The 126,487-nt window shown below is 34.2% G+C and overlaps 9 protein-coding genes, 2 long non-coding RNA genes and 1 pseudogene across 14 annotated transcripts; 7 read left to right on the top strand and 5 right to left on the bottom strand.

The window, feature by feature from the left end:
* The first annotated feature begins 11,775 nt into the window (after window positions 1-11,775).
* LOC129884063 (uncharacterized) lies at window positions 11,776-13,680 on the top strand. Its single transcript, XM_055958438.1, has one exon. The coding sequence runs from the start codon at window positions 11,776-11,778 to the stop codon at window positions 13,678-13,680; it is 1,905 nt and encodes a 634-aa protein (XP_055814413.1).
* A 372-nt stretch (window positions 13,681-14,052) lies between these two features.
* Window positions 14,053-16,512, top strand: LOC129884801 (uncharacterized). Its single transcript, XR_008765983.1, has 3 exons — window positions 14,053-14,215; window positions 15,128-15,178; window positions 16,269-16,512. It is a non-coding gene; the product is annotated as an uncharacterized LOC129884801 (long non-coding RNA).
* A 6,440-nt stretch (window positions 16,513-22,952) lies between these two features.
* LOC129884062 (feruloyl CoA ortho-hydroxylase 1-like) lies at window positions 22,953-23,694 on the top strand. The gene is made up of 2 exons (XM_055958437.1): window positions 22,953-23,201; window positions 23,560-23,694. Exons 1-2 carry the CDS (start codon window positions 22,953-22,955, stop codon window positions 23,692-23,694), a joined length of 384 nt encoding a protein of 127 aa, XP_055814412.1.
* Window positions 23,695-40,270: 16,576 nt separating this feature from the next.
* Window positions 40,271-43,762, bottom strand: LOC129886763 (uncharacterized). The gene is made up of 2 exons (XR_008766250.1): window positions 43,533-43,762; window positions 40,271-40,631 (listed from the first exon to the last, which is right to left on the bottom strand). It is a non-coding gene; the product is annotated as an uncharacterized LOC129886763 (long non-coding RNA).
* Window positions 40,352-41,918, top strand: LOC129886762 (flavanone 3-dioxygenase 3-like). Its single transcript, XM_055961600.1, has 3 exons — window positions 40,352-40,600; window positions 40,964-41,211; window positions 41,338-41,918. Exons 1-3 carry the CDS (start codon window positions 40,352-40,354, stop codon window positions 41,906-41,908), a joined length of 1,068 nt encoding a protein of 355 aa, XP_055817575.1. The 3' UTR covers window positions 41,909-41,918.
* A 6,816-nt stretch (window positions 43,763-50,578) lies between the features above and the next one.
* LOC129886761 (ras-related protein RABD2a-like) lies at window positions 50,579-57,876 on the top strand. Of its 2 annotated transcripts, none has more exons than XM_055961598.1 (8): window positions 50,579-50,778; window positions 52,997-53,069; window positions 56,145-56,192; window positions 56,325-56,372; window positions 56,484-56,555; window positions 56,672-56,827; window positions 56,905-57,008; window positions 57,498-57,876. In XM_055961598.1, the coding sequence occupies exons 1-8, from the start codon at window positions 50,594-50,596 to the stop codon at window positions 57,592-57,594; spliced, it is 783 nt and encodes a 260-aa protein (XP_055817573.1). In that variant the 5' UTR covers window positions 50,579-50,593; the 3' UTR covers window positions 57,595-57,876. The 2 variants fall into 2 exon arrangements, with proteins under 2 accessions (XP_055817573.1, XP_055817574.1); XM_055961599.1 differs by lacking the exon at window positions 50,579-50,778 and adding an exon at window positions 50,806-50,851.
* Window positions 57,877-57,971: 95 nt separating this feature from the next.
* On the bottom strand, window positions 57,972-59,186 carry LOC129886760 (4,5-DOPA dioxygenase extradiol-like). The gene has a single exon (XM_055961597.1). It carries the CDS (start codon window positions 59,080-59,082, stop codon window positions 58,258-58,260), a length of 825 nt encoding a protein of 274 aa, XP_055817572.1. The 5' UTR covers window positions 59,083-59,186; the 3' UTR covers window positions 57,972-58,257.
* Window positions 59,187-60,658: 1,472 nt separating this feature from the next.
* On the bottom strand, window positions 60,659-67,656 carry LOC129886759 (RGG repeats nuclear RNA binding protein A-like). The gene is made up of 7 exons (XM_055961596.1): window positions 67,290-67,656; window positions 63,892-64,204; window positions 63,738-63,803; window positions 63,499-63,631; window positions 61,707-61,859; window positions 61,561-61,614; window positions 60,659-61,025 (listed from the first exon to the last, which is right to left on the bottom strand). The coding sequence occupies exons 1-7, from the start codon at window positions 67,468-67,470 to the stop codon at window positions 60,843-60,845; spliced, it is 1,083 nt and encodes a 360-aa protein (XP_055817571.1). The 5' UTR covers window positions 67,471-67,656; the 3' UTR covers window positions 60,659-60,842.
* A 3,794-nt stretch (window positions 67,657-71,450) lies between these two features.
* On the top strand, window positions 71,451-108,838 carry LOC129886758 (glycine--tRNA ligase, chloroplastic/mitochondrial 2). Of its 3 annotated transcripts, XM_055961592.1 has the most exons (37): window positions 71,451-71,769; window positions 72,386-72,436; window positions 72,889-72,956; window positions 74,651-74,732; window positions 74,869-74,932; window positions 76,059-76,114; window positions 76,355-76,432; window positions 76,624-76,698; window positions 77,067-77,137; window positions 77,667-77,783; window positions 77,889-77,990; window positions 78,512-78,638; window positions 81,315-81,398; window positions 81,620-81,706; window positions 82,642-82,743; window positions 85,253-85,316; window positions 86,651-86,706; window positions 90,642-90,713; window positions 91,202-91,284; window positions 93,357-93,405; window positions 98,070-98,132; window positions 98,225-98,314; window positions 98,392-98,478; window positions 99,134-99,205; window positions 99,307-99,365; window positions 99,516-99,609; window positions 100,365-100,583; window positions 100,741-100,812; window positions 102,528-102,622; window positions 103,164-103,254; window positions 103,328-103,432; window positions 104,516-104,554; window positions 104,965-105,054; window positions 106,385-106,486; window positions 107,012-107,093; window positions 107,267-107,352; window positions 108,421-108,838. In XM_055961592.1, exons 1-37 carry the CDS (start codon window positions 71,545-71,547, stop codon window positions 108,517-108,519), a joined length of 3,258 nt encoding a protein of 1,085 aa, XP_055817567.1. In that variant the 5' UTR covers window positions 71,451-71,544; the 3' UTR covers window positions 108,520-108,838. The 3 variants fall into 3 exon arrangements, with proteins under 3 accessions (XP_055817567.1, XP_055817568.1, XP_055817569.1); XM_055961593.1 differs by lacking the exon at window positions 100,741-100,812; XM_055961594.1 differs by lacking the exons at window positions 71,451-71,769; window positions 72,386-72,436; window positions 72,889-72,956; window positions 74,651-74,732; window positions 74,869-74,932 and having other exon boundaries at window positions 76,060-76,114; window positions 76,352-76,432.
* Window positions 108,839-110,651: 1,813 nt separating this feature from the next.
* Window positions 110,652-112,753, top strand: LOC129884800 (uncharacterized). Its single transcript, XM_055959081.1, has 4 exons — window positions 110,652-111,226; window positions 111,867-111,985; window positions 112,094-112,209; window positions 112,314-112,753. The coding sequence occupies exons 1-4, from the start codon at window positions 110,815-110,817 to the stop codon at window positions 112,579-112,581; spliced, it is 915 nt and encodes a 304-aa protein (XP_055815056.1). The 5' UTR covers window positions 110,652-110,814; the 3' UTR covers window positions 112,582-112,753.
* Window positions 112,754-112,755: 2 nt separating this feature from the next.
* Window positions 112,756-114,486, bottom strand: LOC129884061 (phospholipase A(1) DAD1, chloroplastic-like; annotated as a pseudogene).
* Window positions 114,487-115,782: 1,296 nt separating this feature from the next.
* On the bottom strand, window positions 115,783-125,272 carry LOC129886757 (uncharacterized). The gene is made up of 7 exons (XM_055961591.1): window positions 125,092-125,272; window positions 122,140-122,178; window positions 121,446-121,583; window positions 120,119-120,255; window positions 119,910-120,016; window positions 118,884-118,978; window positions 115,783-116,473 (listed from the first exon to the last, which is right to left on the bottom strand). Exons 1-7 carry the CDS (start codon window positions 125,218-125,220, stop codon window positions 116,069-116,071), a joined length of 1,050 nt encoding a protein of 349 aa, XP_055817566.1. The 5' UTR covers window positions 125,221-125,272; the 3' UTR covers window positions 115,783-116,068.
* Window positions 125,273-126,487: the final 1,215 nt, after the last annotated feature.

Below are 126,487 nucleotides of genomic sequence, written 5' to 3'. Positions count from 1 at the left end.
TTGGTCTTCCTCTCACCATCATCAAAGCTTCAGCTTGTTGCGAACTTGCTTGTCTGTCTTCCTTATTTTTGCGCCGATTTTCTTCTTCCAAGACAGCAGCTGCAATTTCATCAAAAACTAGACTATCTGTATTGTTCGTCAGGTTGATGATGAGTTGATCATACGAGTCAGGCAGACTTTGAAGTAGAAGCTCCGCACGTTCAGTCCACTCTATTTTGCAACCCATTGTTGTAAGTTGCAAAAACAGAGTATTCAAAGTATTGATATGTTCAGTAACTGACATGGACTCTGCCATTCGAAGAGTATACAATCTTCTTTTTAAGAAGATTTTATTATGCAAAGACTTGGCCTCATACAACCCCGTAAGAGTATCTCATATTTCCTTCGCCGTCCGCTTTTCCGCTACACTAGACAACACTTGATCAGCCAGTGCCAAGTGTAGATCAGCAACTGCGTTGCTGTCTATGTCGTTCCACTTGCTGTCATCAACAAAGTCTGTGGGTCTGCCTTCAATTGCAGCTAAGCAATTGTCTTTTCTCAATATCGCTTTTATTTTCATTTTCCACAATGAGAAATTAGTCCCATTGAACTTTTCAACGTCAAACTTTGTTGTACTCGACATTGTTATTTGCTTCACACCCTTCTAGATCGTTTCTGAATATTTTTGCGAACAATCGTGACAAATTGTACCGTCACCGAATTTACTATTCACGTGAATAGTACTATTCACCGAATTTTACTATTCACGAAAAGTTACTATTCACAGATAGTACCTTCGCATAAAATAGACAAAATAACCGAGGGCTCTGATACCACTGTTAGGGGGAGGAAGCACCACAACTAAAGTTTGATATGATGAAAATAATGAAAATAAATTGGACACGAGAATTTTACGTGGAAACCCCTCTAAATGATAGAAGGAAAAAACCACGGGGTAGAAGGATCTCACTATAAAATATGGAGTACACAGCTCTTAAATACAAGGAGAAAACAACAATTAACACTTCTCTCTTGTAAAAGGAACAACTACTAAAGAGGACACTCAAGACTACAATATTTATCTTGATGTAAAACTCTCTTTGTATTCTTACTCTCTCTTTCTGTGATGATTTAAATGAGGGCAGGAAGCCCTCTATTTATAGGAGGATGAAAACGCGTATACATTTTTCATTGCAGATTGGCAGCCATTCTTGACTCCCTTTTGCAGCAGATTGGCAGCCATTCTTGACTCCCTTTTGCAGCAACTTTTATTGACTTTCATTTCCCTCTTTTTCCTTTAGAGAATTTTGACCTGAACAATCAATTTAGAAGAGGGCAAGATTACTGTTTTTCCTCCCTTTTTTTTGGCGCAATTAGACGACTCTCCAATTATTTGAACAACATCAAATACCCTTTTCGGTCCCGTGTAGGCGAATTTCCAAAGAGAATGATGGACAACAGTTAAAAGCCAAAAACATCTGATACTTCGTCGAACAAAAACGCACATTAATCGTATTTCAACTTTGAGGTGAGTTAAGTACTCATTTTTCTCCTTGATCTAACTAAGAATTTTAAGCAAAATTATCCCATCTTAAATTCAGTACTTTTGTCCCAGGCCTCACTTGTGCGATTTCACCAATATTTACTACTATAACAAAAATCAGTTACTTGAAGTCACTAAAATGATTGCTCAAATCTTCTCAAACAATATGAATAGCATAAATCAAAATTGCAGATATGCATGAATCTCACTATAACTAGTCCCAAAATAAATCATCAAAAGTACAGAAATTCTCTACTGGTTCGAGCAAAAAAAAAAAAAAGCGCGGGAAAAGCACTTACGAAGGGAAGTGAAAAATCGTTTCAAAAATTAGCCCGATCTTTCTCTGTCCCCACCGGTAAGCCTCTTCTCCATCGAAATTCCTAACTTTTTCTGATTATTTTTCAACTGAAGGGGGCTTTCAGGGAGGAGCGGGATTAATTTCTTGCGCCGCTGGTCTACCGTATGCCTTTTTCGTTTTGGTCCTTTAGTTAGCCACGTGTCTGTATCGAACGGCTCACTGCTTTATTGGCTTCTTTAGTAGCTTTTTGATTGTATTGAATGTAATTGATAAGGAGAAAGCTATTTGGATGGTAAATATTGCTAGCTTTCAAATCATAAGGTCGTGTGTTCGAATCATCGCCAAAAAAGTGGGAAGGTCTTAATTTTATTTTTTTTTCCCAAGTGAAAAAATTTAAAGCGCCACCTTATAAACACTTTTAGAAACATTATTTCATCAAAAAATAAATTCACAGCATTGCATTGTCTTCCGATCAACGTCATTCGATTAAATTTGATTATTCATTAGAGAAAAACATATTAATGAATATTCTGCTTTTTCACAATAAATCAACTTCTTGTGAGGAAAAAAAAAGATATAGACATGATTATATGTCATACTTGAATTCACCCATTTCGTCAAAAATTGTATACATTTTCTCAAATAAATGCTTTCAACTCATTTTAATCACACTTAATACATCAAATTTTATTGAAAATTATATATTTGATGGCGTATCTCATTAATTATATGGAATTAAAAGAGGGAAAAGTCTAGGAATGATTTTTTTTTTTTAAAACAACGTATTAGAGAGGGAAGAGAAGAAACGTGTAATAAAATATAAAAGTGGTTAATTATTAAAAACGGTTGTATGTTATTTTATAACTTAAGACCGTTTAAATTTAATTATAAAAATATATTTAACAAAACCATTATAAGTATTTATTTATTTTTTAAAAAAAGTGGATATGTTGTAGAGAAGCTTTTTCGTGGAGACGGTAGGATTGGTACTTACATCCAAAATAGATGCTTCTTATGCTTACCCTGAAAACTGCAAAATTCTACACACACAAGAATATTCACATATATACAATGTGAATATTCACATGTATCCTATAAAATAATAAAATAAAATACCACTAACTTCCAAATACACAAGAATATTCACAAATATCTTATACTATATTTTATACAATGCATGTGAATCATTAGTTAAAGCATATATCATATGATTAACATATAAGATATACTTAGAACATAACAAAAAGATCTCTTATCAATTAAGGGTTGTTTGGTTACTGATTAGAAACGGAGTTATTAATATATTAGAACCAACACAACTTATCATATTTAATAGTAATTTTTTAGTTGTTTGTACAAAATTTATCACACTAAATATGGTATATGGTTACAAAAATTTTTAGTTGTTTTAAAAAATTTGATCAAATACTAATTGTTATTCAAGTATATTTAGAATTTATTAATCAAACATGCTTCTCACCAAAAGTATTTTTTTGAAAAAAAAAAGAAGATATTTTCAAAATAAGCAGATTTTAGAAGTTTGACCAAACAGTTATGATTTATTAGAAGAAAAAAAATCAGCGATTTGAAATATATTTCTCTCAAAATTTCAAGAGTATAATTATAAGCAAATATTTTATTTTAAAAATTATAAGTGATTTATACGTTACTCTAATCTTTTCATAAGTAATACATGTATAACTTTAACTATCAACCAAAAAATATGTAAGCTCTTCATAATTAATCATTGCACAATTCTTATCAACAATCACAGTAAAATAACACAATTTTCAATTTATTTATATTAACAATTGTTTAAGGAAACGAACACATGTAATTTAATATGAAAGAAATGCTTCATAGAATTGTTTACCATTTAGGTAGAAATTAATATTCTATATTATTAATAAATATATATCAAGAGATATGGTGACATAAATAGAATTCTCCATTCTAAATCAGAGGTTGGAACCTACGAGTGGAAAAGATTCTTGTGAAGAAGCCTTATGCAATACAAATTTAGATTAATTCGCAATTATCGAAAATCAGATGGTGAACAAAGAAAAATCTTGAATATATTACTTATTCCATATCTTTATTCATATTGAGAGAGAAGAAAAAAAAGTGTAGATTCTTTGGCTAATGAAAATTATAGCCATGAAGAAGATTTGGAAGTATGAGAAGATGCAATTAATGAAATGAAGTTTTGGCTTATAAAAAAGCCATGATTAAATTACACATGTGGAATGTACATGCAAATGGAAAAGAATAAACATATGTAATTAGCTGCCTTTATTATTGATAAAGATAATCAAATAAATCAAAATTCAGAAAGAATTAGTTAAGAAAATATGACAATAGTTAAAGTACGCTCAACCAAACAATTAAAGATTAAAATGATAAAAACTAAAAGAAATTTTATTCTAGAGAATATATATAGCTCAAGTGGCCGGAGTGTGCAATCTATAAATACACCTCAATTAAAAGGAGTTTCAAGATTAGACTTTTTAGAAAAATGGATATTCAATATTAATTAGTAATAAGTTTTACCAATTCTCTACTTAAGGTAATTTATTGGCAGCAAATTAAGCTTCAAGTTCGATTGGTAAATCGTGTATAAATTGTGTATACAAACACATCAAGTCATCAACATCAAGTTATTAACATGAAACTAAAGAAAAATGTGGATGCCTAGACGGGGTTGAGGGCTATCTCACTTGATGAGCTTCTCGATCTGTCTTCCACGGTTAAAATGGATCCCCGCCTCCCCTTCCTCTCATTATTATTTTGAATGGAAAAGGGAAAGATAAAAATATGTTTTGTTAGAGTAAAATGTTAGAAGTGGAAAAAACTATATAAGTTACGTTGTAAATGCATGTAATTTGTTATTCTGCATGCAAACGTACCATGCATATTCTCCAAGAATCATTCATCTTATGCAGAATTTATCAACTTTGATGCTGCTAAATATTGCCTAGAATATACTTTATTTCCTTTTCTTCCTTTTTCTCCTATATAGAGTCCTACAAAAGAATTTATATAGGCTGACCTCACCAAAAGTACAACCGCTAACCCACCAAAAGAAAACACACACACAAGCAAGAAAAATAAAGGGGGTGGGGTGGGGTACCCATTTAATTCTCTCACATTTACGTATCAAGATAGTTAAATATAAAAATATTATTTTTGAGACAAAGTAAAAAGGAAAACAGAAGAGAAAAGGAATTCAGTATCACGTGTGCTTACGAAAGAAAGAGTTTGAAATTCTTGGGTACAACTTGTAGCTAGATTCATGCGTGACTTTGGAAGATATTTCAATATAATGTCCTTTAGTGCGTCAATTATTCCTTGAATAATACTTGCTTTTTAACAATTAAAAAATCAGCAGATTTTACAAAATAACTGCACCTGCATATTGTGGTTCATGGATTTCAGGTTGCAATTTGGTCATATATGAACAAGAAGATAACTTTATAGGATTACCATGCATATAAATTAATAATAATTAGGTGATATAAAGGTTTTGTCATATATATGTGTGTCATGTTCTTTTGCTATTAATAACGATTTTGTTATGCCTAGCTAGCTCATATGCAACTTGGTCACGTGGGAGACAACAAGATAATACTTTTCTTTCGTTTTCATTTGGTGTTCAATATCCGATTTGTGCTGGATAAAAATTCATACAAATAGTGACGGAGCTAAAAATTTTATTAAGTGGTATCAAAATATAGAGTTAAAAAACATATGTTGTTATTAGAGATAGAACACACAACCTCAACTAATTTTTGCAATCCCATAATCACTATACTAAAGCTTCAACTTTTGTCAAAAGGTATCAACAATTCTATGTATATTTATTAAACTAAATTTTGATCTATATATACAATGTAATTTTTCGATGAAAGAGTGTCACTCGCACCCCTTGCCTGAAGATGGCTCCGCCCCTGCATACAGAGGATAGCACTTTCTATCAAGAATTTTTACATATTCAGAACTCGAATATAAAACCTCTAATTAAAAAAAATAGCAATATTATCGACTGCACCACATCTTTAGTGGTCACCACAAGATAATATACCTATTGATGAGTGTATATATTCTTCTTTTTGCCCCTTTTTCGGATGGAGAAAGGGCGAGTAACTTCTATTGCCATAGTGCATAACTTTTAGCTGTAATTTGGAGTGGGGTCGAATCAAGATGTTGAATCTTCTATAGTTATCCAATTTTCTTCACTTTTTCATGTATTTAATTTTTTGTATTTTAAACTTTTCAAATAAAATTTTGAATTCATCACTAATTTAAAGTGTACAATAGTCGATTTTCATTTATCAAATTAAATAACTATATCGATTTTTTAAATCTATAAATCAAACAAAAACAAGAGTCAATTTCTTCAATCTCAATTTTTTTGAATTTTTTCCCCATAAATTCCTGCAACACAATATGTAATTACTGCTTTCAAATATTTCATTTGTAAGATACAATAATTATATGGAGTTTATAAAGAAAATTTAAAATATGAAATAAGTCCTAAAATATTTTCACCAATATTAAAGATAATGAAAACTCATAAAATAAGTACTCTTAATATAAGAGATAATGAAAATAAATATGATTTAGTTTGAGCTTTATTTGAGTTACTAGGTGTTTATAAGCTATAATTCTAAAAAGACTTATTGTACCATCAAAAATTGTAAGTTCAAACTTGAAATAATATTTTAATAAATACAAATTATGATTTTTTTAATAAATATTGACAAATTACATTATAATAAATATTTTAAAGTATAAAGCCATGTTTATAAAATTTGCATAATTAGATATATTATCGATTTGGGTTGGTTTCGACTTGATTTGAGTTTTTTTTTTAACACCAAGTCAAATAAAATTAAATCACTAGTCAATTTTTTTGATTAATTTTTTTTCAAATTTATCGATTTAGTGTAGTTTGTCAATTTTCTTTTGAATACCCCTATATGTAATATATAAATGAGCATAGATTACAATGTTTCAACAATAATTCAGTAACATATATTTTCAGTTAAAAATATGTAGAATATTTTTTGTGGGTTATAAAATAATTTATAAAGTGGAGAAAATATTGTGAACAATTGTTCAATAGAAATAACCTTCTTTTTTTTTTTGATCAATCAGTAACATTTTTCATTCAACCAAAAATATCCATACAAACCAACTAGCTCTTTTGGATTTAGAGCTAGCTCTCAGATTCAACTGTTATACAATTTGCTAATTCAAAGTAATGAACTATCAACTAAATAAAAAATATTACATTCAACTAGGAAAGCCTATGAGCTGCTCCAGATGAGGCCACCAATTGTGATGTCTTTATCCCTCGATGTGCATCTGTATGACAATCTCCTTCAACCTCTGTGCAGTATTGATTTTAGTGGCGTTGAATCTTTTATTGTTTCTTTCAATTCAGATGTTATAGATGGTAGCTGCAAAGTAGAACCCTATTATTCCTGTTCTTGGTCTACTACTTTTGACCCTGCTTATCATCCATTTGACTTCAAAGTCCCAGCTGCCTAGTTGTTTGTCAATGTCCAACCAGCTCAGTATTAATGTCCATATATATGAAAAATAAGAACATGTATAAAATAGGTGATCAAATGTCTCCACATGATTAGCATTGCATAGGACACATTTTGTATCCACAGCTACACCCTATTTCAGAACTTTGTCCACCTAGAGAGTTTCTTGTGTAATGCCATCCACAGTATAAATTGGTGTCTTGGTAACATACCCTTGACCTGAACCAGGTGTTTCCATTAAACCTGAGGGTATTCAGACTTGAGCATCACATAGTTGTTCCTGATGCTAGAGTCGGGACTTTTTCTTCCACCAATTAACCCAGGAATATTGTTATACCAGTTTCTTGCATCAAATAACTTCCTTATGTTCCAGCAAGCCTGCTTTGGTGTGGTGATAGTAGATAATTTTTTGTCCTTGATATAGAATGTGTGCACCCATACTATCCAAAGCTTGTCCTTTTTTTGTTTTAGAGCCCATAGCAGTTGGATAGTGCTGCCTTGTTCCATACATGTCCATCAATTACACTTAGTCCACTTGCTGCCTTGGACATGCAAAAATTTTCTCATGCTATCAGTGCTTTTCTTGAGCAATCGTTACTACTGGTCCAGAGGAAGGTTCAGCAAATTATTGTTACCATTGTGACAATCTTCCTTAGTAGTAGAAAGATTTATGCCTAATAAGTTTTCATCTCAAAGAGGACACTTTTAATGAGTTGAAATCTGCCACTAACTGAGAGCAATTTTGATGTCCAGTATTTAACCCTAGCTATCATTCATTCAACTAAGGGTAGGCATTGGTGTACTGACAATTTTCTTGTGGATAGAGGGAACCTCAGATATTTAAAAGGTAGCTCACCCTGTTGTATTTGTAATTCACCTAAGATTTGGCTTCTTGTCTGATCAGTCACCCCTACTATATATATAGAGCTCTTATCTAAGTTGGCATTCAATCCTGATACTGCAGAAAAGTGCTGAAATTTCTGAAGCAGCAAATGTATAGACTCCATATATGCTCCACGACACAGATGTGGATCATACCAAGCTTCTCACACCTAGGGTGATAGTTAAACTGTGGATCATGTCTAAGTTGTTGTAGTGTTCTATGCAGGTATTCCATGACTGGTACAAAAAGATAAGGTGACATGGGACCACCTTGCCTCAATCCTTTCTTAGCCTGAAATACTAGTGTTAAACCTCCATTAATCATTATGTATATTGTATAGTAGTCACACACTCCATGATAAGATTTACTAGTTGAGTAGGTAAGCCATATTCCAGTAATACCATTTTTAGGAAGGGTTATTCCACATAATCATATGCCTTCCTAATATCAACTTTGATAGTGCACCTTGGAGAAATACCCTTCTTTGAGTATCCTTTCACTAGATCATGAGCAATGATGACATTATCTAATATGTTCCTACCCTCGATAAATGCAGATTGGGATGAACTTACAATGAATTCTACCACAGTTTTCAAATTTTGAGACAAAATTTTGGAGATCAACTTATAGATTGTTGTACAACAGGCTATTGGTCTATACTCCTTGACTGAGGTGGGGGTAGAGACTTTGGGCACTAGTGTAACTGTTGTGACATTTGTACACTTCAACAACTTTCTAGAGGTGAAGTACAGTAGAATCCTTGAATGACCTCCTCTTCAATGATTTTCTAGTGAGTCTTGAAGAATTCAGCATTGAACCCATCAATTTATGGTGCTTCATCTACTGGTAGCTCTTTCAGGGCAGTGACAACATCCTTAGCTTTGACAGGTTGCAACAGTTGTTGTTGTTTTAGCAGTGACAAACAAGGTCCATCTCTAACAATATTGATATCTATACTTGAAAGTGTATCAGCAGCTTGTCCCAGTAATGCCTTAAAGAAAATCAAAAACTTCCCTTGAATCAAGGGTGGTTCAGTGATCTTCCTACCTTGTTCGTTATAGATAGAATTTATTTTGTTACTGGCTTATCTAGTTTTCAAGAATGCAAAAAAGGTATTTTGAGTTCCAATCTCCTTGTTATATACACGCAGCTCTTGATTGTTGCCTCAGTATTTTCTCATGCACCCCTCCCACCGTTCAATCATAATCAGTATCTCCTTTTCTTCCTCAATCAGTTGTTTATTGAATAAATCTGTCGATAATTTTTCTTGAACTTCTTGTAATCTCTCTCTGAAGTGTATCAACTTTTTATCAATTAAAGAGTACTCTTTTTGGATGTGTTTAGCCCGGTGTGCTAGTTTTGGCAGCTTGGTCGATATTTTAAACATAACATTCCCATTCACTTGTTGACTCCAAGCAGATATCACAAATGCCTTAAAGGTATGGGTGTTTCATCACCACATTTAAAAATCTAAATGGCTTTTAGTCTGTATTTGAGTTGTGCATATATTCACTACAATTGGTGTATGATCAGAGCAACCTAGTTCAACAAAATCAGCCTCAATATTCCCAAATTTAAGCATCCATTCAGCATTACCAAATGCCTAGTCAATGTGGGTATATATTTTAGTAGCATCATCTCTCTTATTACACCAAGTGAAGTGCTTTCCTCTTCTTAGTAGTTGCCCTACCCTTAAATCATCAACACAGCCTGGTAGTCCTCTGTTTCTTGGGGTGTCACGGGCTCACCATTGAGTCTATCTTCATGAGACAATATGGCATTGAAATCCCCAATATCAATCAGGGTTCACTACTTTTTAGATTAAGCCCCATAAGAGAGTCTCAAAACCCCTTTTTAACATTAGGAGTATTAAAGCCATACATTATAGTAAGCAAACAAGAGAAATCAGAGTCTTTGTCTTGTACCTTACAGTGCACTAGTTGAGCAGTACTAGTCTGAATAGTTACCTCCACCTTGTTGTGTTGCCAAATAATCCATATTCTCCCATTCACAATAGTAGGGTAATTAGCATAGACCTTACAATCTTGTCTCAGTTTATTTTTAACTTTCTCAGCTTATTGAGCCTGAATCTTTATTTCTATACACCCCATAAAGTCAATTCTATACTTCTGAGGAAAAGCTTTCAGGTCCTTCTGCTTATAGGGCTGGTTCAACCCTCTAATGTTCAAGGAGTTGATAATCATGTTATATTAGGAGGTGTAGGTTAATTAGCCCTGTGTGTTCCTGCAACAGAGTAATTCTGATGATCTGCTAAGGGAGTAAACTTATTAGATGTTTGAGGATTGTCCTCCTTAGTTGTAGTGTGATTACCCCTATCTTTGGATTGAACTATTTGGAATGGAGTGGATTTCTCTTCATTGACATCTTCCTTATTGTTTTCCTCCCTTTCCTTCCCCTTTGCAGGCTGTTCTTTGTGCTTAGCAGGTCTTACTGTCCATACAGGTGGAGTGGGGGGAGGGGGCTCCTTCTCCTTGGTATATGTTTTACTGGTGGATCTGGCTTATGCTGCATACAATCACCTTTCTTATGTCTCATTTCATACAAGCGTGACAAAAATGTGGTGTCCACACATACTTAATGGCCTGAGTGATCACAGTTCCATTCGATTTTTCAATATATATAATTTCTATGGTAGTTGCTGAGTTCTATCAGTCTCTAACTCTCTATTAAGACTCGAGCAAACGAAAACCTCTCAATTTCTGCAGTTATTCTATCAGCACATACATGCCTGTCAATATAGCTAGCAATACGTCTCAAACTTTCTTCAGCCCAATAGTATAGAGAGAGGCCAGGGAACATCACCCATAGTGGAATAATCCTAAGCATCTCAGGCTGGAATTGAAAATCCTTCTGTTGGCATACAACCATCTCTGAAGCAAGATGAAGATGAAGAAGATGAAGAGAAAAATGAAAGAAGAAGAAGGAAATGAGTACACAACTCTTCAGCTTCAAACTTCATCTTCAGAAATGAACCGACAATTCAGAAGACTTCCAGAGTCTTCTTTTATGTGTCCAAGGTAGTGGACACACTTCATCAGGACCATTGATTTCACTTCATCAGGACCATTGATTTCCAAGGCTGCATCAAAGCCATTGAATATATGAGATTGCATCACAGCCATTCAATGTTCAAGATCATATCACAGCCATTGAAAATAGTTTGATCAATTAAATCTTAGCCATACACCTCAGTCTAGTGAAACCTGTACATAGAAACAAAATTAGTTAGTTTGTTATCCATTTGACCAATAAGAGGTACACAAATATGTATAGTTTTTTTATTATTTTATTTAACAGTTTATTAGGTATTTGTATAAATAGAAACAGATACAATATGCAATGATATACAGAAAATTCCCAAAATCTCGTAGCTCTTCATTTTGATTTCCAACATGGTATCAGAGCAATGATCTCGATCCATCTCTAAGTTTCTGTGTCATCATTTTCATTACTATTGTCACAGATTCATTTTTTGCCCACAGAAGACTGAGCAGAAATGGGTGACAATGCTCCATCAGTAGGTGATACAACCAATAACACCATGGTGACTTATGATGTAAGCCACCCATATCATCTCAATCCTTCAGATTCTCCTGGAATGAATCTCATTCACTCTATATTTGATGGAAGAGGCTTTCCAGGATGGAGAAGATCAATCTTCATCGCTTTGTCTGCAAAGAAGAAATTAGGATTCATCAATGGTTGCATTAAAGCACCAGAACCAACATCTAGAGATTATGAACAATGGAGCTGTGTAAATGATATGATAATAGCATGGCTTTTGAATGCACTATCTCTAGATATTAGAGATAGTGTTATTTACTCGAAAATAGCTAAAGAGCTATGGGATAGTTTGGAACAAAGATTTGGAAAGCTGGATGGAGCTAAACTGTATCAACTTCAGAAGGAATTATCAACTGTGGTGCAAGGCAACAACAACATAGCTGGGTATTTTACCAAGCTTAAAAGGATATGGGATGAGCTAGACTCTCTTAACCCTGTTTCACATTGCACCTGTGTCTGTGTATGTGATGGTAAGGCTAAGCTAATAAAGTCACTAGAAGATCAAAAGTTAATTCATTTTCTTATGGGCCTCAATGATGCTTATACTCAAGCTAGGAGTACTATTATCATGATGAATCCATTACCATCAATGGATGTTGCTTATTCTTTGCTACTTCAAGATGAAAATCAAAGAGAGGCTAGTGTTACTACTTTCAGCAACCCAGCTGATTCTGGTTCCTTTATGGTTTCTGGGAAAATGAGGGGAAACTACAAACCTGGTAATCAGCTTAACAAGGGAGGAAACAGTTTTCATTTCAATGGACATAGTGCTGCAAATCCTACAAGAGGAGGAGTTAGCCAGAGGTTCAAACAGAGAAGAGCAAAATACAATTCTAATGTTTCTTGTACTTACTGTAAGAAGACAGGACATGTGCATGATGACTGCTTCAGACTTCATGGTTTCCTTGAAGATTTTGAATTCACCAAGTCCAAAGAGTATGGACACAATATCAGAGGAAATGCTGTTATAGGAAATGAAGAAGCTGAGGACATGAGCCCCACACCTACTGCTCAATCAAGTCAATTCACCACTAACCAAGGAAACCAATTTAGCAAAGAACAATATAATGAAATAGTACAGCAGGTACTAAAGGAAATGAAACTCTGTCAATCAAGTACATCAGGTTCAGCTCTCAATGCCAATGCCATGGCTGGTACTATTCTAAAATATTCAGGTTCATGTTTTGCAGTATATAACACTAGCACCTGGATCATTGATTCAGGGGCCTCAGAACATATGTGTTTTAATCCTAATTCCTTTCTAACTCTTAAGCCCTTGTCTACACCATTGAATATAAGTTTGCCAAATTCTTTTAGAATTTATGTCACACATATAGGAAGTGTTTCTGTTCATCCTAATCTGACTCTGAACAATGTTTTGCTTGTCCCAGAATTTAAATACAACTTACTGTCAGTTCATAGATTGTGTGTGCAACTTCAATGTGATCTTTTATTCACTCTTACTGGATGTGTGTTACAGGACCCTTCCCTGAGGAAGGAACAAGTTTTTGGTGAAGTAGGGGATGGACTCTATCTACTCAAGCCTACTAAATTAGAGTCAAGCCAAGTCAAGGAAGCTTTTTCTATTCAAAAAGGAGGAAACTCCATAGTTCCTAGGGAAGTAGTTTCAGTTTCAAAGGCAGTGGCTACCAATATTGTTCCTAGTCCTATTTTAGTGTCCAATACAGAATGTAAAAATTCTTCTGTTGGTGTGCATGCAAACACTATTTCTAATGTAAGATTGTGGCACATCAGACTAGGGCACCTGCCTTTTCCAGCAATGAAGAGTTTAAGTGTTATGACCCGTATTTTTCACATTAGGACAATTTGGGGATAATGGTAATAAGTCAAGGGCAAGGCTATGTTTGACCTTGTTGGATACAAAATTCTTATGACTAAATTGAGATGTGGAAATATTGGAAATTTATTAAGGGTAAAAATTGAAATTTCTCATGTGGAAATACCATAAAAGATTAAGGACAAAATTGGAATTACTCATGTGGAAATACCATAAAAGGTTAGGGGTATACTTGGAATTTTACATATGGAAATACTATAAAAGGTTAAGGGCAAAGGTGGAATTTCAACTTGGAAATATTAGGAAAGGTGAGGGGCAAAATGGAAATTTCACATGGAAGCCTTAGTCATAAAATCCTAGAATTCTCTACACAATTTGAGAAAGAAGAAGAGCAAAGGAAAGAAGAGAAAATCGGACAAGAAGACCAAAAAATTACCCCTTCAAATTTCATCCCAAAAATTATAAATTTCTAGTATTCTTACTAAGTCAAGGGTGCTCTACAACATGGTGTAGTTTTTTGGGAAGTTTGGAGGTTTGTTTCATTGATTTGGAAGTGAAGAAGTAGAAGGAAAAGGTAAGAATTAATTCAATTTCATTATGTTATGAAATTTGTTTATGTTGTAGTAAGTAGAGATGTGTAGAATTCATGGAAATATGGAAGTTATATGGTTGGATTTTGACATATGAATAAGTTATGTGTATGTAAGATTGTTGGCAAGAAGACTTGAATTTTTGTGTAGTATTTTTATGTAGTATTTTTGGGTAGTAGTTGAGTAGTAGTTATGATAGTTAATTGATGTTGAAAATGGAAGTTGGATGAAATTTATTGAAGTTGGAAAAATGGGTTAGGTGATGTAATGGGAAAAAAATTATGTTTGTATAATTTGTTAGTTGTGGTTATGGTTTTTGGGATATAAATGAAGTTTAAATGGTGTAAGTTGGTATTAAAATGGATTATAGGAATTATGTAATTTTAGTATAATATTATAAGAATATGGAGGTAAGTTATTAAAAATATGGATTGTTGTTGTTGATTATGAAGTTGAAAGAAGGAAATGAATTTGATGATGAAGTTGAAAGAAGAAAATGAATTGTAATATTTTTGTTGTATTTATGAAATTTTGAGTGAAATATGGAATTGATGAAAATTGGATAACTTACTTGGAATATTTTTCACTTATGTTGGAATGAGTTGAAATTAATTATGGATATGAGATATTCATATTTATTTGGAAATGCAAAGTTTGGTTGAAAGTTGTTGCACTAATTGGAAAATTACACCAATTTATGTTATGGTGTGTTTAAATTGATTATTGATGGAATTGATGTTGTTGTTGGCTTGGTTGTTGATATTGTGGCCGAGTTGTAATCTCGGGGTTGTCATATATATAGGGGAGATGCTGCCAAAATTTTTGTAGACAAATATTGGAAAAAATGAATTCTTAAAGTCTTATGAATAGTAATTGGTAAATGTGACCAATTGTAGATTTTGGAGAAAACGGAAATTGAACTTGGACAACCGTAAAAGGCCAAAAAGGTATGTAAAGCTTTACATTTTCTTCTCTTGGCATGTCCTAGATGTAATAGGAGTGAATACGAACCTCGGGGATCACTCTACTCGTCGGAATCGACGCTCGAAAATTTCCCTTTTCTATTCAATAGAATTGAATTAGGTAATTATGAATAGTTTTGGAAAAAATTGTCTAAACTTCTAGATTTTGCACAAATGAATTCCGAATACCTTGAAACTCTTCTAAATAATGTTATGAAGTCTAACGCACGTGATTTGTATACGCCACCTCATTTGACCGAGGTGGGCCCCACTATTCTGAATTTTTCTTCGTTATTCCGTTTGAATTACGGTAGGTAGAATTTGAAAGAAACTCTTTGCTATGCTTCCTAATATTATATGAATAATTATTCTGATAATTCCCATAATATATTTGGAAGTACGGAGATAATTCGGAAAATACTATTTTTACGTAGACTATTGTGATATTGGAAGTACTTGTACTATTATTATTATTCAAGTTTCCTTTTATGATTTGTTATCGAAATTATGCCATCGAGTCTGTATAAATGTTTTGTAATTTAAATTGCATTTAGTTTCTCACTACTCCACTCGTGGATGCCTCAATGCTTCTTTCACTGAGCCTGGGCCAGGATATGTTTTCGTGCGTATTTCTCTGCATTGTTCGTCGTGTCCCGACGTGAGGGGGCAGGTATGACATGTACATGGGGTGGTAAATGTTATGCCACGGAGTTATGCTGTGCCATGTACATATATGTTTGTGATATGATATGATTTGATATGACCATCTGATATGATATGATTTGTTACGGAGATATTCCCTACTCTGGTGTTATGATGTGCTGTGGCGCCAATGACAGGAGGGCGACCACGTTTTGTTCACCGAGTCCCATAAAATGGGGCCGGATACGGCATATGTATTTGCATATATGATTTGGGATTATGAAAAGTATTTTGAAATTCTGAACATTTATTTTATTTTCTGCACATACTATTCAGATTATGATTTTATTTATTACAATTCATGCTTTACATATTCGGTACATTTTTCGTACTGACCCCCTTTCTTTGGGGGGGATGCGTTACATGCCCGCAGGTACCGAAGTTCGATTTGCTGATCCACCTGTTTAGGATATTTGCTGCGTCGTTGACAGTGCTCCCTTATTCGGAGCTTGTATTTTGCTACTGACTTTATCTCTATATATTTGGATATGTTGGTCAGGGGTACGACGGGGCCTTGTCCCGTCATATGACTATGCTATCATCTGTAGAGGTCTGTAGACAGAGTTATGTTGTGGGTTTTGTATATATGGTTTGGATTTTTGTGTGTTTTGTGATAACCTTTCAACTCTCGTGCGTATATCTACTTTTATGATATATTTAGCAATTTCTACTAATCACTACATTTGTTTATTCGGAAAAAAAAGAAGACTAAATTGGGATAAGGGTACGTTTGGGTGCTCAAAATTGGGCACTAGTCACGGCCCACGGGGTTGGGTCGTGACATTAAGTTTCATTCAATTTCCTTCTTGCTCAAATTATGTGTGTCCTATATGTCCTCAAGCTAGACAAAGTAGATTCCCTTTCCCATTGAGTTTCATCAAAACACAGAGAATGTTTGAATTAATTCACATTGACACGTGGGGTCCTTTTAAGGAAGCTACTTACAATGATTATTCCTATTTTTTAACCATAGTGGATGACTATAGCAGGGGGGCATGGACTTTTCTCTTGAAAACTAAATCTAATGCATTTCTAGTTCTCAAGGATTTCTTGTCAATGGTGGAAAGACAATTTGAAGTCAAAGTTAAAAGGATAAGATCAGATAATGCCTTAGAGCTTGGAAAAGGATCACTAGAGGCTGCTTATCTCAAATCAACAGGGATCATTCATGAGACATCTTGTGTAGCAACACCTCAACAAAATGGAATTGTTGAGAGGAAGCATAGACATCTTTTGGAAATGGCAAGGGGGTTATATTTCCAGTCCAGAGTTCCTATTCAATACTGGGGTGAGTGTATACTCACTGCCACTCATATCATTAACAGATTGCCTACTAAGGTCTTGATGAACAAATCCCCATATCAAGTTCTTTTCAGAAAAGCACCATCCTACAACAATTTTAAGTGTTTTGGATGTTTATGTTTTGTTTCCAGTCTAGCACAAAACAGAGACAAATTTCAACCTAGAGCTAAAACATGTGTTTTTTTGGGATATCCTCAAACTCAAAGGGGGTATAAAGTTCTGGATATGGAAATCAGGAAGGTGTTTGTTTCTAGGAATGTAAAGTTTCATGAAGAGTACTACCCTTTTGCCAAAGTCTCTAATTCAGGTGGGACTCTTTTTCCACTTTTTGACCTTGCTACTGAGTCCCCACAACCTATCTCTACTTCATCACCTGTTACATCACCACCCTCATTCACACCCTCACCCAACACTCCTAGTTTTTCTTCAGATTCCCCATCTACTTCTCAACTTTCTCCTCATACTGCATCTTCTGGCCCATCTTCTGATTCTCATGACCTTCAACCATCCAATCCTACAATTCATCCTATATCCACTAGACAATCAACCAGAATTAAACAAGCACCTGCTTACCTTCAAGATTTCATCTGCAACAGCATCTAGTTGACTGATGTTACAAGTTCTTGCTTCATTCATCCCACAACACCAACCTCTTTCTCCTTTGCCTCTCTATCTCTTTCCAACCAGACTCTTCTTCAATCTTTTTCACAAATTTCAGAGCCTACAAGTTATGTTGAGGCAAGCCAACACCCTGGTTGGATCAAAGTAATGGAAGCTGAAATTCAAGACCTACAAGACAATAAGACATGGTCAGTAATGGAATTGCCTGCAGGGAAGAAATCTTTGCCCTGTAAATGGGTATTTAAAGTGAAACATAAATCAGATGGCTCCATAGAAAGACTGAAAGCCAGGTTGGTTGTAAGGGGGGATGTTCAACAAGAAGGAATAGATTTTACTGAAACTTTTTCCCCAGTGGTCAAAATGACCACTATTAGATGTCTCCTCACAGTTGCTATAAAGAAGGGTTGGAGAGTGTCTCAACTTGATGTCAATAATGCCTTTTTACATGGAGAATTACAAGAGGGGGTATATATGAGATTTCCAGCAGGTTTGAAACCTCCTTCACCTAGGCATGTTTGCCTTCTCAAGAAGTCTTTGTATGGTCTTAATCAAGCATCTCGACAGTGGTATGCTAGGCTTGCTGGAGCTTTGAGTTTCAAAGGATATACTAGTTCTTTAAATGACTATTCTTTGTTTTTCAAGACTACTGGTGGTCTTATCTCTATTATCGCAGTCTATGTGGATGACATTTTACTCACAGGGGATGCTATTTCCAAAATCATTGATGTTACTCATTTTCTTAATGCTGAATTTAAAGTCAAAATGTTGGGTGATATCAACTATTTTCTGGGTATGGAAATCATCAGGGATGCCTCGGGTTTCATCATCAGTCAACGACAATTTACTATGAATCTTCTTAAGGATTTTGACTGTACTGGTTCAAGTGTAACCTCACCTCTTGACCCTTATATGAAGTTGCAAGCTGATGATGGACCTTTACTGGACAACCCCACTGAATATCGGCATTTAGTTGGCAAATTAAATTATTTGACTCATACCAGACCTGATCTCTCCTATGCAGTTCTGTGTCTTAGTCAATATATGCAGCGGCCTTGTCTTTCACATTTCTCTGCTGCTCAGAGGGTGCTTCGTTATCTTAGAAAAGATCCAGGCCAAGGTATTCTTCTATCATCTACGCCCTCTTTTGATCTACTTGCTTTTTGCGACGCCGACTGGGCTTCCTGCAAGGACAGACGGAGATCAGTTAGTGGTTTCTTTATTACACTAGGAGGTGCTCCTATTTCATGGAAATCAAAGAAACAGATGTCTATTTCCCTCTCCTCTGCCGAAGCAGAGTATAGATCGATGCGACGAGTTACAGCGGAGCTTACCTGGTTGGTGCGCCTCCTGGATGACCTCTCCTCTCCTCCTTCTCTTCCTATTCCACTTCATTCTGATAGCCAGGCAGCTCTTCATATCGCTCGGAATCCTGTCTTCCATGAACGCACGAAACACGTTGATTTGGATTGTCATTTCATGCGTCAACAGTTTCTCTCCGGTTTGATTTCGCTTCATTTTGTTCCTTCTCACCATCATCTTGCCGATCTATTTACCAAGCCTCTCTCTGGGGCTTCTCACCGTGAGCTAATGACCAAGTTGGGTGTTATGACTCTTCCCCCCAACTTGAGGGGGGATGTTGGCATACAACCATCTCTAAAGCAAGATGAAGATGAAGAAGATGAAGAGAAAAATGAAAGAAGAAGAAGAAGAAAATGAGTACACAACTCTTCAGCTTCAAACTTCATCTTCAGAAATGAACCGACAATTCAGAAGACTTCCAGAGTCTTCTTTTATGTGTCCAAGGTAGTGGACACACTTCATCAGGACCATTGATTTCACTTCATCAGGACCATTGATTTCCAAGGCTGCATCAAAGCCATTGAATATATGAGATTGCATCACAGCCATTCAATGTTCAAGATCATATCACAGCCATTGAAAATAGTTTGATCAATTAAATCTTAGCCATACACCTCAGTCTAGTGAAACCTGTACATAGAAACAAAATTAGTTAGTTTGTTATCCATTTGACCAATAAGAGGTACACAAATATGTATAGTTTTTTTATTATTTTATTTAACAGTTTATTAGGTATTTGTATAAATAGAAACAGATACAGTATGCAATGATATACAGAAAATTCCCAAAATCTCGTAGCTCTTCATTTTGATTTCCAACACCTTCACCCAGGTTTTCAACACCATTGGCTTGTTGTTGTAAGTGTAAGGTCCTTTTGCAAGTACATAATCTCTATCATTAGGTGTCTCAAACATGAAGGTAAAATATCCCTCGTCCTGTAGATACAACAATCACAAATTTCCACACCCCACAAACAAATTTCAGCATATTTTTGAACGCAGGGGAATCACCCATAACGTACCCTATTAAAGCATTTTTCCATTTAGTACATTCTACCTCAACCTCAATAGGGTTATTGAAATGTCCAACACTCATGTTTTAGGCAAAAATAACGTATGCCCACAACTTATATCAATAATCAACACAAGTTTTGCCAATCAATTTTTCTTAAGCAGAGATCATCTTTTAAAATTGGACTAAAAGTACAAGACCATCGCTTATTGGGTCTAATTTCGTAAATTACCCAGCTGCAAATAACTTATAAATAGATTATTCGTGCAATAATGTCCTGGATTTCTAACTTATAAAAGTAAAAACTCCAACTCATTTTTTCTGTATTTTAATTCATATTTCTTTTCTCAATAAAAAGTGGATATCTCTAATAATTCGGTAAAAGATTCCATTTAAAAGATCTTCAAACTTAATTGTAATGTCGGTTTGATCTATTCTTAATATTCTATAAAGGTTCGTGTCATTTGTTAAAATTAAGATTTATTTTGAATTGCATGTTACAGTCAGCAGAGAACCTCCAATGATTTAGAGCCTGTTTGGATTGACTTTAACTTATTTTTATTATTTTAATTTAAAATTAATTATTTATAAATATTTTTTAAATTTATTCAAACACTAAAAAATATATTTAAAAGTTATTTTAGCTTCAAAACATTTAAAATAAACAAATTCAAACAGACTCTTAATTTGATTGATTGATTTTTTCAATGCACTTAGTTCAAAGCAATTAACGCACTTCATATGATTTATTTGTTCATTGCTTAGAATCGTCAATTACTCTTAGATTTTTGTTAGCAAACACCAACACTTGAACAAACATACATCATACGCCTCGGTTAATTAATCTAACATCAGTTATTTAACGGATCTTAAAACATGTCTAAATTTATTATACTAAAATAATTAAAAAATTTATCTAGAATCTTAAGTTACGTAGATCATAATGATGGAGTTTTAGTGTAAGCGTTACTTAGTTAAAATAGGTGCTCTAATTCACCATAAAAATAATTAGGTGGCGACTCTTTAAGTTAATTAATTTTAAAATCATCAATATATTGTAAACTCTAATATTTTTACCATTAATAGTTTTTTCTTCATTATTTTCATCACAACTTTTTACATTTGTATTTCTTTTCAACCATGTTTTGAAAAGCTTCATTATTTTCATATACCTTTTTGCATTCGCATTTCTTTCCAACCATGTTTTAAAAAGTCGGAGGTCTATCAAAAAAGATTCTCTATCTCAAGTGTCTCTACCTTACAAAAGTAGGGGCAATGGTGGATTCTGAAGGCAGTGGGTGTTTCATCTTTTTAAACATAAAAGTGTCACCATTCATTTAGAAGTACAAAAACTAGTTGAACACAACCATGAAAAAAGTTAATGAGAAAGTTATGTTTAATATAACTATCAGAAAAGAAGACTTCGAATCACAAATTATAATGTAATCGACAACTTTTTGTAATTGAAAGTAATAATAACATTGCTTACACGTATAAATATCTTATGCTTTACATAGCGAATTAAACAATTTTATAAAGATATAAAAATTACTTGTTATGTAGTTTGAATGAGAAAATTTGTGATCGCATGAAGAAAGGTGGAGCATGTAGTTCAGAAAATTAGTACATATTGTAAACGATCTTTTCATAATTTGTAATTAAAATAAATTAAAATAATTATTGCTAATTCTAAACTTGTAATTGCGCATATTGTTTTAGAAATTGTCAAAGAGGAACTAAAAGCCTAGAATTAATACCCTCGTTATCAATACATTGACCCGCCTTCACCATTAATAGTTTGATTCAAAAATGCTCATATTGTTATTAAATGAGTTAAAATGCTCTTTTCCAAATAAATATATTATTTTTCTTTCAAAATACATCTTGTTCCTATTAAAATTATTACTTTTAAAGAACTCTATTCTCGTTTTCTTTCTTTTGAAACTACTTTAACAAATAAAAATATAGAATTCATGTACCATTCTAATGAATAATATATATATATATATGATCATAATAAAATCATCATTAATTTTATTTAGATAACGATAAAAGATAATTATAATAAAATAAGAATTCTTTTAATATTTTATTATTATTCTTCAAATTGAAGTAGGATAAACATTAACTAAAAAAAATATTTATTAGGAAAAAAATCTGTTCAAAAGAAAATAAATGATATATTTATTTTTAAAAAAAATATTTTTTTACTCATTAAATAACAATAAAAATATTTTTAAACCAAAATATAAATAACAATGATATTTTTAAATCAAACTATAAACAAAGCATAATTAAGGACATTTTAAACCTTTCTTCCAATAAACAAAAACGGATAACTCACAATAATCATATTAAATATTACTTAGAACATTCTACGAGCCTAAGCTATCATTAAATATAACATTATGTTTATCAGAGAAAATTGCGGCCTTTCAGAAAATTAACGGGGAAAAATTAAATTACCATTCTCTCTCATGGCGAGTGGGCTCACTCACACGTGAATCTGAACACTGTTACTCTATGGGATTCAACTATTAGAACAAGCCTACAATGTTTCACTCCTTTGGCTCTTCAAGTAAAATGACTATATATTCTATATTTCTCCATTGGTTATAACAGTCATGGTACCATCACAGTTTACGTATATGATATATCCATTACATTACATATATAACTCGATAAATAATTTAAAGCTCCAACCATAGCTTCATATTTTCCTGCTTATAAATAGGGAGTTAAAAAGTCATAAACATAACACAATATGGTGGGAAGAATGAGAGAGAGCTCAGCTTCACCGAATGGTTCATTTACTAGTGCCATGACACTTACTGAAGAGGGACTAACCTATGTTCCCAAGCGTTACATTCTTCCACCATCCCTACGCCTTGATGGAACCCTGTGTAACACATGCTTGCCAATTGTGGATCTATCCAATCGGAAACACCCTCTTCTTCGGCCTCAGATAATCCACGAAGTACACCTGGCTTGCAAGGAATTTGGTTTCTTCCAGGTACTACTTGTCGTGAAGTGTCCATGTTACCTGCAATCGAGCACTAGCTAGAATAAGAGTTTTAATTACCCTTGTACTTCATTATACATGAAGTTCATAGAGAGAGAAATCCAACTAAGAAGAATATGCATGCACCAAATAACGAAAAAGGTCATGTCTTACCACATGGTGCATTAGTGTTCTAATCTTCATCTCCCTTTGTCTTAACCCTTCCTTTTTATTTTCAGTTGATCTGTTAAAACAGACATCCTAGATTTTGAGATACTTAGGCTGTCTAACAGGAAGGAAAATATGTCAATCATCAGAAATTCACCCTGAATGTAAAATAACAGCATGCATGCAATAAATGATTTTGCAGGTAGTTAACCATGGAATCCCATTGTCAGTTATGGACGACGCCATAGATGCTGCGAGTGAATTCTTTGATTTACCAACTCAAGATAAAAGGCCGCTCTGGCGGGAGGAATCCCGCTGTGGCGAGGCCGCCAGATAGGAATAGGTCCTGCCACAGCGGGCTGGTTAGAATATGAACCTTAGCCCACCTAAATGTTTTCCTCTATCGAGTGAGATGTTAACTATTCTAGGGCCAGATGTTGGTGTGAAAGCTAAAGGTAGTAGACTATTTAGACAAAGTTAATGAGCTCCGTAGTTCAAAAACTCATCTATGAGTTATCTGGCTAGGCCTTGATCTGGATTATAGTTGGCAGCGGACCAACTAGAAGGGATGAGAGTTGGGTTTGAACGACTTTAATGAGGTTAATGGAAATGATAAGAGTTTGTGCATAAAGGTTTGGCGGTGTAATTCCTCAAGAGCATATTTTCTTCTTGTCGATTTCTTTATATTATGCAGTAGGTATCGGGTTGATCAATGATGTCTACTAGTACGTATTGTTTGTACTGATACTACTCTTGTTATGCCACTTTGCATAGTCTGGTTGCAGGGTTACTGATGTTTCATAGATGAAGATGAAGATGAGTCTCCGACAGCTTCTACTCTTCATTCCTTATGGTGGTAGTTGTGTCTTGTTTTTATTTATATTTTGTATCTTTAGAAGCACTTATACCTGTTTAGACTAATATTCTTTGGGGTGTTAAAGTATTTTGTAATAAACTCTAGAATTTTGATAATTCAAGTATGATGTATTCCTGATTCTTAAGACTATTATTGGTATTTTGTTAAACTTTCATATGTTATTTCTGTAAGGGTTCTCCTATCTAGGTGTTAGAGTAGGTGTCGCACGGCCCGGTGGATTGGATCGTGATATTTTCTAAGTAAAAGTAAACGTCAAGTGTGATTTGCTCCATTATTTTGAGTTTCGACGAAATTCTAAAATTTGAAGTGTGGCGGAATTAGTTCAAAATACCCCGGACAATTATGAGGAAATGAAATTCCTTAAGAATACACACTAAATTTTGTGGGTTCGTTATTAAATTGTCATTTTTGTTCTAACTAATTCTACTTTATTTTTTATTTTCTGGTTTGAAGACAGTATAATAACATAATCAAAGAAAATTGAAAGAAAGTAGTTATTAAAATTCCATATTAAATTGGAAAACAGATTATCTATATGTAAATGCAATAGAATAAATTAACATGCGTAATATAATTGACCTTTATTATGGATTATATTACCAAACAAGTTAAAAATCTGGACGAAAGGAAACAGAATAATAATGAAACCAAGATAATTAAGTATCAAAGAAATTATATATATCCAAGCTGATCATTATTACTATCAGACTTGAAAACTCAAAATGCTTGATTTGTTTTGAATAATTAATTAGTTTCCATATACAAGACCTAGCAGAAAACTTCAAGTTCAATGATAAATTGTGTACAACTTAAGTTATGAACATGAAAGAATTAGAAGAAGGTCGATATATTTTTTGAAAGCATCCATATATATACTATAGGAATTAATGGAAAAGGAAGAGAACATATGAGGGAATAAATTAAATAAAATGTACTACTAGAAATGAAAATTATGTTGTAAATGCATTTGTTAATACCAAAAAACATGTCAATTATATTCCATGCACATTAACGTACCATGCATAATACTAGCTAGCTAGTAGAAGAATCAATGCATGCATCCTTTGCAGAATTATCAATTGTTGATGATGTTGAATCATATCATGAGTACTTTCTTTTCCTTCTTCCTCACTGTTTTTTTTTTCAAAAGTTGTCTATACAAAAAATTTCTCCCCACAAAAATTTATATAGGCTAATGATATATATATATAGCTCTACACTCTTGGGTTAGTGGAGTAAGAAATAGAGGCCTACCCCCACCAAAAGAAAACAAGGCACAAACACACAAGAGGAAAACAACAACGAAAAGAGAGGTGGAAGGGGGGGACCCCTTTTTCACTTGTTGTTTTAAAAAAAAAAAAAAATTACCTCCTATACATTTCCTTTTATGTATCTGAATTTAACTGTTTAAAAATTTAAAGAATTTTTTTTTATCTTATCATCTTAAACTATCAAAAAGTATTTTTTAAATCTCGTGTTATTAAACTTGTCATGTCCGGTGTCACTTCTATTAAGAAAGTGTGTTTAAATATAAATTAAGAATGATTAAAATTAAAAACTAACATAGAAAGGATTTAACTTGTTTCAAAGAAATAATTAAATTGAAATAAATGTAGTACCAATTAATTGAAAACAACGTGGATGTTGGTAATATAAAAAAAAGGAAAAGCAGATTGAGTTTTTTTTTTTTTTTTTTTTTTTTTTATAAAAAAAAAGGAAAAGCAGATTGAGTTGAGATAACATAATCGCGGTGTATGAGGAGTTGAAATTCTTGAAAACCAGATTCATGTATATTTAAATGTCCTTTAGTGCGTGCGTCATATTAATTTAATTAATATAAATAAAAGGGGTAGCTAATAGAGTACTATTCATTATATTATTGCTTCTTCTGCATTTCTTTTTTTTTTAATAAATGCAAAACCAGCAGACGATAGATTTACAAAACAACTGCATATTGTGGTTTATGGGATTCCGGGATTTAATGAAGAAACATATATATATTTAGATTTGCCTTTTTCTGGTTGCAACTTGATCACATGTGGACAATAAGATAATAACTTTATAGGATAACCATACTGGTGGTGATTATATATAATACTAGTTTCGCAATGCACGTGCATATTAAGTCATAAATTAGCCAATTTATAAATAATATTACTATTATTTAAATAAAGCTTTGAGTAAATTGTGATATATGAAAGAATAAAATACAATTTATGTGAATGGTCAAAGTGGATCATTGTACGACGATTTACTTGTCGAGGTTAAGATGATTGGATATTGTCTGAATCAGCGAAGATAATTAATTGCCAATGTTTATATCCTTCTTGAAAGTTCAATGTTAAGTTTAGCCATATAAGAAAATATGTTATGATAGATAAAATTCAACAATATAAAATTTTTGATATATGCTTTATTTTTTGTTATTGCAAAATATAAATTTACATGTTTCTCCCAATAATTTGGATGAAATCCTTCATTTTTAGGTGAGAAGATAGATTTTTATTGGATAGTCATATGCTTGAAAGTAACAATATCAATGAAGAGTGATACAAGCTAATTCAGTTTGTATAGGCTTAACAAATCCTAGGATAACTTTAAGATATATAGGCAAACCCATAACCTAGAAGTTATTAGAACCATTTCAATAGAAAAAATTGTGCTAAAATAAGCATCCTCTAAATCACACACTGCAATCCCCTATGCTTTCCTAACATTCCACATATTTAACATGTATAAGCTTTAATCTTGATCAAAAAAATAAATTAAAACAAATCTCAGTAAAAATCTAGTTCATGAATTAGGTAAAACAAACCATGTACTATAGCGAAATCAAATTACGCAAAAACACCCAACATCGATAATTGTTTTGGAACAAACTACAACTTTTAACTCAAAAGAAAAAAAAAGAGAAAAGCAACTTTAAACATATTAATAGTTATTGCTACATGACCAATTGCTAATTGTATGAACAACTGCAACACATGTCACCAAAAAAGATGATACAACAGAGAAGCATTGTTTAAATTGCACGTAAATAGGAGAATGAAGTAATTAGGTGGGACTTACAACTCGATAATGGTGATGAACAATTTTACAAATGTTAACTAATCTTGAGGTATGTTTTGATGGAGAAAGATCAAGGTCAATATGAGTAATCTTCGCATAAACATAATAATTGAACTAAGCTTGCCACATCCAGGTGGAGATCAATTTGACAATGTTAGCAAAGTGTTTAGACCATCTGCTAAAGGTCTTGAGGGTTCTATTTCGCAGTTGGCCAAAGACTATGCAGTTGTGAATGATTCAGGCGTGCATCAACTCATCAGTCACCGATTAAATCTGTCCGTAAAGTTGTATAACTCCCATATGTTGTCAAATTATAGTAATCTAAAGCACTGTTTTATATATATATTATCAGGTTAAAAACACACGCAGTGATCGAGCTATTTGTGATTGCAATAAATCGACAACTAAGTGTGCTTCACCCCATTCATAAGCTTCTCCTTCATTATTTTTGTGACACGATGAACATAAATGTCTTTGAATTAACAAAGCATAACGTTTGGCAAAGCGGATGTAACAGAGCATACTTGTTCTTCTTTTGTACAAGTTGGATGGGACAGTGCCATCTTGTTGGATGGTTTTAAAAAGTGTGTAACATAGTCCACCGTGAATTTCAAGAATATTTAAGGAGCTAAGTAGAGAAAATTCTTGCAAACCATCAATACATTCACATGAAGTCATTTTGCATCAAAATAGACCAATAATCATTAGTTTAATCATGATTCATTCTCCTAAGTAGAAATTAGAATGACCCATAAGAAAATCATATTTGAAATCAAGAGATTTATTGAAAGGGCTTTGGACTCCATGGGTGGAAGAACCCATGAATAAAGACCCATATACCGTAGAGTAAAGCTTGAAGAGAGATTGAAGAAATCTTGAGGAACTTGAAGTAATCTTGATGTTTGGTCTTCAATAAGGAACTTCAAAATCCTTTATTTTTAGAGGAATCTTGTAGGAGATGATTTAGGAAAGATGGAAAATAAAATCTAGGGTTTTAGGTAGTAAAAAGAGTGAAAAATAACCTCAAAAATCGTTCAAATCCGACTATACTTGTTCAGAAAATTGTCCAACATACCCTTACTTAAACTGAAAATTTTCAAAAAATTTGAACTATCTAGGAACAAGTCCGCGACTCGGAGTGGCTCCCCCACAGGTCATTTTTTCACAAAGTTAAATTTTTGCTAGATTTGAGTTTTATTTGAGTTCGGAAAATTTTGAACTACCAGAGAACAGAGGCGCGGCGTGCCTTGGTCGCGCACTCTTCTGTTTTTGGCATTTCTTAAAAATCTTATGTATACTATTTCAACTATTCATTTTAATTTGATTGATACGTAATTTTAACAAAGTCATTCTTGAAACTCCACTTGTTCTCTCCTTTCTTTCGCCTAAAAAATTTCATTGCCTCACAGAAAATAATTTAGGAGCGACGAAGTTACTAGAAATTTCTCTCCAGTGTCTGCTAAGATGCTCCGGTCTTTGGTTGACGCTATTTATGTGGAAAAGACCGCTCCGTAGAATATTATTAAAAAGTCTTGAAGAAGTTTTTCTCGAGGCGTTCCGCCAACTTTCTCCCCTTTTACTAGTAGTTGAGTACTCATTATTGTTCGTATCAGATTTTTGAATCTTGTAATCTTAAATTAAAAATGCGTCTAATGTATCAAAATTTACTTATAAGACATTTCATTTTGTCTCAAATCTTTGAAAGAAAGGGTGAGATCAGTATGTATAATGAAAATTTTGCCACACACGATGAATACATATTATTGATAGATAATTATTCTTTAGTGAAATTAGTGTTAGTAATTTTTATTTTATAGACTCACATATTAATGTATTAGTATATAGATATGCTATCATTTAAAGGAGCCCATTTTATGATCTAAAAAAGTTTTAAACTATTTGTGGCTAAAAGTAAATATCTATTAATATGAGGGTTAATTTAAATAAGAAGAAACCCATTAGGCTTTTCATATGTCTGATGGAGATTAATTGAAAAGGTGTCTTTTTACCTGAAAAGACACTTTAGAATTCTTTAAATAGAATCGTCTCTAAACGAGAAGAACAACGTTGCTTTTCTCTGGAGTTTCGATCTTAGCTTGCTCTTGTTCTTTGTGCTCTGATGCTGCTTCAGAAGAAACTAGAACTTCTTTTATTTCTTCAACTCCAACTGTAGTAGTCTCTGATTTTTTTTTTGAAGTGCTACCTTCTTTTGCTTGTATCTTGTTTTCAACAAACACAACATCCCTGCTGATTACCACCTTGCGGGCCGTGGAATCCCACAAGCGATACCCCTTGACTCCATCAGCATACCCTAAGAAAATGCATTCTCTGGATTATGGATCCAACTTTGATTTTTCTTTGGTGTTGTACATAACATAAGTAAAATTTCCGAATATATGTAGGCGAGAATAATCAGCTAGTTTTTCGATTGATCACATAACAGGCAGTTTTGACTACTTTTGCCCAAAATGGTTTTTCCAACCCTGCAGTTGCCAACATAGTTCTTGTTTGTTCCAACAAGGTTCTGTTCATCCGCTCTGCTACTCTATTTTATTGTGGAGTATATGCCACCGTGAACTGTCGTTTAATACCTTCTTATTTACAGAAGTTATCAAATTCATCACCAGTGTATTCTCCTCCATTATCTGTCCTCAAACACTTGATCTTTTTCTCAGATTCAAGTTCTACCCGCGCTTTGAATTGTTTGAAAACTGAAAAAATATATGCCTTCCTTTTGATTGGATACACCCAACTTCTCTTGCAGTAATTGCAGATAAATGACACAAAATATTTTGCTCCTCTTAGGGACTCTACCGGTGCTTGCCAGACATCAGAGTGAACCAGATCAAGTATTTCCTTGCTTTTAGCAGAGGAACTGCTAAACTTCAGTCTATTTTGCTTACTGGTAACACAATGCTCACAAAAGGGTAGTGAAACTTTTTTGAGTCCTGGAAGAAGCTTTTGCTCAGCAAGAATCTTCAAACCTCATTCTGACATATGGCCAAGTTTACGATGCCACATCATCATTGATTCTTCAAATAAATTTGCTGACGCGGTTGATGCTTTTCTTTCTTGGTGTGTTTCACTTTTAAGCACATATAAATTTGCGGTAAGTTTTTTTCTGCTTTCATCACTACAAGTGCTCCTTTTGATATTTTCATAACTCCACCATGAGTCTTCTATGAACATCCATTATTATCTAATTGTCCCAAAGATAATAGATTCTTCCTCAAGTCTTTTACATGTCGTACCTCCTGGATAGTGCGTACCATGCCATTATACATCTTTATTTTGATGGACCCAATACCAATAGCATCCAAAGCATGATCATCTCTCATGAACACAGACCCTCCTAAGATGGGATTATATTGATGGAACAATTCTCTCTGGGAAGTCATGTGTCATGTTGCTCCTGTGTTAATAATCTAGACATCAGTGAAATATTTTCTGCCTTCATTATTTGATATTGCTTCACTACATAAAATATCGCCATCATCCGAGGTACTTGCAACATTCCCTTGAGCATTTGATGACTCAGGGTGTTTACTCTTCTTCTTGAACTGACAATCTTTCTTAAAATGCCTTTCTTGCCACAGTTGTAACACTTGATATTCTTCTTACTTCTTGATTGAGATCTACCATGATTGTGAATCCCATTGGGGACACGTTCCATTGGTCTTCCTCTCACCATCATAAAAGTTTCTGCTTGCTGCGAACTTGCTTGTTTGTCTTTTTTATTTTTGCCCCGATTTTCTTCTTCTAAGACAATGGCTGCAATTTCATCGAAAATTAGACTATCTGTATTGTTTATCAGGTTGATAATGAGTTGATTATACAAGTCAGGCAGACTTTGAAGTTGAAGCTCTGCACATTCAGTCCCCTCTATTTTGTAATCCATTATTGTAAGTTGCGAAAACAGAGTATTCAAAGTATTGATGTGTTCAGTAACTAACATGGACTCTACCATTCGAACAGTATACAATCTTCTTTTTAAGAATATTTTATTATGCAAAGATTGACCTCGTACAATCCTTTAAGAGTATCCTATATTTCCTTCGCTGACCGTTTTTCATTCACACTAGACAACACTTGATTAGCTAGTGTCAAGTGTAGATCAGCAACTGTGTTGCTGTCTATGTCATTCCACTTGCTATCATCAGTAAAATTTGTGGGTCTGCCTTCAATTGCAGCTAAGCAATTATCTTTTCTCAATATCGCTTTTATTTTCATTTTCCACAATGAGAAATTAGTCTCATTGAATTTTTCAACGTCAAACTTTGTTGTACTCGACATTATTATTTGCTTCACACCCTTCTAGATCGTTTCTGAATATTTTTGCGAACAATCGTGACAATTTATACCATCACCAAAATTTACTATTCACGAATAGTACCTTTGCATAAAACAGACAGAATAACCGAGGGCTTTGATACCACAGTTGGGGGAGGAAGCACCACAACTAAAGTTTGATATGACAATAAATATAAAAATAAATTGGACACGAGAATTTTACGTGGAAACTCGTCAAACAGATAGAGGAGAAAAACCACGGGATAAAAGGATTTTACTATGAAAATATGGAAGTACAGTGCTCTCAAATACAAGGAGAAAAACAATAATTAACACTCCTCTCTTGTAAAAGGAACAACTCACTAAAGAGGACACTCAAAATTATAATATTTATCTTGGTGTATAGCTCTCTTTGTATTTTTACTCTCTCTAGTCTGAATGATTTAAATGAGGGCACAATGCCCTCTATTTATAAGAGGATGAAAATGCGTAGAAAATTTACGCGTTAATTTTCTAATCGTTTTTCTACGCGTCCGTCAACTTTTGCAAGCAAAAAGTTACTTCATTTTTCTTTTTGCTTTTCATCTTTTTGACTTCTTTGCAACAGCCTTTTGTGACTTTCTCTCACTTCTGTCCAAAAGCACTCACTATTAAAAAAAAACTTAATTTAAATGCTTGCAACAATAGTAGTTTAAATGCTCAAAACAATCCTCCTAACTGGGTATTGATGCAAAATTTTGACAAAGGTGGCTTCACCTTAAAAGAAAATTCTCTTTTATTTTATATAATTTATTGTAAAAGAAAAATCTCCTTTTTGTAAAATAATTTTTTAATTTTAACTTTTCATATGATGTGTTTAAAATTACAAAATTAAAGAACTTTTTAAAATATTTTATATATCTTTAAATTTAAGACTATAAATTTTTATTTTAAAATTATTTTTTAAAAAACTCTATGTCAAATCAAACAAGAAAAACGAAACGCAGAGGCAATAGTAGTGAGCAAATAGGCAACGAGTTGGATTACTCCCCGAATAGGAAATTAAAAGAGAAATTATATTGTTCAAAATTCCAGTTAGATCACTTATACGTATATATATATATATATATATATATATATATATATATATATATATTCACTAGAAATTAAAAGAGAAATTATATTGTTCAAAATTTCAGTTAGATCACTTATACGTATGTATATTCACTAGTGGACTTATCCGCATTACATCATCTGTTTGGTCATAAAAAATTATTGATTAACCTTCTTTCTAGAAATTTTTAATTTATTTGAAAATTAATTTTAAACATGAAAAATTTAAATTAAACTTGAAGTTGAAATATGAATTTGAGAAACTTCTCAACTACTCCATATTTAGATTTTCAAATAAAATGCTATTTTCTATCATTTGTGAAAACTTATAACCAAACACAATTTCAATTTTAAAAATTTCTTGTAAAGTGAAAAATATTTGATTTTGAATTATATATGGACAAATGCCCATCAAATTCACGATCTATATTTTTGTTCTAATAATCAAACATTAAAATTATCAAAAAGTATATTTTTATTAGAATCAATTTTATTATAAATATTTCTTTCAAACATGTTATCTAAACAGAAGAAATCATAACATCCACCAAACGTCTTTTTCGAACCTTAAGTTTCAAATATTAAACCAATAGTTACATAAAAACATCATTTATATTTTATGTTAAGCAAATATGAAATAATATGTATAAAAATAACTTGTTGGCAAATCTTTGACTATATATTTGCCCACCCAAGTTATCTGTTTATTTAGTCTTTGCTACTCAAAAAATAATATCAAAAATTTCTCAAAAAACACACATCATTATATCACCCAAAAAAGAATATAAACACAAAAAACTTCCATTAGTTTTCTATTCATACTCACCAGTCTAATATTATGAATTCATGACATAAATAGATTAAATGAAGATGTTTCCTTAAATGTGGATATTCATTTAGTGAGTAGGTGTAAATATAGCGGTGTTCAAAATTTTTAATCAAGTTATGAAGTTTTTTATGTTTTAAAGATTCATAAATGCACAAAGTAATACTATAACGAAAGTAATATGTTCAATCTATTTGATGAATTTTAAAAAAGGGAATGGGCAAGTTATTCATGTTTCATTAACTCAGTATATAAGCTATTAACCCAAATTGGTAGAAGAATTTTATGGCGTATTAGTAAAATAAATTGAATTAAACCTTCTATTATAAATATTAAGTACCAATTTGTTTCACAATTATTTTGTTAAGTGGAAGGAGGGTGTAATGATATTTTAATTTATAGAAAGGTATCATATCATCTTGTCTATGCCTATCTATATAAGATTATGCATCAACTTTTTCATTAACTTAAAATATCTAGAAATTGTCAATGCATATATTTAGCTTATTGAATAGAAGTGTGTTCTCATAAACTTTCTAATACAAGTCAAGTTTTAAGATGATGGTGATCTAGATGGTGATTGAATTGTCATTATTTCTGTCTTGACATATTTTTTTCTCCCTGAAAATATTTGTCTTTTGATCTTTTCTGTATTGTCAAGTTTCTTCTTTTGAAAATCGAATGAAAAAAATTAAGTTTTTTTAATAGAAAAATAAATTGTTAAGTATTATGAATGAAAAGATGGAAAGAAACTAAAAAAATTGAGAAGAAAAAAAGTTTTGAGACTAATATGTTATAAATTTACCTTACTTATTTGATGAAAAATTTATAAATTCAGAAGAGTTGATAGAAAATAATTATAACCATGAAAAATTACAAATAAATTATTTAAGAAAAAAAACAAAGGCAAAGCAAGAGCATATAAAAATTTTCTATAAAAAATGATAAATGTATGAGGAAAACATACGTACATTAGCATCTCAATTCAACATAGAAAACAATCACTACTCAAATTTATTACAAAAGTACAAATACATATTGAAACTTTAAATCAAAATTAAAAATTATTAACAACATCCAATAGCTATGAGAAATGTATTATAGGTAACAGAAATATACAAAAAATGAAGAGACACAAGAGAGGAGAGTTTTCTTATTCTTCCAATGTGTATAATAAAATCTTCAAGACCTATATTTATATTGTTGCATAAGGCATACAAAGAGATAACAATAAATATGACATTAATCCTTGAGAACATGGGGAAGATCAAGAGGTGTATATAGAAAATAAATGAGGAGATGGTGGAGGTATGGTATTTTCACACATAATGATAGAATTACACCTTGAAGTTATGAACATCAACATTAATATAATATATTTACAACAAAACATTAATTATTCAACAATTATATACATAACAGCTACATTAAAATGAGGAGGAAAACTAACAAATGCTCAAAAAAAGGAGAAAAAGGATAAATAAAAATGGAGGTCATAGAGAGGTGTCACATCATCTTGTTATATCTAGCTTTATTATATATATATAGATTACATTACACATATACCTGGATAAATAATTAAAGAACTCCAACCGTATCATCATAATTTCCTCCTTATAAATATGGAGTTAAAAGCCATAAACATAATGGAAAAATAACACAGATGGGAAAAATGAGAGAGAAATCAGCTTCACCAAATGGTTCAATTAGTAGTGCCATGGCAGTTATTGAAGAGGGACTAACCTAGGCTGTTAAAATCGAATTGTAATCAATAGGTCAACTGCAAAATTGACTTATTAATATTGAATTATCCAATAAACAGTTGGGGATTTGATTAAAATTTTATAATTAACGGCTTATTGGCGTGGGGGTGGATTATTAAATTTTCTTATCGGATAAACTAATAACCCGTTAAGAATCATCATATACTTATACTTATTTTTCAATCTGTAGCTAATTGACATGAGTCTTTTGCTCTGATTGTGTGCAATTCTGTAAAAATATGAGTCACCAAGTTGAAACTAATGTATCCTTGACTTTTGCTTGTATGGTAAATCTTTTCTTCAATCAGCTCCATCTTTTCAATGTCAGTTTAAGTTCTTTCTCGTTGTCAAATAGTCTACTGTAATGACATGTTCCCGTCGTTAAGGATAGGCCAATGGAGAAGGATTTCGGACCATAAAACTTTGGGTAGTAACTTCGGAAAATTTGAGCCTAGGCCAAACTTGGATGAATTCTGAGCCAGGTGAAGTATAGGGTGATCACGTGAATGATGGGAGGTCAAATTTATAATTTGATTGGACAGGATAATAACCAAGACGATACCGAGCAGTTATCGCTTTGCGGAATCGCATTCGGACGAGTAAAACTCTCGGAATTAAAGTTGGCGTGAAGGGTATATTTTAATACGTCTTTGAAAATGGGTATGTTGTGAAATGGGGGCTTGGAGCACAAACTCCAAGCTCACTGTTTCCGCATATCCCGCCAGAGCGGGATAGTCGTGACTTAACGGTCTTTTCTACAACAATCAATTTTTAAATTTTCAAGAGGCGACCTAGGGCGATTTCTATTGATTTTCCACGGATTTGCACGCTTAAGGTAAGGTTTTTACTCCTTTGATTCATACTTTGATTCTTAGAAACTAGAAGTATGGGTGATAATCATTGGGGGGTTGAATTGAAAATCTATGGTGGGAAATAGCCCTATGGTAAGGTTAGGATCATGAATTTGACCTAGGGAATGAAATTGTGTTATATTTCTGGATAGTTAGGTCATTTATTGATCCTTGATATGTATTTAATGTTTCTAAACCAAGAACGAGAAGAACGAACCCGAAAAGGGAATGCTCTTTCATTGTAAGGTTGTCAAAGCTTGAATTTGAGGTAGGTAATGGTCTAGTTTCCCATATGCGTTTCATATACTTATTAAATTATTTCATGACATGCATATGTGTATATGAATAGGGAAACATGCTAGATTATGTGTGAAATGATCACTTGCTGGCCTGTCATTGTGATGAACCTGTTCTTGGTGGTATAAATGTTGTAAACATTGAATGTACTTGTGATTGTGATATCTTGGGATCGGGTGTCACGTTCTGACACATGACTTGGATTGGGTGCCACGTCATATACTTGGATCGGGTGTCACATTCTGACACATGACTTGGATTGGGTACCACGTCATATACTTGGATCGGGTGTCACATTCTGACACAAAGTTGATTGTTTTTAGGTCCCTTGAGAGGACTCTTGTGTGAAACTATAGTATGTGAAAGACATTGAGTTGTGATATTGAGATGCTGTTGACTTATTTTGTATATGTATATGCCTATTACATTGAATTTACTTGTTTATGATCTGCTTATTGGCTAACCGCGTAATCCTATCAGTATACCATTGTCTTTGTGTACTGATACTACACTTTCTCTGCCTTTTTGTTGAGTACAGGGCATATTTAGCCGGTTGCGGAGAGACCTCGTCTAGAGGAGTGATCGTGTCTTCGAGATCAAGGGTGAGTTGTTCCTTCAGGCTGTCGTGGATTCTATCGTTATTCTAGTCCTTTTCTTTTCCAGGACTTAGGTGTTCAGACAATATTTCTATTTATTACTAGTTTCTATTTGGAGTTGTACTCCTGTTCTAGACTTGTTAGTTTAGAGTTTTGGTACGATGACTTTCAGTTCCTAGAGATGTTTAATTCCGCACAATGGAAGTAATATCTAGTTAGTTTTCTGAGTTTATGAAAACTCAGCACTTGTCTTTGATTTAACCCTACTTTCGCATCTTTAAGCTTGTGTACATATTGCGATTATTGTTGTTGAGCTGTTAGAATGGTTCTCCCACTGGAATAAGTATTGTGGGTGTCAGTCACGGCGGATTGGGGTCATGACATCTACGAACTTCTTATTGGTTATCCGATACACCATCCGATAATTGATAATATGTTACCGAACTAACCGATATCTTATAAATTGGCTAGTGGATTAGTAAATTTAAAAATGGATATCCAATCAATCAAATCGTTAAGTGAAATTATCCATCCGATATAAGCGACCCTCCAACCTACGTTCCCAAGCTTTACATTCTTCCACCATTCCTAAGCCTCGATGGAACCCCGTGCAACAAATATTTGCCAATTGTGGATCTACCAATCTGCAACACCCTCTTTTTCGGCCTCAGCTAATGCAGGAAGTATACCTGTCTTGAAAGGAATAAGCTATTTATTTATTTCCAAAGATGGAGTTTTTGTGTAAGCATTACTTAATTAAAATAGGTGTTCCAATTTATCGTAAAAATAATTATACGACGATTTCTTAAGTTAATTAATTTGAAAATCATCAATATATTGTGCGTTGATTTGAACCCGATTAAAATTAGGAATAACGATTATTATTATTTTATTCTTCAATTTTATTACTATGATTGTTTCTTTTACTTTGGTAATCTCTAATATTTTTACTATTAATATTATTTTTTTTTCATTATTTTCATTATAACTTTTTATGTTTGCATTTCTTTCCAACCATGTTACGAAAAGCTTCATCATTTTCGTCATACCTTTTTGCATTTGCATTTCTTTCCAACCATATTTTGAAAAGTTGGGGTCAATCAAAAACAGTTTTTTTATCTCAAGTCCTTCTACCTCACAAAAGTAGGGACAGTAGCAGATCCAAAATCTAAAGGTAATGGGTGCTTCACCTTTTTTAACATAAAATCAGTATTGTTCATTTAGTATAAGTGCAAAAATTGTTTGAAAACATTCATGAAAAAAGTTAATGAGAAAGCTATATTTAATATTACTATTAGAAAAAAAGACTTTGAATATAAATTATAATGTACTCAAAACTTATTGTATATTGAAAGTAATAATAACATTACTTTATGTGGGTTTGCTCCTGAGCAGGAGGGGGATCTAGTAAACCCAATCCTCTTCAGGTCCGTCTATTAAAAACAGTTTTTCCACCTCACAAAGATAGAGGTAACACAATGCACACACCGTACATCCACCATTTTAAATAAACAAAAGATAAGCGTCAAAAACACATTTAAACTATACTTTTTTTTGTGTTTCATACCTAAACTATTGAAAGTGTGAGTTTCATACATAAACTATCACTTATTAGTTTGAGAAACACGGTGTGTGTAATACACTCTCTCTACTCTCTCTGCTTTTTTAAAAAACTTTGTCAAATGACATTCAAAATGGATAAAATATTCCACCTTGATAAAAATTAAATAAACTACTAATATTAGTTAAAAGTTAAAGAAATTATTTTTTAAAAAATAAAATTTAAAATATTTTGATCACGCACTCCACCACCTTTCCCCCAACAATCCTCGTCCTTTTTTCTATTTTTTTTTAAAAAATTATATAATATTTTTTAAAAATTCATACTTCACCCCCTCCCGCACTCTTTCCTAAAAAATATTATTATTTTTATTTAAAAAAAAAAAATTATACTCACTCTATTGAACCCTCCGCTCTTCAACTTATATTTATTTTTTATATATTTTTTAATTTTTGTTAGATATGTACATATACTTTTCTAAAATCATATGTATATATCTAACACAAAACGAGAAAAAAATTTAAAAACAAAAAATTAGGTGGAGTGGGGTAGAATTTTAAAAAATAAAAATAAAAATATCTAAATTATTATTTGAAGGGGGGAGATGGAGTAAGAAATTTTTTAAAAACTTTTATTAAAGAAATTTAATAAATAAAAATAAAACTAAAAAACTAGGGTTTAGGGGGGATATGGTGAGAGAAAGTGGTGGATTGGGGTAAGAAAAATATTTTATATTTTATTTTATAATTTTTTTGAGGGGAAAATAATAATACTTTAGTTTTTAATTTTAACTAATTCTAATAATTTATTTATTTATTGTTAAAGTGAAATATTTTGTCTATGTGAAATATGAAATGACATTTTTTTAAAATGAAAGAGAGTGTATTGCACACACATATGAGAGTGGAATAAAAGAGTAACTCAAAAAAAGGAAATACTTATCTCAATAAACAATGGAAAAGGATAAAAAATGTCCTTAATTTTGTGAAATGAATAAAAATACCTTCCATTAGTTTGGTCCAAAAGATGTCATTATTATTACTAAATGGGTCAAAATTGATCTTTTCCGAATAAATATATTTATTTTTTCTCTTTAAATACATTTTGTTCCTATTAAAAATATTACTTTTAAAAAACTCTACGTTTTCATTCTTTTAAAACCACTTTAGCAAATAAAAAGTAGAAATAATTTATTCTCTTTTTAATTTAATTTTATCAATTAATAGAATAATTTCATGTACCCTTCTGACAAATAATATATGTCATATATATATATGATCACAATATGTCCATCATTAATTTTATTTAGATAACAATAAAAGATAATTATAATAAAATAAGAAAAAAAATTAATATTTAATTATTTTTTAAAAATTAAAGTAGGATAAACATTTACTAATAAAAATTATTTTATAGGAAAAAGAATGTGTTCATAAAGAAAATAAATAATATATTTATTTGAAAAAAAGACATTTCAACCCATTATTTAACCAAAGTATTGACAACAATGACATTTTTGAATCAAATTATAGACGGAGGAATTTTTATTTATTTCACAAAATTTAAGGACATTTTTGGCCTTTTTATTCACAATAATCATATTAAATATTACTTAGAACATTCTACGATCCTAAGGTATCATTAAATATTACATTATGTTTATCTAATAATTGTCTACGTACCCGCGTGTGTTAACTTAAAGCTCCAAGCATATCTTCTTATTTTTCTGGTTATAAATAGGGAGTTAAAAAGTCATAAACATAACACAACATATGGTGGGAAGAATGGGAGAGAGCTCAGCTTCACCAAATGGTTCATTTACTAGTGTCATGACACTTACTGAAGAGGGACTAACTTATGTTCCCAAGCGTTACATTCTTCCACCATCCCTACGCCCCGATGGAACCCTGCGCGACACATCCTTGCCAATTGTAGATCTATCCCATCGGCAACACCCTCTTCTTCGGCCTCAGATAATCCAGGAAGTACACGTTGCTTGCAAGGAATTTGGTTTCTTTCAGGTACTACTTGTCGTGAAGTGTCCATGTTTACCTGCAATCGCGCACTGGCTAGAATAAGAGTTTTAATTACCCTTGTATTTACTTCATTACACATGAAGTTCATAGAGATAGAAATCCAAATAAGAAGAATATGCATGCACCAAGTAACGAAAAACTTCATGTCATACCACATGGTGCATTAGTGTTCTAATCTTCATTTCCCTTTGTCTTAACCCTTCCTTTTTATTTTCAGTTGACCTGTTAAAACAGACATCCTAGATTTTGAGATACTTAGGTTGTCTAACAGGAAGGAAAATATGTCAATCATCAGAAATTCACCCTGAACGTAAAATAACAGCATGCATGCAATAAATGATTTTGCAGGTAGTTAACCATGGAATCCCATTGTCAGTCATGGACGATGCCATAGATGCTGCGAGTGAATTCTTTGATTTACCAACTCAAGATAAAAGGCATCTTTTGTCTTCAAATGTTCGTGACCCCATAAGATATGGTACTAGTCTAAATCATGTCACAGACAAAATACACTTTTGGAGAGAGTTCCTCAAGCACTACGCTAATCCAATCTCAACTTGGATTGACTTGTGGCCATCAAATCCCACATGTTACAAGTAAGTTTTTCATTGTCGTTGCTGAATATGTTTAGCAGATAAGTTTGTCTTTATATATAGATGCATATTCTTACTGTTCAAGAACGATAAAATTTCGTCAAGATCCTAAAGAAGTTCTTCATGCAGGAAGAAAATGGGAAACTACACGATGGAAGCACTAAAGTTGCAAGAAAAACTCATGGAAGTGATATTTGAGAGCTTAGCACTAAACAGTAATTACTTACATGAAGACATTGCACAAGGCTCCCAGGTCATGGCAGTTAATTGCTATCCAGCATGTCCTGAGTCAGATCTTACACTAGGATTGCCACCACACACAGATTATGGTATGACATCCATCATTCTACAAAATCACCGGGGCTTGCAAATCATGGACCGAGATGAAAAGTGGCATTCAGTTCCACTCATTGAAGGAGCTCTCATTGTTCAGTTGGGAGATCACATGGAAGTATTAACCAATGGGATATACAAAAGTGTTGTCCACCGAGTAACAGTTAACTCAGAGAAAAAACGCATTTCAATAGTCAGCCTTCATAGTCTAGCTTTTGGTAAAAAAGTTAGACCTGCATCAGCGCTTGTTAACGAACAAAATATCTTGTCCTACAAAGAAGGAAGCTTCAGTGATTTCCTCGACTTCATTTCTGGAGATGATATTATGGAAGCAAAGTACATAGACAAATTAAAAATAAACCCATGATGATTATAGTCCATGGACAACAGAGTAGGCAATACTGTAGTTCTCATTTTTACACTCTTCAAACTCCATTTTGTAGGATCTGTGTTTACAGTGTTGGATTTTAAAGGTGTGAATGAAAAATGAAAGGTTGTCACCTTTTCGAAAGGTTGTTACTTTTTCAAAAAATTGCGACTTTTTTAAATAGTTGGACTTTTGTGAAAGGTTGTGACTTTTGTGAAGGATTGTAACTTTTCCGATAAGCCATAATAAACATTTGTTCACACTACCCTTTGTTGTCTATAAATAGAGAATTTTTCTCTCATTTTTAATTCATTGAATTCTCCCTCTTCTGCATATATTTTCTTACAAACAAAGTTGAGTCTTTGTGTGATTTTGTTACTGGTTTTTGAGTTCGTTGAAATTATTGAAGTTTGAGATACCGCTACTTCTTTAATAGTTTATCCGTTTTATCTTGGGAAGAAATAATCTTTAACCTCGGGTACAGTGAGGGGATTAAATTCCTTAAGAACACACAGTAAATTCTGTGGACTTGGATACTATTTTTTATTTTCATATTTATTGTTTCTGATTTGCTAACCTTAATATAGGAGGGATAACATACAATAGCCACCTTCTCTGTGTAAGAGCTCTTCTTTCTTCATACTAGGAGGTCTCACTGTAAAGAATAAATTTTGAACAAACTTTACCAGCCATTTCATCTTAACCAAGGTTTCCCTCAAGGCCACTTATTAGCTAGATCAATATTTTTGCACCACCAACAAAATAAAAATGCATCAGCAGGATCTTCAATAGATCCAATGATTTATCTCACTTAGCTAACATCGCAACTTGGCAGATAGAAGCCAGCAACTGGAAAATTCAAATGATCTCCAAACGGGAAAGAAGTTCTAACATTCACCACATCAAGTCCAGTTTAAGCCAAATGTCGGTCATACTACTAGTTTAGAAGTCGAGCCACGTTCATCACTGGTAGATGCACCTATTAGGAGCATGTGCTCTCACACGGTAAATTTTTTATAGTAAATATACACAAGAGTTACTGAGTTAGTTATGACCATAAACTAATTAGACCAGGAAAGAACATTATATTGATTTAGAACCGCAATCATATACAGCTAAAATCACCTTCCAACAATACATTGTGTAAATATGGCGCAGGAATAGCCATCATATCAACTGCTCTGACATTAATATTATCATTTTTTTGTGTGTTCTTTTTGGTTTTCTGTGTAGAAGTTACTTTCCTTTGTAAGCTAACAGGGATGCATGGTTTCAAAACTCAAGTTCTATGACTCAAATAATGCTCACATATAATCTCGCTAATGTTAAGACACCCAAGCTGTTTTTCCTCCAATAATATCCACTCAATGGGACAGGGCACAGGCGGGGTGAGGTGGGGTGGGGCAGGGGAGTGCTGGGCTGGTCAACATACATTTTCCAAAAAATATTAAACGGGGCAGGGCAAGTGGTAGATTTCAGAATTTCTCAAACTTATTTCAGTGTCTAAAACGGGATTGTTACTGGCAACGTTTTTGGTGCTGTTCTATAGATCTATAGTTCAAGAAATTTCAGTTCAACTCACAAATTCAAAACAACTATAGATCAATTGGGTACAAAAACATACCTCTACTCATTGAAGACGAATCACTCTCAGCTATGCTTTGTTGAGGTTCTCAAGGAGTAGGAGGAGATAAAGGATCGAAGAACTCGAATTGAGTTTCGATGTTCCCGCAAAGAGAAACTGGATTTTTCCAGATCCTTAGCTTTGCTTTCACTTTCCTATTTACATTGTCTTTTCCCTTCTTTTTTTGTCTAATTTAGTTTTTGTTTTCATTTTAGTTTCTTTTTTTTGCCAATAAAATCCGACCCTTTGGGTCTTTAATTAAAAAAAGATACTAATGAAATATCAATAACTTCGTCATTTTAATTTGATTTATTTTAATTTGGCTCTTTCTTCTCCTGTGCAAGTTTTTGAAATAAAAATATTGCAGATTATTCTAAAACTAAGCACTCGCAAAAAGTCAAACAACATAGAAACTAAACTTGTGTTGTATCATTTTATATTTGGAAGATCAAAAAGTATCTCTTTAGCTCACACTTAAAGCATGTTTGGATGAGCTCTTTTTAAATTATTTATAAGCTAAAAATTATTTATAAGTTAAAAAAATAAGTAAATGCAGTTCAACTTATTTTTTTGACTTATAAGTTATTTTTAATTTCTAAGTTGTTTAAAATAAATTTATTCAAACCAACTTTATTATTTATTGGGGTTTATTTTAAACACAAAATAATTTTAAGTTGATTCGTCAAATATTTAAAAAAATTAAAAATAACTTATAAGTAACTTATAAGTCAATTCAAACGGACTCTTAATTTAATAGTGACACGTTAGTTACGTGCATGAAGACAATTTTAACAGCTTACAAAGAAACTGACATTCCTAATTATCGCCAAACCAAGGAAAGGCAAATACATCTCAATTTCTTTAATTAAGTTAATTATGTTACATAATTGAGTTCTTATTGCACTAAAATGGCTGCAAATGTCACCACTTTTAATCAGATAGAGTGGAAGACTTGCGATGTTATCCACTTCCTAAAAGGTTTGCGATGCTATCCACTTTCTAAAAGGTTATCTCCATGCATCATCAGAATTGGAATTAGTAGTACTGTAGTAGTATTCATTTACACTATTAAACAAAATTATCCCAACTTATTTTCAATTTCTTCAGCAATTGAAGCCATATTTCATAGAAAATATTTTAAGTTTTTAATGACTATTAAACAGAATTATCCCAATTTATTTCTAATTTCTTCAGCAATTGAAGCCATGTTTCTTAGAAACTCATCTTATGGCGCAATTTTAAGTATTTAACGACTAATAAACAAAATTATCCCAACTTATTACTAATTTCTTCAGCAATTAAAGCCATATTTCTTATGAAATTCAGTTTATGGCGCAATTTTAAGTAAGTATTTCATAATTTAGTTACTAAACCAAAATCAGCTACTTGAAGTTGTAGATTTACATGATTCTCACTATAATATTTTTTTTGAAAAAATCATTAAAATAGAGAGAGAGAAGAAAAAAGTCAAACAGATTTGAGGCAAAAATATTTACGAAGGAAAGTGAAAAATTACACACTGCGTTTTCTTTTACGTCTCTGATCTTTTCTGTCCCTACTGCTGCGCCTTTTTTCAATTGAAGTTTCTGATTTTCAATTTTCAATGAAAGGGGGCTTTCGTACATTTCCTGCTCCGCGGATTTTACCGTATACGTTTTCAATTCGGTTCTGTAGTTAGCCACGTGTCTATATTCGACGGATCACAATTATAAGCTTTGGAGTAGTTTTTGATAGCGATCAACAAAAATTGAATCGATGGATAAATGAATTGAAAAAAATATTATTGATTCATTGTTATTAGGTTATGAATTAAAAAAAATGTTAATAATTTATTGGTATTAAATTATTGGTTAATAGTTATTTAATAATTTATAAAAAAAAATATTAAGTTATCGATTCATGAATGATTTTCAATTGTGAGTTTCACAATAAGAATGTCTGATTTGCCTGTTTCGTTTTATGTCCGTATCACATCAAATTGTTGGAGGAGTTATATATTTATTTTGAAAGCATTTTTTTATTGGTTAAACCAAAAATCGAATTATTAAAAATCAATCGATAAACAGAAAATTAATAACAAATATATTATTAGTTTGATTATCGATTTAGCATATTTAAAATTTAAAAATTAATAAATTAAATTAATAATATTTAAAATCGAATCGAACTAAGATTGGAACCGCCCTAAATCTATACTACTCTTAATATTTCGTCATTGTTTTTTCTGTTTTTTAACAAATGCAAAATCAGCCGACAATAGATTTGCAAAACAGCTGCATATAGTGGTTTATTATATATTTAGATTTGTCTTTTCTGGTTGCAAGTTGCAAGTTGCAATTTGATTACGTGTGGACAATAAGATAATTTTATTTCCATTTTACTATAAATAAATAAAAAATGCTCCATTTTATTTGTTTATAATAAATTAAAAGAATTTTGTTAAACTACTCAGTAATCACCCGTTAGGTCATTTTGAGAATGGATCCTCTTTTCTTCATAAAAGACTCATTCCGTATATTTAAATTGAAAATTTTGAACTATTTGATAACTTCAGTTAATTAATTGATGGATGATTTTAAATAATTAATTTAATTAATGGGCTAAAGTGTTAATTTATTTAATACTTATACCACTTTTCTTATATTTAATAAAATAGGTTAGTAGAATTTGTTATTTTAGTACATAATTAATTAGAGAAAAAAAAGAAAATAAATAATAATAAAAGAAAAGAAAATAAAAATAAAAAGAATATATATATATATATATATATATATATATATATATATATATATATATATATATATACAAACTGGACGAGAACAGCGACCAACGAGAAACGATTACAAACTCGAAAAAAAACATACGGAGGAAGAAAGAAAAGAAAGGGGGAAGGAAAAATAAAGGAGAAGAGAAAAATGGGGATTTTCATTCCAAAGCGTCAAGGTAATTATTCTCATCCTTTCCATTAAATTTTTATGTGATTATGAATATATTTTTAGGGTATATTGGTGGAGAAATAACGCTGAAATAAGAAAATATGACCCTAAGGTTATTCACATAAAATCTTGATTTGAGGGTCGAATAATGATCCGTTTTAGCTGAAATTTGACATGTGGGTTTATTTTATCATGAATGAACATAATCGGAAAGAAAATTTCAGATTTGACTTCAATGACTCGGGATGACTTTTTGACCCAATTTTTTATCCGAAAATAAATATAGCAATATGGGTGTCATTGAATTTGTATTCTTATGAAGATTATGTATTTGAATAGATTTTGATCGTTAGGAAGCATTACGAAAGGCTCAAGTCTTAAGGCGATTATTTAATTTAATTGAGGTTTAACCCTAGTTTTAAAATTCAAAAAATATGGGAGTTGACATGTTAAGTGGCATCAAGATTAGGAACGTGTTTATAGATTTGCTTAAATTTTTGGGTCTAGGCTAGACATACGGTAATAAGGGTGTTGTTAGTTTCGAAAATCCTATTGTGATTATTTATTTGACTAGATTACGTTGATTTGGAGGCCCAACGAAAAAGGAAGGCCCAAGTACCGGAGTAATTGCTTGATTAATTAAGGCAAGTAAATTTCTAAACCTCATTTTAAGCTTGTAGATGCTTGTATTTCTGTCATTCCGTGTTATGTGTACTGGGGAGTAATGATAATTGAATTGGGTTATTGACTTTATGATTGGCCTTAAAAATGGAGATGAGGGGTATAAAATGGTGATCTAATGACATGTATTGGTGGAATTGATATGTTGTGATTATGAATTTATTTTGGACATGTGAAATGACTATGTTGATGTGAGATAGGAAAAATTATTATTGTTGTCATGTTATTATCGTGAATTATATGAATATGAATTGATTGCATTGGTTCTGACATATTGTATTGAGACTGAAAATGATATAAAATAAAAGGGGTCGGGTCACACGCTTCGTGACAGGTATTATGAAATAAAGGGGTCCGGCCACACACTCCGTGGCAGGTTACATGGACAGAAATGTCTCCCATGAGTTTCAGATTGTAATTCAATGGATGTGTATCAATAGAACAGACACGCATCATCTTATTGCATTGCATCGCATTTTGTTGATATTTGTGAATTAGTGTTTACCCCTTTATTGCTCTGTATATGCTGAACTTGACTTGATATGATTTATTGATGAGACTATTGATGAGTATTCGTGGATTGTACTATTGTTATTATTGTCAAGTGTAGAGTTGAGCTGGTTTTATGCAGGTTGTAGTTAAGGAGGGCCGGTTGGGAGGACAGGAGTACTTGTATCTATTGAGCTTTACTTAGTTTTAGTTGTCCACTTGCTGAGTACTGTGTTGTTTGGTGCTCACCCCTTGCTTCTACACTTGTGTAGGTTGTGAGCCCGAACTTGCTTGATCTCCTAGTGTTTCCACTACATCCGAGGCTATCATTCCGAGTGTTGAAGTAGCTGTTACATCCATTTAACGGATATCTCTTACTCTTTTATTATGTTTTAGTCCTATTCTAGAGACAAAGACATTGTGACTATATTTTCTTTTGTGCTTCGGTAATGTATTAGTGGCTTGTACACGTGATAACCAATCTTGGAAGATTTTGAGGTTGTTTTAGGTGTTTTCGGTTAAGTTAAATTTTGATTTATGTCTTTTTCTTCCGCATCTACTTTTCATTGGGTATTAGGCTGACTTGTCTCGGTGGGTGTGATGGCTGACATACTCTTAATATTATATAATTATATTTAAAAAATTAGTCAAAATTAGAACTTCACAACATTTCTAGTAAAAAAAAAATTAAGAAGTGTGATTAATTAATAGAGGTGAATACTCATATAATTAGGGGCGGACCTATATTTCTGTACATATATTAATTGTATAGCGAAATATATAAACACTACAAATTATATAGCGTTATATACAAACGTTGTGTATGAATTATATAGTAAAATATACAAACGCTATATAAAAACTGTGAATTGTAAAACGAATTATATAAATGTTGCGCGAATTATACAACGTTGTTATAACTATAGCTACGAATTGTAATTACCAAACTATAGCTATAGAGCATAATTAAGATATTTTTGAGTGACTATATGCGAAAATTCCTATTATAAAATGATTAAATTAATTTATATACACTGACAATATATAATTTTATATTATCATTGTAATTGAACTTGTTATGGCAAGAAATAACTCTACGATATTTTTAGATAATTAACTAGTTTCACTAACTAAGGATAATTTCTTCTAGTGATAATTAAAGTAACGAGGTAATGTACGTAAAAAGTAATATTAGTTTAATGTAAAAAGAATTAGGCTTGATGAAATTTGAAAAGTAATATTATTTTCAATTATTTTAATGTAAAAAAGAAAATAGGACTCATCTTTAACTTTTTAAGAGAATTTAATTTACGTTACATGCATAAATGCTACTATATGCTTACGAAAGAATATTTGAAGTCCTTGCCATTTGCCAATGCTGGCTATAGATTGAATCCACAAACAAATTCAGGATAATTTTTTTTATGAATTTAACACTTAAAAGTTCTTATTATTAAATTTATTATGTTATTTATTCTAATTTTAATGAATTTTTATATATAAATTTATGCATCGAGTTCAAATAAATTTAATATCAAAAAAATCAATCACCTCAAACTAAACTATCTAGATTCATGTATGGTTTAATTTGGATGACTGTCCTTTAATCGTCATGCATGAATTGAAGATATACTAAAGTATATATAGTAATTGTTGGCTTTCGAAGCATTTTTTGGCAAACTGAAAAACCAGCAGATTTACAAAACAATTACAAAAAAAAAGATGGTATTATTTATTTATTTATGAATATCTTACTGTCAAAGAAGTTGTTGCTAGCTAATTTGCAAATTGATCACGTGTGGATGAGACAAACAAACTTTATACTATACGGGTGAGATTAACAAGTTAGATATATAGTCTAACTCATATGCATGAATTAATAAATTAAATCTGAAAAATCGCTCATAATAAAGGTTACATGGATTGTATATATCAATTTATCTTTCTTCATAACTAAGGTACGGGTTAATTTATATACATATTTCGAATATTTTATCGAATATTTATTATTTTTTAGATATTAATAATTTTATCCACTAAACTTAGCTTTCTTTTAGCCATAGAATTTGAGAGTAAATTTTTAGAAATAAAATTAAAACATTATTTGCTTATAAAATTTGATCGATTTTTTAAGACTTATCTTCAAAAGAAATTCAAAAACTAGATAAGACTAGTTTTTTTTAGTAAAATTTCATTTTTACTCTCAATTTACTTTTTAAAAAATCAAATTAAATATACGTCCAAACACAACTTTAAAATTTAAAAATTATTATTCAACATAATTTTATTGTCTACACTACTTTAAAAATTCATTATATTTTTTTAAATTTCAACTAAATTTACAATTGAATAAAAATAAAAATGAAATTTGAAAATTAACTTCCAAAACTTGCAACACTTTATCGATAAAAAGGCAGTTCGGTACACTAAAGCTCTCGCTATGCGCGGAATTCGGGGAAAGGCTTGACCACAAAAGTCTATTGTACGCAGCCTTACCTTGCATTTCTGTCAGGGGCTAAATCCTTGGGTGTCACTATATTAGTTTATCAACAAATCAAATGTGGGAAGAGGAGCATGGTAGCTGACCTCATATATATCAAATATTTGATTATATGCATGAACACTATCATATCTTGATCCATCAATATAGCATTTTAGTGATCACTATGGGTATGTTGATGGTTTGAGAAAATATATTTTTTTTAAAATAAGTAATTATTTATTTATTATATTTTGTATATAAATAAAATATATTATCCTAAAAATATTTTAATGCAAGAAAAAATTATGAGAAGGAGATGGGGTTTGGGTGATGGGTGTTGTGGTGTGGATGGGTGGTTAAATATTTGATCTATACCAAAAACATTCAACTTTGATAAATTTAAAGGACTAAAGTTATTCGGGTGTATATTTAAGGGACTATCTTAGATATAACCTAAACATTAGGGACCATTTATGTCATCTTCTCCATTTACGTGTCTTCATTGCGATTTGGAGGGGATCTCTCTCTCCCACGGCCTCTTTGTTTTTGCATCTGAATTCTGCCGCGAAGAAGCAGATTGCGCCGCCCAATTCTCCCCGGCAAATCGCCCATATTCCGGCGATTTTCCTCTGCTTTTAATCGCAATGAATACAGAATAGTAAGTTCTGTTGTCATATTACTTATTATTTTGCAATATTTCCAAATTGCACTGTCGCAATGAATACAGAATAGTAAGGCTTGAACTCTTTTCAGATTAGTTTCTTCCATTCAATTTCCTTTTCTAATTTCAATATTTATTCGTTTAACTGTGGATTTATTGAAAATATCCTTATTTTATAGCATTTGTCGATTTCACTTATAAACCCTAAGTCATTAAATTCTGCAATCGAATGTCGTTTGAGAAAATTGATTACATTCTGTACGCGAAAGCTTAATGAAAATACCCAGAGGATCGATTTTATGTATTATATACTACGTTTTCCCTCCTAATGATAGCCGGGAGGAGGGTGAAAATGCTCAACTATGGCAGTGTTAATTTGTGCATTGTCTTACTAGCCTAAACTATATTCCCTTTTATCATTTTTTGACCGTTTTCTATTTCAATCGGTCCCAAAAGATAGTCAGGAAATGGTGAAGTTTGTAAGAATATCAGATAGTCATATAAATTGATCATAGAACTAGAAGGTGGAAAGGAGGGAGCATCAGTGTTCTCATGAACTTCATTCCAGAATACATCTGGAAGATCTTCTATTTTCAAGCTATTATCTGTTTCTCTATTTACATATATCAGATTCACTGTGAATGGTCTATCAAATTTTGGTATATAGAGTTTATTTAAACCTCGAAAAGTTCCCAAAGCAATATATTAATTGTTAATGGCATTTTAGTACATATGAATACGATTTTTTTTATAAGATATGAATGAAATAGAAATTTAGTTGATGAAAAAACTAGTCAACAACAACAACATACCCTATGAAATCCACTTAGTAGGATCTGGGGAGGGTAGAGTGTACGCAGACCATACCATTACCTCATAGAGGTAGAGAGACTGTCTCCGGAAGACCCTGGCTCGGTTTGATGCACTTGAGTCGAGGGTCTTTCGGAAACAACCTCATTAAATTAGAAACTTTAAATTGTATTTTTTATATTTGAAATTAGAGATTTAAAATGGGCTTTCAACTTGATAAAGAAAGGATTTTACTTCATGGATTTCACTCAATTGCAGTTTTCTGTAAGTTAATCCATATAATTGTTGTGTTTTGCCGATTAAAATTTACAACAATTCTTTTCTTGCATTACATATACTTTCTTTTTTTTCATATGCACCTTTCTTCAATTAAAGTACTCACTTCAGTTGTGTTTTGCTTTTAAGTCCCTGTAGGCATTTGGTGCCTTTCTTTTCTTTTTTGTGTTTGACAACGTTGCTTTCATGGTTACCTCTAGATCAGCTGAAACTCTTGGTGTGATATTTTTTTCACATGCTTGCACAAGGTCCAACTAGTAAATTCTAGGTCAGTTTTTTGAGTAATTCCCTAAACTTGTTTAAGTGGGAATCAGGTCGATAAATGTTGGTCTTCCTTTCTTGTAGAGTTGTTCTTGATAACTAGGATTATGTGTCTCCTGATGTAGCATTAAATCATATCAAGTTCAACCTAGAGAACACTATCCAAACGTGATGAACTTGTAGGTACGTCTGATTTATTTTATTTTATTTTATTTTATTTTATTTTTTTAAAAAGGCTATGCCTGATTATAAATGATAGCATATGGTAGGAGAATCATCCTATCATGTCTGTCTCTTTAACCTATCAAATAGGGTACAATCCTTAGAAACTCTCCTCCCCAGATTCTATCACAAGGATCAGTATAACCATACTATAACACCACATCATGCAAGTATGTAAGAGTGTATGGTGTTTCTATAATATAAAGGCTACTTTGTCTTGGTTTGTTGATAAATTTGTGCAATATCATTTACTAAAAAGCGAACTAAATTTCAACATTTAGTGAATGAGACTTAAATGCAGAACTTCGGTAGTTTCATATAATTATAGTCAAATCAAGTAGGAGGATCAAATTTAATACCAAAGTGGCCAGCAGATGTTGCTAAATTATGCATATTTAGAAAGACAACAAACTTTCTACAATTATGTATATATAATAAGTGAATCTTCTTCTTTTTTTGGGGGGATGAAAAATAATAATTGAATATTCTTAACTGGTATGTTTGCTATTCTTCACTTTTATGTTAGTGCTTGTTTCTATTAGTGATTTAGCTGTGTCATCTAGGATAGTGCTTAAGTATGCAACTTTCAACATCTGCAAGCTATTGGATCTGTATTATAGTTACATTTGTTGTGATTTCCGTGCAGTGACTACCTGTTCAAACTTTTGCTTATTGGCGATTCTGGTGTCGGGAAGTCATGTCTCCTTTTGAGGTTTGCTGTAAGTTTTCCCATCTTGGATTTGTCTATACCGACTTTTTTCTCTGGTGCTTCTTTTACCTTTCTTTCTTCAACATACCTACTGAATTCCTGATTAACTAAACGAATGGAGGATTTGTGGAGCATCATGGCCATATGCACTGGCCACTGGATTCTCCATGTCTTCATTTTTTCTGTTCCATTATCCCCTTGGAGTAAATCAGTTATCTGAGCATATACTGACTGCTTCCCTAATTTTTCATTTTTATTCTAAATTTGAGGAAAATTTTCATTCATATGTCTTTAATCGTATAGTAATCTTTTTGGGTGGTTCTGTGATGTGCTTTTATTCTAGCATTCAATGTCCAATCAACCTCGAAGAACCTAATCCACCATCAAGTCCCCTGTTCCGCAAAACCATAGCTGTCCATAGTTACTTCGCCAAATTTCTATATTCAGAAGTCCAGACATCAAAAACAATGACCAGTATGAATAAGAAACTGATATTTCAGTAAAGCTTAATTGCAAATTTATTGTGAGTTCCATTTACCTTCTGTGGCATGTATTGGAAAAAAGGAAAGGAAAGAAACTGATATGATTGAAGATTTGAAGGAAACAGTAAAGTGGTTTCAATTCAATTCAAGCACACAATGCTATAATGTGTAGTAATCAACAGTAGTCTCCTTGAAATTACAATACCCAATCCGAGTTTGTACTTCTGCCCCATAATTTTAGTCGCATTTCATTGTTTGAGATCAGCTGGTTGCATGTTTGGTCATTGAACTTTGGTTACTCCACTTCTTGTTTTCGAAGCTGCACAAAAAACACTATAAGTTGCAATTTGAACCTTCCAAAATGATGACATAATATATCTATAAACTTTGGTCAAAGATGACCTCTTTGCTTCTTGGGGAAGTGAACAACAACAATTATGGGACAGAGTAAGTACCATATGACATAGTTTGTTCTTTGCACTACAGTATTGAAGCAAACTAAATAATCTGTCTTGGTTTAAGGATATTGTCTCAGGGTTTGTCAAAGGCTCACTTGAGGTGATCCTGAAAGCTCAAAGAAGATTAGGGGAGGCGCTTTGCCTCACTTAGGATGTGTTTTAGTGTAGGCAAGGCACTAAGGCGTACGCCTCATTACCATAAGTTCTATCTTGAATAGAGCAGTACTAAACAATAATATGGTCGACAAAAAGATAATATTAGTAATTGTTGAGGAAATCATTAAGAATGGTATTGTTATTTCTTTCCTGCACTACATATATATTATATTTTTTCTTCGTTGCACCTTTTTTAACTTAAGCCCAAACTTTAATTGCTTAAAGTACTTTTTAACACTTTTTGCCTTTGACAACTCTATTTTGTTGCTTATTTGCTATAATATCCGTGTCAATTCTTTTTCGGAAAAGGGTCAAAAATGCCTTTAACGTATTAGAAATGACTCAGAAATGCCCTCCTCCAGGATATATTTTCATTTTTTTCTTCGTTGCGCCTTTTTTTTGAACTCCAGATAGGCCTAGGCACTTTTTAACGCTTTTTGCCTTTGACAACGCTGTTTTGTTTCTTATTTGCTATGATCTCCATGTCAATTCGTTTTTGGGAAAAAGGTAAAAAAGAATGCCTTTAACATATTAGAACTGACTCAAAAATGCTCTCCTTCCACCAGTTGTATCAAATCTCTCTTTCCTTCTATCTATTATATCAAAAATGGTCTCCTTCCACCTATTAGATTAAATTTGTCCTTGTATCTACTTATTAAATCAAAAATGCTCTTAACGTATTAGAATGACTCAAAAATGCCCTCTTTCCACCTTTTCGATCAAATTTACCCTTTTTAATATAGTTCCATTTAAGCTCATCTCATACCAATATTTTAGAAAATAAAAATAAAAATATTTATTTTGAGCTTTGAAGTTCACCACATCTCACTGTGGTTCTTTTTGTACCTTTTAAAAGGGTGGGGGGGGGGGGGAGGGGTTGTTGTTGTTGCTTTTTTATGCTTTTTCGGACCTACCTTCTTAGAGCCATAGAAATGCTGCATGACAGTTTCCTATCTGGGACACCATCTTTTCTGCCAGTTTCTTTCCTGTGATTGGTCCATCTACTATGTTGTTTACTGCATGGACAGCAGTCACCCCTGACATGTATGCAGGGTGGTCTAAATCATTTTATTCTTTTGCTTCACAATTGAACGGCTCTGGAATGGCCATCTGGCATGAGGTTGTCATTAGAAAAATTGTTCTGAAATATCCTTCCATTTAATTTTTTTTTGGGTGTGGCATTTATGGATTCTCATTGACTAAAGATGGGTCATTATTCTAGTAATGTCAGGATATTGTCTCTTATTTGCTAGCCCCTTGTCATGGTCTGTTGTTACAAGTGAAGACTGAGGATAGTCCTAAACTTTCCAACTACCAGAGTCTAGTTGAGTACCCTGGTGGAGTTGTTTTCTTGCTTATAGTGAAGTTGAAACCATCACTATCTCGTAGAAAACTACTTCGCCGATAATATGTGCTCCTCCTTCCTATAATTCAGAGGCATAGCCATTATACTGGCTGTCATTAGAAAAATTGTTCTGAAATGTTCTATTTTATTTTTCCTTTTTTGGTGTGGCATATATGGATTCATGTTGACTAAAGATGGGCATTCTTCTAGTAATGTCAGGACATTGTTTCTTATTTGCTAGCTCCTTGTCACTGTCTGTTGTTATAAGTGAAGACTGAGGATAGTCCTGAACTTTCCAACCACTAGAGTCTACTTGAGTGCCCTAGTGGAGTTATTTTCTTGCTTTATAATGAAGTTGAAACTATCAGTATCTTGTAGAGAAACTACTTTGCACATGATATTTTCCCCTCCTTCCTACAATTCAGAGGCATAGCCATTATATGAAGTTCCACGTTCACCCTGTGAACATTTGATTGATTAATGATGAACTTGTTGCTTGTTGTGTAGCTTTCATTGTTAGAGATTCTTAATCGTTAACTCAAGATTCTCACCCTGCTGAAAAGTGTATCGGAATATTGTTCAATGTTGTTTAAATTTTTCTTCTGTAATTGTTGGCTGACTATTTTGTCTCTTTTTACCATCAGGATGACACATATCAGGAGAGCTACATAAGCACAATCGGAGTTGATTTTGTAAGATACTTTAATTGTTTATGTGCTACTCAATTTTACATATGGTTGGAATTCTGTTATCTTTTTCAGCAAGAGCATTTTTACTTTTACGTTATCACTGATTTTACCAAATATCCAAATATTTTCGTGTAGAAAATCAGGACAGTGGAGCAAGATGGGAAGACCATTAAGCTTCAGATTGTAAGAGTTCACCTGCACTTTTGCTTTAGGCTTTCCATTTTACAGACATTCATTGCGCTGAATTCTTAATGAAATCAAGATATTGGTGTTTTCTACTTTGACACTGTTTAGTGGGATACTGCTGGACAAGAGCGTTTTAGGACTATCACTAGCAGCTACTATCGTGGAGCCCATGGCATAATAGTGAGTAGTGACCTTACTTCTCTCAACACAATATAAATAGAAATTAGTGGCCTGTAGAGTTAAATGTCAACTGCTTTCTGTACCTGTTGACATTCTTTTTTTTGCCTCTATGGTAGGTTGTTTATGATGTGACGGATCAGGAGAGCTTCAATAATGTGAAGCAGTGGCTGAGTGAAATTGACCGTTATGCTACCCCAAATGTTAACAAAATTCTTGTTGGGAACAAGTCTGACCTTGTTGCTAGTAGAGTTGTGTCGTATGAAACGGCTAAGGTGAATCATCTTCTTGCAGATATTTAATGATCCTTCGTCTTTAAATGGAAAACAAACTTATACTAATTTATTTTTAGGCCTTTGCTGATGAAATTGGTATTCCATTCTTGGAGACCAGTGCGAAAGATGCTAGTAACGTAGAACAGTCTTTCATGGCTATGACTGCTGCTATCAAGAATAGGTAAATGCGTTCCTTATTTTTAAATAGTGCTAATCAATGGTGTCTTTTATATCCTTTCCAAGCTGTGGCGTGATCTTTGATAAAATCCAACTACTACTGTTTTCTGTGAGGGATACTTATTTACTTTTATCTCTTCCTTTTCTGACATTATGTTTGGTCCAGAAATTTGAGAGATATTTCAGATAGTAAACATGGTTAACTTCCCAGTTAGGATCCTTTTTGATGTTTAAATGGATTTAAACATAGTGATGGACATGCAATCACTATAAGCATTTACACAAACCAAAAAGAAGAATTCTAAATGAAAGATGTAGCAACTAGTTTGGTTTTTGCCTCATCCCTTATACGATTGTATGGTTCAATCAACTTCACTTGATGCATAAAATGTTCTCCAAATAATCTTTTCATTTACATTTATGAGATGAGCTAGCATATCTATTGCTTCTCTCAATTCCCATTATTTCCTTCTCTTTGGCTTCTTGATTGCAGCATGCCAACCCAACCGGCCACAAATGCTGCCCAGCCTCCAAATGTAAATATTCGTGGACAGCCTGTTGCTCAGAATAGTGGCTGCTGCTCGTCTTGACTACAAGAGAACGTCTGCTACTTGCTTGCTGGCTCACCACTCATCCATGACATGTCTACAGTAATCTCATTAATCAAGAACAATGTTTACCCTTGTAGCCTTGTCCTGCAAAATCCTTACAGCTAGATATATCTTTTTATTTCTTGATAAGAAATATATCTTTTTATTGAAGTGTACCAATTGTGAACATAACGATCTTAGCATTATTTGTTGTACTTTTGACATTTAGACCTGCTTTTGGTTAACGCATGTTTAAATAAATTTCTCATAGTTCAATAGAAAGCTATACTGGTGAACAGGAATATGCTCAAAAAGGTCTTGCGACCAACATCCTTTTTCTTTGGATATCGGATTTCCCCAAAGGGAGCATTTCATTGCTGTAAGAATTGTCCTAAACTCAGAGTCCTGCTTGATTAGTATGGTCCCTTTTAAAAAAAAAATTGGTTTTTGCCAACATTTGCTCTTCTCAACGTTGCCTAAAATATACATTACAACAACATACCCATGAAATCTCACTAGGTCAGATACAGAAAAGGCAGAGTATATAGACTTTACCATTACTTCAAGAAGGCAAGGTAAAGAGGGAAAGACATTCGATAGAAATATACACATTAAAGCCATTAAATGCTTGTGGACAGATAAAGTAAAGTATCCAATGACATGCTACTTAGGCTGTGACTCAAACTTGTACGAGGCGTAAGAAAGAGCATGTTTGCTCCAGCTATGATGAATAAGTTCAGCTTTGGCATTTTTACCAGCTGCACCCATTGCTACATGTAACGGATACAGGTGGTCAGGCCATGGGTGTGCAATTTTGGCACAAGGTGCTTTTGTTATATAGTTGTTTACATCTTCATACCTTCCATTAACAAGGGATTCCTTAAGCCAATTGTCGAAATCCACAGCCCAAGAAGCGATGCCAGCCGTATCGCGCAAAGCCCTCAAGTTGTGAGTTGCAGATCCAGAACCAACTATGAGAACACCCTCTTCCTTGAGAGGGGCCAATGCTTTCCCAATGTTAAAGTGATAAGTTCCATCCTTGTTTGTCTGGACAGAAAGCTGACAGACTGGGATGTCGGCCTCTGGATACATGAGCATAAGAGGCACCCATGCCCCGTGATCTAGGCCTCGGTTATTGTCTTCGTGCACTTGATTGAAGCCAGATGACTTGAGCAGTTCCTTCACCCTTTTGGCCAACTTTGGAGCTCCTGGTGCTTGGTATTTCAACTGGTACATCTGTTGGGGAAACCCGTAGAAGTCGTAAATAGTGTCATTGAGGCCAGTGATGCAATTCACAGTAGGCTCTGAAGTTTCCCAATGACCAGAGATCACCAAAATTGAATTGGGTTTCTGGGTGAAGACTTTCTCTCTGAAGCATTTCAAGAAATGTCTAGCCGGTAAAGAATCATCTATTGAAAGCATCGGCGAACCATGTGATATGAAGAAGGTTTCTTTCACAGGGATGGCAATTTGGCTACCCATTTCCATCAAGATCCAAACTCAAATATCTTTACTAGGATTGGTTCAGCTATTTATTCACACTGCACCCACCTACAATCTCACCTACCAACCATCCCTAACCTCCTTTTATCTCTTTCTTTTTTTTTTTATAAGCATCAAATACATACTTAAACTATTCTTTTTTTTGAATTTTTGAACAATTGAAAACGTGAGTTTCTACACTCTCTCTACTCTCCTTATTCAATTTCACATGGATAAACTATTTCATTTTGATAAAAATAAATAAACTATTAATATTAGTAAAGTAAAAAACTAAAGTATTTCTATCTTGAAAAAAATAAATATTTTTAAAAAAAATAAAATTTTAAATATTTTTCTCACCCACTCCACCATCCGCCCCACCCCCGACAATCTCACATCCTTTTATTTTTTTTATAATTCTTTTTTTATTAAATATTTTTAAAAAATTTCATACTTCACCTCCTCCCCACTCCTTCCAAAAAAATATTATTATTTTTTTAAAAAAAAAAAATTATACCCACCCGATCTAACCTTCTGCTCATGATTTTTTTTATATATTTTTCTCATTTTATGTTAAATATGTATATATATTTTTAGAAAAATATTTTTTTCTACTTGTGTAACGAATATAACAGCAATAAAAATCTTGCGGCAAGTTGAAAATATTTTTTTAAAATCATATGTATATATCTAAAAAAAATGAGATTTTTTTTTTGAAAACGGAGGGTTAGGTGGGGGGGGGTAAATTTTTTAAAAAAAATTGAATTAATATCTAAATTATTATTTGAGGGGAGATTAAGTAAGATTTTTTTAAAAAAAAACTTTTGTAAAAGAACTTTAAAAAATAAAAATAAAACTAAAAAATTTGAAGGGGTGGGGTTACGGTGAAAGAAAGTGGTGGAGTGGGTGAAGAAAAATATTTTATATTTTTTTGTGAAGGGGATAGTAATACTTTAATCTTTAATTTTAACTAATTCTAATAGTTTATTTAATTTTTATTTTTATTCATGTGGAGTGTGATTTTACAATTTTTTTTTACAAGAAAGAGAGTATAGTACACACACTATGATGAGAGTAAAATAAAAGAGAGAAGTGTTTTTTCAAACTAATAAGTGATAGTTTAGATATGAAACTAAAAAAAAAAAAGGAATAGTTAAATGTGTTTAAAAGAAAAAGGAGCATTCTGTAGTTGTCTTACTTCAGTTTCAGCTTCCACAGTCCACCCTCTGCTATCAATGGGAGTGGGGTGTTGGGACAGTTGTAAACTGTTACTAAGTTAATTTGCTTATTACGCGTCACGAGAGAATGGTGTTCATGCTCTTGGACTTCACTTCAATGCTCCAATTAAGCCGCAAGAAATATTGGATCCGCCAACGATAAGAAGAGTGGACCTTGTGAAGGTAAATTAGAGAAGTCAAACAGACTCGCAAAAACTTGTACAAGTAGCTCGCTAGTCATGGTTATTCAAATTTTATGACCTCCCAACACAAATAATGGTATTTTTTTTTATCAGAAGTTCAGAAGACGATACCCTGCCATCTTAAGTCACTGAGAATTGTCATTAAATGATGAACAGAAAATATTACTAGAAAGTTAAGGTGCTTCATATACCCCAGTATATCAGAAGAGTAACACATCAGATAAAATAAAACAAAAAAAGGTACAGAGGGAATAACATGAACGGAAGAAATTTACATTGAAACTTCCACTCCATTATTATAGTCAGATTTGCCTCTTGGACGTGGGAGAAAAGCACTACAAAAGCATCACTTGCCACCCAATGTAGGGAAGTGACCTGGATCTTCAATGGGAGGAGCAGCTTCCACATTGCTCGTCATGTTGGCTCCACTGTAACCTCTAGAACCACGGCCACGCCCTCGACCTCGACCACCAGGTGCATAATACCTCTCACCCTCAGCAGGCTTCAAAAACTCGTTAATGCTGACTGCCTAAAGCCAAAGAAAGAAAAAAGGAGATACGAAGTAAGATGATTACAATTTTCGCTCTCATTTTTGTGGATTCACACCTCATCTCAATCAACTCCAGCCTGGTGCATGCACATGTATAAGAGTGGATAAAGGACTTCTTTTTTGTAAAAATTGTTGCATGGCACTATAACAGATATATGTTGGCAAGTCAAAGGATTACCAGAAAATCTGAAAGAAACAGAGGAAACAAAGGCCCGACTGTAGAAGAATACAACGTAATTATACCCTCTACAACAACGTTGTAACATGATACCATTTTCATTGACACGCATGCAACAGCACCCAGAAAAGAGTGTAAAGAACTGCTGTGGTGTATAGCAAGAATAACAATTATAACAGGATGGATGCATTGTTCATAAAGTTTGGTAAAGCACTATTCAGAGCAACAACAACATACCCAGTGTAGTCCCACAAAGATAAAGCACTATTGAGAGCAGCATAAGAAAAGCATGTGCTGGGTAAATGAGTGTCAAGGACGCAAATGCCGAAGAATTACCTTTTTTGCCTTCTCTTCCTTCTCAGCAGACTCTCTTCTCTTATCCTTGGAGCCCTAAACATCAAGGCATAGAAGTATATCAAGAAATGTTTTAAAGATAACTGGCATCAAGCATGAGCAGAGGACAGAATGTCTCAAGATTTTACCAATTTGACAAAGATGTCATCACTGGGTTTCTTTGAAAGCTGTTGCATGGATTCAAATACTTTGGTGTCGACCTTCCTTTCCTCAGTCTTAAGCGCCTGCAAAGCCTTCCTCTTTTCTTCCAGCAACTTCTCATACTCTTCAAGGGTCATCACCTATTCATTCAAGGAACATGAATTACATTAAACATAAAACAACAACAACAACCACCCAGTGAAATCCCACATCGTGGGGTCTGGGGAGGATAAAGTGTACGCAGACCTGACTCCTACCAATGTAGGACGGCTGTTTCCGAAAGACCCTCGGCTCAATAGAAGCATAGGAAAAAAGATCAGACAAGAATATTAATGGTAGGAAAGTAGATAACGAAAGAGTTCCAAACAATAGTATAGTCCAAGCACCAAAAACACAGTAGATATCGTCAAATAATACCATAAATAACATAAGATAACATAACATACATAACATAAATAACATAAATCAGAGTACAATAAATCATAGTGCGTTAATACGCCTACGGATAAGGAGGATAATGCCACTATGTACTAGCCTTCTACCCTGATATGTGTCCTCCACACCCTCCTATCTAAGGTCATGTCCTCGGTAAGTCGTAAATGCGTCATGTCCTGTCTGATCACCTCTCCCCAATATTTCTTCGGCCTACCCCTACCTCTTCTGAAACCATCCATGGCTAACCTCTCACATCTCCGCACTGGTGCCTCTGGGACTCTCCTCTTCACATGCCCAAACCATCTCAGTCGCGTTTCACGCATCTTGTCTTCCACCGGGGCCACTCCTACCAATGTATAAATTTACCCGCATTCTCTAACGATAAATCATCTGCTGAGAAGCACAAACTCTCTCGCAGTGAACTGGTAAGAACTATTAACCATCACCTGCAACTCCACCATGTCTTAAGTACCAGTTCTACCATGACTAGCACTACACTTGGAAAGTTTCTACTACTGATGAAACTTCTGCTTCTACCTTTACGGCCAATGTTGTCAAAATAAGTAAAAAAAAAAAAAAAGCACTCAAGCCTATTAAAGATTTAAGCACTGAGTGCAATTTCCAACTAACTGCAGTTGTGTAAGCGTCTTAATCAAATTTATTAGTTAAAGTTTCTTTTTAGTAAATTGTTATCCTATTCCTAACAACTACAATATTCATCCATAATGTTTCTTCAACAATTAGTCTATTGCTGTGCAAGCTACATTTATTGTGTAGTGCACGCCTCTTTGACAGAGCCCATGGTCTGACGCTCATGCCTTGAATCCATGGTGCTTGCAAAGGAGCTGCTGCCGAGAAAAGCAAGTTCTGCCTGTGTCACACACTTAAGTCATAACTTCATAGCTCAAGTGCGCCTTCAACAAATTATTCACAGCATATTTAAAGACATGTCCTTTGATGACTTTAACCATGACCTCACCAAATGTACAAAACAAACAAGTTCTGATTATGAAACATTCTTCTGTTAACCTAAACCCCAAATACGAACCAAAATTCAATCCCTTCTCAAGCAACCCAAAGAACAATGTCCAGAAGTTCCAATGTGCATCAGATATTTACTTCCAGTTGATGAGGAATTATCAGGCTATACAAGCAAAAAGTAAATTATAGACTTGCTACTTCCATGAGCCTTCAAAAAGGAAGGTGTTAAATTATGATTGCTAAGGCTCTCTTGAGCATCTGTTTCTAGAGCAGAGCAGGACATGTCTTATGCCACAAGGTAGCAACAGAAGGATCAACAAAGTCCAATCAATATTGTGTTGTGTATGATAAAGAAGACTTCACCTTATCTTCAGGCTCCTTGTTCTCAGCTTCAGCAGCTGGATTTTCCTTCTTGTCGTCTCCTGCTTCTTCCTCGGTGGAGGGTTTCTCCACATTCAGATTTTTCTCACCTTCATTAGCAACTTCATCAGTCATCCTGTAATAGAAAATACAACAAAATTAAACACCAAATTTAATAGATAGAATATGCCATTTATGTTCAAACTAGTTAGTTTAGGGCCATGCAAGAAGGTAAAACTCACTGAGTAACTTCATCTGCTTCAGTTCCCCAATTTCCTCGGCCAGCACCTTCACGCTTTATCTCACTTCTGCTCATACAGTGAAAGATGAGAACGACAGCTTTACAAATATGGTTATAAAAAGGTGAGGTAACACAGACAAGAAAGATGTATCTACCCGCGGCCAGTACCACTACGGCGTTCAAATGTCCTACGAGGCCGGTCCCCCTCAGGCATTTCCCCATTACTAAAACCACCTTGTCTACCACCACGGAAAGCACGGGGTCCACCATAACCACCACGTCTTTCAGAGGGTCTTCCTCCTTCCACGTATTCAGGTGCAGCTATACCACCTGAAAATTCTCTGTTGCGAGAAAAGTTCTCATTGTTGGATGCTTCCCTATTAAACCCACCTCCACCACGACCACGGCTGTAGCCACGTCCACCACCTCTACCTCCACCACGCCCATATTCCGTTTTTGCCTCCCTGACTACATAGTTGAAACAGAGAAGCAATAAGTACAAATTTTGAATACTTGCAAAAGAAAAAGAGGAAAGGAACCATAAGTGCATGACTATAAACAGAAGCCTATAGGTAGATTGAGAGACAGAAAACCTAAGTTGCTCGGACTCGGATGCGGGTGTCCGAGACGGATGCGAATCCGAGAGTCGGATTCGGCATAATCTAAATTTTAAGATTCGGGGATACGAATCTGAGTATGGATACGGGTGCGGGGATTCGGCTAAAATATTCAATATTATAAAAATATAGTTATAAAGATAAAGATATTCCTCCCCTCAGAAAAGATAGAGAAAGTCATTCAAGACCTTCAACCAACTCTCTTTACAGACCATTGTTACTGTCTACCATAAGTCGGAACACAACCGCTTGAATATTTAGCATCTCTTTGTTTGGCTTGAAACATGAAGCTACGAATATTGACCAAGAGGAAAAGTATCTTGGTCAAAGTATTTGATGTGGATTGACCGCATCCCGCACCCGTCTGATGTAGGTTGTCCATGGACTCTTGGTCAAAGTATCCGATGTGGGTTGACCGAATCCCACACGTATCCCACACCCGCACCCGTCTCGTGTCGACACGGGTGCGGCAGCAAATATGAAGAGTCCGCACAACTTAGCAGAAAACAAAAATTAATCCATCCAGATCATTATTCAAGTGGAACCACTTAATTCCAGACAATTTACCAGCACTCTTGAACGCGACAAGCAACAAGCATGAGAAAATAAAAATAGAATAACATAGAATTGATTACCATCAGACATCTTGTATGTAGTATAAAAAGTATTTACATTAACATGTGAAATGCCAAAACCAAAAGGCTTCAATAACAGCAGGAAAGGGATTCTTTCTCATTCTTTTGAAGAGATACCAGAAATGAGATTAAAGAAAAATTCATCCTTAAACAAATAATAGTCAAATACTTTTTTTTTTTGGTTTCCCACCCGGTGTCCAGAGCCCATGGAGATCCGACTAAATCCGGATCGTGCAGTGCACGGGCCCATTCAGGGGTGCACTCCCAATAGGATTTTTTGCACTCTTAAAACTTGGAAAAATTTTAAGTCATTATAGTTGTATTTATATATCAATAAACTACGTCTCAATCTCAAACTAGTTCCTTTTTGTTGGGTCAGTACCTCAATCCCAAATCAATTGGGGTGGCTGATACGAGTCCTCTATATATTCCACTCTATTCAACTCAATTACCTGTTGATACTGCTAAGCAATTTAAGACAAATTAGGGATTCTACAGAACTAGAAGTTCTTTAAATTCATACTTATCCTTATGCTAACTTAATGTAAGTGTAATAACAACAGCTAAGAATGAATCTTAAATAGTTGGTATCATCTATATGTATACTTTGCTTCAATTTTAGTAAGGTAATTTTTATAAGGTACGGGTACTTTACTTCAATTATGTTATACTCTTAGGCCTTAGCTAAGCCACATCAATTCTAAGATAAAGTATTCATCTAGACAGTTCCTGATGTGATTTTAAATATACCTAGTCCCCTTTTGGCACTTCTAATCATTATTATGGCAAACCTATAGACTGTTACATATGAAGGTGTACAGACCATGATTACTTTCTTTTTGATAAATCAAAGCATTGACAATACACCAAAGTGGTCTCACATTAATTAGGCGTTGAAATCGAACATCCAGAAAGCCAGGCAAGCTATCTGCAGTCTGGACAATATGGAATATCTGCTTACCTCACTTAAATTGATCCAAATATTAACAACTTTCTCTACTTTTTACTGATATACATAAGAAAAACAAAACATGAGATGATAATGTCTTATTGAGTGTGTATCATCCAAGGTAGACAAATATGTTAAAACATGGTAGAAGCACATATGTTGACTCCCACCACACAACTTTAGAAAAATAATTTTATGCAGTTTGAATTCAAGAAGTGACTATCCTTGTGATTATTTTCAGATAACGTTATTTGCATCATACATCATTCCAATATAGAGCATAGATCACTTAGATTATCCCCACCCACCCCCAAGAAAAAAAGAAGGATAAGACAACGTGTAATATAGATGCCTCAAACAACATTGATACCACCAGAAACATCCTAGCTTTTCACCACATAAGATTAAGAGTAGAATCAACTCCAGAGCAAATAGCACTATTGTTTTTTTAAAAAAACTGGTAAAGATGCAACTAGCACTATTGTTTAATGGGTCATTTCCAAATTCCCTTTTAAACCAACTGCAGCTTTTTAACCGTACCTATAAAAACTCACATGCAAATACACAAATAGGTTATGCTCAAAGAGTGTATTTGTGTTAAAAGTTCATTAAATATATACAAATATTAAATTTAGAGCTTAGTTATTAACACTTGAAGTTGTCATTCTAAAATACAGAATCCATGAAGTTGATATCTTGACTCCGCCTCCAATAACAAGTACTCCATAGTTAGCAAACACGTCACAATTAAAAGACTGTTTGCCTTGGTGCCACTTTACAGATAACAACAGCAATGCATCAAACCCAATTAATGTTGGAATTATCTATATGAATTCTTTGTATTCTTTCTACTTTAGCCGGGTTTCGTTTTGGATCATTCCAACAAATGATATTTCTCTTATAAGACAAATTAACAGTTCTTCAAAACTAGAGGTTCTCCAAATATCACACCTATCCCTACATGGTCAAATCCTTTTTCAGTCCCCATCTGTTTCTCCTATGCATCTTCACCCCTTAAATTTACAAATACCAAGGGAAACAATGAATTCGCTGTATTCTTCTACTTTAGGCGGGTTTCATTTCGGTTCATTTCAACAAATGATATTTCTCTTATAAGACAAATTAGCAGTTGTTCGAAACTAGAGGTTCTCCAAATATAACACTTATTCCTACAGGGTCAAATCCTTTTTCAGTCCCCATCTGTGGCGCTTTTCATCTTCACCCCCCCCCCTTAAATTTACAAATATTCAACCATTTTAGTTAGTTCTTAAATACAAATACCTAGTAATACAATCCAGTCTTATCCATAAACACTGAAACAAAGAAAACATAAAAGCTGAACTGAAGCTCACCAGCCTGAGTCGGGGGAGGAGGCTTAGTGGGGAGCTTCGCCGGCTGCTTCTTAGCCGTCGCCGCCGCCGGAGCTGAGGATTTCTTCGCCGGATCAAATTTTTGCTGCTGAATAGCAATCAGCTTTGATGGATCATCGCTATCATCATCACCGAGCAAATCAAAGGGGTTCAAATCCGCCATTTTCAAGAGCCTTTACTTTTTTATGTGTCAAAGAACCTCGACAAACGCTAGTTCATCCGAATATCCATTATCATAAATCACAAAAAAGTAGGGATTTTTTGGTGAAACCCTAGCCGCAATGCAGAGCTCAGTGAGAGAGAGAGAGAGAGAGATGAGTCAGAGAACCTAATCTGGAAAATCCTACATGTTCTATGCAGCTCGTGTGCGAACCTTTGATTTTTTTATTTTTTATTTTTTTATTTTTATAATTCTATAGTAAATTAAATAATTATATTTATATCATTTGGTATATAAAATTCTTGACTTAGAGTTCAGTTTTCTACTTTTATTTTTGACTCAACACATGTGCATGTTCATTTGATTTGTCACATTGTTTCTAAATAATTTTCAAAACAAAAATTATATTATATCTTAACGGTTAAATTGATAACTGAATCAATAACAATCAATAGGTCATTATCTTAATAATTTTATAATAATTTAACATGTGTATAAATTAATAATTAATAAATTAAATTAATAAACTTTAAAATCAAACTAAATTGATCGATAAACAGTGCTAAATAATATAGTACTCTTATCTTCAAAAGTGATAACATATCTGATCCTTAAAATATGATGCGGTCTATTAATAGTCCTGCAATTAAGCAAAAGTCGACTACAAATAAAAAAATTAAAAAAAAGTCAACTACTTCCATATGTATTCTTACCCGTAAGTAGTAATAAAACTAATATAATGGATAGTTATCTTTATGAGGGCTTTCTATAAAATGTTTACTATTTTTAAATATATTTGAATGTTAAATTACTGTAATACTCTCAACACCACGTTCACTGGTCGCTTGAGTTTATAGGCTACCTTACCTATCCGCCTATTTATGTATTCTTTCTAGATTCAAAGACTAACCACAAAATCACAAAGAAAATAGATTCATGCTCCTATTAAGCTCAGCCTTAGTAGAAGTGGGTAGCGACACTGGGTGGACGGTCTATCCGCCTTTAAGTGGTATTACCAGCCATTCTGGAGGAGCAATTCTTAGATGAGACTAAGCAGCTACCGACCGTTTTGAGGCACCTTCCTATTCCTTGACGCAGCATAGTGCAAGTCAGTTGAACACCGTGATTAATGAGTGGATAGGTCAGTTAGGTGCACCTCTCGCCCAGCGGGAAAATTCGATTGGTGACCTGATCCCGTTAAGCAAGAAGCATCCAATTCCATGTCTTAAGCATGATTAGGATTAAGGGGGACAATGTAATGGCCAAGGCTAGTCCGCCACTCAAATTGCGTATGTAAGGCCTCTCTTTCTAACAGCACATCAAAGGCGGTGGGTGGACGAACATCTTGCAAGAAAGTAAGAGAGAGAGTGGACACCTATTTAGAAGAGTCCTCCGAATATTTTGGTCTTACAAGTTTCGACACATTTGAAGGAATCAATGATTTTTGAATTTGCTCATTTCGTAGATTCTGGTGAATTGTAAGACTAACCTCGTAGCTCACTTAGATCAATCAGTTCAAGCAGATTTTTGTGATGTGGGCCCGCTTAGCTCAGAGGTTAGAGCATCGCATTATTAGTATTAGAGTTGTTATAAATCGAAATTGCCCGCCCTTCCTTCTCTTGATCCCCACCCACCTCCCGTAGAGGCGGGGTCATATCAATATCTATACCAGAGATTGAAAGGGACGAAGTGGTATGAAGTTGCTTGAACCTAGCGCTCGGGAGGTTGTGCTCGACTGAAACTCCTCTTTTTCTTTTCGTATGATTTTGCTAAACTCCACTTTTGTTGTTGCCAGGTGGAATGATTCATTCAACCTCGGTATCGGCAATTTTGATCATTCAACGCCGAGTGAAAGGGTGCTTATCGCTTCAAGTTTTGCTACACCCCAATTGGATTGGTAAGATATCTATGATTGTTATTTATATTTTTGAATTAAGTTTCTATCAACTGTTAAATGGTTATATAAAATCAGATAAATATGCCTTAATTTGCTCAACATCTGACTGGATTGTTAGATATTTGAGATATATCCTAAGCAAGCAATAGTATATGCTATGTTCCCAACTATACTTGAAAATTAAAGGTTCTAATTACCCTTCAAGTACTCTTCTACTCTTCTTAATTTATTATTATCATGGTGTTCGTTTTTCTTTTTATGTTTTATTGCGGGGTTTCATTTTTCTCTTTCAGCTTGAAATCTCATGAACTTTATCATTTATGCTTTTAAAAATATAAAATAACTTTTGTAACGTATTTGTTGGCTGGAGTATTGCACAAACAATTAAGTTTTTTATTATTCGTGAACAAGTAGAAATATAAAATTACCTAAAAACAAACTGCATTGTATGAGATTCAAATGAAAACTATCTCATTCAAATCACTTCGCTTCTTTCGTTTCTTTACGGAGTAATATTTTTTGCTACTTACAAGTTGTCATCATTCTGGATCAATGTTGATTGAAAAATACGCCTCCACATCATATTTTTGTGGATATCGAGCAGGCACAATTTCTACTTTTTTCTATGGCATAATACATAAATATGACACTTAACTCGACTTCAACTGGCAACTATAATCTCTAACTTTACTAGTACACAAGTAGACACTTTAACTATCCAAGACTTGAACAAATAGACACATTCGTCCTATAGAGCATCCTACACGACAATTTTGTATCTTACGCGGCGTCCTGCGTGTATTGTGCCACATAGGACATGTGTGTCTACTTGTTCAATTTTATACAAGTTTAAGTGCATATTTGTGTACGCCCAAAGTTAGAGGGCATAAATGTGAAATGATGCCAAGTTAAATGGCATATTTATGTATTATGTCTTTTTCTATTCGATTGCTTCTTCTTTTTTTCCTTTTTTTGTTTTGAAACAAAGTTGAAATTACTTTATTTAGACATATTTTGTGTTGTAGATGAATATGTTTAGATAATTAACCTCTAATTTTTGTATAGAATTATAAATTTAAATTATTTTATATATTATGTGGTGGTGTTTATATCATTGGTTATTAGTTAGGATATCGATTGATAAATATTGTGGATGTAGTTATGAGCCTTTTTATGATAAAACAATCATAATGTACCTATTTACATTTAAATGATATTTTCTAAAATATCTAAAAATAGAAAATAGTCAAGTCTAATAATTTATACATTTATTAGAATTCTCTCTGTCATTAGGGAAAAGAGTAAAAAATATTCCTCAATTATTTAAAATAGGTCAAATTTGTCCCCCATTATGTTTGTATACATCAATCGTATATTGAAAGATATACAACACATGTAGAAATGTATAACACATGCTACAAATCTGTACACTTGATACAATTGTATTCGTTGATACCCTTGATAGAATTGTACTTTTTGATACACTTGATACAAAGTGAATACACATGAAATATATATATTAGATATAATTTTTTTCGTTGATACAACCTAATATAACTTGATACAAAAATAATATAGCTTCTATCCAATAATAGAAAAATTATTTTGTTGCTTCTCAAAATTACCTTTTTTTTAAAAAAATTTGGCCAAACAATTTAAATTTAAGAAAACAAAAGTTCGATCAAACAGGCTCTTAATAAATTATGTAGAACTATAAATAATAACATTGATAGAAGTAAAAAACTATATTATTAAACAAAAGTCTCTTTTTGACTCAACCGTTAATAAATTTTAAATATATTATATTTACTTGATTCAATAAACTCGTACAACGCACGCACTGATAAATTAGTATATTATAAACGTATGATAGTTATTTTGATTAAAAAGCACCATGTATAAAAAATGAAGTATGTGTATAGAAAAAAAAATATAAAATAAGACATGAAGTTGTTTCAAATTCTCAAAAGGGCACATTAATTTGGCACAAAAGTATTAAATACTTATTTTTATTATTATACACGAAGTTAAAGCCGCGTGTTTCTTTTTTTCCGAGTGAAAATATTTCAATATATAGTCCCAATTTATGAGTGGCGTAATCTTATATCAAGAGGCTCGGAAAAACCCCAGCCAGAAAGCAAGACCAGCTTGTTGAGGTTTCTCCAAATCTTGAATTAACAATGGCGATTCTTGCACTCCCATTAATCACTTCAATTCTCAAACCCCACAAGACTCACTTCTCCTTTCTGCCTCTACCTATCATTCTCCAGAGGCGTTTCTTCTCTAAATCTTCCACTGTCTCTGCAGTGTCCGCTTCTTCTTCTTTTTCTTCCGTCTCTCACAATTCAGAGCATCAAAAGAAATCGTCCGTTCCAACTTTCCAACAAGCCATTCAAAGGCTTCAGGTATTCTGAAACATAATGGGATTTCAATTTACTTTCTTGAGCAAAGAACAAATGTTTCTTGGACATACTACGCTTGTTGCAACAAATTGCTCTTTATGGTTTCAAGATTGTGTCTCAAGTCACAATTTTTTATTGGTCCTATCAAGATTGAGCAAGAAACATGTTTTTTTTTTTGAATTAATGATGATAAAGACCAGAAGTAAAAATCTATTATGGGATTCTTGTACTCTGCATAGTGACAGATATAGGAATATCATTCTCCTCTCCGAGATTTCAAGAAAATAAAAAAATCTATATTCTTCAATGTAGAGCAAGTATAATTTAGTTATTCTTTTGGTTTCTTATCCCCATTCTTGCTAAAAGAGATAGATCAATGTGGTATGCATGGTTTCTGGTTGCTTTGTCTACCCTATACTATCTTTTTGCAGAAGTTATGTCTTATTCGCGAGTATTACAAGATGTTTGAATTGATGGATACATATCTCTTGATTCTCTTAGCTTTCTCTTTGGCAAAGATTAACATCAACTCACTCTTAATTGTTTGAACCTTCTCACTCAATATAGATACACTTCATATATATTATCTATGGATTAACCTATCCTTTTAACATGGCAGGAGTATTGGGGTTCTGTAGGATGTGCCGTGATGCAATGCAGCAATACTGAGGTATGAGATCATCCTTTATAGGGCTCAGAAAGTACAAGATATAACAGGAAAGCTGAACTTGCTTTTCCGCTGGAATTGATGCTTTTCTTATTAATGAGTCTTGATACCTTATCAAAGTCAGTTGTGATTTTCAAGTTGCAAGCGCTAAGTATGTTCTCCTCGCATACTTTCTTTTGTTGATGGTTAATGTGTAACTTTTATTATAATACCGGCATAAAGGAGATGCTGAGCATATTCACCTAGAATGCTTTGGGACATATTTATATGTACTATGTATTGCACTGAATCTGGATTGTATACATATGATTTGATAAAATATGCTTTGTAGTATAGCCATAACATGAATGGACTTTTAATGGCTATTAGATCTTTGAGCGTTTAATTAGATTTTTAATCTTTAGAGTTTTTCTCATCTACTTTACTCACTTGTTTAAGTTTAATGCATTGACCAGGTTGGAGCTGGGACTATGAATCCTCTAACATATTTAAGAGTTCTCGGACCAGAACCGTGGAATGTTGCGTAAGATTTTCTTATAGGCTCATTTCATTTATTAAGTTTTCCGATACAATTATCACCTTCATATTTGTTCTGAATTTCCTAAAGGAGGGGGGAAATGTGCAAAAAAGTCGTCCACATATTAGACTCTCTTTAATGTGAAGTAAAATCTTAGTCTTTGTTAGTGTCAGTGTTGTTAAAAGCAAGCGATTCATCCCTTAAGCTAGCAAGAAGCGCTTACTTTTTAACTGGTTCAAAGAAGCAATGGTCTTTTAAGAAGATAAAGTAAAGAAGAAGAGAAGGGGACCTTTTAGACAAAAAGAGAGGTGAGAAGGTGCATACTCACTGTTGCTGCTGCTTAGTGTTTGTTCGTTGTTCTTTTTTCAGACTTCTATAGTTCTGCTCCAGGTTTTCACTGTTCCTTGCTTCTTCTTTTCAGTCTCTTGCTGTGGCCTCTTCTTTTTTCTTTCTCACTGCTTCTCAAATTTTATTATCTGTTTGTCTTTTTCGTTTTTCTTCATCTTTCTCTTTCTCGCTACTTCTCAGATTTTAGCATCTATTTGTATTTTTCTTTCTTTTCCAGTTATTCAGTTTTTTTCTTGCTTTCTTCACTGATTTCAATGGACATTTTTGAAGAGAAAGGGCTCTTTTTTTTTTATTAGATATTGAGGCGAGTAAGGTGGGATATAGTTTGAGGCCTCTCAGCCGTAATAACAGGGAAAAAATCCTCCAAAAATGGAACGAGTTTATAATTAATACCACAAGAAAGCTGCCACCCTCGCTCCTTCAAGATAGTGAGGGGTGCAACAAAAAGTATTCAAAAAGTGAGCCGGAGGGCTCAAACTCATCCTAAGTTGGAAAATGAAATAAATAAAGTTTCTCAAGAGGAATGTATCAGGTTCTGTCTTCTTTTTGTTTCCCTTGATTTTATTTTCTCTGTGTCTGTTTTTTTTTGCTTTTTTTCACTGAATTCAGTGGGACATTTTTAATCAGTTTACTTTGTTAATTGTTTTTTCCTTTTTTAGAGAATGTCATGGGCATATTTTTTTTCTTCCAGTTTGTTAGTCTTTTTTTTCTTTTCTTGTTTTCACAGAATTCTATGGATGGACGAACATATTATTTTATCTATTTGTGCATGGTTCATTTTGGTGTTCTTTTAAAATTGCCCTTCACTTCAATGAAGCATGCGCTTCGCATCTCGCTTAAAGACCGAGGGCCGTTGTTGCTTTTTAGCTTGTCTCACTCAATACTTGGTTAGTGTCATTGGCAAAGATAGTGTCAGGTTTACCTTTTAATGTTCTTAACTTATTTCTAAAGTAAAGATGTTTTTTTCCTGCTAATTGCAGATGGTCTTATCATGCTTTTCTCACCTCTCAGAAGAATTGGGAAATGTTGTCATTCTAACTAAATGAGAATGACTTTAGCAAAGAGAATGGACTAATCAATTGTGCTAGCATACAGCTTTATTCCAAATATCCCGTTCCTTTAATTCACATCATTCCTTTTTCCTTGGGGTGCCCAGAGGAGGTGTCTGTGGTGGTGCCCAGAGGAGGTGTCTGTGGTTACTGTTTCACTATCTAGTTCTTCATGCTTCACTTACTCTTTTCTGGTTCACCATACTCTAATCTTGGGCATGAAGTATGATGTCATATTTGCAATGAAGTGAATACGTTACTATATTTTCATGTATGGCTATCAATGTGACTGTCTGATGGCAGGTATGTAGAGCCTAGTATTCGTCCAGATGATAGTCGTTATGGAGAAAATCCAAATCGGCTTCAAAGGCATACCCAATTTCAGGTTAGTTTGCCTTCAATTCACTGTCTAAAATTCTGAACTACAGTTGATTGCATAGTACTGTTGAAGCCTGATATGCGATTATTGTACTTCCGACTTGATTCTTATGGATGTCTTTCTTGTTTGAACTGAAACTCAGGTGATTTTAAAGCCTGATCCAGGAAATTCGCAGGACCTGTTCATCCGTAGCTTGTCAGCGTTAGGTTTGCAGCCAATATCTACTTTCTTTTTTTCTTTTTCTTTTTTCCTGCATTATGTCTTTCAGAATAACTTATGTTGTAACTGCAGCAATAACTTCTTCCATTTGGTACTTCTGGTAAGTAATAAGACTGCACGGTCTACTAATAAAAAAAAACTTGCAAACTCTTAAGCTTTGAAGCCTGGGAGATAGGACCATGATTTCTAATCTTTTGGTTTTTGCGTTGTGACCAGAATGCCGTGGTCACAGAATTTGGATGTGTCTGATCTACTTGCTAAAAGACGTGTATGACAACTGCTTTTTAGAGATAGAGCACATCTAGAGTTAGAACTAGGATTAAGAAATAATGTAAGTTTCAGGCAAAGAAGAACATGTTGATGGGAAAATGTGATTAGGAAGAATTGCAAGGATGAACTAAAGGAAACATGTCCAGTATACATGATTGATCATGCTTGCTGGAATAGGTCAAAGAAAGCAGAGTTTCTTTCTGTTCGTTAATCACATAATATAACATTGAATCTGGGGAAAAAAGCGAAATATACTTGCTTGTAGGCGACCTAAATGTATTAAAAGGGAATTGAGGGAAAAGACTTGAGAGAAACTAGTTTTAGGGAACTCAAAAGTTTAAAACAACTTGTTACTCTTGATGAGGAGGCTGTTCATTTCTTTTGTTCTAGTTAATATTTGGTATACTCGTGAGATTCTTATTTTAGTATAGATGATTGGATGTTATTTGTAGAGAACCATATCGTTGAATAGGTTCTCCACTGTTCTAAAAGACTTGTATCACGCGGTTTTCCTTCCAAATTAATTAAAAGAAACTTTATAAAAAGAAAAGAAGTGGTTGTATGTTATTTTTCCTCTTCTTGTTCTTATTCTTAAATAATATAACATTTTGTGTCACTTTATGCTTAGGTAACAGCCATACTTAGCCAAATAGGCATACACTTTACTATAGTTTTTTTCTCCTTTTTGGTTGTTGGAACTTGGACGTCCCTACAAGTTTCATGTCGTGTATGTATTTGTGTTTCTTGTGTACGCACACACAACACACACACATGTGTGTGTGTATATATATGTTAGCTCTAGAAATTGTTTTGGCTTGATCTTTTACTTTATTGTGTTGACAGGTATTGATGTCAATGCACATGATATTCGCTTTGTTGAGGACAACTGGGAGAGCCCTGTAAGATTATTCTCTCTTGATAAGAAATATTTAACTTTTATATATATATGCACTTATAATGTTTCATGAACAGAACATTTCCTTTGTACTTACTTTCCCGTTCAGGCAAATTTCCATCTTTTTGCTTGGATTTGCATGAATGGTGTTTTCTGCTACATGACGCACAGTAATGTTTGTTCCTTCCCTCTGAGTATCTCAGAGCTGTATTGCTAAATGTTTGTTGGCTTGAACTACTAGTAGGTGCTTGGTGCCTGGGGATTGGGCTGGGAGGTTTGGATGGATGGAATGGAAATCACACAATTCACCTACTTCCAGCAGGTTATTCTCTCTCTTCAGACAAAAGGTGTACTGCAGTTTTATAATCCTGATCTTTGCTCAACAAACGAGTTTTAAAAACTTCATTTGCTTACTGTTACTATTGACATAGAAGAACTTGTCCTTTTTTGCTTTTCTATTTGACCCTTTCTCTATTTTTGAGCACATTCAGTCATTAACTTTTAACTTTTCAGGCTGGAAGTATTCAGTTGATGCCAGTGTCAGTTGAGATCACTTATGGGCTTGAGCGTATCCTTATGTCACTTCAGGTTAATTTTGCTTGTTGAGATCACTTTCAGGCTTTTCTTTCTCCTCTTATGATTTCTTTCTTCCTTTTTTCTTCTTCAAACAAATGATGAGGCTCATTGTATACATTCTTCATTCTCTTCTCACTAGGGGGAAAAAGGCACCAGATAGCTGTTTTTCTCTTTTAATTAGATCATACTGTGTTTGAAGCACTTCTTACTGTTCTGTTTCTGTACCAGAACCTCCAGTATGATCTCTACGTTTACTATGTTTCTTAGCTAGCAGAAAAACCTTCATATAGGAGGTCAATGTAAAGAGGATATACTACCTACATTTCTCTTCTGGTTCTCCAATATTATGCTTGTTATGACTCATTATTACTTATCTGCAGGGTGTTGATCATTTTAAAAAGATTCAGTATGCAGATGGCATTACATATGGAGAGCTTTTTCTGGAAAATGAGTAAATAAGCTAATTCAGCCAGAAAGCTTTCTCCTTTCTTTTTGTTGATTGCCTTACTAGTAGCCAGATCATTTTGCTTCTTAGATTTTCTTATGCCTTCTGAAAAATGTTATAATCTGCTGTTTCTCAAGGCGTGTACTATCTTGGATATCTAAACAGTATCTTCTTCATTTTCTTGTCATTGTGCATAAATATTGCTTTCAAGTTCCAATTCTTAACTGTATAAGAAATGAAACTTGCATTGCATTTATTATGTATAAAAAGAAAAGCTGTAGTTGTAGATGGATAATGCATAGCATATGATAAGAGCCAAAGTCTAGAGACTTTTTCTGTTTGTCATGTAAGGAAATCAGACTGTTTGCAAAGCTTTTGTCATTTGCAACTTAATTTGGAAATAATTCTGAATTATGTGTATCATAATAAAATTAGGAGCACTTATCAGAAAAATAAAAATAAAAATAGGAGTACGTGTGCTTGATGAAATCTGTCATTTTCGGGAAAGAGATTCCAATTTAAGCTTCTGTTTCAGGAAGGAGATGAGTGCGTATTATCTGGAGCATGCTAGTGTTGACCATATACAAAAGCATTTTGATCTTTTTGAAGCAGAAGCTCGCCGTTTGCTTGATCTAGGCCTTGCCATACCTGCGTATGTACTTAAACCTTAATATTATTTTTTCTTCATGGAATGGAGATACAAATAAATCTTCTGTTAACTTTACATCGAGTAACATTATTCCCTACACTGTGCTAGGTATGATCAGCTTTTGAAGACTTCTCATGCTTTTAATGTTTTAGACTCGAGAGGCTTTGTTGGGGTGACAGAACGTGCTCGTTACTTTGGGCGTATGCGTAGGTAGACATTTTTATTTTTTCTTCTGATTACTTCTATTGCCAGAGAGTTTTTCAGGTTTTCTTAAAGTTCGGTTGATGATCGAGGAGTCTACCCTTTTGGCACATGTAAAAATTTGCTCCCGCAAGTTCCAAATGCTAGTATCATGCTTAATATATATTCCATCCGTTTCATATATATTTCACTCTTTTTATTTAGTTTGCTCTGTAAAGCTTTTCTATGTTAGGTAACTCTTTAACTGTATACCTCCTATTTACTTCTAATTCCGTGCTCTTGGAACCATAGAAAAGACTTGTTTAATACCACAAATTCTAAGTTTTTTTTTTGATAGGTGCCAAAAATCTTCCTTTTGTCTCCTTACCTCCGTGCCTATTCTGACACAAGTGGAATGGAGGGAGTAAATCCTTATTACTATAAAGAGAAGTCAGATATATTGGTGCCAAACCTTTTTACTCCAAAAAAGTTTGGAAGTCTCAAGTTTGATTTTTTTGTTTTTATGTCTGTTTTTTGTCTCCCCCGTGCAGTTTAGCTCGACAGTGCGCACAACTTTGGTTGAAGACAAGGGAGTCTCTTGGCCATCCACTAGGTGTTGTTTCTCATAGTGCTCACCTTGTTGTTCAAAGAGAAGTCTCGGAGGAAGCAACAGGAAAGGTATGTTTTTTCACTTAAGCCTTTGCTTGGAAGCTATAGAAAGCATGAATATCTTAAAAGTTTGCTTTCTCTTACTTGGTTTGCATACAGAATGAGAGCAAGCATTCTTTTGGCCCCATTATTTTAGTTCAATAAGAAAGATAAATAAACAATATCTTTCCTTTCTGATGTTCCTACCAAACCAATCAATGGAAAGAAACTGATATTCCCACTCTTCATACTCTACTTTCTTTTCTGTTGTTCTCGATCCTTGTCTCTTCCTTCTCCTAGTTTCCAAGCAATAGTTAGTTGGTCTCCTAATTTGCTGTGCATCTGCCAAAAGAGTTGTAGCTATATTCTGTTTCTTTTATTACTATATCCTTCCATTAATACTTTATGAACTATATTGTTACTGTTTATGTTCTTTGTTCTGCTGATTGGTGTTTTGGTGAGGATGGGGTGGATCTGTAGAAAGTGATGCTCACCTACTATGGATAAAATAGATTAAGTAAACCCTTCTGCTTATTCTTCTGTTATGGTGGAGTGGGATTCATTAGATTTGTTCCCTACGACCCTTTTCAAAAAAATTTAAAAATCCTTTTTAATAAAGATTTGTTCCCTATGAAAAGAGTTGTGATACTCTTTCTTCTCTCTAAAACTAATGATCATCATGGTAGTATGACAGCCAAAAAATCCTAAATAGAGGTGGCAACTTGACAACGTTTAGTTTTGACAGCAACAATTGAAAGAGTCCTCCTTTTTGGTCTCTAGAAGGGGAATCGAAAAGAGAAATTTCTCAGCAATTGTTTGGTTGGATGTTTTGATTGGAGGACTTTCTTGTTGAGAGCCATTGCTGAGTGGGCGGACTCTTCATGTAGAGTCATGATTGGGTTGATTGAGGGTGTTTGTGCTGTGCCCTTCTGCTATTCTAATTCTCATTTAAATCCGAAACTTTACATATTTACAGAAAGGTAAAAAATGCAAGATCAATATTTTGTTGCTTGTTCGATGGAGCTTCAACACAGGTGCTCTGGTTTGACTTGGCTGGGTGGTTGGTGGTAAGTGTGACTTGGGAAGGAGGGGGTTGGGGTTGGTGGTAAGTGGTTGTGCTCCCCATTTATTCAAGGTGTTTGAATTTTCTTGGACGGATTGGTGACATATTTTGGGTTATTGATGTAAAACGATAAAGATCTTAAGAGCCGATGCTATTAAAGATGGCGACTTCTGTGAAAGTGCTTGGTTCTTGTTGGATAGAGGACTTGAGCTCACTGGTATGCGTCACTACACATCAATTAGGCGGGCAAAATGTTGGGGAGAAACAAGTTGAAGGCCCCATCTTAACAATTCCAACTAGACAAAGGCAACAGTCACAAAAAAAGATGACATGGAAGCCGGTGAAGTGCCTACTAGCGGGTAGATGTTGGCAAAGGGGCTGGTATGTCAGCTATAAAGGTGTTGAAGACAAATTTGAATCTCAAATTCAGTTGATGTGGGCCATAATTTGGATCTGGTTGGGCTTATAACAAAAGAAGCACCTTTCAATAACCAAGACAGATCAGAGACCGAAATCAAAGACAAAAATGGGCCTCTCACAAGTTGAACCTAAATAGAACTCCACAAGCTCAAAGCCAACACAGACAAATCTATAATAAAAAGCCAAACCTTGAAAATCCACAATCAAATACAAAGACAATTTAACTTAAGAGCAAGCAACCAAAATTCACAACCTAAGCCACATCCACTTCAGTCTAAAAATAAAAAGCATGCTAGAACCTTAATACAAATTCACTTAATAACAGCCCATAGCCCAGATGCAAAATAATGACAGAGTAGTATACACCAAAATACTCACTTCCCAAGCTAACATGTAATGATCGGCTTAAGGTGTGCATTGACCAGTGAAGATGAAGACGAGAGTGATGTTGTTGTTAAAGTCAGTTGCTGCTGGTTGAGGGTGTTAGTAATGTCCTCCCAGTTCTTTGTTGTACGATTTTCTATTTTTGGTTATACTTCTTGTATGCGGGTGTTTTATGCCTTCTTTTTAAAAAAATAATCTTATTACCTAATTTAGAGAAAGTAATGCCTTCCAGCCGAGAAGGGCAGGTATGAATGGAGTTGGAAAAGAAAATGGTATTGTAGAGGGAAATTTTGGAAGTTGAATGGCGCTGAAGGGGATCGTCTCCTACTTTTTATAAGTTTTAAGTCCGGTTCCCTCAAAAGATCTTATAGTTCCTTTTTTCCCTGACTCTGAAGAGAGAATGTCCGGTGTCCTGTTTGGTACAACAAGGTGGAGACAGTGTCTTTTGTGCGAAGTGGAAATGCCAACATCGTGAATACATGGGCTAAATATGCTTGTACATTGTGGTTCAAATGAAGTTTTTTCAGAAAAGAAAGGTTTATTTTGAAAATGTAGTTCATTCCCTTTTAGTGATCAGTTTGATGAAGGTTTCAACCTTTTCTTCTCAAGTTGCCGTCATCTTGTAAGAATTTTTTTTACTTTGATTCCATTGTTTTGCCTGCAAGTTTTTAGTTACAGGCATTTAGATCTATGTGCATACTTTTTGTGGGCTCTTGCTTTGAATTTATGGAATATTGGCTTTCATAGCTAGCCAGACTGCTTTCACATTCTCTTTGTAACATTTACTTGTTTCTAAGCATAGGTAAAATTTCTTGCACACCTTTTTTCCTATCATACAGGTTCCTTCAGAGCCACGATTGTTTGTTCTTGAAATTGGGACTGAGGAGTTGCCTCCAAATGATGTATCAAGTGCATGCAAGCAAGTATATATCTTCTTTTTCATCTGGTTTTCATTCTTATTATTTGCAATTCTCTGTTCCTGAAGTTTATACTGTAATTATGGTAAGGGAAGCGCGTTTGTGTTTTCTCTTGCCTTAATTCGTTCTGATGTCATCCGGTGTGAGTTCTCAAGCAAGCAGTTCAGCTTAGTTGATTGTATTACTGCTCTGATAAATCTGATTTTTATTTGTGCTGGTCATTGCAGCTCAAGGATCTGATCGTTCAGTTACTGAACAAACAAAGGTTGCCTCATGGGGAAGTACAAACACATGGCACCCCACGTAGATTAGTGGTAGGATTTGTTTCATTATGGTTGGTCTCTTCACAAATTCTGCTTTTTGGTTACTTTGAAAAGCTGTGCGAACTGTCTATGAGACATGAACTGGTAGGAAAGAGAGTGCAGGATTTTTGGATATTTTATCTACCATTCTCTATATACTTTTTATAATTGTTCTCAGATCCATGTAAACTTAAAAATGGAAAGGGTTGAAGCAGCTTCAATGCCTGCAACTTCTTAGAAAAGTTACCTTTGCCAAATCATTTGTATGTTACATGAGTTGTTCAATAAGTATAAAGCCAGTATAAAATCTTGTAAATGCTACAAGAATTCTTAAAAGTATGAAGCCAGTATTCTAACATCTGTTTTGTGGGAACTTCTAATTTTTTTATACAGTGACACCAGTTCCAGAAAGTACAAAACCCAAATTCCTTTTTTTCCCCAAAAAATAAAATGTCTGGATAGAAAAATCCATGAACTCAGCTGAGCTAGACTTCCAGAAATGGTCATGCTTATAAAGTTGGCTCAGCGTTACATAATTGTTTCTTACTTCTGTAAGGCCTTCCGGAAAGGTTCACAGAAGCGGACAAATCTCCATGTTCATGAATTGGTTGAGCTTTCTGGTTCTTGCTCTCACTATCTCCTAGTTGGTGCATTTTGTCCCAATTCACTGGGTTAATTCAGGAGTCTCAGTAATTTGATACTCAATAACGTGTATGACCTACTTGTATTTTTTAACTATTCAATCCCAACTTGACCGAGTTCTTGCTAAATGAACTGAATTAATTAAAGTAATTTAACATATCTATAGCACATTTGAGTCTTTTCAAACTGCATCATGGACTTTGTGCAGGCCTTGGACTTTCCACCTGTTAACTTAGTTCCTGCAAACTCTTCACTACTCACTGGTTTCTTTTCACCTTATAGATGCTGATAAAGATCATTTGCAGGTTAGCGTTGAGAAGCTACACTCTAAGCAAGTGGAACATGAGGTAGAGATTCGTGGACCTCCTGTTTCTAAAGCTTATGATAAGGAAGGAAATCCTACCAAGGTGGAGTGAATTGAATTTTAGTTATTCGTTAATTTAATTTACTGGAACATTGTTCATTTGAGTTACTTGCTATAAGATGCATTATTGCTTGTATCTTGGGTCTTGGCCTACTAAATAGAGGTGAAGGGAAAATTGCAAGCGAGTTTTTTCTTTTTCTTTTTTTTTTTGACAAGAAGATTGCTAGCAAGTCATTTTTCCCCTTGTCATGGATTTTTAACTCTTATCTGAATTATTAGGGACCAAGAAGTCCTATATTTCCCAACATTTAAGACCTTACATAAAGTAATCTATAATTAAATGTTGCCGGTTTTGTCGAGAACTGGTTATATGTTATCAATATCATTCACAAGCATTATATTTATATTGTTATTATCTATTTGCTATTCAGGGAAGCACTGGAAGAAAAATAAAATGTGCACATCATTTAGGTCTTGACGACAAATTGCCATACGAAGTATCCCTAATTGCTTAAATAGGACATGGAAATCTGCACAAAAGAAAAGCCCTAGCAATTATTTTCCCTATTGTAAATTTCCAAATTTCCTTCCCTGGTTCAAAAGTAGGTTTCTATTCAAAATTTTCAGTTCTTGATATGAGCATGATCTCATCTGTTGGAGAAATTCTAATAACTTGGAAAAGCATAAAACAAGATGTATTTTTGGATCTTGTAAATATCGCTAGGATCTTGTAAATTTAGTGCATATCAATAAGGATCATCCTAGGTCGATTAGATGATGTAATTGTGTACTTTGATTTTCTGTTTTCCTGAGAACATTTAGACTCACCGTTTAAACATCCAATAGTGTGAATAATGAACAATGTTTTCTGTCAATCTTCTTCTCGTCCTTGTTTTGGTTCTTACGTGGTATCAGATCATTTATGAGATATTAGTCACTGTGCATTTACAAGTGTTGTCAGGCTGAAGAGAAATCTTCGTTGTGTAATTTTTGGGGGCGAGTGGCTGGGGATGCTGTACTTCTCATAGGTGTTGAATATCAACCAACACTATAGATATAAGTCCTCCGGCCAGAAGAACTCATAAAGCCACAACCCAATCAGAGCTGTTAGGCGCCAGGAGAAGTCAGAATTTTCTGGTGAGATTTGTTCAAGCGTCAGCGTGTGACATATTCTGGGAACTTTTTGGTGAGGTTCCTTCTCTTGTGGGGATCTCTCCTAATTACTAGCCTATTGTTCAATTGTGACCACAAGAACACCAGTCCGAGAGGTCAGTCCACCTTTCCAGCCTATTATCTTCCAATACATGCAATCCAAGTCTTTCAGCATCCTCAAACCTTTTGAGTGATTTGAAAACTTTTCTGGTAAATATTTTGGCAAACAGACTTTTCTGGTACTGCCAACACCATTTTCTGGTGATTTGAGAGCTCCTTGTTTGAGTAAAACGTTGATCAGCTCTTTCCAGCAAATAGATCTCTGTGATCTGTCTATTTTTTCTTCTTTTGAGTATATTTCTCCACTTGAATTTAAAAAGGATCCTAACAATGTAGTTGGTAGATCTAGTACAGAGTCAGAATACTGACCAATGGCTTTGGCCACAGGTGAGCTTAGATGGTTAAATCAACTTCTCCAAGAATTTAGCTGTTGAGAGTTATACCCATGAAATTGATATGCGACAATCAAGCTGCAATTGTCCATTATCCACCAAGTTCCAAATTGTATTCCAGTTGCCCCTCGGGAATTTCTTGGTTATAGAAAATGATCAAGCTGCAATCCGTACAGCTTCAAATCCAAGTGTTTCATGAAAGAACAAAGCATATGAAATAGATTGTCTCTTTATTCGACCAAAGATTGAGTCTGAATGTATAATGACAGGTTTCATCAACTAAAAGGATTAGTTAGCAAATATCCTTACAAAATAACTCCGTCACTCTAGAATCGGGTATATTTGTGGCAACTTTGGACTTAAGAGCATACTATATACATTCCAACTTGTGGGAGAGTTAAATATTAGGAAATAGACAATTCCTTGAAAATATGACAAAGGTCTAGAATCTCTATATTTGTGTAATTTAAATTACTTTATTTTCCTTCTTCTGGAATGCTTGTAAACACTAATTGAACTCCAAATTTGAAAAAAATAATCAAGCAATTCTATTCCCAAAATTTCTGCTTTTCCTCCTTTCTTCAGATATATAGAGGCAATGTATGACATCTCTCTTTTGTATCAAGCACTATCATAACTCTTGGAAGTCATATTAATATGTTTTTTCCTTATAGAAATCATACAATAAAATAATTATATCATCAAAAAAGAAAATGTTCAGTATTTGTCTTGTTCCTTATTTCAACGTTCCTTAAGAAATCTATTACCATATATTGCTTGTATGTTGGACTTAATTTAATTTTGAATTGAGCTCTAATCAAGTTTCTTATTTCGATGAATGTAGGATCACTTTGTGTTTGCTAACTCATATTTGATCTCTAACCAAATTTCCTTCGTATTTGATGAACTCAAGTCAGTTCTGAATTTATCAACTCATACAACTTTCAGGCTGCTGAAGGTTTTTGTCGCAGAAATAATGTGCCTTTAGACTCCATGTATAGACGAGCTGAAGGTATGTTACGTCAGATGAGCACTTATTTTATTAACTCAGTGTTTGTTCATGTGAATTCTGGTGTCGATTTAGTCTATCATATGCTAATCATAGAAATTTATTTTGCTTAAATGTGGAAAATTACTTAGATTTGTTTTTTGACGTCTGATATAATATTTGTTATTGATATTCAGACCCACTTGTGGGATTACACTGGGTATGTTGTTGATTTGCTATTTGTTATCCCTTACGAAACCTGAAATTACTTACCAAAAAGATCTGACATTTTCTATTCTTTATAATCTTTTTCTTTCAAATTTTTGTCTGAATCACTGTGAGTGTCTTCTGTTTCTATGGCTTCTTAACAAATCGTGTTCATTGTGCCATAGTTGGACAATTTGTAGTAAAAGAAATTGGAGGATGTGTCACGGCAGTGAAAAGAACTTAACGAGCTGTAAAGACCTTCTACTTTTTATTCTTAATGTAAACTGAGTGCTTTTTTGTATAGGTATGTGGGTAGGCTTAAATGGAGGTCAAGAGTAGCCTAAATGCATCATTTTACATATCTTTTGGCACCATTGTTTAATTTGATTCAGTGAAATTTAAAAATCATTTTTTAATTATTTTTGTTACGGAAAGGTTTTTGCATCTCAATAGGAGAGAAGTACTACCGATTCAACTAATCCTTTTTTCTGATCAAGTAATAAAATTTTATAAACAATGGCAAGCGACCATTTCAACTAATTTTCTACTGTTCAGATTCTTCTATCAATGTCACGTATGCTTCAAACACCTGTAGGTTTACTAAACGGAACCAATTGGAGGGTGATTCTTACTTCTATAGATTTCATGTCTGACAATTCAAGACAATGAGACTAGAGATTTCTTCAGCATTTTCCTGCTAATAAGAACTAGGAAATACATGCACCTTGAAATCACTGTTTACCAAAATACTCTATGAGTTCCTACTTGTGAATTGTGACTCATTTTGCCCTGGATGACAAAGTTCTGGTCCTTATTTCCGATACATGCATCTAATGGGTAACAGCACAGTACAGGTGTCTGCTGAAGCAAGTTAGACATGGTACATTTCACTGTTCAGTTGTGTGGAATGTTTCTTTTTGATGTATTAACAGTTCCTTAAGGCTCTTCACTTCTCATCTTTACATATATTCCTTTTTCATATATCACCATCTTCATTAGCTGTATAAAATGTCATCTTACTTGGCAAAAATAAGTTAGCTTTATAAAATTGTCAAAGGCTTCACTGGTTCACTTGTTTGCATAATTGCATGTTGCTTGTTTATCTGCGCTGCTACAAATGCTTGTGTTTCATTGTTTGCTTCTAATTGCAGGGATAACAGAATATGTCTATGCTCGTTTAGTGGAGCCAGCACATCTTGCGTTCGAGGTACACATAGAAAATAAGTGTTTTGTGTATGATTTCGTGAAAAAGTAATTTTCCCTTTTCAACAACTAGCTAACCTTAGTAGTGTGTGTGACCACGGTGCTATAAAATACAAAGTTAATCATGGAGATTACTTGTGATTATGCTTGGCTGTGTTTGATAAAGATTAATTATATGAACAGGATAATAGAAATGGGTATATTACTTTTGTTCAAATCCACGTAAGCAAATTGAATGAAAAATGTTTATGGCGCTCCTCATGTAACCATAAGAATGTTATTTAGGTCAGCACCTTTGATGTTCATGATTGGCATCAATCTCTATCAAAATGGTGTGGTTTTTCTTTTTTTGAAGCTTTCTAGGTGTGTGTGTGTGTCAAATTCCTGCCTTTAGGCCTTTTAGCATACGTGACTTCATGCAACCAAAGATACTCTGTTACTCAAAATTCTTCTATCACCTTGAGTTGCCCGGGGATGAGGCCCACCTTTCTAAAGAAGTTCACTGTTATTATAGTTTTTGTTGAGGAAGTGATTTGCAGTAACTCGAGGTCGTAGGACTTGGAGAAATATCATTTTGAAATAGCTGGCGTAAGAGAATGCAACACTATGTTCCCTCATGAGTTACTTGTGCATAGAAAGTATATAGATATATCATCATATTCTATGATATCCTACGTTAGTGTTTTAATGCAGAAGTGGCTCTACTTCTACATGCAAGGACATAATGCTAACGATTTCAGGCAGTTTCAGGTCTAAAATTCAATATAAAGAAATGTGCAATTATTCTAGAGGGAAAGGTATAGAACATTGAACAGCTTTTGCACGTGTACTAGTTGTTTGGTTGGATTAGTCTTAACAATGTACCTGGGCTTACCATCGGATCCACCTGTAAGAAATATGTAGCAGGAATTTTGTGATCGGAGAAAGTCAAGTAAAGATATGTAGGCTGGGAGAATATATATATATATATGTATATATATATATATATATTTTTTTTTTGATAACTGTGGTGTCCGGGCCAGCTTTCGCTCAACTCGACTAGTTCCATGGATACCTGCCACCTCCCACCAACAACAATTACCTGGAAACTCTGGCCAAGGTTAGGATACATTGGAAGAAATCACCGTGTTTTTTGTCCTTGCTGGGATTTGAACCTGTTCTCAGACCAGTTTATTGACCACTAGTCCACACCCTTGGGTGCAAGAGAGTTCTATTAAAGGAATATAGATTCTGCTAGAAAGTACTCTATCTAATATTTCCATGTACATACATGCCGCTGGTGCCCATACCTGCAGTTGTGGGAGAAATTTGAAAGCTGAAAGTGATTTTTCCGAGCTGCACCAATGAGGAGGTGACTAAGCACTGGTTGATAGATTGGATGGAGATCATGTTTCCTCAGAAAATGTTGGCTTAGAGGTGAGAATAAGTAATTTTAACGCGGTTCAATGGAGAAAATGGTAGATGTTCCATAATTGGATTAAGCGTTATGGAGAAGTGACACTGTAGAAAAATATGAGAGCTAAGAAGCACATTTGGAGGACTGATTAGATCCATATGCCATATAGGGGAGAGTTTTGGAGTGTTATTATAAATATGAAAGTTCTGCAGAAACATATGCTACAGTTTTCAGTATTTTATATTAAACAGAAAACAAGCATTGCCACATGATTTAGAAGAAATTTGCGGGTCTGGAAAGTGTGAGTTTCCACACCTCCTAAAGCTAATGTAAAATAGAACATCTCAATCATGAATCGGGATATATGGATATGAGAGCGATAAAGCAACAGCCTTTTCACAGGTCACTTTAGCATGTTTTATCTTGAAGGGAAGGACATGATTTTTTCACTCCTCAACATGGAGTTCCTGAGTAACTAGAAAGATCCGCGTTTTGCCTCATTTGGCAACTCTGCTAGGCATTCTTACCGTTGAAAACTGAAGTTCACATCAGTTGGTGTTTCATGTGTAAGTTACTGGGGAAGATGTGAACCACTTATTACTTTACTGTCTGGTGACATATAAGTTGTGGAGTAGTCTGGTGCTTGTTTAAAATTAAATCGGTGATGCCAGACACTGTCAAAACATCTTCTAAGCTGGGCATTCAGAAGGACAAGGAGAAGCAAGCTGTGGACACTTTGGGAAAAAGAAACTGAAGTTCTTTTGAAGGGTTTAAAAGTACTTCTGTACAGATTGGTGGAACATATATATTTTTTGTAAATTTTTTGCTCAATTTTACCTCTTATATCATTAAAAATTATAATTTTATAAAACAAAAAAGACGTAGATGGTCGGAATGATAAGATGACCATTATTGTAGGTCAAATTACTTGTTTCTTCAAGCTTTATTTCCTGAGCAGCTTGTGAAGGGTTTCATAGAGATAGTATGAGTGCCATGTATTTTAATAAATTATAATATTCTTTAAGTTAAAAACCAAAGACTGAAAAGAGAAATTGAAAAGGAGAAGCTTGTGGAGTGCTGACCTAAGACTTTCAGACTATGTTGCCTTACAGGTTTTCTGGAATAACCTTTATCTTGGTTATCACAATGCTAATGGATTTCTAGGATGAGCTCCTATTCAACTGTCACTATAGTGTTACTGATGTATGATGTCTCTTTGACTCCGAATTGCCTTGCCTTTTGTGTTATAGGTGTATTTGATGTATTCATCTAATCGTCATTTTGGCCATTAAATTGTGTTCACGTCTATCAGTAGTCTATGTTGTCAGATAGCGTTCATTTATTTAATTAGTTTTGTAATACACTCCATCATGTTCGGGCTCAACTCCATTCTCGAGTCAAGCACGTGAGAATTCTTTTTGATAATGGATGACTGTATAGACTTGAACGAAGACCTTGCTGTTATACCATGTAAGAAAATGGACCTTGGGCCTAATTCATTCCATGCAACATGAATCTAAGGCAATAACTCAACTCCAAGAGTTAAGACTCATCCATCAATATGGTATCAAAGTCATACTCATTCTTGATGTTGGTTTATCTTATACCTGGTCACCCATATTATGTTACTTCACACTTTAGATGTTCAGCCCTGCTAGTGCGGTGAAAGGGCCAAGGATAGAAAATCCCACATCATTTTAAGTGTATGGATTGTGGTCTTCCTCTATAGAATTGGATAATCCTCAATACTTGAGTTAATTTTTATAATTGACTTAGGCAAAAGATCTCTTTCTTAATATGGGCCTCGCGTTTCTTTTGGGTGTAGATCGCTACTAGACATGATTTAGGTACAAGCGCATTGTCGGTGATTTACGTGGAAGTTGGCTGGCCATGTCAAGTTGCTGGACAGCTTCTATGAAGAAAGATGAGAGAAATAGACACTAACTAGGGAGTTTGGTCCCTATGAAAAGACTTGAGCTACCTTTTGGAGTTGAGTTAGGCCCAAAATCCCTGTCTTAATATTGGCATGTGGTGTTTCTTTGGGTGTCGTCGACCATTAGGCTTGACTTAGTTATGAACACATTTTTTGGTGATTTTATGTGGCAGTTAGCTGGCCATGTCAAGTTGCTGGACAGCTTCTATGAAGAAAGATAATAGAAAAGGCCACTGCAATTGGATGGAAAGTTTGGTAGTGAATCTCTACGAAGAGCTATTTGTTCAACTTGGACTGGATTTGGTCCAAGGACCTAAATTAAATGTCTGTGGGTCTGAATTCTTTAGTTTTAATTTTTTCTTTAACTGACAACGAAAGATTTAGCCTTTTTTGTACTTGTTCAAGTTAATTTTTGCAGTTACACTTATGCCTTCCTCACTATTAGTACGTAAAACCTGCACAATCTCTTAAAAGTTGCTACATGTAGTTCTTCTGTTGCTCTGTATAAATGAATAATGTATCTGAATAATATAACAGATACATTCTTTTTTTGTTTTATTTTTAATTCACTAGTTTTCCTAGATCTCATTGTTTGAATCACTATCAACAGGTTTTGTCTGAAGAGCTACCTGGTATAATTGCCAGCATATCATTCCCCAAGTCAATGCGTTGGAACTCTGATGTATGTCCCACGACTTTGACTAACCCTTTTTCTTTGCAATATGCATGAGTTGTGATCATATTTGTTTTTATCTTTTTCAGTTTGTTTATTATAATCTAAGTGTCTATTGCCTTTTTATTATGCAACAAACCTTTATGTATAGCTGGAATGATTTGTCTTCCTATTAACCTTCCTTTCAAGCTTACTCTATTAAAGGAAAGTAAATCAACCCTGAACTGAGTGATATATTTTATGGTGTCCTTTTCAACTTTTCTCTCTTATCCTTTTTAGTACTACAACAAAGTAGTCAACTTGGGTTATGTTCCCAGAAGCAAATTTATATTATTGTCTGGTGCTATTTTTACTTTGATTGGTATTTTGTTCAAACTTCTTCATCTTTTTTTCTTCAATGCATTATTCACAGATCTTAGTACTGTTAAATTCTATAACTGCAAGAAAATGCATAAATTCTGTATGAATATAACGTGCATTGAGAGATTGTCATGCAGGTTGCATTCAGCAGACCCATTCGTTGGATTTTGGCCCTTCATGGAGGTGTAGTTCTTCCCTTTATGTATGCTGGAGTTGTAAGGCAAGTTTGAACTTCTTCCTGCTCTTTTTTTTTCTTCGAAAGAAATTCTTTTACTACTTTACTCAATATTTGCCTAACACAGGAGGGTTGAGGTTTCGGTACTTTGTCAACTCTTAGTTTTCTTTTATTTCAAAAGGAAAAAAAAGTATAGATGCAATGGATTTATCTCCTTTTCTTGCACCCATCCATCAAAAAAAAGGGGAGAGAGACGCGGTGGGTGAGGGTGAGGGTGGGGGTGGGGTGGGTAATAAAACTAATTCTCTTTGTTATGTCAACTGTCAAGAAACAACAACATACCCAGTATAATCCCACAAGTGGGATCTAGGGAAGGGGTGTACGCAGACCTTACCCTTGCCTTTGTGGGGTAGAGAGGCTCTTTTCGAAAGATCCCTCACTCAAGAAAAATGTTTTTTGAACACGGTTTGAAAGAAGTGCAAGAGTAAAAGCTACTATACAAGTACAAACTCTAATTGACTGAAGCAGAAAAAAATACTACTATAAAGAAACTCCTTTTTCTCCCCCAAATTTACTAACCTGAAAATGAGGGATATTTACTCTTTTACATTCATACAAAAGCAATTTTCAGTCTGTATATTTGCTTTGTTTTGACAATGAATATACATTCACCATTCATTAGTTTGAGCTTGTATTTTTCTCTTCAAATTTTATAACTCCTCGCACACATTAGAATATTGTTTTAAAACGTTTTTTATTGATTAGCATAGTAATTCACGTGCAACGCACATGTCCAGTCACTAGTTTATTGAATAAGAGAAAATTGCAGATCAGGGATATCGACATTGATCAATGACCGAAAAGATAAACCTGATCATTTTCCTCCATTTTTAGCAAACTCTGGAGCTCAAGCCGACTTTTCTTCTTCTTCATTAAGCGATCTCACAAGTGTCTTTTTGAAGGCTTCCAACTTAGTCACGATAATTTTGTGTCCACGAATTTTTTTTCCCCATCCGGTGTCCGGTACTCACATTGGAGCCTGACTAAATCTAGATTAGTGCCGGAAAGTTCCACATTAGAGGGTAAAGCACTCCCTAACAAAGGCAACTCCGTACCTAAGGGGCTTTGAATCCGAGACCTCTAGTCAAGGAGAAGAAAATAGTGATTGATCTCAGCTTTCTTTCAATGTCCAACTATTTTGGGGCACTTAACTTGCAGGACAGTTTTTCTTGAAGTTGACTTTGTCATACTCTTGGTTGTCTTTGTCTTTCTTTCTTTGAAACTTCCCAGTGCAGTCTCGATATTTTGCATCTACTTAATCAATACAAGTTTGCTATGGTCTTGGGACTTTTAGCAGCTTATAAGCTGTAAGTGGTGAGCTGTGGTGATCCTTTATTCTCTAGCACCACTTCATGAAAAGGTCTCACTATTAAACGGATTAAGCCTTGTCTCTTTCCCTTTCTTTTCAACCAGCATCAGCTTTCTGATATATGGGCTCCTTCGTGTTTATAAATGGTCTCTTAGGTCTAGGAGATAAATGTGATTCTTTGAGACCATGTTGCATGAAAGAGGAGATTTTGTGAGATGGAATTTGCTTGATCTATTTCTTCAAAACTCTTGCAGATTCAATAGTATTGTGACGATGCAAAAGAAAGGAAAACCTCTAATTGTACCCCCAATAAATCTCCTAATTACCCAATTATATGGATTGAGAATCCAGTCTTTCCATATTTACATTCTCATCAGGCTGCAACAGTTTAAAGTTTTTTTTCATTGAAATTTTTGTACTTCAATATTTTTCCTTTTTGAAATTTGCAAGAGTTTAAGCTTTGATTTTCATTTTCCAAATAACCTTATTTCAGAATGCACCCGGTTGGAGCTCACCGCATTTTGTTCATTAATGAAATTCAATATCTTGAATTTGTTCTACAGCCCTGGGTAATTCTAAATACGTACTGGGGGTACATGTTTTTGGATGAGTGCTTGAACTGCATATAATTTTTTGTGCATTTTATTAGTGTTACAGCTCTTATGTGATCAGTGTTCGTTTTTCCTTTTTTTTAATGGTTGGTTTTTGGTTCGTCTCTTACTACTGTATTTCTTTTATTTTGCTACAGTGGAAATGTATCTCATGGTCTACGCAATACTCCATCTGCTACAGTTAAGGTATGTTTCAAAATTGTAGATTTATCTTTTGGAAGCTCTTCTACTCTTGTTATCATGCTCAAATATTAGAACCTTGTCATCCTTTAGTGGAATCTGCCGTGTGTTCTCTCTCATTACATTTGAAAATCAAGGAAATTGATATTGTTATATCTTCAATATATGTCTAGATTTATTAAATTTGAGTATGCAGGCCGCATTCAAGTCCTCTATTTTAATCTTGTTCAATGGGTCCACATTGCCTTTTGGCAGTGCCTAATCACGTTTGTCTCAGGAGAGCATGCTTAATCAATCTTAGGGTAGTGTCAAATCTATTTATTTAGGCAATATTTCTCAGCAGTAATATTCAAGGAGTACTATTCTGAAAACACTATTCCAGTAGTACTTCCTCAACGTCTATTAATTTGTGTACTACTCCAATCAGTATTTGGAGGTTGTAGAATTCTTAAGTCGGGTTGGAATATTCTACGAGCAGTGGCGTGGGGACGGTAGTGTGGACTGTTCGCACTTAAGGCACAACACCATAAGCTACATAAATGGCCTTCTCTCTCTGTAAGTAGCAACTCCTATGTGGTGGGAGATTCTGAAATGGTTCTTCCTTCCGTGTACAATTCCAGACATTGTGGCGGAGGCACTATTTAGCTGGGTCTTCAGAGGATGGAGGAGAAAATGAAGGTCATGAGTGTCGCTCCATTAGAACTTATGTGGGTCCTAAAGAGAAAAAGAAATATGAGAGCTTTTCAAGGAATAAAATATGATTTTTATACCGTTGATAAGTAACCTATTTTTTTGAAAAAGGCAACTTGTATTATGAACAAAGAAATACTCAGAAAGTATTCCAGTAATACTTGCAACAAAATTACAGGAGTAAGGTGACCCTACTAATGCTTCATTAATAAACTAGAATACTAGGAATATCCTCTTCTTCTTGAGGATATTCATGTTTACACCAAAAAAAGAAAAGGACTAGAAAGTTCATCTTCAGTTTCTGCAGAGCATCTCTGCTTCCTTTCCATCCATGTAGTCCACCAAATGCAGGCTGGGACAATCTTCCATCTCTCCGTGTCCCAACTGATTCCCATCTCTATTCCAGCAAGCTAGAGCCTCTTTGATGCTCCTTGGCATAATCCAACTTATGCCTCTCGAATTGATGAAAATCTGCCATAACGCCACAGTCTCTCTACAATGTAGAAAGATATGGTTTATTGTTTCAATCTCACATTCACAAAAAGAGCACCTGGAGCATATTTGAAGCCCTCTTTTCATAAGGTTGCCCTGGGTGAGTGCACCCTGTTTGGCTAATAGCCAAGTGAAACATGCTACCTTGACTTTTCGGATCATCTTCTGCGCCAGCCACCACACTGTGAGCCTGATCTCTGTGATCTCTTGTAAGCTGAACCAACTGAAAATCTGCCTTGCTTATCTGGTAGCCAAAATAAATTGTCCTCATTGGAATTTAAATCTTTGTATTGCTCCAGAGTATTGAGTAGTTCAGCCACTTTGTTAATTTCCCAGTAATTTAAGTGTCTTCTAAACCTGAGATCCCACCCCTGATTGTCTCTCATTTCTCTGATTTTAGATACCTTTTGAAGACTCAACTTGAACAGATCAGCAAACTTATTCTTCAAAGTTTCCTGTCCCGCCCACACATCTTCCCAAAACAGGGTTTTCCCCATTTCCTACCTTGATTTTATAGCTGTTTGCAAAACTGATCCACTGATTTCTAATAGACCTCCATACTCCAGTCCCATAAGGTTGTGTGGGCAAGTAGGCGGTCCATTTGTTCTCCATTCCAAATCTGGCCTTGATTATCTCCTTCCACAATGCTTGTTCTGGTGAAGCAATCTCCATAACCATTTATTGTTCCTAATTTTTGGTTACAGGAGATTTTAGTGTGTATAGAACATTGGGTGTGTTCTGTAGAGAATCATATTTTTTGTTGATTCTCTACTCTTTGGTTTATCACTTGTATTCACGAGTGTTAAATGTCTCACATTTGCTATGGGAGTAGGTTGTTCTCTCCTTATACGGTCTTGGCTAATCTCAAATTTACTGGCTAGCTTTTGAGGTTAGACAAAATATTCATTTTCTTAACATGGCATCAAGCTGAATTTTGGTAAGCCCATTGAACAATATCTTCTCTCTATCTACTGCATTGCTTTAGGATTTCTCTCTCAACTCAATCCATCGGGCCGCTCTGGGATTCTCTCATCTCTCTCTCTTTCTCTCGCCCATCGAACTTACTCTTTCAAGTATTGGAATTGCTAAGCTAGTTTTCACTTTGTTATTTAAGCCATATCCAGTTTTACCAAATTATTTAACTGGTACATAGTGTTGGCAAACTTAAAGCAAAAGCATACCTGTCCTCCTCCCTGCTTCTTCTCCTTCTCAAAACTTATTTGGATCATGTGTATTCTAAAACAACCAAAGTTCATGATCCGAATTAATCAAGAAGCTCCTATATATGGTCAAACCAAGGGTGGAATCTGAGTTTTAGAAGACCTTTGAATGACTGGGAGATCCAGAGGTTTGTGGAGTTTTACAAGGTCTTGGGGCAATTCAAAGGAACTACTGATGCACAAGATAGTTTGCGATGGCAGGATCACAATCAAGACAGTTTTAGTGTCAAAGGAGCCTACAAGAAGTTTAACCCTTGCAACAGTCAGAGGAATGGGTTGCCATGGAAGCTGATATGGAAAACTAAAATCCCCTACAAAGTGTCTTGTTTTACTTGGCTTCTTGCTAAGCAGGCAGTTTTGACCCGGGAAAATCTTATGAAGAGCAATATTCAACGGAGTCCTGGGTGCTTCCTATGTGGTGAAGAAGTAGAGACTGTCACACATCTCTTTCTTCCCTGTAGGATAACCAACATTTTGTGGAATGTTTTCATCAATCTGAAGGGCATGAACTGGGTTATGCCTAGGAGAGTTACCCAGACTTTGAGGATATGGAGCAGTTATGCAAGCATTACTGGGCACAAAAGAGATGGAAAATCATCCCGGCTTGCATTTAGTGGTCTGTGTGGAAAGAAAGAAGTCTCAAGATACTTCCAAGACGAGTAATTCCATCCAGAAGATTAATATGAATTGCTTAGTTTTGTTTCATTTTTGGTGTAAGAAGGAGTACATGGAAGATCTAGCATCAGTTACAGATGTTTTAGGTTCCTTGTAAATTTTGTTATAGGGTTGAAGATCTTCCTGCTACTCTCCACAATTGTTATTAGGAACCTATAATATGTTGTAGCAGGTTCTGATTTTTTGGGAATAGAATACAAGTTGTTACCTTCTCAAAAAAACATAAAAGTTACTTTGAGATCAAAATCTTCATATGAAGGCACAATGAGGCATGTACGTCAAGTATCTACTATTTTCCAATACAAAACTATTGACAAAAAGATTATTCAAACTGACCACTTTTTTCTTGCATTGTTAACTCTCATTAAATAGAGTTCATTTCTAAAGATGATATTGTTTTGGTCTCACAATTAGAGCTGGATGATATGGAGCTGTGGACTAACAAAAACCACTCTCAATTTGAGGAAGACATGTCTGACACTTTAGACATTGGTAGTTCAAAGTTCAGTTACGTATATCTGGAGTTTGGTATGACAAGTAAACTTTAGTGGCAGATGTCTAAAGTTCGGACAAAAACATTTGAAGTTTGCTTGCACAAGCAAATATGCCAAACTTGGGCACAATTTGTAACTTCGGACGTGGATTTTGTAGGTCATATATATTTGAAGTTGAGTCTAAAGTAACTAGACGTACAAAAGTTTATGAACTTAGGCAATGACATAAATATAGGGGTCCTAAAATCGTTTATCTGTAATCTTCCCACCTTTCATGTTACTTCTTAGCTTGTTGGGTCTACTCTTTATCTCTGCTTGAGGTCCTCCCTAATCATATTGAGCTTGATCTCGATCTATCTATCCGAATCTCTCTTCTATCTTCACACATAAAAGGACGAATACGGGAAAGTAATATTCCGGAAAAAAATCTTCAATCCATATGTAAATCCTAGAATAGGGCTACATGTGTGAGAGGATGTTGGAAATTGCTACACTTGTTCTTTACCGGTTATGTAAGAGTTTCCAAAGGGTTATGATGTTGGGCTACTCCATTCGTTGCCTTAAGCTTTTGGGTTGAGTATTTAGATTCTTTCACATGGTTATTAGAGCCATCCTCATCCCCATCCCAATTCCTTGGTTTACCTAATATTTGCTCCCATGTTGTATTCTCTACGCACCAGATGCCCCATCTTGAGTGTGTGGGGGAGGACAGTTATTGTCTCACATTGGTTGAGAATGTGCTATCACATTCTTAGATGATCTTGCACAATTCCACCTCATGAGCTAGTGTTTGAGGTTGATTTAGGCGCAAACTTCATTTTCTTAACTATAGGTTTTTTCCCAACTGTAAACAAATTCTTTTTACCATATCAGGAAGAAATATTTACCAGCATAGAGAATAAATAATACTCATCATATCTCACGTGGTCCAAGACTCCTATATACGTTAATATTTGATTCAATTCAAGTTCCCTTTTCTTTTTCTCTATTTTAAATGTTTTATTGTGATTCATAGCTTCACTTTTAAAGGAGAGTTGCTATACTTCCTCTACCCTTGGAAACAGAATCTCTGATGGATTCTTTCCACAAAATACTACAGATATTGGATGCAGAAACCTATGCAAATGTAATGCAGGATGCTGGGATTCTTGCTGATGTCGAGGTAATTCAAGTTCTGCATAAACTTCCATTTATACTTTCTATTACTATGCTTGTTGATGATCTTTTTGATATTTAACCATTATCATATATCAGCATCGCAAGAAAACAATTACGAAGAACTCAAACGATTTAGCAAAAAGTGTACGTGGACATATTGTTATGAAGAGTGATTTGCTGGATGAGGTAATAGATCAAATTCCAGACTATTCCTATTCAATTGTCAGACAGAACAGAATTTAAGCATTTTTCTCAATGCTTAGGTCGTGAATCTTGTTGAGGCACCACTCCCTGTACTTGGAAAATTCGATGAGTCCTTCCTAGAGCTTCCAAAGGAACTACTTATAATGGTAAACTCTCATATTCTCCTGAATCTCAATTGTTTTTTCGCTGTCTTCATTTGTGATATTATAAAGGTTGAGCAAAAAATACTACTGTCTTTGGGTAAAAGAAATAAGCATGGATATTCTACTTGTTGACTATGCCTTTTTAACCCATCCCTGTCTCTCAGAATCAGAAATTTAGATGTTACAGTTTCTGGGAGTAACGTAATCCTTCTGGCACTGTAGGCTTATTGCTATAAGAGTTTTGTTTAGGACTAGACACTATTTTTGTCTACTTCCTTTTATTGACCAAAATAATATCTATCTAATTTTCATTCTTTCTTTCAGTTATCCAAAAACCAATTTCTTAATTCCTATAAAACTGCTTACCGATGCAATACATGGAGGACTATAAATAGATTTTCATGGATCCATGCATATCGGTTATCATCTGTGACTGTCAAGCATGGCCTTGACTGCAGGGCCGTTAAATGTTGCTGGTTTAAGAATGATGTTCTCTTTGTCATTTTCCTTGCTATTGCATGTAATTATTTTAAAGCATAGCTCTTCATTATGTTAAAAAAAAAGGGAATCCTGGTGCACTAAAAGCTCCCTCTATGCGCAGGGAAGCTCTTCATTATGTTAAGAGTTGGTAAAAACTTTTTTTTTTTGCATTATGCAGGTGATGCAGAAGCATCAGAAATACTTCGCCATGACTGATGAGAATGGGCTACTGTTGCCATACTTTGTCACAGTGAGAGATCCTAACTAGTATCTGTGGCAAACTGTGACCTGCTTAGCTTAAAGTGAGATGTTACTTGTAATTCGTAACTTGATATGGATTTAACTTTTCAGGTTGCAAATGGATCAATTGATAAGAAGGTAGTTAGGAAAGGAAATGAAGCTGTGCTAAGGTTACTATCCTTTAGTTGGGCTATTTCCTTCAATATTTCTAAAGTTTTGGATCTAGATGCTACTTGCACTTTCTATATTTCACTTGATCCCTTATCAGCTTACTTTATGATAACTGGTATATGCGTAAAGACATGAACTACACATTGCAGAGCTCGATTTGAAGATGCAAAATTTTTCTATGCAATGGACACAAATAGAAAATTTTCTGAATTCCGTACTCAACTGAAAGGGATTCTTTTCCATGTAAGTCTTACTGTCCTCTTTTTCCTTTTGCGGTTTGACGCTTTAAATTTCTAGTATACTTTAGCTCTCATTGGCCTCTCTAATCGAGGAATTGTTATCTAGAGCTAATTTTAGTTACAAGTTTAAGTATTGAAATCCTTTTCCTGCACATAAGTCTTATAGAATTGATTGTTATCAAATCTAAAATTAATCTTTTTGATTTACATACCAGCTTTGCTCAATCGATGAAATCTTACTTCTATTTAAAATATATCAATTATGAAATTGTAATCTCATAAGGTATATTTGACTAGTGTGTCAAGCAAAATTTCTATAAATGGACCTTGAGTCTAACTCAACCCAAAAAGCTAGCTCTAGAGGTGAGGATTGCCCAAGCCATATAAAGAAACCACCCATCCCATAAATGGCCGATGTGGGACTCTCCAACACTCTCCCGCATGCCTAGGACTGAACATAACATCTGGAGCATGGACAAAAAAATTTGGGGGCCCAACTTTGAGAAACCAAGAATTGGTCTTACTCTGACACCACGTAAAGAAGTGGACCTTTAACCTAACTTTATCCCAAATGCTAGCTCAAGAGGTGAGGATTGCCTAAACCATACAAAGAGACCACCTATCCCCGTAAGAGCTTTATGTAAGACTCTTCAACAAAAAAATGATAGTTTCACTGATTCATGCAAATTTGTTGGTTCTTAGCCCTTAATTTCTGCTGATCTCTAGTAGTTTTCGCTAAACGATGACGCCTCTACACAGGAGAAGCTTGGGACTATGCTAGACAAGATGACACGAGTTCAGAATTTGGCTAGTGAAGTTGGGTTGTCTCTTGGATTAAGTGAAGACAAACTCAAAATCATCCAAGATGCGGCCTCATTAGCCATGGCGGATCTTGCAACTGCAGTTGTTGCAGAGTTTACTTCTCTCTCCGGGACAATGGCACGCCACTATGCACTTAGAGATGGCTATTCAAAGGAGGTAGTGAGAACCAATTTTTTTTATGGATACTTTTGTGACTAGTTGTATTTCAGTTGTTAATTGATCCTAGATTTTTTTTTTCTGATTTTCTTCTAATTGTATTTGCTAACTGATCACATGCATATTGTGTTTATTCTAAATATCCATCCCCTCATAGCTGGTCGGTGATTTAATTGCTTTACTAGTACTACTGCAAAAGAAGCGGCTTCCAAAACACCTAGGAGATGAGGTTAGGCTGATCTTTGTTTCTTCTAGCAGGAGTGGTTCTCTTGGATTTTAGCCTTCACTTATATTGAATTCCAAGGGAATCAATGTTTAATTTGTGTGTTAGCAGGCAATAATCGACACCAGAAGAGTTTTATTTCAAAGAGATGGGAAATTTCATAGCAACTTATGTTAGAATGTTAAGAGAGTTCTTTGTTCTTTCCTTTTGTTTTGAATATGACAAGAATTTCTTTTAAATTGGAAGAAGAGTACAGAGAAGAGGACCAGGTGTTCGCAGGCTAGAGAAAATAAATTAGGGGCATGGTGTGCACTCCACTTTTGTTGAAGATCAGTCAAGTGAATATTCTGAAAGAGGCCTATAGCCTTTACAACATATAGTTGACAAAAGAACCACTGTATGGTGTTACAATAACAACAACAAACTCACTGTAGTCCAATAATCGGGGGTATGGGGAGGGTAGAGTGTAGGCAGACCTTACCCCTACCTCGAGGAGGTAGAGAGACTATTTTCGGAAGACCCTTGGCTTGGGCAACGAACATCAGAGAAACTAAAAGTGAAATACAAAATAAAGAGGACATAAAAAATAATAGGGAAAACATAACATAACATTTAAAAGAGAAGCAATAACAATAACCAAGTTATCGTAACTGAAGCACAGCAAATAACAAGGAGTTTTGGTACAAGAAATGCAAAGGAAGATTGGTGGCAGAGTATCCCAGCTTGTATATGGTGGACTGCATGGAAGGAGAGGAACTTTAGACATTTTGCGAACAAGAGCAATCCTATCCAGAAAATTTGAATGAACTGCCTCAACCTTCTTTATTTTTGGTGCAAACAGGATCCAACGGGGGAGATAGGAGATATTGTAGAGTTTATAGACAGTTTTTTAAAATACCATAGACAAAGCATTCCCATGATCCTTCTGTGTATGTATCACTTCTCATCAACACCTGATTTGTGTAGGCGTTGAGTCTTTTGTTTGGATATGAAATACAAGTTACCCTTTTCAAAAAAATAAAAAATAAAGAGTAACGAAAGTCGTAAGACAGGCAACTATGAGAAAAATGCTACTACTACTGGTATCAACAGGGAAACAGATACAATGCACCTACCTACCACCAAGCCTATCCGGCTAGGAAACGAGATAATGCTCAACTACCTACTAATCTTCTACCCTAATCCACGGCCTCCATAACCTCCTATCTAAGGTCATGCCATAAGAAAGCTGAAGCTGCCACATGTCATGTCTAATTACCTATCGCTAGTACTTCTTCGGCCGACTACCTCTATCTCTCTAAAATCCATTGCAGCCAACCTCTCACACCTCCTCACTTGGGCATCTGTGCACCTCGTCTTCACATGTCCGAATCATTTCAATCTCGCTTCCCTCGTCTAGTCCACCACGAAGGCCACTCCCACCGTGTCCTGAATATCTATATTCTTAATCTTATCTCTCCTAGTATGTCTACACATCTACCTCAACATCCTCATTTCAACCATTCTCTTCTTTTGCACATGAGAGTTCTTAACTGGCTAGCACTCAGCCCAATACAACATAATCGGCCTAATCACACCACTTTGTAGAACTTTGTTTTAAGTTTTGATTAAAAAGAAAGTTTAGTTTCACACTTTTGTGATTTATTTCAATGTATTGGTGTTCTTTTCATGTTATCTGACTACATTAAAGTTTTCCTGTAATGTGGTAATGTGCTTTACAGATTGCAGATGCATTGTTTGAGATCTCACTTCCACGATTTTCTGGAGATATGCTCCCAAAAACTGAAGTTGGGTCTGTTTTAGCAATTACTGACAGGTATGACTAATGCTGGTTATATTTCAGTTTAGGTTTTTTCAGATGGTCATTAGGATTATGGAAATGTACGGGTCATGTCACTGTGTCACATGAATTGCTTCAAGTGGTCAAAACAAAACGTGGGACCTCTTTTGTATTGCAAATATTTTTCGAGACTGAGATCAGTGTTGAATGATTCGTATTTGAGACATGACACGTGTTTTACATTAACTTAATAGAGAAATTTGCGGATGCACTGAGAAGTGGTTTAATTGTAATCATCTTCTAATTGGTAGTCTGTAATCTACTAAACCCGATTAGCCTTAGATCAATTTCGTGTCAGGGCTTACCTCTAATAGGCTGTTCTTAGAAATTATCTACCACTGATAGTGCATGCAAAAGTTGCTTTATATTGTGGTGCTTTTACATGCATTAACCCTCAATTGCATGCACTTCTTATCCTAGCGATATTATGATGAATGTCTTAACTTGAATTTCATTCTCTCGGCTTTGTAATTTTCAATTTTTTGCCGTCTCTTATATAGTGCTATTTCTACTTCAGGCTTGATAGCCTTGTTGGCTTATTTGCTGCTGGCTGTCAGCCAAGCTCAAGTAATGATCCATTTGGTCTGCGAAGGATCTCCTACGGTCTTGTATGTCTCAATCTTGAACAGCCTGGTTCATTTGAAGAATTATAAAAATAACACTTGCTTTTGTTTTGCATAGGTGCAACTCTTGGTTGAAATTGACAGAAATGTGGACTTACGACAGGCTTTAGAACTTGCTGCTGCAGTGCAACCCATTGAAGTAGATGTCAGGACAATCAATGATGTAAGATTGCCCCCCTATTTGCTTAGTTAGTTTAGAGGATTACAGAAGTAGTGGCTTGATTCTCTATCTGTTGGTCTGGGTTATATTGAAGAGTAAGTATGCCCCCTTGCAGTTGCCTGTCCATAATGTCTCTGTTGAAATAAAGGATAAAATTTACCAGCCACAGTACATCCTGTAGTTTGGATAATTTAATATGCTGTATATTACTTCCTCCATCCCATACTGCTTGTAACATTTCCCTTTTACACGTCCTTTGGGAAATAAAAAATAAGGAGTATATTTTTACTAAATTACCCTTTACACTTTTTCAATAAATATACACTATTTATGAGCCTTATGCATCAATACCAAGTATGCCTTAAAATAATAAACTCACGTTAATGAAGTATTTCGATCAGTTAAGTTATTCACCAGCATAGAATATATGAAGAGACACAATAAACTCATTTGAGATTTCCACTCTAAGTTGACCCTGTTTGCTAAATTTGATTTTTCATCGCACTTGTAATCCTTCCCTCCAAAATCTTTTCAAACGGTTAATTTTGAAAAAAGTTCAACGTGAAATATTCTTGGAGCAGTTTCTACAGGAATATATCAAATGATCAGCTTTTAATTCTTTAACAGCCAATTCGACTTCTGTTTTTGGATCTTCAACTATCGGATGATCAGTTTTCAATTATTGCTTATCTTTAAGAATAGTTCATATAAATGTGTACGTGGAATAAGGTTAACGATAACTTTTTTGAACTATTCATAACTAGAATAGTTCTGCATTGTGATTAATATTTTTTACTTTAAGAAACACTTACTTTTAAGGGCAACATGTGTGAAATTTAATTAATTCTGTCTTGGTTTTGTAAATTGACATTTTGGTATGGATAATTTTAGTAATGTTGACAAGTAATATGGGACGGGGGTTGGGGGTTGGGGGGGGAGTAGTAATACTAATTTAATATAGGTAAAGTCTAGCGATAAATTGGTAGTCTTTCGTCCTTTGTACAATGCATGCAGTCCTTTTCTTATATCTTATTCTCGCAACTTCATGAGTCATAATATGACATGATATTCTTTTTTCCATTTAAGGCACATCAATTTGTGACACGCAGACTAGAACAATTTCTGGTATGTTCCATTTTCATGCACACTATTACTTTGCTGTTGTTATTTTGTTCTGCTGGTTTTCATTTTTTCTTCTTTCCACAGTTCGTAATCCTTTAAAATATGTCCTTGGTTTCTCTGAAATTGGATTTGACTTTGCCTCCTCTAGGCTCCATATTTTTATCATTAGTGCATGAACTATTTCTAGGTTTCTTTTTGTTCAGCATTTGAAGATCATGGGATAATTTTGATCTCTTCAATAAATCCTTTTTATCAACAATCCTTGTGAAGAGGAGTATGGTCTTTTGCTTAGACAGTCTTTAGGACCATTCTATTACTTCCCCCTCCCCCCCTCCACAAGGAAAGATAAGAAGACTCTTAAGACAAATGATGCTATATAAATTTGATACATGTCTGCTGCATTTCAATTACAGATGGACAAAGGTATAAGCCCAGAAGTCGTTAGGTCTGTTCTTTCCGAGCGTGCAAGACGACCTGGTTTGGCTACTAAGTCGGTGTACAAAGTAACTACCATCCTTTTCCTTCTTGTGTACTCACTTATTTGTTATTATGCTTTGCTGATACTTTTGCCTCTTTCATGTCTTAAGAGGCAGTACTTTTTATATTCCATATGGCAATTCGAAAAGTTCTCTTTTAATTTTTTAGCAACAAATGTCAGAATACCCTATCCAAGAGGTGCACAGCTTATGAATGCCCAATGGAGAAGAGTTCTCTTCTCTGTCCAATCTGTTATGCATGTTGAAGTATCATTGGTCCACTTAGAATATAAAAAGTAGGGCCACTCGTAAATACACTAGTGAGTGTTAGCTCTTGAAAGATCTTTTTTTTCTTTTCAGAAAATGGTAATGTTTCCTCTTGAAAGCTCTTATTTCTTTCTCCCCATGTAGTCCACATAACTGCTCGAGTAGAATGTCCTTTTGAAAAATTCGACGCATTAGAGAAACACTTGAGCGTCCAGGAGTTTGATGTTTCCATGTTGTAACTGCAATATGATATTAGTCCACTAAATGTTCAAATGTTGTCATCTTCAAAATGATCACCCCCTCCCTGCCACTCGCCACTATTGTAAAACGTTAAGTCTCTCTAATTTTATGAGAACTGCCTCTTTTGTACTACCCCATTGCTTTATAGTTTGACTTCGAAGGAAAATTTTATAATTTTGAGCAAGTTCTTAAAAAAATGTTCATTAGGAATCTGTCAGTAATCATTCTGAAAACCTAATCATGATAGAAATACTGGTTTGTGTATATTTTAATTATTCCTGTTTAGTTATCAATACTTAAATTTGTCCAAAATAGTTTATGCATATTTGCAATTTGGACTTCGATATGTTGTGTTAAAATTCAATGATTACAATGAGGTAAGATGATATCTTGAGTCATATCCAGGACCTAGACACAGATAGGCACATGAGAAGTGCTACATCGGGAGGAGGTCAAATTATTTTAAACGCTCTTTTCAGAAGTTTTCTGTATGTGCTCGTGGTCAAAGTTTTACATCTTCAGCTGAACCCGAATATAAAAAACAACTATGTTTCAGTGCCAAACAAGTTGCTGAATTTGAATATTGTGTAAATGAAGTATAAATTATAACTCTTCATCAAGAGCTATAAAATATAACTCAAGAACTTCGGGCTTTAATTCTTCATATTTGTGGCCAATTGTTGGGAATCTTTTTGGTTGCTTCTCCTTTTGAGAAGTTAAATGTCCTGTATTGTGTCTCATGCTGAATACATACAGTTGGCTATAGAGTGGAGCAATGGGCTAAGTTAGTATAGAAGTATCTATTGATGTTTTGGACTGTGTAATTGATATTTATTGCCATCATTTGTAGATGGATTCCTTGTCCAAAGGGGAGCTTTTGCCTAAGGTTGTTGAAGCATATTCACGTCCAACAAGAATTGTTCGCGGGAAGGATGCCAATGTTGATGCGGAGGTGCTTCTTATTTTATACTCAGCAAATTTCCTTCTGTAACATAACTGTTCTTTGTGCTTCATCAAAAAACATAAATCTTCTTTGTGATTATACTCCATTATACCAGGTTCTGAACATATTCTGTTCCATTGATTTTCCTTTATAGAATAGCTGTGCATGTAATTTGCACCTGTAGCAAAATGGTGTTCTTGATACAAAAGGCATTTTAGTGTTATCTAGAAGCTTTTGTCTGACACAACTACAGAAAAATTGTTTCAAATCTGCTCTGCTGGATTGGTAATACAATTGTTAATATTGTCAAGCTCCATGGACATCTTACAATGTGTAGCATTGGGTTCCCTTTTTAGTCAAGAATCATGACTCTTCTTGCCATTGGTGATTAGTTGGTAAGAGTATAGAGCATAAATTGATTTTTTTAATTTACCTCTATGAAACACTCAATTCTGCAACATCAATGATTTGGTTGGCTGCCTATTAGCATTCGTTGTTCTTATCTAGTAAAAACATATTACCATTATAAATTAGGTGGATGATCAAGCTTTAGAAACAAATGAAGAGAAAGCTTTGTGGAGCACTTTCTTGTCACTAAGAAGTAAAATCCATCCAGGTATTGCCTCACCTCCAGATGAATAACCTTTCCTGATATATTCAAATAAATTCAGCTATCTGTTACGTTGATGTAAATACATTCAACTTCTTCTGCTCCTTGTTTATTGGTGGATTGAGTTTTTCACCAAAAAATTTGCAATTGAGCATGCATGTATGACTGTTCATTTGCAGACATGGAAGTTGATGATTTTATTGAAGCATCATCAGTACTTGTAGAACCGCTGGAGGATTTTTTCAACAAGGTCTTTGTAATGGTGGTAAGTTCCTCTGATCTCATTTTACTACTTAAATATGAAAACTTTAGAGTTCTGAAGCACTAGATAATCTTGATCTGTGCACATCCAACAGAGTATAGGCTTATAGCTCAGCTTACCATGGTTTTTCCAATCTTAAATGAAGCGTGTCGTATAGATTATCATGTTTGCTTTGTTAAGTTTATTCTTTTCAGCTCCTATTGAACGCCTTCCTTTGTCGGTGCTTGCATCAATCTGCTTTTTTCTTTTTTAATTCAATTTCTCTCTCAATCTAAAAGAAGAGTAGTTTGTCTTATAAAGTCTAAAACTAGTACAATTGCCCAAATTATAATTACCTGCTCCTCCCAGTAATTTATTTATTTCAATTCTTGAAGAAACTCCATGACCACAATAGAGCTCTGATCTACAGTTTTTCATGTTTCTTTTGCGGCTTATGACATATGTTCCATGACATATGTTGTGCCTTCTATCTCGTGCTATATTATTGATTTTGTTCTAAGCTTCGACTTCTCCGCTACATATTGTCATATGCCAGTTGCAATTAGACATTGTTCTGTTTTAGCTTAGACATCTGCATTGCATATTCCTCCACCATTTGGGAATTACATAGTTTTGTTTCTGAATAATTCAAATAAATTCTGATAGGTTAGGTACCCAATATTATATATGAAGCCACACACTATTGGATTTAATTGGAAATGTTCTTGATTCCAGTGCCTTGCACTCACTATAAAGACTATTACTATGCCTCAATCCCCATAAAAAGATAGTTTTGATACTTTCCTACACTGTAGTTTTGCCTGTTAAGGGAATTGTACGGTGCAGTTTGTTTCTTAACTATAATACTCAGAGCCTATTCCTACCACGCGTGTACGTGCTCTCTCATATGGTTTTCAATAATGTGCACATTTCTCACACTTGGAGAGCAATAATGTACGTTGTGATGAACCAAAGTAGCTCCAAAGTTTTGGTGAAGCATAAATCTACGCCTGATTCTTAGAGTGCTGATACAACTAAGTGCATACTTGTGCCTCCTATTCTTATGTTAATTGCTCTTTATGAATAATGTAGGAAGACGAACGGGTCAGAACAAACCGGCTTGCACTGCTGAAGAAAATAGCAGACTTGCCAAGGGGAATAGTAGATCTCTCAGTTTTACCGGGATTTTGAAGTGTTGGCTTAGGTTGTGTCATACTATCAGCTGAGGCATCAAAGAAGAACGAACAGCCATTGCCCATTAGCGGAGGAGAAAATAGTAAGTGGGCTCATTTTTTTTCGCGGAGGCAGCTAGGAAAAGGGATACGACCACAACAGAGCAAACTAGAGGATAAACTCTTACACAAATCGCGTAACGATGTCACAATTTTTGACTGTTGTATAAGTATGTAACAAGTGAATGAATCAAATGAACCATCGCTTGTATGTTCACATTGCCTGAGGAATGTATCTTTTTGTTTTAAGTTATTCAAATAAAAAGTTCATTTGCTTATTCTTCTTCCAGATCTAGAGGGATTAGTTTTCAAATAAAAAGTTCATTTGCCTGAGGAATATATCATGAAGGAAATAGTTTTTTCCCTAAAAAATGTTTTGTTGGGAAATAAGTAGTTTTTTTAAACTTATTTTCTAGTGTTTGGTAAGTAAGTAAATATTTTTTAATCCAAGAACATTTATACGTAATCTAGTAAAACATTATGTGGGAGGAAGTGGGGGCTTGGGGTGGGATGGTCAAGGTAATGGTGTTTGGGGATGTTGGATGAGTGGGTGGGGAAGAGACGATGAATTTGGAATATCACTTATGAATTTTGTTTTTCTTATTTTCATTAGAGAGATTATTTTTCTAGTGAAAATATTTTGACCAACCAAATTCTCCATACCAAACACACACTGAAAGAATAAATCGCCTAAAAGTTAAGTACAAGTAACCTTTGTAAATTAAGAAATGATGCAAATAACGTGTTATATTAGAACATCACAGGTTAAAATATCTGTTTTATCATACTATCATATTAATTGATATTTAAATAATTAATGTTAAAAATAAAATATGATTTTTTTTTTTTTTTAATATGTTAAAAATGATAAGTAAAAGTAAAAATTTATTTTTAAAGTAATGAACAAGTCAAAAGTGAACAATGGAAGTAATGTAAATATCTTTATTACTAATTATAGCGAATTGAAGCATCAATTTGAAAAACAATTTAACATTCGAGACTAGATGTGCTATTTTTCATATTTATGAGAATAACTTTGTGTGTTTTGAATTTATGTTGTGGATTATGAATTTATCAAGACGGTATAAAATTGAACTTATGTCTCTATTAACATAAATTACAAAGGAATTAATGCTTTGTGGTTTCTAACAATATAAACTCTGCAAGAATTAAATTGTACAAATTGTTATGCCATGTAAAATATAACTTGTGTTATATTATGATAAAAAAATATTAACTTTTGTTTTTGTGATTTTTTCGATGTAAGGGATATTTTTGGCTACATTTTATTACTTAAAGTGTTGAAGGCCAGAAATTAAATACCAACCCAAAATAGAAACATTCGTGTAAATGACCCATAAAAAAATTGATTTTATGAGGTTTATAAATGTAGTATATTTTAGGAGAAAGTGCCATACATAATCTTTTATTCACATGGGTAGGTCTAAAATGATCTCTTAATTATACATTTATCAGTTTTAGTTCTTTAAGTATTTAAAAATTTATCAGGTTTGATTTCTGTCCATTTTTTCTATAAATAACTTAGATTTGTATAAATGAAATTCATGGCTCTATGAAATTAAATTCTTAACCTATTTTTTCAGTTGTTTTTCTCTCTCCATTACTTTTTCTTCAAATTACTCTAATGAAAAAAACTTTAACCTCAACGATTCAAAATAAAATTCACGAGGAAAGAAAATATAAGTCCTAATTTTATTCAATGGATAACATAAAATGAAATATGTTATTGTTGCTAATGACTTGAATATGCTAAAATTTATTATAAAACAAAAAAAAGTTTTTACCCGTTAATATAAACTTAAGTTGTTTGTATAAAAAAAATAGACAGAGATCAAATATGATTAGTTTTTTTAAATAGTTAAAAAATTAAAACGAGTAAATATATAATTAAGAGATTTATGATATTTTCTCTCTCTATATTTTAGTTATACTAGTGTTGTTTCGACATAGAAGGAATAAAAATAAAGATACTGTGTTATACATGATTATATTCTTCAAATAAAAAATGTTGACCTTAGAATTGTATTACATAATGAGCGGCGAGATACTCGTACGTATTCGCATATTCTTTAATACAACGACCTTCCGACATTAAACTCCTTTAAATGGTAGCGTATGTAAGGATCTCACAAATCGGTGGACCATAATGATGAATGGAAAAGTCAAAATGACTTAGGTTTTGCACATGAATCAGATCATCATTTGACTTCAATTGTAGCCAACAAATTAAATTATGAAGAGCGCAGATCATCAAGGAAAAAATGGGAGTAATGATATACTAGAAAGAAGCAGTAGTTTAGGGAATGAAATTGAAGAAATAGAAGAGGATGGGGAACAGGGGACTATCAATAATGGTTATGTTCCGGCAAGTGAGTTGTTTGAGATTGATAATAATAGAGGAGGGTTAGCCACAATTAAAGAAGGTCATGAAGTTGAAAGTAGTTTGTATTCTTTTGATTTCCATAACAATGGGAATGTTGTTGTCTATGTTGCTGTTGGGAATAGTAGTAGTGGTAATAAGATTAGTAAGGAGTCAAGTATGGATGCTCTTCTTTGGACGCTCAAACATGTTGTGGTGGATCCCTCTTCTACTATTGTTTTCCTTATTCATATATATCCTGAGGCCAAGTACATCCCTACTCCTTGTAAGCTCTCTTTTCCATTTTCTCGTCCTTCAATTTTTGTTACTATCTATTGTTTCTTGTACTATTTTGTTGTTGTTACTTTTCTGTTACTATATGTTGTTTTTGTTACTATTAAGTTATTTCTTCTATTCTTTTTCCCTCCTTTGAGCTGAGGATTTATCGAAAACAGTCTCTCGGTAGGAGTAAGGTTTGCATACCCACCCCATTTTTGTGGGACTACACTTGGTTGGTATGTGGTTGTGCTTGTATGGAACATATTTGTAATGACGAGATTTGATTAGCTAACGGTGGATGATTCTAAACTATGAAACTTGCAACAATATTCTTAACTAGTTCTAGCTATATAGCAGCAAGTATGACCTCTAGGAGTTGCTGCCTACTATAAATCACATGACCAATCGAGCAAATGTTACTGAATGGCCAGCAGGATTTATATTCTGGATCAGCTTGCTTGGCTTAAGGGCTGCTCGTGATATTTAATATCAGTAAAGGGTTGGCATCAGTTAGTTCGGAATCTCCTAGCTAGCCTGTTTCATGCTTGAGAAACTGTTTTTGATGTGTAATTTGTTGTAATCTACCAAGAGTAGTACTTCAGCATTGATTGACTAATTTTTACTTGGTTGGATGATGGTTACAACAGTGGGATTGATTCCAGTAGGTCAAGTGAGTGCAGAGCAAAAGGAGAACCACATGGCTCAAGAAAGAGGCAAAAGGCGGCAATTCCTTCAGAAGTTTTTTGATGCATGTGCTTCTACAAAGGTACACATAACTATTGGCTACTCATTCATCTAGCATAGCGGAACTGGTTGATACACAAAGATAGCATGAGGCTAACCATGTAAAAAAAAAAAAAACATTCAACAACAGGTTAAAGTCGACACCATACTTATAGAGAGCGATACAGAGGCAAAAGCCATACTGGACCTCATGCCCATCTGCAACATAAGAAGGCTGATCTTGGGAACTTCTAAAGCCAATCTCAAGTATGAAATCTCACTTAAATTTCAGAATGCATAGTCCTCATTTCTGAATCATGTTAATCTTAATTCGCTTCCCTCTTAATTATTTCCGTTTGATGGGTCTTAAGGAAACTAAAATCGAGAAAAGGTAATGGAACAGCAGATCAGATAATACTAAATGCACCTGAATTCTGTGAAGTTAAGATTATATGTGAAGGCAAGGAAATGGTTGAGCTGCAGATGTTTGAATCTCCTTCTCCCCAAGCCACTACTGGTAATAGTCCAAAGCCAATTCAGAGTCATACCGAAGATCAAAGTCAAGTCCAGAATGGATCCTTTGGATGTGGATGCTTTAAAGCCAGAGTCATGCCTAAAATCTTCAACAATCTGCATTAGCATTAAACCCAAAATTCAAGGCTGGATGTCAATTTCAAGTATAACCCCCAAATCTGCCCCAGGGTTTACATGAACGTTGTAACTATATGTTGTACATCGAGAAACAATTAATTTACACACCATCGTTGATATGTTCAAAAAGATGTAAAGTTCGCTTTTTTTCCTGATTCAATGTCAAGTTACATGATGCCACGTAAATTGAAACGGAGGGAGTATTACTTTCTTAGTTGTGTCCCTGAGGGAACACGTCGATGAGCTAACAAAATTATTCACCAAATGCAAATATTTCTTCAAATCATGACACTTTGCTACGTTTCCTTTTCTAATTGAATCTTTGCTACTCAACTAAGTTCCCCCACCTCAGCATACACCCACTGAGTATCTTCCATGTACTTTTCAAGCCAGCTTGGCAGTCTCGCCGCCAATGTGGCATCCCCTCGGCTTGCCACATCATCTTCATCGATCACGAATCCCGGAACTTTTGTTATAGGATGATTAGAGTTGACTATTCTTAGCACCTTCGCACCATTTTTTTTCCAATTGATACCTAAAGCTCTTGTTACCACCTCTAGGTCCTCCAAAATGATAACAGTGTCACCATAGGCAAGTTATTAAATTTTGTTGTTATATCATATGCTGTAAGTATAACTAAGGCTGCTCCCAGACTATGTCCTGTAATTAATTGTTATACTTAAGAGATTGATCATCACTATAATTATTGAGAGTATTGCTGGCAATTGCTTCTCTAATTGTTTCTTGTAAACTTGGATGACCTTCAATTTTTGAAGTGTACATGCTCAAGAGTCCACTCTGTACCATGGGTTCGCTATTTACATCAGGTGACATGTCATTGGTAAGTAAGTCTACGTGGCACGTAAATTTTCAAGCCATTCCGAACAAGTTGCAGTACCTCTATAAGCAATCACAATGTCACGGCGACCTAGCCGGGCAATCTCGTCCATGTCATCACATACTGCCACGTAATCGATCCAGCTGGATTGCGGTGATGTAAAATTAGGGATTCTCTCGATCCACCGTGGCATTTGAACAGAACACGTGGCATGCAAGTCTTTAAGAATATATATATTTTGAGTTTCATGGGATAAGTATTATCTGACAAAAGAGTAATTAAGTGACCGAAAGATGATGTTGGATTTTTAAATATTGATGACGAATAAGAAAAGGTGAAAATTAAACTAATGAAAGCAACATGTCAAAATAATGAAGGAATTAATGATAAAAAGAGAGGACCACTAAAGGAAGTGGTGGATGGATATAGGACTTTGAGTCATATAAATTCTCTTTAATGACTTTTACGCATCCTAAATTTAAATTAATCCGATTAGTAAATTTCAAATACCACATGGATATGACTATACACATACATAAAAAGGGGGAAAAAAACAAGTTTTTAGGAAGATTTAATATTACATATCACCGTTTTCCAGCTAAATAATTAACTTTGCAAAAGTCCTATGATTGTGCCTTTAATCAAAGTGTCACAAATATAGCCTTTTGAAAGGTACAAAGCATTTTGTAAATAGTTTCAATTTAACTATAAAGTTTGTGATTAATATATATAGCACCTGTATTTTAGTTCCTATAAATATAGAAATTTTATATCTTTAACGGTTAATTAGATAACTGAAGTCACAACAATAGCTAATATTTTGATATATACTGCACAATTGAAATCCATCAATCATTTGAAAAGAGAGAATATTAGAGGCGAATCTAGGTACTTATGAGTTTCTTCAAAAATTTTGAGTATGTTAAGATATAATAATAACTGAATTCACAATAGTAAAAAATCACAAATATTTTGTAAATTTCTTAACATATATATAAAATTTGAATAAAAATTATTGAATCCACGTGAATCTATAGGCTACATTGTGTATCCATTCCTGCTCATAAAAAACTGCCAAAATTGTGTTTTGTTATTAAAATCTGTGACATAATTCAAGATTATCGTTAACTAGACGAAAAGATGCTAATTCTCATTAACAAGTTCTAAAAGTGAAAAGGCTCAACTGGATAAGTTAAAACATTTGAAGTGGCTGGTTTAAGTTAACTACGTTATCCATAATTATATTAAATGTCATCTAAAATTTTGCACACTCATGTACTTAATTTAGTCATTAATCAGGGATAAAATTCGAAATGCTACTTTGGAGTTCATCTAAGTATGGCTATACGTATTATTCCGTCTAATTAAACGAAAGCAAAGATGCTGAGTATTTCATAATTATTCTTCAATCTTTGTTGTATCTCCATGCTATACTAATTTGGAATATTTCTAATTTCCTTCATGTGTAATCATTCTATATCTGGTCATAATATGCATGATTAGAGTTGACATTGAGAATTATTGAAATATATGATTCCAATGATGGTATTTGTAATAGTACTCTGACCTTCTAACATGCTTAGAATTTGATGAATTTAACTTGTTTACAAAAAAAGAAAAGAAGAAATTCACAGAAATAGCAAGTGATAATTAACCTCTTTCGTAGCTTGATAAATTATACTGAAATAACTACCATGTTTCGATTGAGGTAAGGTTGCATACACACCACGCTCTTCAGACCCCACTTGTGAAATTGCACTAGGAACGTTATTATGGTAGTTCTATTGTGGTATCTAGACAGCTTACTCATTGCATTCTTTGTCACAAATATGTGATGAATAAAATTGCAAGTGTCCAGGGGCAGAGCCAGATAGGGCCGAGGGAGTTCATCCTAACCTCCTTCGACAGAAAATTACATTATTATGTTGTACCTCCTTAGTGAAAATCTCGACTCCACCACAGCCAGTGTCACTCCAAATGATTTGGCAGAAAAATCTACCTTAAGGATGGTATGAACTGCCTAACCAAATATTCTTGAATAACAAACAACCAATTCAGATATTCACGACTAAGAAATACTAATTCCTCTTTCATATAGGCCCTGAAAGAAGAAGGAAGGTTGGAACGCCAACATGTGTCTATTATATTGCATTTACCCAATAGTCCCCATTTGGGGAACGCCCAGTGCCAATGACACAGTACATCGCCAATCCAAAACTATGTAATATACTTTATCTGCGGAAGAGCTGCAGCCAAACTCATCTCTCCAGTTACATCGACACAATAAAGATTATAGTGAAAGCACACCATTGCCTCAGACTCAGTTTAGAGCTGGAACAAGACAGAAGCAATTGTTCTCGAAAAGTCTTTAATAGTATATAATTTATATTGGAGAAAGATATCAAAGAAGGTACAGAAATCTTACAAATGAGAAATTTATCACTTTCAATCGTGACACTCTGCGCAATAAACAGTTGCGCCTATCTGCCAATTTCCTTCATTTGTCACATTATGCCACTAAACCCTGCTTGATATTAATATAAGAATTGATCATGTAAGCAGACCGATAAATAATGACAAGAAACTATGGTTTTCTTTCCTTTCAGCTTTCTTTATTAAAAAAATAAAGATTCCATATCACGTTGAATTACTGTTTTCTTTTTTAACCCATTGAGTGACTTGTTTTCTTGAACTTTGAGTGACTTGTTTTCTTGAATTGTTCCCCTGGTGTTTCTTTGTGCCGGAGTTCCTTGCTCTACTAGTACTAGGTTTGTTTGTGGAACCACTTAAATTTGTTCTCGAATTGGCTGCCATATCTTTGTCTTGTTGCTCGTTTACCTCCTCGATGGACGCTGTTGAGGGTAATGCAGCAGGTTGTGGAAGATAAATACCTGGCTGCAGCACTTCATGCTTTTTGATTTCAATTAAGCCACCCTTCTCTTGCTGGAGTTTCAGTATTGCATCAAATTTATCTCTTCTTAATTTCTCCGAGTCTGAGGAAAGAATCTTGTCCTCATTGTTGACTTCAGATTTGCTGGAGGTCTGCATTCAAACAGTGAACAGATATCAACAGATCTCCCAGCCTACTTCCAATATAAATAACAAGAAAATATAAATACACAAAAAACAAACACTTCATTTAGTAACCCTGGGGCACTAATCAGCTGTACTTTGTTTCAAATTTAACATATCAGGTCTCCTAGTTTATTTGTTCCCATATTTAATAGGCAAACCTTTTACAGTTTGACTACTCAAAGCTCAATATAGAAACCAAACGTGCATAAACAGTCACTAGGAAAGAGTTTATAAGACCCATAATGGACACATAAAACTGAGGTTGTGTATCTGTCTCATCCTCATCATAGTGGATGATACGTGTGGTTATGTGTATTGAGATGGGTTGGAAAGGAATTTACATGTGATCTCTCTATCCACCAATAACATACTCAGTGTAATACCACAAGTGCTTACAGCCCCCTCACTATCTGGTGAAAATGCCAAAGGAAAAAGAAATACCAGCAGTAACAAATAATTTTAAAAAATTTAACGAGTTAATCCATTTTAGCCTACACTTGGGGATTGCACTAGGTATGTTGTTTTTAATCCATTTTAGCCAAATTTTAACAGCAGACTACTTAGAAGTTGTTTTGTATGTTGAACTTTCAAAAACATAGTTAGTTACTTGGTTTTAAAGATAACTGTGTAAAACATGGATTCCAGATTTAGTGAAATTGTATTCTCGTGGTTTTGCTTTATCTACAAAATTAAAAGGAAAAATTGGTGTTTTATTTCAAATTCTTTTGAAACTAATAATGGTTATACATATGGGTGTCAAATGGGCGGGTTGAGTTGAAATTGAGAATAATAAAGTGGATTGAAATAAAAATCGGGTTGGGTCATGACCCGTCCAAATTTACTTAGGGCTCAAATGGGTTGGGATTGGGCTAAAAATCGGGTTGGGTCATGACCTGTCCAATTTGATCCGCTTAATTTCAATAATTTTAACATATATTATTTACCTTTTATAACCACAAATTTGAATTTCAACTCAAGAAAATAAGAACAAAATCTTACAAATGGATAGATTAATCCTAATAGATATAAAATAGATATTAATTCATACATTTAATATGAGAGCATACATTACACCAATGCAAATAAAGAGCCTTAAAACAGATTGAAATTGGAGATCAAGTTGGGCTCATTGAAGATTCTTTTAAAATAAGTGAAGGCTTGAATGGGTTGAGATTGAACCCAATACAAATTATTTTGAACCCAACCCATAAAAGTTTGGGCAGGTTACCTATATTTGAGTTCATTTTGACACCCCTAGTTATACATCATTAGGAAATAATACTCAAGATATAAACTCGTCCAATTGAGTTGCTCCCTCTTGAATCAAAGTTTGTTGACGTTAAACCAAACCAAGTCGATATCAATAATTACATTTCCCATAACTTTGTTTATCAATACAAGGAAATTAGTCATCACATAATATTCTAAGAAAGCTCAATTCTCCAAAGACTATTTAACACAAATTTGTTTGTCAATGCAAGGAGGATAGTCATCACATAATATACTAAGAAGCTCAATTCTCCAAGTACAATTACCCTAAGATAAACCTTTATTTGGAAACATGATACATCACTGCTGCACCTCAACCCAAAAGCCCCCTATTACTTGGAGGTGCTGGAGGCCCAAGTTATGTATAGGCAAAGAAAAAATGGTCTGGTAACATTTAAACCTTGCACCTGTACAACAAGATGTAGAAACTAACCAAGCTAACAGTTGGTTCTTGAAAAAATCCTTCATTAACCAAAAATTGGTGGTGAATTTAGAAGTCGACATATTAGATTTCAAATTGTAACAACTAGAGTTTGACAGTCATGCTTAACTCCGCAAATTATTTTCTTTTCTGTTTCTTAATTCTTCGGCAAATGTTGTATACAATCCCATACCTTCTTACTCGCTCAGCCATTAAATTATCAACAATTCCTACTCACTTTTATAAAGATCAATACAATGAAGAAATAGGAGGATACAGAAACTAATCAATGAGCTAACACTTGGTCTGAAAAAAAAGACTTTCATTAACCAAAAATTGGAGGAGGAGGAGGTGGTTGTTGGAGATAAATAATAATCACATCAGACGCACAAGAACATCCGCAAGAGCTATGAAGACCTTAGGTAACTCCACCAATTACCTTGACGTTCTATATTTGGATGCTCAAATACATTCACAACAAGGAGTTTTATATAACACTTCGTAATTCTTTTTGCTTGTGAGGAGTTTCCTTGCCCCACTAAGGGAGGAGAACTCTTTTTTTGTTGAAATCAGGAATATCCATAGGAGCAGCTGGTACAATGTTTCAGCAAATCAAAGTATTTTCCCTACCTAGAAATTTGGGAAAAGATATGAGCACTTTTAAATAAATGAAGATATTTGACTTACCACAGCATGCTGAGTCTTCACAAAGTCAAGCACATGCTCAATGTCCTTTGCAAGAAAAGACTTGCGACAAACTGGGCACTTCCTCCTAGTTTCTTCTGTTGAATCACACATCACCAAGAGAACTAGTGAGCTATGGAACTAGAAATGTTGGAAAACTATGTTCACAAAAAAGACACATAGATAAAAATAAAAATTCACCCTGGGTTTGTCCCCCAAAACCCCCAACTGTAAACACTCATCTGGAAAATATTTAAAAATTAGAAACCTAAAAAAAAAATTAGAGATCTCTTTACCCCCTCCTCAAAGCATGAGGGCTTTTATGATGAAACACTAAAATATCAAATTAGTCCTTGACAAACGAAGCTTGCGAGCAAAAAGAAACATTTGGTATAACCAATGTGAGTGACATAGGAGCAAAATATGGAAGAGAAATGGATGGAAATAAGCTGAATCATTGGTAAACTATAAGACAAGAAAGCAAGGCTCAAATAAAACCTCAATCTCTCTGCAGAATGAAGAGACACGGGACCTCTTAGCCCCACCAAAAACTTTTTTCCAAATATTAAAAAGCAGAAATACTCGAGTAATATGGAAATTCCATATCTCTTAAGACCAAATGATGTTAACACTAGTTCTAATGAAGTAAAACTATTACTCTTGCAACTAAACTGGATATGCAAAGAGTATCTGAATACATGAGTTGTTTCAATAGAATTTCATTAGTCAAGTAAATTGGGCAAAAAAAGATCAAGTCCCTTGGCAAAGTTGACACGACGCATGGTTGAACACAGGTAATTGATTGACCCCACAAAACTTGTATTTGCATCTGTCATTCTATTGCCTTTCTTTTGCCTACTTTCTTTTTTTTGTGTGTGGATGAAAACTATCCTAAAAGACCTATCTTGCTTCCCGATAGAATCCAGTTAACCTTTTCTAAATCTAGTTGGAGCAGGAGAAGAAAATGAAAGAGGAGTATATGCTATAAAACAATTCAAATCATAAGGCATCAAATTCATTGCAACGGACCATCCTGATCCCTGATACTTCCAGAAGATGAAGCAGAACCAGAAGCTGTAGGTGCATCAGATTCTTTTAGTAGTTCAAGCCAATTCCACCACCTAATGATGCACTCACTGCAGCAGTAAGAAAATAAATGAGTTTAAAGTAGCAACCACGCATCTTTCAACCAGTGGGCAAAGTAATCCTAATAAAAAGGTACTAACGACAAAATTTACCAATGAAAGCAATGAAAACAGGACATCAGTTTCATAAATGGCTCAGAGCTTCCTGAATCTTCATCAACTAATGGATACAAGCACAACGGGCACTCTCCATCAGGGTGATTCATACTCGAAAGCCGCTCCACTGCTTCCTAGTAATACATTCAGAGCATTAATTTTCTGGAAATTAAGAGCCTTTCTGAAATTCTAACAAATTATTTGGACCATTTAGCAACACATTGCCTTAGTTGTTGTAGCTCATAAATGTGAGTCTCTGATGTAAATTCTTATTCTTAAAATCAAAAATATAATTTTTATTAGCATAAAAACTAAAACAAAATCCAGGATCAATCAAGCATATAGATGACCGATCTTTATTTTCACAAAAAAAAAAACATAGAAATGACGGATACTTCCTTGGCATCCGCAAGACTGCAGCCTAAAAAACTTTAATATCCTTATTGAAACTGAACCTTATATATACTCTATTCAACATCTACTTTGCTCCATTGTCTATTCACCCTCTGAATCTGCTGCAAAAATATCAGTATGTTCTTTGAATTCATTTGACTGCCTCTCAAGACTATTAGGAAAAAAGTAAAGGGACTTTTGTACAAGGAACCACACATGAATAGCTCGTGCATTCACTACACCAATTATATTATAAGGTGCTTCCAACCTTTTAGACTTTGAAGCTCAACATGGTTGTATCTTGAAGTGTTTTTGTTCATTTTTCTTTGTATTGTCAAAGGGGGGCGGCCCAAAACCAAGTTAGGCCTTAAATCTTTGAAAGAACGGGCAAATGCATAGATCTCTTTACTTAATAGTTGCTCATCCATGACACAATACCCAATTCTATCCCATAAAAGTCTATTTCAACACATCACTACTAGACTTGCGATCAGAAAGAACCTGAGCATCCTCCCGCTAAACCAAGTTAAAATACCTGTAAAGCTATGGTTTCACAGGTTAGAAAATGAGGAAACACTTGTTTGATTTCCTGCTTAACTACCACACTCCTGTGCAAAAGTCGAACTCGTGACATGCACTCAACCCACAAACAATGGGTGTACTTTTGTACTGATGAACCAAAAACATAGGATCTTCTCTACATAAAACCTGTTCCCCTTGAACTATAGAAGTCTCCTTTTTCTGTCCAAAAAACATAAAGAAAAGCATGCATATTTAAAATTTTCAGGACAAAAAGATCCGAAGTATATAGTGATTCTTATTCATCATAATGTGAGTTCTGAGATTCTGGAGCTATGTTTTAATAAAAGAGGATAATCTAACTAGGATTGTCATCAATCACAGAACTGGACCTCAACAGTGCAATGGTTACCTCACAAAGTGCTACAAGCATTAGACACGACGAGAGTTCACTAGCCCTTTCTGAAATACAACTTATCAATTGCTTTTGCCTTTGCTCATCAAGGCCCTTGGAATCAACAATTCTAATAGCAGGTCGCTCGTCAGGATACTGCCAAAATAATTATATTAGTGCAGGAAAGAAATATGAAACTTGTCTAATCATACAAGTAGGGCTATTGCATGAACTAGTTAACTAAAACACAAAATGGGACACAAGTGTGGATCGACTGCACAAAGCTATCAGATGGAAAAAAACATGAAATTTGATAACAGAAAGACAAATGAATTAGACAACAAGGCCCAAATGGTAATCATCACCAGCAAAAAGAAATCACAGTGACAGATTGTTCCAACTTGCATATTGTGGACAATTTGGAAGGAGAGGAATGCAACATGTTTTAAAGGCAAGAGCAGCTCAACCCAGACAATCAAGAGTACATGCATTTCTCTTTTTCATCTTTTGGTGTAAAGAACAGTTTGTAGATGCAGAATGATGGACATTTTTTTAATCAGGAATGCAGAATTATTGCTCGACTTTTTTGACTCCTTATAAGAATTACAGGGGGGGTTGTACTTGTAAATATTAGATCATCCCTTTTTAGGTGCTGATGAATATAACATGTTATCATTCTCAAAAAAACAGAGAAATCACAATGACAGAGTACCTTTGAACCAGCCTGGATTCCTATGATTGCTTCCACAAACTGCAACACAGGAAAAAGTGAAAATAAAATTATTCTTATAGCAACATAAAACATAAACAATAGGAAAAGTAACCAGGAATTCAAAGAAGAAAAAGAACTGTCAAGTATAATGCCACTTCATCAGATTCATTGAAATTATCAGAAAATATTGACAACCCTTTGGAAACACGAACTACTCCTAAACCAGCTCTCTCTTCGTCACTGTGTTCATAAAGTGTATCTCATCGGTATAGAATATTATGCCTCCATCAATCTCACAATCAGACTCCGCCTCTGCATTTTCTTACACCAGCCAAATTGTGACTAAGCAAGGAAATTTTGCTAATGCTTTAACCATCCGATCTAGGCAATTCATAAAGTATTGTTGTCAAAGGCTTATCTGTAACAAGCTGAAACGGAAAGATGGTAAGGTCATATAGCTGACTCCGGCTCTCTTTAGATTGAGACATAGTTGCTGCTGTAGTGTTGTCAAAGACCTATCTGAAGTATGCTTAACCCTGAAGTTACTTGATGCTCAAGATGACCACTTTGCCTTGCTCAAACAACACTTCAGCATAGGTATCACAAGGTGTTCAGGTGCGCCTCATTTCTATGGGCTTCATATAAACATTAAACATTACAGGTAAAAGGATAGATTTGTATTTAATAAAAAGTAAATTTAAAATTTTAATCTAAGAAAACGAGTCACCTGACCAGAATTAAGAACTCTTTTAGCATCCTACCTTATGTTGGTTTTTGAACTTAAATATGTGCTTTTACTTCATAAATTTCACTTAACTTCGGATTTTTCATTTACCTTGTTCTTATAATTGTTGTTTGTGTTTAGAATTATTGAATTACATTTTCTTTTTGTTCATTTTTTTTTCTAAATCCCTCTTTTAATAGGGCTTTGCACTTAGACCAGAAAATGTTAGGCACTTCTCTATGTTTTTTCATCTTTGACAGTGCTGCTTATGAGGTGTTCAAGTGTGCTTGCCTCAATGTCGTAGCGGAAGAAAATAAGACATTTCGGTAAGCGGCTTACATGTTAGGAATAAAGGAGTCCTTAACTGAATTCTGACATTTCCTCCTCTTTTTTCCTTTTTTTTTAATTTTTCGATAAGTTACATTTCCTTTATCCTCTCTCCTTTATTTCCCCACGATCGACAATCTATCTGGATTACATTGTGTTCCTACTTGCCATATCGTTTCTTATAAAGGTGACCAACACAAATTTGGAAGGAAACTAAATTATGAAAGAATATGGAGGAGCAAGATAAAGCTTAGGAGGTCCAATGTTTAAAGGAACCATTCCAATGGATGCACAGAAAGGGGAAATAAACATAAGTTAACCTTAAAAGAAGTGAAACCAATTGTAACAGGTGATGGAATGAAGACCAAAATTAAATAGACTCAGATAGCTGCCCCCAAAAAATATTGATAGAAATTGTATTGAAATTAAGACCAATAACTGATGACTAATGAGAAAGCCAACAACAACAAGATACCCAGTGAAATTCCACTAAGTGGGGTCTGGGGAGGATAGAGTGTACGTAGACCTTACCACTACCTCAAGGAGGTAGAGAGGCTATTTTCGATAGACCCTGGGCTCAGGTGCATCAAACTCAAGTACAAGAAAAAAACAGTGAAGAAGCATAACAATTAATAAACAAAGCAGTGCAGAGTATCAGCAAATAATGTGATAATGAGAAAGCCAGTTTTATTAAATTTATCAATTCGTATTTAACGGACGGTAAGTGAGGATCATCACCTTATAGGTGAAGCCAGGCACTTTACAGAAGTGTGAACTTCTAATGATGACGAGCAAATTGACCCAAACGGAAAGCGGTCGGTTCTTTGAATCTCAGCTTTGAGGAGCTGATAAATATTGGGATTATTGGGACATTAAAATTAGTTATTTTAGTCCAAATCAATTATTTAGTACTAAAATCAAAGAAGCCTGCACTTCACTAAATGCTTATCGGTTAAAGACCCGTGGACCTTGTTGTGTTTTTATGCTTCACACTTTTAAAAACACTGGAGAAATCATTGATATATGGGAAACTATACAAGCAATGACAAATTAGCAATCTAAATTTGAATGGCACTAGGAGCATATTACCAATGCACAATGATTGTAACTGGTACTTAAAGCTCTTAAATTACTACTCGACAGGTTTCCAAGGCATTTCTTAGCTTAAGTGGAAGATAACTTATTGTAGTTCCTAATATTTCGGAATTAGCCTCAGCCCCCCATTCTTTAGGTTGTTAGTTGCAGTTTATCCGTATCTAGAAGGTATTTAGAACAGAGTGAAGAGGAAGATCCTCCTATGTATATTGGAGGTATTTGTACTTTTCCCCGTCTTGATGATAAATGATCTTTCCCCTTTTGTACTTCGTTTCATTTTGATGATGAATGAACTTTTTCCATATTCTTCTTTCATTTCTTCTAAATTTTCTTCCTTTTCTTGTATTTCCATTTCCATCATACATTTCTTTCCTTCTTTTATAAAATTCTGTTTTGAGGTTTTTGCAGCTTTATTTAGGAGATCCTTTTTCTGTATTATTACTTGCAGAATCGGCCTTGGATCCCGCATTTGAAGTTCAGGATTTCAGTCAATTGGAAGGAATGATACAGAGAAGATTAGTGTAACCACAATGCAAGAATGATTCAAAGAAATAGAGAAGTAGCAGATTTCAATTTGGGGTTTATACACATTGAATTCTCTACCCAATAGCTAGTAGCTTTTAAGATGTCGTTCTCCTAAAGTTGGTATCACAATTTCCAAATTAGCTGGCACCAACTCACAATTCTCTTAACAAAAGTCCCAAACTGGTGATTAAAGATATCAGCTAAGCTTAAATCCGCAAAATTATGTGAATCGAATATTAATAGTCAAAATAAGAAATAGTAGTTTGGGAAAGAGAAAAAACCTGTTGAGAAGAGTCATCGGCAGTACGAGGCGTAATATGAAGATGAAAAGAAGGAGGATAAGTTTGGAGAAGTAAACAATCATCGCCGTAAACTGCTTGTAATGCTTCTACTTCTTCTTTTTCCGCCATGTTTTGCTTGTCGCAAAGGCTTCAACTATACTTTATTTTCAACAAATTAAATTAATTTCAGACCAAAAAAATTAGAACGTGTAATACGCGTTTTTTTCCTTCTGCACTCGTTTTCGGTAATGAAATAGATACGGAGCCCGTTTGGATGAGCTTAAAAAAAATAACTTTTATGTATGAAGTGCTTTAGAATTTTGAAGTGTTAAAAGCTATTTTTATAAATAAGTAATTGAGTGTTTGGATAAAAGTGTTTATATTGAAAATAAGTGTTTGAATTTTAGGGTTAAAAGAATAAAAAAGATATTTTGAGAATTTAGTTAAAATATAAGGGATATAAAAGTAATTTTTATGGTCAAACAAAATGGCTTTAAGCACTTAGAAAAAAAAATTAGAAATCTTAACTTTTCATTTTTAACTTACTTTAAGAACTTTATGGCTTAAAGTTAGCATTAGACAAACACGTCCAAAAGCTAAAAAGGGACTTATAAGTTGGTTTGACCAACTTAAAGTTCATCCAAACGAGCTCATACTCAATTCTCTCAACTTTCTCAATTTCTTTTACTATTTTTTTTATTATTAATTTGTTAAGTTAATTTATTTTATAACACATTATTAGCATGAAATTCTAATTTTCTCCAGACAAATTAACTTCTATATCAGATATATCTACTGAAGAAATTAATTTTAGTTGTTTTTATTATTTCTAAATTAATTTCTATCTCAGTTTTTATCATGTCAAATTTATCAAAACTTGAGTTTGTAGCACTTGACATTATCCGAAAAAATTATTTGTTATGGATTCTTGATGCTGAAATCCAGACGCTAAGGGTCTTGGTGATACTATTAAACAAGAAAAAAAAGCATCTAGCCAAAATAAAGCAAAGGACATAATTTTTCTCCGTCATCAATTTCATGAAAGATTAAAAACTGAATATTTAACTGTGAAAAGACCCTCTTGAATTATGGACTAATTTGAAGGATCGATATCACTACCTAAAACTTACGGTGTTACCAAAATCTCGATATGACTGGATACACTTTCGATTTCAAGATTTTAAAACTGTGACAGAATATAATTCTGTTATTCACAAGGTAAGTTCCATGTTAAAATTATGAGGAGATACTATCACTGATGATGACTTAATTGAATTATTTTTTTCCAATTTTCACGCCTCAAATGTGTTACGACAACAACAATATCGTGAAAATGGGTTTAAGAAATATTCTCAATTAATTATATGTCTACTTGTGGCCGAGCAGAATAATATTC

This window comes from Solanum dulcamara, chromosome 4 (assembly GCF_947179165.1).
Source record: "Solanum dulcamara chromosome 4, daSolDulc1.2, whole genome shotgun sequence".
Lineage (NCBI taxonomy): Eukaryota > Viridiplantae > Streptophyta > Magnoliopsida > Solanales > Solanaceae > Solanum > Solanum dulcamara.
The sequence above is the reverse complement of the archived record's forward strand: the minus strand, read 5'-3'. Positions and strand labels throughout refer to the sequence as shown.

Bases quoted from the DNA above. Each gene is read 5' to 3' on its own strand.
- LOC129884063 (XM_055958438.1), top strand. From the start codon at position 11,776: ATGGGTGACAATGCTCCATCAGTAGGTGATACAACCAATAACACCATG.
- LOC129884062 (XM_055958437.1), top strand. From the start codon at position 22,953: ATGGTGGGAAGAATGAGAGAGAGCTCAGCTTCACCGAATGGTTCATTT. The intron at 23,202-23,559 runs GTACTACTTGTC...ATGATTTTGCAG, and splicing joins AGGAATTTGGTTTCTTCCAG to GTAGTTAACCATGGAATCCC.
- LOC129886762 (XM_055961600.1), top strand. From the start codon at position 40,352: ATGGTGGGAAGAATGGGAGAGAGCTCAGCTTCACCAAATGGTTCATTT. The intron at 40,601-40,963 runs GTACTACTTGTC...ATGATTTTGCAG, and splicing joins AGGAATTTGGTTTCTTTCAG to GTAGTTAACCATGGAATCCC. The intron at 41,212-41,337 runs GTAAGTTTTTCA...TTCTTCATGCAG, and splicing joins TCAAATCCCACATGTTACAA to GAAGAAAATGGGAAACTACA.
- LOC129886761 (XM_055961598.1), top strand. From the start codon at position 50,594: ATGTCATCTTCTCCATTTACGTGTCTTCATTGCGATTTGGAGGGGATC. The intron at 56,556-56,671 runs GTGAGTAGTGAC...CCTCTATGGTAG, and splicing joins GTGGAGCCCATGGCATAATA to GTTGTTTATGATGTGACGGA. The intron at 56,828-56,904 runs GTGAATCATCTT...ATTTATTTTTAG, and splicing joins TGTCGTATGAAACGGCTAAG to GCCTTTGCTGATGAAATTGG.
- LOC129886760 (XM_055961597.1), bottom strand. From the start codon at position 59,082: ATGGAAATGGGTAGCCAAATTGCCATCCCTGTGAAAGAAACCTTCTTC.
- LOC129886759 (XM_055961596.1), bottom strand. From the start codon at position 67,470: ATGGCGGATTTGAACCCCTTTGATTTGCTCGGTGATGATGATAGCGAT. The intron at 61,615-61,706 runs GTAAAATCTTGA...CTTGATGTTTAG, and splicing joins ATGACATCTTTGTCAAATTG to GGCTCCAAGGATAAGAGAAG. The intron at 61,026-61,560 runs GTAATTCTTCGG...CTTTGGCTTTAG, and splicing joins AGGAAGAGAAGGCAAAAAAG to GCAGTCAGCATTAACGAGTT.
- LOC129886758 (XM_055961592.1), top strand. From the start codon at position 71,545: ATGGCGATTCTTGCACTCCCATTAATCACTTCAATTCTCAAACCCCAC. The intron at 72,957-74,650 runs GTAAGATTTTCT...GTCTGATGGCAG, and splicing joins CCAGAACCGTGGAATGTTGC to GTATGTAGAGCCTAGTATTC. The intron at 107,094-107,266 runs GTATTGCCTCAC...GTTCATTTGCAG, and splicing joins AAGAAGTAAAATCCATCCAG to ACATGGAAGTTGATGATTTT.
- LOC129884800 (XM_055959081.1), top strand. From the start codon at position 110,815: ATGAAGAGCGCAGATCATCAAGGAAAAAATGGGAGTAATGATATACTA. The intron at 111,227-111,866 runs GTAAGCTCTCTT...TGGTTACAACAG, and splicing joins CAAGTACATCCCTACTCCTT to TGGGATTGATTCCAGTAGGT. The intron at 112,210-112,313 runs GTATGAAATCTC...ATGGGTCTTAAG, and splicing joins ACTTCTAAAGCCAATCTCAA to GAAACTAAAATCGAGAAAAG.
- LOC129886757 (XM_055961591.1), bottom strand. From the start codon at position 125,220: ATGGCGGAAAAAGAAGAAGTAGAAGCATTACAAGCAGTTTACGGCGAT. The intron at 121,584-122,139 runs GTACTCTGTCAT...TTATTTTGGCAG, and splicing joins GAATCCAGGCTGGTTCAAAG to TATCCTGACGAGCGACCTGC. The intron at 118,979-119,909 runs GTCCGTTGCAAT...GTGATTCAACAG, and splicing joins AAGTATCAGGGATCAGGATG to AAGAAACTAGGAGGAAGTGC.